Genomic DNA, 124,212 nt, shown 5'->3' with positions numbered 1-124,212 from the left:
ATATAGCTGAATCTATAAATGTAGAAACATTACTGTCCTAACATCTGACAGTATAAGCTTAAACAGACTGCAACTGAATCTAAGGAATTTAATAAATCACTAGTATATCCATAATATTTTAATTAATTTTATTGGGTCACTGAGTTAGCAGAATGTAAAAATATTTAGACAATCATCTAAAAGTCAAAACAGAAAGTTAAGAATAAGAAATCTACCTCAGCTAAGAAAGTATATTAAGTCATCACCCAATCCCCAGAGGAGAACAAGGTGATTACTCTTAAGTCCAAAAATATTGGGGATTGTATGGAAGAAATTTTTGATATACAAAAAGTAAATTTTTAAGATAGTCTTCATGTAAATGACTCATGTAAATTATCTGTTCAAGGAAGATGTGCCAATTGAGATATACAGAGGTTTGGGGATAAGCATAGACCCAGGATCTCTTTTGTGAAAACTGAGTGGATTAATGTAAGGACATGTGCTGGATCCTGTGATACTCTGCTCATATATTATCTGTTACATTTGAACATTTCAATTTGCTGAAACAAAAGCCAAATATCTTGTTAGTCAGTTATATTTTCAATATAATCAATTCTTACTGAATTGAACAAGAGAGGAAGTAGTTTATAAATGCCCCCATCTAGCACATTAAAATACACTTAAGGAGCTAAGCTGGTATTCTGCTTCAATTTGTTTCACAGGAAGTTGTATTAATCAGCTTTCCATTACTGTAACAAAATACCTGAGATAATCAACTTTAAAAGAAGTTTTATTTAGAACATAGTTTCAGAGATTTCAGCCCATGGTAAGTTGGCCTTACTTCTTTTCAGCCTATGGTGAGGCAGAACTTCATGACAGGTTGGTTGTGGTGGCATAAATCATCAAACTCACTGTGGCTGGGAAGCAGAGAAAGACAGGAAGAAGAGACTGGTGTACCACACTACCCTTTGAGGGCATGCCTCCAATGACCTAAAACCTCCATGCAGGCCCCACATATAAAGTTTCTACCATCTGCCAATAGCACCAACCTGGGGACTAATCCTTCAGTGCGGTAGTACCATGGTTCAGGTACCTCAAGTCTCATTTAACTACCTAAAGTACTGTGTACCATCCCAATGAACAGCATGGAAGAACTATCTTCACAACTGGGGTGGAACTTGATTGAGACATGATTTTTAAAAGGAAGTAAGAGATGGCAGCTAGAGGGAGGAAGCAGAAAGCATGCCTCCTATAGTAAAATCTTGGAGAGATGCTGGAGACACACCTTGCAGGCAAAACCACTGAGAAGAGGCAAAACTTTGACCCCTCCACACCTCCAGCTGGCACAGAGCATCTCCACTTCACATTAAAGGGAGAAACCAGGAGGGCCCCTGGGCCGCCAGTCACCCGCGCCCAGCTGGCTTGGGAAGACGCAGACAGGGTGAGCTTAGCAGTGCTGCGGTACTCCCATAGACAACCCTGAGCCAGAGCAGCATATCCCCCTGGACAAATTGACCTCCACCTGGGGAAAAAAGAGAAACTGAGTAATAAGCACTAAGAACAATAAAGACACATGGGAAAGAGGGTGGAGCACACTGAGCGCCAAAGATTGGGGGAAGGGAATCCTTCCCGGAATTGTAAATAAACAAGCTGGGCCAGCAGGAGCAGGGGCGCACGCCCAGTAATCAGGAACGGGAAAGCTTGTGAGAGTGGCTGAGGGAGGAAAACTCCAAGGAGAGGGGGGAAGACCCACTTCCCATGTGAGCTGTAAATAAACAGGGCGGCTGGCAGGAGCAGCAGCACCACCCAGTAATCAGGAGCAGAAAAACTTGTAAAAGTGGCAGTGGGAGGAAAACTCCACAGGAGAGGGGGGAAGACCCAATTCCCATGTGAGCTGTAAACAAACACGCAGGCCAGAGAAAGCGGGTGCAGTGTCACCTCCCCCAGTGTGCCTGGAAAGGGGAAAGCTTGTAGCAGAGGCTTGTGCACAGGAGAACTCTGAGTAAACAAAGCATGCAGGGCCATGTGAGTGTTAAGCTCACCCAAGAGATCTGTATAAATAATGCCTCCAGAAACAGCAGGCTGACAGCAGCAGGCAGGCAAGCCACAGCTGCAGATAGCCATTCACAGAACTGTCTCCAGACTCTTTTTTTCTCTCTCCCTACCTTTGATGAGAACACAACCGAACGACACCTGCATGCTGAAAAACTTACTGAAACTGTATTGCATTTGAACTTGGGACACTTTGTGGGGTTTTGTGTGTGTGTGTGTGCAATTTTGTACTACTTTATGCATCCCCTTTGATGAGACAACTACAGAACAACATCTGAGGCACCATCTCCAGGATTGGAGACTGAGACGGATACCAAAATTATTAAGACTGAAAATTCATTGCATTTGAACTTGGAGGTTTTATTTTTTATTTTCTATTTTTCATTTTGTTTTATTTTATTTATATATATTTATTTCTTTCATTTACTTACTTTTATTCTTATCTTATTCTTTTTATTTCTTATTTTCAATCCTCTCTGTCTCTCTAATGCCTGTTCAACTTACTGTTGATTAGTACACTAATGCTCCCTGTTTATACCTCTGAAACTTTTTTGTTTGATTCCTTGTTTTGTTTTGTCCTACTTGTCTGTTTTTCCCTTTTCTTTAACTTCTTGCTTTCCATCTCCTCTCACCCTTCCATTCTAAATATTACCATGGTTATTATTACAAGCTAGAAAATACTTAATTGCACACAGTACAGGGACAGTAACAACACCAAAGACAATGATGGGAAGACAGAAAAAACAGGGAAATCAGTTTCCCCACAGCAAAAAATTAGTACAGAAAACAGAGGGGAATGAAGAAAACAGATATTCAGATCGAGACTCCAACAAAATGAAGATAAACTATACCAAGGAACCCAATGAAGCCCACAAGAATAATTTAAAAGAAGACATACTACAGGTACTCATTGAGAATTTTATAGAGATGATACTGGATATGGTCAACCAAAATGTACAGGAGACACTCAAGAAATTCCAAGACAACAAAAATAGAGAATTTGAAAAATCAAAAGAAGAAATAAAGGAAACCATAGAAGCACTGTATAAACACCAAAGTGAAACAGAGAACATGATTAATAAACAGATAAATGAACTCAGGACAAAAATAGACAACATTAAAGAGAAAACCACAAAGGATATGGAAAACCTCAGAAAAAAGAATGAAACAGAACTGCAAAACAAAACGGAAGGCCAATCCAGCAGAATAGAACAAACAGAAGACAGAATCGCAGAACCTGAAGATGAAATTGTAATTAATGAAAAAACCGAAGAACTATTAATTAAACAACTCAAGACCTGTGAAAAGAAAATGCAAGAACTCACTGACTCCATCAAAAGACCAAACTTGAGAATCATGGGCATCCAAGAAGGAGAAGAGGTGCAAGCGAAGGGAATGTGTAATATATTCAACAAAACAATAACAGAAAATTTCCCAAATCTAGAGAAAGATATTCCCATACAGATGCAAGAGGCCTCGAGGACACCAAACAGACCAGATCAAAATAGAACTAACCCATGACATATCATCATTAAAACAACAAGTTCAGAAACTAGAAAAAGAATATTGAAGGCTGTAAGAGAGAAAAAACAAATAACATACAAAGGTAAACCAATCAAAAACACAGCAGACTTCTCAACAGAAACATTAAAAGCAAGAAGAGTGTGGGGTGAGATCTTCCAGGCACTGAATGAAAATAAGTTCAATGCCAGGATACTCTACCCAGCAAAACTATCACTCAAAATAGATGGAGCAATAAAAGTCTTCCATGATAAGTAGAAACTAAAACAACATGTGACCACAAAGCCAGCACTACAAAAGATCTTCAAGGGATTCTGCACACAGAAAGTGAAACCCAATTTAACCATGAAAGGGCAGGCAGCACCAAACTACAGGAAAAGAAAAAGCAAGAAAGTAGAGAGTAACCTCAACTTAGGTACACACAATCAAACCTTCAAACAACTAAGACAACTAAATGACAGGAATCACCACATACCTATCAGTACTAACACTTAATGTTAATGGACTTAATTCACCCATCAAAAGGCACTGCTTGATGAAATGGATTAAAAAGGAAGATCCAGCAATTTGTTGCTTACAGGAGACCCACCTCACTGAGAAATAAGCATAGGCTTAGGATGAAAGGCTGGAAGAAGACTTACCAAGCCAATAGCCCCCGAAAACAGGCAGTAGCAATACTTATCTCTGACAAAGTAGACTTCAAACCTACATAGATCAAACAAGATAAAGAAGGACATTCCATACTAATAAAAGGGGAAATAGACCAAAAGGAAATAATAATTATCAACCTGTATGCACCCAATGTCAACGCACCCAATTTCATCAAACATACCCTGAAAGACCTAAAAGCATATATTAATGCCAACGCACTGGTTGTGGGAGACTTTAACACCCCATTATCAATAGATAGGTCATCCAAACAAAAAATCAATAAAAAATCCAAGATCTAAAATATACAATAGATCAAAAATGGACCTACTTGATGTCTACAGAACATTTCATCCAACATCTACACAATATACATTCTTCTCAGCAGACCATGGAACCTTCTCCAAAATAGATCATATCCTAGGGCACAAAGCAAGCCTCAGCAAATATAAGAAAATAGAAATTATACCATGCATACTATCTGATCACAGTGCAGTAAAAGTAGAACTCAACAACAAAAGTAAAGACAAAAACCATGCAAACAGCTGGAAATTAAATAACTCATTACTTAATGAACAATGGATCACTGATGAAATAAAAGAGGAAATTAAAAAGTTCCTGGAAGTCAATGAAAATGAAAACACAACCTATTGGAACCTATGGGACACAGCAAAGGCAGTCCTGAGAGGAAAGTTTATAGCCATGAATGCATACATTAAAAAGACTGAAAGATCCCAAATCAATGACCTAATGATACATCTCAAACTCCTAGAAAAACAAGAACAAGCAAATCCCAAAACAAATAGAAGGAGAGAAATAATAAAAATAAGAGCTGAAATCAATGAAATAGAAACCAAAAAAAAATCATACAAAGAATTAATGAAACAGAAAGTTGGTTCTTTGAAAAAATAAACAAGATCAATAGACCCCTGGCAAACCTGACTAAAATGAGGAGAGAAAAAACCCAAACTAGTATAATCAGGAATGCAAAAGGGGAGATAACAACAAACACCATGGAAGTCCAGGAAATCATCAGAGACTACTTTGAGAACCTATATTCAAATAAATTTGAAAATCTTAAAGAAATAGACAGATTTCTAGATACATATAATCATCCAAAACTGAACCAAGAGGAAATTAATCACCTGAATAGACCTATAACACAAAATGAAATTGAAGCAGAAATCAAGAATATCTCAAGAAAGTCCAGGACCTGATGGATTCTCTGCTGAATTCTGTCAGACCTTTAAAGAAGAACTGATACCAACCCTCCTTAAACTGTTCCACGAAATAGAAAGGGAAGGAAAACTGCCAAACACATTTTATGAAGCCACTATTACACTTATCCCAAAACCAGGAAAAGACACCTCCAAAAAGGATAACTATAAGCCAATCTCCTTAATGAACATTGATGCAAAAATCCTCAACAAAATAATGGCAAACCAAATTCAGCAACACATCAAAAAGATTATTCACCACAACCAAGCAGGCTTAATCCCAGGAATGCAGGGGTGGTTCAACATATGAAAATCAATAAATGTAAAAAACCACATTAACAGAAGCAAAGACAAAAACCACTTGATCATCTCAATAGATGCAGAAAAGCCTTTGATAAGATCCAACACCATTTCATGATAAAAGCTCTAAGAAAACTAGGAATAGAAGGAAAGTACCTCAACATTATAAAAGCTACATATGACAAACCTACAGCCAGCATTATACTTAATGGAGAAAAACTGAAACCATTCCCTCTAAAATCAGGAACCAGACAAGGATGCCCACTATCTCCACTCCTATTCAACATTTTACTGGAATTCCTAGCCAGAGCAATTAGGCAAAAAGAAGGAATAAAAGGAATACAAATATGTAAAGAAACTGTCAAAATATCCCTATTTGCAGACGACATGATCCTGTATCTTAAAGACCCAAAAAACACTACTCAGAAGCTTCTAGACATCATCAATAGCTACAGCAAGGTAGCAGGATATAAAATCAACATAGAAAAATCATTAGCATTTCTATACACTAACAATGAGCAAACTGAAAAAGAATATATGAAAACAATTCCATTTACAATAGCCTCAAATAAATCAAATACCTAGGTGTAAACCTAACAAAAGATATGAATGACCTCTACAAGGAAAACTATAAACTTTTGAAGAAAGAGATTGAGGAAGACTATAGAAAGTGGAGAGATCTCCCATGCTCATGGATTGGTAGAATCAACATAGTAAAAATGTCTATACTCCCAAAAGTAATCTACATGTTTAATGCAATTCCCATCAAAATTCCAATGACATTCATTAAAGAGATTGAAAAATCTACTGTTAAATTTATATGCAAACACAAGAGGCCACGAATAGCCAAGGCAATACTCAGTCAAAAGAACAATGCTGGAGGTATCACAATACCTGACTTCAAACTATATTACAAAGCAATAATAATAAAAACAGCATGGTACTGGCACAAAAACAGACATGAAGACCAGTGGAACAGAATAGAGGACCCAGATATGAAGCCACACAACTATAACTAACTTGTCTTTGATAAAGGAACTAAAAATATACGATGGAGAAATAGCAGCCTCTTCAACAAAAACTGCTGGGAAAACTGGTTAGCAGTCTGCAACAAACTGAAACTAGATCCATGTATTTCACCCTATACCAGTATTAGCTCAAAATGGATCAAGGATCTTTATATCAGACCACAAACTCTAAGTTGATACAGGAAAGAGTAGAAAATACTCTGGAGTTAGCAGGTATAGGTAAGAACTTTCTCAACGAAACCCCAGCAGCACAGCAACTAAGAGATAGCATAGATAAATGGGACCTCATAAAACTAAAAAGCTTCTGCTCATCAAAAGAAATGGTCTCTAAACTGAAGAGAACACCCACAGAGTGGGAGAAAATATTTGCCAGCTACACGTCAGACAAAGGACTGATAACCAGAATATATAGCGAACTTAAAAAACTAAATTCTCCCAAAATTAATGAACCAATAAAGAAATGGGCAAGTAAACTAAACAGAACTTTCTCAAAAGAAGAAATTCAAATGGCCAAAAAACACATGAAAAAATGCTCACCATCTCTAGCAATAAAGGAAATGCAAATTAAAACCACACTAAGATTCCACCTCACCCGTTAGAATAGCCATTAATAGCAACACCACCAACAGGTGTTGGCGAGGATGCGGGGAAAAAGGAACCCTCTTACACTGTTGGTGGGAATGTAAACTAGTACAACCACTCTGGAAAAAAATCTGGAGGCTACTTAAAAAGCTAAACACTGATCTACCATTTGATCCAGCAATGCCACTCTTGGGGATATACCCAAAAGACTGTGACACAGGTTACTCCAGAGGCACCTGCACACCCATGTTTATTGCGGCACTATTCACAATAGCCAAATTATGGAAACAGCCAAGATGCCCCACCACTGACGAATGGATCAAGAAAATGTGCTATCTATACACAATGGAATTTTATGCAGCCATGAAGAAGAACGAAATGTTATCATTCGCAGGTAAATGGATGGAATTGAAGAACATCATTCTGAGTGAGGTTAGCCTGGCCCAAAAGACCAAAAATCGTATGTTCTCCCTCATATGTGGACATTAGATCAAGGGCAAACACAACAAAGGGATTGGGCATTGAGCACATGATAAAAGTGAGAGCACACAAGGGAGAGTTGAGGATAGGTAAGACACCTAAAAAATTAGCTAGCATTTGTTGCTCTTAACGCAGAGATACTATAGGAGCTACCTTAAAAGCAACTGAGGCCAATAGGAAAAGGGGAGCAGGAACTAGAGAAAAGGTTAGATCAAAAAGAATTAACCTAGAAGGTAACACCCACGCACAGGAAATTAATGTGAGTCAACTCCCTGTATAGCTATCCTTATCTCAACCAGCAAAAACCCTTGTTCCTTCCTATTATTGCTTATACTCTGTCTTCAACAAAATTAGAGATAAGTGCAAAATAGTTTCTGCTGGGTATCGAGGGGGTAGGGGGGAGAGGGAGGGGGCGGAGTGGGTGGTAAGGGAGGGGTAGGGGCAGGGTGGAGAAATGACCCAAGCCTTGTATGCACATATGTATAATAAAACAATAAAAAAAAGAAAATGTGTTGATATATATATATACAATTCAACCTTTTAAAAAATCCTGTCCTTGGCTGGGAGCATAGCTCAAGTGGTAGAGTGCCTGCATCCCAAGTGTGGAGCCTTGAGTTCAAACTCCAGATACCACCAAAAAAAATAAAAATCCTGTCCTGTGCTACAGCATGGATGAATATTCAGTACACTATGCTGAGAAGTAAGCAGCAGCAAAAAGAAAAATACTGTATGCTTCCACTTATATCTATCTAAAATAAACAAGGTGGAAAATAAAGTGATGGTTGCCAATGACTGAGAGTCAGGGAAATGGGGAAGGGGATCAGTAAAGCTTGTTGAAGATGAAAATTTTCTAGAGATCTACTACACATGGTGTGACTACACGACAGAACTCTGTACTGAAAAATGATTAAGATGGCAAATTCTGTTGTTTTTTAACCACAACTTTTAAAAGGAGCAAAATGTTTGCCCACAAAGCTTAAAGCCTTATAGACAAATTACTTTGTTTTGAAGAGTTTCAGTTCTATCCAGACTTCTAGAATCTGCCATCAATTTACATTAACTTTTTCAGTTGTTTCTTAATTTACTAGCAACTAGAAAGTTAAAATGCCCTCAGAATAACTGGGACAATTTTCATATCTTTTATGTTAAAAGAATCATTGATGGCTCTACAGTGGATAAGAAAGAAGAGAAAAACAATATGTTTACTATTTTCCCACTTATATAGCTGGTGATTGCCCATAGTTTTCTTTTGTGCCTGTAAGTCTGCCTTAGAGGATATGACAACAAGGAATATCATATGGCCTTGACAGCCAGCTGTAAGGGTTTGTTGTCATCCACACAGACTTCTACTGAATTTGTTTTGACTTCAGTCAAGATATGCACATGATCCTACATCCATTAAAACCTTAAATTATTCATCTGTCACAGTGACAATATTTCATTTAACCCATAAGAAAAGTGACAATTGGCCACTCTGCACCTTCTAGAAGCTTTACAGACTGTTTCCACAACCATTTTGATTCATTCACTTGGGCTATCAGTAATGTTAAGTACCTGGAAAGTATCTACTAATACTGATCATCATGATGCAGAAGAAAACTGAACAGTAAAATCTGTTCAACAGACTTCTTGATATGAAATATTTTTGAGTGGCCAGATTAGATTTCTAAAGACAGAAATTGTGCATCAATGTGTGACCATTTCTCTAAGATCCATTTTATTTCAAAATTACAAAAGGCTTCCAATTGTACAATAGCTCCCTTTACCCATCTCCACAGATGCATATATTTTGTATGATCAACATACTATTATCAAAGCTAGGAAATTAATATTTATAAAATACCATAATCTGTACTATATTCAAGTTTCATCAGTCATCCCATAAATGTCCAATACTTTTTGGTGAATCTGGGGCTAGTATCACACATTAGATTTTGTCATACCTCCTTGGTCTCATTTACTCTTAGATAGTTGTCTTGTTGTCTTTCGTGCCCTTAACACTTTCAAAGGATATTAACAGTTGTTTTGCAGCTGTCTCTCAATTTGGACTTGTCTGTTTCCTCATGATTTAGAATTCAGGTTGGGCATGCTGGGCCAGAATACTACAACAGACCATACTGGGTGGGGTAAAAGATAGATGATGTCAATGCCTGAAGTGGTACTAATTTTGAGTACTTGATTAAAGTGGTATCTGCCTGATTTCTCCATTGAGGAGTTACTGGGTTTGTTTGGTTTTTTTTTTTCATTTGAAACTTTTGAGTATCTTGTGAAGCGTTACTTCGCCTACTAAATACAGCATCCACTAATGTTCTTACCTACAAAACTACACTCCGGTGTTTCCCAAATAATGGTTTTATTCCATCCTTCTTTCTACATTAGTTGGGATTTTATTATTACAGACTGAATATTTGCTTTACTCTATGGGTATAAACAATTTTTAAGATTTTGGACAAACATTATTAAATTACCTTATATTGTACAGATTTACACTATATGAGTTCACCTTCTTTCCATGTTTACATCAGTAGTAATTACCTGTAAATAACAAATGTATTTGTGGAAAAAGCGTTTCTAGTAATTGCTTTTCTTCGCATTTTATTCCACCAGAGTGTCCATTTCTTATCTCCAATAATTTTTTATACAACACTGCACATTTTCCTCTTGCCATCCATGTGTTTATGAGGTCTTTATTCTTCTCTGAGTACATTATTACAAATGTAGTAACATAAAAAATGTTTTCCTGATTTCTTTGCATTTTAATTTTGATAAATGTTAATTTTATAATTTTATAAAGTTAAATTGATGTGTTCCTTTTTTTAATTTGTGCTGTTTTTTAAACACTCTATCCCAAAGAGAAGATACACCCAGTTTTTTACATGTATTTCTTTTATTCTTCTAAAATATATCCCACAAGGTTTTCTAACCTAAAACTGCTTCCTTATTTCATTATATTATCCCTAAGTTCAAGAATTTATAAAGGTGGGATTTAAATCACTGGAGAAATAATACAACTTTTAAAAAATTATGATGACTGTCCATTTGGAGAAAAAAGGGTATCCCTACTTCATGCTATTTATAAAATTAGATTCTACACGGATATTTGTATATTACAAAAGTATATTTATCAAGAAAATTTGAGGGCTGGTGGAGTGGCTCAAGCGGTATGAGTGCCTGCTTAACAAGCATGAGGCCTTGAGTTCAAACTCCAGTGCCGCCAAAAAAAGAGAAAATATGAACTCTACAACTCTAGTCCTCTGAATAAATGCAAAGCAGACTATCTATCCCTGGACAGTGAAATAGCCTTGGACAAATATGAGATAAATAAAATTAAGAAACACTTCATCATTATTGTTATGATGTTCATATACTACTGCCTGTATCTTAGAATATAGATCATGGAATACAATGGTAAAATCTTCTGTTCATACAGGTTTTTCTTTGATTATCCTTATTAGGACTCAAATATACTACAAAGCAAGATTTTTATTTGAATTAATTTAAATAAATAACAGTATAAAAAACAGATTTGCAAACATTTGAGATTACTAACATAAATATTAACTAGTATTACATGTAGGCATAATAGGACACAATAAAAGAAGATCACTGTAATAGGGATAAGAGGAAATACAAAGACAAATCATCAGGGATTCAGGTCTTTTTTCCCAACACAAAACATAGGGTACTCTGACTGCTATATGTAATTACCTGTAAACACCTCATTATACCAAAACAAGCACATCTTATGACATCACCGAATATGGTACTCCCTGAAGCACTTGGCATGGACACCCTTCTGGCATTTCTCACAACGGGTGTTCGTTTGTGAGTGACAGAGGGCGCACCGGGTCCTCTTGTCCTGGTGGACAATCCAGTGCCCAATCATATCAAAGCGGCTCTCAGTTTCCAACCGTCTACCTCGCCTCCCTTGTGAGGATGTGTCAGCATTGCTCTCCAGATACACACAGGCGATATATCTCCGGAAAGCAAGGAGGTCCACCTGTGCATCTTGGCAGCAGATCCTGTGCAGCTGCCATGCATTGTTGAGGGCGGCATCAATGACATAGCCAATGAAGCTTGAGTACCACTTCATGCCCCGAATCTTCACCTTGTACTTCGCGATATTCTGGTCCATCCGCCCAACACCTCCCACCTTCTCCTGATACAGCTTCACCAATGATGGCTGGTAGACCTGAGTCCGTATTTTGGCTGCTCCCAAGTGACGGCTGGTTAGCCTCACGGGCTCTATGCCTACAGCATTGGAGCAGATGTTGACCACACTGCTATCATGCCAGCGGCACACAATGATTTCCTCACTCTCATCAACTTTATAATCAAATGAACCCCTCTTCATTTTTCTCAGTTCTTTGGGATCTTTGAGGGGACATCGCTCAGTTCTGTACTCACAAACAGTTCCTGTGGCCTTTACCCCCTTTTTCCTCAAAATAGACATCAGCTTGACACTTGTAAAGACCTTGTCAAAAAATATGTGGTATGGTAGAAAACCACGCTCCTGAAGTGCATCCACAAATTTTATTACCATGCTGCCTCCTAGATCCAAGCCCCTGTCTGGCTTGGTGAACAGTGTGCCCTGTGAGGGTTCAAACCAAACCAAGTAGCCTCTGCTAGTTGTCCCACACCAGATTTTGTAGCCGAGCCGTATGGGCTTCCCTGATTGCAGCTGCTTGGACCCCCTGTGACCAAAGTACTCACACATAGACTCACCAAAGCTGTAGAACTCTTCTAAGGGTGCATGTTTCTGGAAGTTGCAGTTCATCCGGATAATGAGAGGCCTGACCTTGGCAAACCTATCGCTTTCATCAAGTTCATTGTTATCTGCAAAATGCAGGTATGAGAAAATCAGTTCAAATCGGTCCCTTCTAATTGCATCAGCCACAAGATGGTGGTGTGAGTCAGGAGAGGTTTCCCAAAACATCCTTCTCCTTGGATAGGAGATATACCCACTTAAAATCAAAATGCCCAAAACACACTTCAATTCCTGGACTGTGAGACCCAGGTTGACGTTTTTCTGCCACGCATAACGGTTGGTTTCATTAACAATGAAATTAATTGTTCCTTCATCGAAAAACAATTCAAAGAGGCCTACAGGACTCAGTTCTTGGCTTTTGAGATCCTCAATATGAGGATCTGATGCTGTCCAGCTGCCAAAATCTGGTCGAATATCTCTTTTAGTCCAAATGCGCTGAGGTTCCACTGCTGACTTCTGCCTCTTCTTGGCTGGCTGCAGCTCCAAATCATCATTATCCTCCCCGGTGCCAGAGTCCTCAGACACAACCAAAGCATGCAGCACCCTACCAGGGAGCTGAGCACCTCGCTGGCCATCTTCATCACCTGAGTCCTCATCGGTGAAATCCCCTGCAGCATTATCAGGTGGTGCGATGAAAATCTCCTCCCTGTTGTTGCCGGACTCTTCCTCCTCTAGAGAATTCAGAACCTCAAGCAGCTTTGCAGACTTCATCTTTGAGCGGGCACCTCTCCCAACAGTGACACCTCTGCAATGACAGGAAACAATCAGGAAGAGGCGTCTCTGGAAAGTCAAAACTTCAGCAGAACAGAGATCCCACTAGGAAGTCCCTTAGCTCAAACAACTGCACAGACCTGGGTCCAACAGACACAGCACCAGATAGGTGAACTTTCCAGATATAGATGTTTTAATCTATAAGTGTTTTAATGATGATAGGTAGTCCAAAGAGGCATTATATACTCCGTTTCCCTCTTAAATAAAGAGCTCCACATACAGGAGTCCCTCTAGTGATCAATGAAGTTATCTCTATCATCACTTCAGATAGCAAAAACTGCCAACAGGAAATCTTGGTTAGCTGAACTGAAATCCACTGCTGTCTCCTTGGACTCAGTGGCCCCAGCAGCTCTGCTATTATGTTTGTCCTACCTTTCTCTTCTCTTCCTCTTATTTATCTGAAAAATAGAGCTTCCCTCACTTCCCAAATTCTTAAACTCTCTGTACTTAAACTCTTATTATCCAAATTCAAGCAAAGTCAGATTTTCAGATGACTTCCTCACTGATATCTTACAGCATGCTAATTGCAATTCAGGAGCTGAACAGATTTGGAAAACATGGAATCCCCTGCCATTCACACTCTTACCCTGTGGACATAGGAACCAAATGGATGGTGTGAAATACCTTTAGCACCAAGCACTGTCTAGAGGCTGGCAGAAGGAAAATTTCACTCCCAACATACACAGCCTTAGTTCTAACTAGGAGACACAGCAGATCAATAAATAAGGAGCTATCCAGGTAGAGGTGAGACTGCAAGTGCAATGAAGGAGTAGCGCTATGGGGTGTTATTTTAGATAGGTTTGTGAGGGAAGGCTCATAAGACAGGCCTAAAGGAGTGAGGGAGTTAGCCCAGCAAACAGCTGGAGACAGGGTCTCCCAGGTTAAGAGAAAGAACCATAGGCACAAGGCCCTGAGGCTAAAGGTACAGTGAGGACAGGAGACAAAAGCAGAAGCAGAAGCAATGGGAACCAGGCCACACAGGGCTCCAGAGGTCCTGGCAAGGACTTCTGGTGGTATTCAGCTATCCTAGGAAGCCCCAGGAGGGATAGAACAGAACAGTGAGGAGCAAGATCCAGACTATAAAAACATCACTCCAACTGTGAGAATGGACTTGAGGAGAGAATGGGCATGAATGCCTCTGTTGCTGCAATGTATGCCTCTCCAGGGCCCTTGCTGACACCCAAGCCAACCTCTGGAGAAGTGAGGTTTTCACTCATCTAAGCTCTGTGTGGTCCAAAAAAACAGACCAGCTTGAAAAGAGAGGAAACCCAAAAACCTTCCTGTGAGCTTGAGCCTTGGATTGAGACAGGTTGTTGGGGGATAGCAAATCTCCACATCTTCCTTGCCCCAGCTTTACTCAGTTACAGGAATGGATCCAGGCATGCCAGACCAGGTTATCTACCACTCTTACTACTTGAGCTCCTTCTCACCCTAGACTCTCAAATACCTTCTGTAACAGGCTGTTCAAACTTTAGTCATAGGAAAGCTGGCAAGTACTGAGGTGGCCCCAGTGACAAGTCTGGTGTTTTTATTTTGAAGGATGAAAAAAGAATAATATGGGGTAGGAAGAAAAAGGTAAGGAAGAGCAATAGATGGGGTTAGACTGATTAAAGTATAATACATTTAGGGCTGGGATGTAGCTTGGTGGCACAGCGCTTGCCTAGCATGTGTGAGGCCCTGGGTTGGATCCCAGCACCAAAAAAGAAAAGACAAAAAAAAGTATAATACATTTATAGGTAAAATAACAAGGCAAAACCCCACTGAACAATGGACACTTCACAAGAAGAACAGGAATATAAAACAAGTCATGTTAAGGAGAGAGTACTAGTGGGAGGGAGAGGGTAAATGAAAAGGGTAAAGAAGGGTGAATATTGTTGATGTATTTCTACGTATTTATGAATATGGAACACTGAAACCTGTCAAAGTCATTTTAAGAAGTGGGGGCAAAGGAGAATAATAGAGGGGATGAACCAAACCAGGTATACTGTACACATATATGGAAATGTCAAAACAAAACCTCCTGTATGGCTGTTATATACTAATAATTTTTTAAAAAGAATGAAAAAAGTTAAGTCATAAAGTGTGTGCTTTATATTCAGCATACACACTGGTGCCACATGCCCACTTTGTACTACACACACTCCCCTGTCTGCCTCATCTCTTCTCCATTCTCCTCTTTTCTCCTCTCCCCTCTTCCTTTATGCTTTCTGAACACAAACTGTTTAGCAATGTCAGCAGGACTAAGGGCTTAAAACTGTCACTGACATGGTCTTTAAGAAACAGAGGAGTAAATACTTTCACAAACAGTACTCCTACCTTGAGGCCGAAGCCATGATGAAGTGGGAAGGTGAGGCTGTCTTTACTCAGGATCTAAGAATCTGTAAGACAATTGAAAATCAACTTTTTAATAAGTTAAGCAACAGAATCTTCTCTGCCATCTAAAGAGAAAATATCTCTAGCTTAAAACCTATCACCAGTGAAAAGGAAATGGATAGTATATACACAGGAGATGGTATCTACTCAACTGGCTAGAGGGAAAGGAATATGCTCCCCCATCTCACAACTCACACCAAAATACATTCTAAATCAGTGTGGTTCATTGTCAGAACTAATGACATTGGGGCTACATGGAGCTTTTGTTGGGGTGCAGATTCAGTTCTATGCATTATGGAATATTTAACATCATCCCTGGCTTCTCCCTAATTTGCCAGTAGAACACCTCACTCCCTGAAGTTGGTTAAAAAAAAAAAAAAAAAACAGACATTTCCAAGTGTTCCGTGGGGGCAAAATTCCAGATTGACAGTGGTTGAGCAATGCTGCCAATAGGAGTTTCTGTGATGATGGGAATATTCTGTATCAGAATTATCCAATATGGCAGGCATGAGCCACACAAGTATACTGAACACTTCAAATAGAGCCTGTGTGATGGAGAAACTGAGTTTTTTATTTTATTCATTCTTTTCTTTAATTTTTATTAGCATAAATTGTACAAAAGTATTTCATTGTGGTATTTACATACATGCATATAATATACTTTAATCAAATTCATCCCATCTCTATTACTCTTACCAAACTACAGTTTTCTTCTTGGTTTTGTTTGTTTGTTTGTTTGTTTGTTTTGGGCAGTACTGGTATTTGAACTCAGAGCCTCACACTTGCTAGGTAGGCACTGTCACTTGAGCAATGTGTTTAGACAAAAAAGCTGAGTTTTTAATTTTATGTTTAATTAATCTTAATTTAAATAGTTACATGTGGCTACTGTATTACACAATAATATTCTAAATATATTAAGAACTGTGAAAAGACAAAACTTTTAAACTTTTAAAGTATTAATGATGTCAAGAAAAGGAAAGCTTTTCTTGGAGAAAACAAAAATTTAAAGATGGATAAAATGAACTTCATCAAATTTCCAACAAATCTGTAGTAGGCAGCCTGTAAGATTACTCTCAAACTTCCCCACCCTCTTGGTATTCCTGCCTTTGTGTAATCCTTTCCCTTAAGCCAGTTGGACCTCGTGATCTACTTTTTTTTTTTTCCTGGTGCTTTCTCCACTGGTTCTTATGAGATATTCCTGTGTCGTGGCTTACTTCTAACAAACAGAATACGGTCTGATCTCAGAAGAGAATGGAGCTTCTATATTTCTGTTTCTCTCTTTCCCTCTTTCTTTTGAAAAAGAGAAAGCCAACTACTATTTTCTGAGTTGTCTTAGGGAAAGGCCCATGTGCCAAGAAACAGAGTGCAGTCACTAGCCAATAGCCAGAGGGAACTGAGGTCCTCAGTCCAACACTCCATTGAGAAACAAATCCTGAGGAACATTTCCCATGAGATGAGACTACAGACCCAAATGACTGCTTGACTGCAACCTTATAAGAGATTAATTTTTGTTTTTTGAGACAGGGTCTCACTATGTAGCTCAGGGTGGCCTGAAACTTGCTATGTAGCCAAGCTGGCCTCAAATGATTAATTCTCCTGCCTCATCTTCCTGAATGTTAGGATTACAGGATTGCACCAACACCTCTGGTTTCATGAGAAATTTTTTTTTATGGTAAGTGTATGTTTAGTTTTTTTAATTCATTTATTCACATGTGCATACATTGTTTGGGCCATGAGAAATTTTGAGCCATAAAAATTCAGCTTCCTGAGCCAGTGAAACTCTAGATGATAAATGTTTGTTGTTTCTAATTTGTGGCAAAATTTGTGATGCAGCAATAGGTAACTAATATAGCATACATACAACTAAGCACCCAAAACAAAAGCTACAACCTGTCAGAAGAGAGTCACAATGCAGATAATTAGAAAAGAACTTGTATCCAGAATATAAAAAGAATTCCTGCCCTAGTACAACAATAACATACTAAAAAGAAGAAAAACAATTCCTAAAAAACAATGAGAAAAAGACAAGCAACCCAATGAAAACAATGTACAAAAGATGTGAAACACAAATATGAGCCTAAATGGTCATTTAAAGAGAAATTAGAAAAATGCAAATTAAAATCATAATATCCATCCATCTTACAACCATTAAACTGATAGACATTCATGTTTGCTAATACCAAGGGTTGTGAGAAGTTTGAGAATTCAATAAGCAAACAGATCAGGAGTGCACTAATAATGCCTTTAGCCTCATCTCCCCCATCCACGAGGAGGAGGATGCTCAGTACATGTTCACCAGGCCAACCAACAGTTTTCAAACCACAAGTCCCACATGTAGAATAAACAGAAGACATAATGTGGCCAGGAAAGAAGAGAATTAAGTGTAGCCTGGTGTTCTACACATACTATAGTCCAAGTAATTTGCAAATAATTTGCATTAGCCCTTTTAGTGTATGTATGTATATGTGTGTATGTGTGTGTGGTTTATATATGTGTTTTAAATATACGTGTTTATATATACTTTTATATATACATAAAACAAGATACTTTATGCAGGCTGAATTTATAAATAAAAGAGGTTTATTTAACTCACAATTTTGGAGGTTCGGCCCTGATGAGAGCTCTCAGCTTTATCACATCATGTCAATACCAATGAATACCAATGAATGGTGGAAGCAAGTTAGGGAGCAAGTAATCATATCACAATACAGTGTCTGTGTGTGTGTGTGTGTGTGAGACAGAGAGAGAGAGAGAGAGAGAGAAAGAGAGAGAGAAGACAGATCATGCTTGCTCCTTTTAAAAAACCCTCTTGCAAGAACTAACTCAAAATCCTATAAGAATTATTTTAATCCATTCCAATGGCAAGGCCTCCAATGACACAAGAACCTTCCACTAAGCCCAACTCTTAAAAGTCCCACTATCTCAACATTGCTACACTATGACTAATTCACTATGACTAACTTTCTAACATATGGACCCTTGGGGGACAAACCACACACAGACCATACTTTCATGATGAAACTATTGTCCTGGTAATCTGCTTCTCAGTGGTTTTTGGATAGAGCCCTCAGGTCAACTCACAGACTCCCAATGCTCTCACAAGCAGATTTCAAACCCAACCTCTCCTATGGAGAGACCTTTCAGACTGCCAGAAAGTTCATCAAATTATCTACCCACCAATCCATAAAAATGAACTACACTCAGCAAACTTCAACTGACCCTTTTCAGGCAATTCTAACATTCTGAATACATAAGCACATCATTCTAGTTCCAGCACACCTCCTATGACTCCTTAGTTCCAGACATGATGATGTATGTTTCTTCTTCTTGTTGTTATTTCTACCTTATCTTCTCTCCAACTACCAACTTCTTAGCTAGTTCCTGTAGTTCTCTCTTGAGCTCCCTTCATCAGATACTAATAGTAGCTGGTATGCCCTTTGCAATGAACTGGCCTGGGTTCTGAAGACATAAAGGATAAAAGAACAGGCAGTTCCTGACATCAGTGAGCTCCACTGCTATGACCCCACCTCAAAGAGATACCAAATAATAAAAAAGAGTAGAAAATAGACTCCTCAAATGAGGTACCTGAATTCCATTTCCAAGAATATGCCAGACTACACACCCTTGACAACACTCTTGATGAAAACTGAAAGCTGGATAAAACTTAAAATGTATCATTGAAATGACAAGAAAATATGGAATCCAACTATATTAAAAATGAAACTAAATCTGGGAGCTCTAAAAAACAAGTGAGTCCTTTAGGTAGTTTTCACCCTACAGAATTCTCATGAACCCTGGTGACAGTATGCTTCCTATTCTGAGAACCACACAGAAGATTAAAAACTAGAAGAAACTAAGACAGGCCTACACCAAGGGCCTACCACAGGGTTATACCCAGGACACAATGAATGACATATACACCCATTGTGAAGAAGGGCTAGAAAGTAAATGTAATTGATTCCACTTTACCATTGTATAGAGGGGGGGGCGGATCTCCTAAGCATTTGTAACTATGAAGATTTACAAGGTTAATTCACACTGTCTAGTAGTTCCAATAACCTCAAGTGAAATTTTTAACTCAAAGTGGCCTTCATGGACTAGTACCTCCCTAGGGAATAGTAGAGACAGACAAAAATATAAGCCAAGAAATATAAGCCAAGCAAGAGTTCAAGCAACTTCACTGACAACAGTTTCAAAGATCATGAATTCAATAAGAAAAAAACAAAGTCACACCAAAAAACTCCACCAAAACTCCTAAACACCATAAACAGCTTCAGCCAATTAGAAGGATACAAAATGAATTAACAAAAATCAGAAGCCTTTCTGTATACCAACAATGAACAGACTGAGAAAGAATATAGGAAAATAATTCTACTTATAATAACCTCAAAAAAATAAAATACCTAGGAATAAACTTAACAGAGGATGTGAAAGACCTCTACAAGGAAAACTACAAACCACTAAGGAAAGAAATTGAAGACCACAGAAGATAGAAAGATCTCCCACACTCATGGATTGGTAGAATCAATATTGTGAAAATGGCTATATTACCAAAAGCAGTCTACACGTTCAATGCAATTCTCATCAAAATTCCAAAGACATTCGTCACAGATTGAAGAATCAACCCTAAAGTTCAGTGGGAAACACAAAAGACCATGAATAGCCAAGGCAATACTAAGCAAAAGGAGCAATGCCGAGGTATCACAATACCCATCTTCACACTATACTACAGAGCCATGGCAATAAAAACAGTATTATGCTGGCACAAAAACAGGTATGAAGACCAGTAGAACAAAATAGAAGACCAAGATATGAACCCATGCAGCTATGCCCACCTGATTTTGACAAAGTTGCCAAAAACATACCATGGAGAAAAGTCAGAGTCTTCAACAAATGTTGCTGGGAAAACTGGATATCTGCATGCAGAAAACCGAAACTAGATCCATGTCTTTCATCACGTACTAGTATCAACTCAAAGTGGATCAAGGACCTTAATATGAGGCCTGAAACGTTGAAGCTAGTGCAAGAAAGAGCAAGAAATACACTGGAATTAATAATAGGCATAGGCAACAACTTCCTCAGTAGAATTCAAACAGCTCAGCAACTAAGAAAAAGGACTGACAAATGGGACTACATGAAATTTAAAAGCTTCTGCACAAAAGAAACGGTTTCTAAATTGAAAAGGCTGCCCTCAGATTGGGAGAAAATCTTTGCCAGCTATATATTTGATAAGGGTTTAATAACCAGAATATATAAGGAGTTCAAAAAACTACACTCCCAAAAAAATAAATGACCCAATGGAGAAATAGGCAAATGAACTGAACACACTTTTTTCAAAGGAAGAAGTCCAAATGGCTAAAAAACACATGAAGAAATGCTCAACATCCCTGGCCAAAAAGGAAATACAAATCAAAACCATATTAAGATTCCACCTCACTCCTGTAAGAATGGCTACTATCAATAACACAAACAACAGCAAATGTTGGCGAGAATGTGGAGAAAAAGGAGAAAAAGGAACCCTCATACACTGCTGATGGGAATTTAAATTAGTACAACCACTATGGAAAACAGTATGGAGGTGCCTCAGAAAATTAAAAATAGATCTGCCACATGATTCAGCAATTCCACTCCTAGGGATAAACCTGAAGGAATGTAATTCAGGTTACAATAAAGGCACCTGCACACCCATGTTTATTGCAGCATTCTGCACAATAACTAAGCTATGGAAACAATCGAGATGCCCACTACTGATGAATGGATTAAGAAAATGTGGTATTTATGTATAATGGAATTTTATTCACCCACAAAGAAGAATGAAATTTTGTCATTTGCACGTAAATGGATGGAACTGGAGAATATCATCTTAAGTGAAGCTTGCCAGGTTAAGAAAGCCAAAACCCACATAAGTTTTCTCTCATTCTGTGGAATACAGACCTAATACAAATACAGCAATGTTATGAAAAACAGGTCACACTAAAGGGAAGTCACATATGAGAAAGGGTGGGTAAAAGAAGGAAGTAAGAAGGTGAATATGGCTGATATACTCTCTATAAGAATGAATACAGACTTTTTAAACCTGGTGAAACCACCATAAGAAAGGAAGTAAGATAGAAGAAAACTAGAGGAGATGAACCAATTTGGGTAATAATACATATATGCATGGAAATGTCACAAGGAAAGTCCCTATGTATCTATCTTAAACAAACAAAAATGTCGTTTTTTTTTTCTTTTACAAAACTGGTGAACAGGAGAGGAGAACAGGTCCTACCTGGGGCAGGGGGCTGGGGGGTACCAGTGGGAGGGGAGAGGAGGTGAGAAAGGGCATTGGAGGGTGCATATAGTGCAAATACTATGTACATATGTATGCAAATGCAAAAGTGAGACCTGCTAAAATTATTCCAGGAATGGGGGGAAGGGGATAAAAGGAGAATGGTGGAGGGGTGAATTAAAGTATGATATATTTGATATATTATAAGAACTTTTGTATCACTCTCTTTTTTTTTTAGCAGTGTTAGGGATCGAACCCAGGCCTCCTGCATGCCAGGCAGGCACTCTACCACTGACCTACATTCCCAACATAAGAACTTTTGTAAATGCCACAGTGTACACCAACCAAGGACAACAATAAATAATAAATAAACAAATAAATAAACAAAGTCACAAAATAAACCAAGGACCAATGCCCCACAAGCGGGAGAAGTAGGCAGTGCCAAGTTCTCATTCACCAAAAAGAATCATTGAAAAAACACACAGAGCTACGTGAACCAACTCTGTAAGGAGCTCTGAAATAGCCAAAGGTTTTTAACAACAGGAAATGCTCAGTCATTAAAAATTTATCTCCACTCAGGAGGCAGAGATCTGGAGGACTGTGGTTCGAAGCCAGCCCCAGGCCTATATTGAAAATACCCAACACAAAAAAGGGCTGGTGGAGTGGCTCCAGTATCTGCCTAGGAAGTATGGGGCACTGAGTTCAAGCCCCAGTGAAATACACCAAAAAAAAAATCCAGCTCCAACACAATATAAAGATACCCTTTATATTCCTGCATCTCTCTGAGTCTGAAACAAAACATCAGGTGCATGACTACAGGAAGAGTTGGGTGGTGTAGAGAAGCTCAGGAGCACAACAGTAAACAGAAATGAGGAGAAATCCAGAAATATTGGACTTTATACTTGTAAAACAAGCAAAGGACCTTAACATGGCTTGCTAAGCAACACAGTAGGAAAAGGAGTGAATCTGCCTTAGTGGAATGTTGAGCAAAAGAGAAAAGGAAAGCACTGGCAAGCTCTACAGGTGCTCAATCTGACACTGCAAAAATACAGAATGGGAAATGAGGACTGGCAGCATGCCTCAGGTGGTCTGACAAGTGTGAGGCCCAAAACAACCAAAAAAAAAGACAGGAGATCTGTGACATGTACAGCAAGCTGACGCTGGAGAAGAGCCCCCCTGCACTTTCTGGCTTATCCAGTGCTGTCGTGGGGAACCATCTTAAGAAAAGTCTTACCATAAAACTTTCAGCTGACAGGAGAATCCCCTTTATTTCTATATCTCCAAGCCCCAAAGGACTCCACTCTAATCAAACTTTACCACCGTGAGAATTAGTTTGGGCCCAGAAAACTATTGTGACTTGGACACAGATCTGGAAACACAGATCTATGTAGTGGAAAGTGCAGCCTGCACTGCAGAGAAGGGTCATTTCCATCTGATCAGCTGTGTGTAAATATAAGCAAGGGACTTGGACAGAGACTGGAGTGAAGGAGGTATACAGGAGCACCCTGTCCACACTGCAATGAAAACTGCTTTGTTCTTGCTGCTTTCTATACTCTTGGAGCCCCAGAGACATTTGATGGAAGCACAGCTGCTGCTAGAGTATTTCTCATGCCATGTACACACTGGCAGAGTGCCTCTGGTACAAGGAGGCACTCAACTGGGCAGTCATAAGCTCAGCTGGCAGGAGCTTATGGAAGAGGGTGGCATCCACACTTGCCTTGTAACAGAGCTCATATATACAACACTGGCAGGCATTCCAGACCCAGCAAGTCATTGCACCTCTTGTAACCTGGAGGAAAAACTAGGGTAGGGTTCAACCTCTAAATAGCCCCTTCTGGTCAAAACTATTTAGACCTAAGAGAAAAAACTTACTCAAAGACACACACACACACACACGCACACATACAAAACCACACATACACACACCACACCAAGTAAACTGCAAAAAGACTGGGAGGGAAATGAAGTATCTCCATCCTCCACCTCCTCAGTAAGGAGGAAATACTGACTAGCCTTTTCTTAATGGCTTTGTCTTGTTCTGTATCTGTTTTAGTTTTCCCTCACTATTACTTTTCATTTTTTCATCTCTTTCCTATCTTCCTGCTTCTGTTTTTCTTTTTCCTGACCCCCTTTTTATTACTTAATTATTAATATTTTACCTTTACTAGTGTATCCTGTAAGTATTTTAACTCCTTTCTTTTCTATCCTAATTGGAGGTACAGTTCTTTCCAAATTGTTTTTAACTTACAGCATCTGGCATGTTTTTGAGTCAGTGGTGTTATTATTGCAGTCAGTGTTTTTCTCCTGAGTGGCAGTGGGACTAAGACCTCAAGAAAAGGTTACTCAGGCTGTGGATATAGCGCACGTGGTAAAGTGACTGCTTAGCAAGCACAACAAACTAAGTTCAAGCCCCAGTACAGCCCCTTTCAAAAAAAAGGACAGGGGTGCTCACTAAGAAGAGATAACCATCCCAACAGACACACAAATTACAATGCAGAAACACAACAAATAAGAAAAAGCAAGGCAAGGTGATCCTCCAAAACTCCATAACTCTGCAATAATGAAACTGAAAGATACCAAAATAGTTGAACTGTTAAAGAATTAAGAAGTCTAGTTTTAAAAGTGATCAATAACCTCAAATAAGAGACAAATAGAGGAATTAAAGATGTCAGTTCAAGACAGACAAGAAATTCACTAAAGACATAGAGATCCTGAAAACAAAAAACAGAAATCTTAGAAATGAAAAGCTCAATAAATCAAATTTTAAAACTCAGTGGAAAGTGTCACCAACCAACTATGTTATCAGAAGAAAAAATATCACAAAATGAGGATGAAATTGAGGAAAGATAACATTCACACAACAATACAGAAAAAAGCAATCATGCCAACTTCAAACAACTCTAGGACACAAGAGAACAGATGAATCTCTGATATAGAAAAAGTGCTGAGATACAAACTAAAGGGATGCAAAACCTATTCAATGAAATTATAGCAGAAAATTTCCAAAATCTAGGAAAAAAATATCAATATCTAAGTGCAGGAGACATTTAGAACTCCAAATAGACATAACCATAAAAGAACCTCTCCATGTCACATTATAATAAAAATGCTATGACTTCAGAACAAATATTGAAACCTGAAAGAGAAAAATTCCAAATTACTTACAAAGGCAACTTCATCATAATTATATCAGACCTCTCAATAGAAACCCCTAAAAGCCAGGAAAGCAAGGAATGATACATTTCAAGGATGAGAGTAAATAACTGCCAAATAAGATTACTGTATCAAGCAAAATTATCCTTCAGAAATAATGGACAAATAAAGATCTTTTAAAATAAGCATGAACTAAAGCTATTCATGACCACTAGGCTAGCATTAAAAAAAATGCATAAAGAAATGCTACACACAGATGAAGAAGGAAAAATAGTCACAATCATGAAAGTTGAAGAAAGAATAAACTTCATGAGAGGAATAGAAGGAATTATTAGGAAGGAACCAAACATGTTCAACTTACTAAACAAGGAAATTCCAAAGCGAATAAGAAAAAAAGAAAATAAACAGTACTTGAATCAACCAGGAAAAAAAATATTACAAGAATCAGCCAACACTTCTCAAAAATAATGCTAAATGTAAATGGTCTTAACTATATGATCAAAAGATGCAGACTGGCTAATTGTATCAAAAAACAAGATCCAGCAGGCACTGGTAGTTCATGCCTGTAATTTTAGCTACTTGGAGTCTGAGATCAGGAGGATCACAGTTTGAGGCCAGCCCAAGCAAATAGTTTTCAAGATCCCATCTCCAAAATAACCAGAGTAAAATTCACTGGAGGTGTGGTTCAAGCAATAGAGTGCCTGCTTTGCAAGCAAAAAGTCCTGCATTCAAAACCCCAGTCCCACGAAAAAAAAAAAAAAAAAGATCCAACTGTTGTGTGCAAAAGACACACCTCACTGACAAAAACATACAAAGACTGAAAGTGAAAGAATAAGAAGACAATATTCCAGGAAAGTGCAAGCCAAAAACAAGCATACACTCATATCTGAAAAGGTAGACTGCAAGCCAAAGTTAGTCAGAGTGGTAAAGAAGGCCACTATATATTAATAAAGTGAACAATACATCAAGTAGATATGATGACTCTAAATATATATGCACAGCACTGATGCACCCAACTTTTTGTTTGCAAAAAATGAATACACATTTATTATTTCCTATTTATTGCAGCCATGGCTCTAAAAGGACAAGAAGATTATATTTATCTTTTCTTTTTTTTAAATAAAGTTTATTAGGATATATTCATGATATGGGGGGAGAGGTTTCATGGTGACAATTCCGATTAGACTTATATTGTACATTAGCTACATTACCCCCATCATCTCTCCCCCTCAGCCCCTTCCCCACCCCCACTTAAAGCAATTTTGCAAGAGGTTTTCTAGTTCTGTCTCATCTAGGTATATGAACTCCATCTATCATATACCATCAATTTAATATGCTTCCTTCACCCTCCCCACTCCCACTAGTGGCCCCCTGCACACACTGTGCCTATTTTACAGTCCTGGTTTTCAAAATTAATATTTGACTTGACATTCAAAGGCATGTTTCAATGTATGCCCTCTGTGGGTATGCTTTACTTTGGTCTGTTCAATCCCTTTGAATACTTTCCCTTACCCTTTTACCTCCCACCCCCCCATTTTTTCAACATCTTTCAAAACACATCCTTATATCCTCTACCTTCACATCTTGTGGTATGGGATATTACTGTTGCTCTGTCATTCTCTTTTCCTTTCCCTCTTTCCCCGAGTTCCATAGAGTAGTTCCACTTTCACAAACATGTTCTACATCTGAGTTTGTACATGATCATGATTGTTTTTGTGTATATGTTTGTCTTTGAATCTGCCTTCCATGTATGCAAGAAAACAAGGGTCTTTTGTGTTTCTGATCCTGGCTAACTTCACTGAACATGATGTCTTCCAATTGCATCCACTGACCTTCAAACCCCCTGCCATTATTCTTTGTGGCTGATTAACACTTTATTGTGTGTGTGTATGTATATATATATATATATATATATATATATATATATATATACACATACTACACATACATATATCACAATATCTTGATCCATTCATCAGTTGTAGGGCATCTGGGTTGCTTCCAGAGCTTAGCTATTACAAATAGTGCTGTATCCAACTTCATAAAACAAATGCTACTAGACATAAAGGGACAAATAGGTTCAGATACAATACTATGTGACTTCAACACTTCACTCTTGTCAACAAAGAAACTTCAGAATTCAATGACACAACAGATCAAATGGATTCAACAGACATCTAAACAGTAGTCCATCAAACAGCTGTGTTATATCCTATACCCATTCTTCTTAAAAGCCCACAGAATGTTTTCCAAAACAGATCATACTTCAGACCATAAAGAGAATCTTAACAAATACAAAAAAAAAAAAAAAAGAAAGAAAACCTGAAATAATATCCCACATCTTAACAGATCATACTGGAATAAAACCAGAAAATATACAAACATATAGAAATTGAACAATACACTTATGAATGAACAGCGGATCACTGAGGGAATCTAAAAAATTCTAGAATCAAGCAAAAATAAAAACACAACCTACCAGAAACTTTGGGACATAGCAAAGACAGTGCTAAGGGAATAGGTCATAGTTAGGAGGGCCTACATTAAAAACTCAGGGATATAAAATAAGAAACCTACTGCTGCAACTCAAGGTCTTAGAAAACTGAGAACAAACCAAACTGAAAATTAGTAGATATAAAGAAATAATAAAGAACACAGTACAGCAGTAATTTTTAATAAAAATAGAGACTAAAAGATCAATACAAAGAATCAATAAAAGAACTGGTTCTTTGTAAAATAGCATGATTGACAAACCCCTACCCAAACTAACTTAAAGTAAAGATGGAGAAGACCCAAGGTAATAATGAAAAAGGGGGGACTGGTAGAGTGGCTCAAATGGTAGAGCATCTGCCCAGCAAGTGTTAAGTCCTGAGTTCAAACCCTACTATCACCAAAAAACTAACTAAATTAAAAAAAATATGAAAAGGGGGACATGGTAACAAATACTAATGAAATTCAGAGGCTTACTGGGGAATATTTTGAAAATTTACACTACAATAAATTGGAAGTTTTATAAGAAATGGATAAATTTCTACACACATACAACCCACCAAAATGAACCAAAAAGATATAAACCACTTAGATCTATAATAAGCAATGAGAGTGAAGCAGCAATATAGTCTCCCAACAAAGAAAGCCCTGTACTGGAAGAATCTGGGTGCATTCAAAGCTTAATTCTACCAGACCTTTAAAGAACAACTAATACCAATGTTCTTCAAACTATTTCAAAAAATAGGAAGGGAATGAGTGTTCATTCTATTAAGCTAGGATCACCCTATTAGCAAAATGAGGTAAGGACATGCCACCAAAAAAAAAAAAAAAGAAAGAAAAGAAAACTATAAACTAATTCCCTTGATGAACATAGACAGAAAAATATCCAATAAAATACTTGCAAACTAACTTCAACAACACATTTAAAAAGATCTTATACCATGACGTAGCTGGTTTCATTACAGGGATACAGGGTTAGTTCAACATACGCAAATCAATAAACATGATGCACTGAAGAGAATTAAGGACAAATACCAAATGGGTATTTCAAAGGATGCAGAAAAAGCCTTTGACAAAATTTAACATCCTCTCATGTAAAACAGCTCTGAAGAAACTAGAAATGGAAGGGCAACATAATAAAGTCTATATATGACAAAACTATAGCCAACATCACACTGAATGGGGAAAAAATTGAAAGCACTTCCTCTGAAATCAGGAAAGAAACAAGGGTGTCCACTCTTCTACCTACTCTTATTCAAAAATTCTTTTGAATTTCTAGCCAGAGCAATTAGGCAAGAGAAAGAAATAAAAAGGATTAAAAACAGGAAAGAAGTCAAACTATCCCTACTTAAAAAAGATAGGATCCTGTACTTAAAAGATCTTAAAGATTCCACCAAAATTCAGTTCTGATAAACACTTTTTGCAAAGTAGCAGTATACAAAATAAACACACAAACATCAGTAGCTTTTCTATATACCAATAAAGTACAGGAGCTGAGAATGAAATCAGAAAACATTCTTAGTCATAACAGCCTCGAAAGAAAAAAAGAAAAAACCTAGACACGTAGGAATGAACTTAACTAAGGAAATTAAAGAAAACTAAAACACTGAATTAAAAATAGAAGACACTAAGAGATAGAAAACCATGTTTCATATTTCACCCAGTAAGATAGACAAAACAACAGAAAATAACAAGTACTAGCAAGGATGTAAAAATACTGGAACCCTTGTCCACTATTGTAGGATTGTAAAATGGTACACATTTGTAAATGGGAAACAGTATGGCAATCACTATAAAAATTAAAACTATAACTACCATATATGACCCAGCAATTTCACTTCTGAATACACAAACAAAAAAAACTGAAAGCAGGATCTCAAAGAGGTATTTGCCCACCCAGGTTTAAAGTAGTAGTATTCACAATAGCCAAGAGGCAGAAGAACTCAAGGGTAAAATGAAGGATGAATGGAATTGATGGCTATAACAGAATATTATTTGACCTTTAAAAAAACTGTTATATAATACAGACAAAATTTTAAAACATTATGGTAAGTGAAACAGGTTAAGCACAAAAAGGCATATATTGTACGTTTCCACTTATATAAGGTAATAGTCAAACTCTTTAGAACATAAAGTAGAATGCTGTTTAACAGAAGCTGGTGGAAGGTGTGGAAAAAGCTAATAGTAATGAACTATACACTTAAATGGTTAAGATGGTAAAATGTATGTTATGTGAGTTTTTTACCACAATTTTTTAAAAATTCATTGCATATATTAAGTTGTACATTTCATCATAACATTTTAATATATGCACATAATGTACTGTATCATATTCATTCTATTAATTTCTTATCACCCTTTCCCTTTTTCTCTTTCTCTTTCAGCTCCCTAGTAATCCCCCTTTTACTTTCATGACCTGTCTTGTGCTGTGTTTTGTTTTGTTTGACCCTAGCTTCCACAAGTGAAAAAAAACATGTGATACTTGTCTTTGTGGGACTGGTTTATCTTACATTTTGAGACATGGCCTCACTATGTAGGCCGACTAGCCTTGAACTCACAATCCTCCTGAATGCTGGAATTATAGGCATGCATAACCACACCTGGCCAAATTTTTTTTAATAAATCAGAAGCATTACCAAAGGAAAAGAGGGTCACTTTATAGTGAAAAAGGATTGACTAATCAAGAAAATATGACAATTTTAAAACTGTGTGCTCCTGATAATATAAGTTCAAAACATATAGCATAAATATTGCCAGAAAATAATGGTATTAATTAGCATAAATTGATAAAACAAATGATATATCAATCATAACAATGAGAGATTTTAATACACCTCTTTCAGAAATTGGTGATCAAACTAACAAAATTACTAAGCCTTGAAAGAAGAACTGACATTCTAATCAATCCTAAATAAATTGGGAGACATACCAAGTTCAGAGATAGATTCATATAATGTAATGTTCTCCATATATAGGTTCAATGCAATTCCAATTAAAAGCCCCACGGTTTTTTGTTTGTATGGAATTTGACAAAGTGTTCTACGACATGAAAGTACTCAGGAGCAAGAACAGCTATGACATTCCTGCAGAAACAATCAAAGAGGGGGCCTTTCCCTTACTAAAGACACTATTCTAAAGCTGTAGTAATTAAGACAGAATGGTACTGGTATGGAGATACAAACAGACAAATTAGGCATAAAGAGAAAGCCTAGAAATACACCTGCACACCCATGTTTATTGCAGCACTAGTCACAATAGCCAATATGTACCACTACCAACGAATGGATTAAGAAAATATGGTATTTATACACAATGGAATTTTATTCAGCCACAAAGAAGAATGAAATTTTGTCATTCACAAGTAAATGGATGGAAATGGAGAATATCATCTTAAGCAAGGCTTGTCAGGCTTAGAAGGTCAAAAATTGCATGTTCTTCTTCACATGCAGATTACAGACCTAAACAGAATGCAGTAATATTACTAGGCATGAGTCACACACTAAGAGGAGAAGACACATGGGAGGATTAGGGAAAAGGAAGGAAACCTAAAACATGATGTACCCACTGTAGAGGAGCAAACATAATAATCTTAAACTGGCAAAGGCCACTATGGGAAGGGGACTTGGAAGAAGTGAAAAGGTCTGGTAGATATGAACTGATGTGGGCTGTAACGCACATGTGCATTGTGCATGAAAGCAACACTAGAAATCTCCGTAAGGATTTGTGTAAAACTCAAAGCCACAAGAGATTACTCAGAAAGGAAGCCCAGACTGAAAAAGAAGATGGTCAACGAAGGAGTCTTTAGAAACTGAGGGGATGGAAGGAGGGAGGGAGGAGCCTGTGAAGGGTGGGCGGTCAAACTGAGGTACGAGAGAACCTGGGCAGCTAGGGACTGACTTGGGTGGAGAAGCAGAGGGTGGTCACCTGCACCTAAAATGCCAAGAGACCAGGTGGACATTCCCAACTGGTCTGGCACCAAAGGAAAAGCTCCTGGATTTGAAACCTGGAGCTGCAAGGATCACCCTGAAGTGTCTTGGGGAGAGGGGTGATGGCCACTCTCCTGTTTAAAACGCAAACTTCTCCAAGGAGACAGACAACTAAATCTGTCTTGGAGCTTATACCACAAATAAGAGATGAGTAAAGGCAAGTAGAGAAATCTAAATAAGGCCTGTAGATGTTACGAGTCATGGTTTTGCTCACTGTTCTGTTAAATAAAACGTTAACGCAGGGCAAGGAAGAAAATCTGAGTGAACTACATATGAGAATTTTTTGTACTAGTTATGCAACTTGTGTTTTAACTGTAAAAATATTTCACGATGAAACATTATTTTTTAAAGTATATTTAATAAGTGTAAAAGCCTCAAAATTAAATCAGGTACAAAATGGCTCAGGAGTGCTCTCAGTGAGACATGGGCACTCTCCCTTCTCCCATCTCAATATCAAAGGAAAATACGGATACAAGAAAAAACAAAGACCCTCTGAAACCTCAGCAATCCCAAAAGCAAAGCCGAGGTAAACCAAGTCCAAAACGCCCCCGACGCAGGGTCGGCCGCCCCCGCACTTATTCCGTCCCTCCTCGGCCAGGCCCCGCCCCAACGCCTGCTGCGCCCCAGCTCACACGGCCCTGACCCCGCCCCCAGGCCGGACCCCGCCCCCAGGCCTGCACCCGCAGCGCCCCCTTGCGACTCTTGGCGTGCAACGCTCGGGGCCTATTGTCCGGGTCCCGGGTACCGTCTTCCACCGTCCCCGCACGTCAGTGATGGTGAACATCTCGGACACCGTTGACAAAATGCAACAGCAGAGCCCACAGCTACCGCACTAAAGCCAGAACCTTGCAGGCAGCGCAAACAGGGAAACGTCTACCTGGACAGGCCAGAAAGGAGCCTCGCGAAGCTTCGCGGGACGATGAGAACGGGCCGAGACAGAACCAGAGACCGCGCTTGCTTTGGGCGTCGCGGCCGCGCAACGTCCGGCACGAGAGAGCTCCCTGCGCCTGGGCCCGCCTTCCACGCCACGCCCCCAGGCTGAGCCACGCCCCTGGCCCGAGTGATCATCGAGATGCCGAGACCTCCGAGGTGCCTAGAGGGAACCCTCAGAGACTGAGTGGTTAGGCACGCAGAAATGTTCTCCACTCCAGAATGCCGGCGGCTCCCACAGTCTTCACTCACCACTACGGCTCAAGGTGCTGCGTTAGAAAATTTTTCAGCTCCTTGTCAGAAAGGAACACAGGCTTATTTTTCTCTGGGTTGGTAATTCTTACATGTGGCCCCAGCTGCATCACCTGGGAAATCGGTTGAAATGCAAATCCTGGAACCTCACATAAACTTACTGAATCCGAAACTGTCAGGGAGGGCTCAGCAGGCTGTACTTTACAAAACATGATTGTGATGCACACCAGGATTTGAAAACCTGCAGTTTGTCAAGATTTCTCAGCCTCCACGCGTTCCCTTGACGTTTTTTATCGGGATAATTCCTTGTTGTGAGGTGCTGTCCTGTGCATTGTGGATAGGATCGCCACATACAATATAATTAAGTTTATATTTCAAACAACTGAGAGTACCTGTATTTCATCTTACCACTCTACTAGGTGTGTGTGTAGCCTAGTGCTGATGCCTCATACCTGTAATCTTAGCTACTTAGGAGGCTGAGATCAGGAGGATCGAGTTTCAGGCCAGCCAGGCCAAACAGTTCACCGGACACTGTCTCCAAAATAACCAGAGCAAAATAAACTGGAGATGTGGCTCAAGCAGTAGAGCGCTTGCTTTGCAAGCACAAAGTCCTGAATTCAAACCTCAGTCCCACAGAAAAAAAGTACAACCATTAATTGTAGGAAGTTGAGCATCCCACGTTTCTTGCCTACTAAATGCCAGTAGTATTTATGCTACACTCCTGGAACTACAGTTATGAAAACTAAAAGTTCTTATGTTCCCTGGAGAGCAAAATCCACCACTACCACCATCAGTTGAAAATCACTGCTAAGGACTTTATCCCTCTGAAATCTGGCATCCCATCAGGTGTATAAAACAGTGTACTTCACGGAAAACAGTGCCATGACCTAAAAATCTTTGTCAAAACATATGGGGAAAAAATCATCATTGCCACTTGTGAAATTCTTGGAGCCAAGGGAAAGAAAGAAGGAAATGAAGGAAAGGGGAAAAAAAAAAAAAAACTTTTGTCTTTGTGATGCTTAAATTCTACTGACAGAAACAGCAAATAGCCAAGTAAAATATAAAATATATCAATATGTCAAAGTGGAAAGTTCTATGGAGAAAAACAAAGCAGGCAAAGAGTGGGAGAAGAGTGTTGTGAATCTAGTTTTAAATAGCTTGGTCAGGTAAGGTCTCAGAAGGAAAAGTTAAAGATATGAAGAGCCAAGGAGACAGAATTCAAAAGAAAATATACTTGAAGCAGAAGAAGGGTCATCATTCAAGTGATACAACATCTGTCTAGCAAGTTTGAGGCCCAAAGTTCAAACCTTAGTAACAAAAGTAAAACAAAACAAAAACCTTAAAGCAGAGAGGATGGCATTTGCAAAGGCTCTAAGGCATGAGCAAACCTGCCACCTTGAGGATCAGCATTGCTGGGGCCCGAATAAATAAGGAATGTCAAAGAAATGAGGTCAGAGAGGAGGTGAGTTTTAAATAAGTAATGAGTTCTTGATGACTGCTTCTGAGACAAATTAGAGAGCCCAACCTCACTCCCTAGGAACTGGGGCAGGATTTGAGCATTGTTAGAGAACTATTAAATATGGCTAAGTCACTGTTGATGATAAGCATTGTTTAATGTTTATTTTTTCTTTTAACTGGGGCTTTTTGGCTCCCTAATTGACAGCTGTTGGACCCTTCTGTAGTGCCCTAATGCCTTCGGAAAAGGGCTGTCAAGCAAGAAGCCAGCCAGATTGGCCTCATGCCAGCACAGCTGCTTTGAACAATCCACAGACATTTAGAGGAAGCTACATGGCAAACACAGGTGCTCGCTGCCAAAGCACAGCTCTGACTCCAAAAAACACTATTCACCCATGACTGTTCAAAACAGCTTGCACCAAACTTTTTGCCATCACAAACCATAACAAACCCTAGATGACCCTGTAGCCATTTTCACCCAGGCCTGTGTGTACAATCTACTAGCAAAAGGCCTGTGACTGGTGAAATCAGTCATAAAGGACTGTGCCATGATTGATGCAGACACACTTGCCACACATCTTTTCTGGCTATATAAGCAAGCTATTTGCTAGCTCACTTTTTGAGCCAGGAGACCACCTCCTGTGCTGCCCCCTGATATTGCAACATTAGGCCTAATAAAAGGCTCTTCAGTGGTCTTTTTTTTTAACCTACTTTTGATCTTTATTATTAGTTCAGTGAGCTGAGCTGGTAAAATAAAGAGTAGATGTCAGAAGGAAGAGCAGAGTGATATTGACAGCAAAGTCAGCAGTGAAAGCAGCAGTGCCACTTGTGGCAGGAGTAACAAAAGGGCAGACTTCCAAAATGTAGCCATGGTAGAAATTGGGGAACAGAGGCAGCAGAGACATATAGGAGAGTTATAATACTAGAAGGTGCTGCCTGCTATTGCTTCCTGCTATCTGCTGCTGCTGCTAGAAGCCCAGGATTACAACAGCTGCCAAGGAGTCACTGATGGTTAAATCAGAATGGTAAGCATCCAACCTGAGAGCCTAGAGTTATAAGTTTCTGGCCTCTAAATCCTAGAACAACAGGGCCCTAGTTCTAAGGGGTTGGAGCTGTAAGACTCTGGGTCTAACCGTAGGCCTTGGGCACTCAGAGGTCCAGGATTGCCAGGACTGGAGGAGTTTCACAACCCATGATTCCTATCCAGGTAAAACAGAAGGACCTCAGCCAAATGATTGGTAACACCTCTGAATCTTTATTATCTAGAGATAATTTTCACTGCAATGTGGATACTTGCATATGTATTTCATTAAAAGTTAACAAAAATGTCAAGACCAAGTCTAAGTGTTTATGCACTTGTAAGAATTTTCAGTGCATTACTTTGAATTAATTTACATCAGTGACTTAAAATCAAATAACTTGAAAAATTTTTCAAAATGTGTGTGCAAAGCAGGAGAAAGAACTGTGTGATAGAAATTGGGAAAAAATCAGCCTAATATACCAGACTCTTTGAAAAATGCCTATTTTGAACTTGTGTTTAATTGAGAAGCAGGAGGCTGTCAGAGTGGCTCAAGTGGTAGAGCAACTGCCTAGCAAGGGTAAAGCCCTGAGTTCAAACCCCAGTGCCACAAAAAAAAAGAAAAGAAAAATGGGCTAAGTTTTAATGAAAAATTAGAAAAATATATTTAAATTAAGTGCATTGCATTGTGAATAAGTTTTATAAAAGCCTTGCTGTAGCTTGTTTATGCAGTCTTTAGGGGATTGACAAAATTTTAAAAGTACTTATAAAAAATGCAGTTAGAGGTATTTAAGGAGAGAAATGGATGTGGAAAGCTAAACTCAGGCATTTATTTATGTCATTTAGTTTACTTCATGTGTATGCATATGCACATTCATGTGTACCCATGTGTGTGGGGGATGAGATCTTACCTATAAAAATCCTATTTAAGCAGGGACTAAATAGCACAATTGAGATGTTGGTAAATGATATTTAATTAAAACTCAGCAGTTATACGTTATTTGATTACATTAAGGTCTTTGACGCCAAAAGCTAAATTACAGCCTACCCAACAATAAAGAATGCCATATGCATGACACCACAGTTGTGTGGGATTTTCAAATTTGATTTGTAGTCCTACAGTCCATTGTATGTAGTGTCCTTACCTTAAGGTAAGGACATGGGAGGGATGTAGTCTCCAGCTGCTATGTTCTGGGTTTGTGGTATAGAGAAAACACAGGACCACATAAATGCTAAGCAAGCACTCCACTATTGTACAGACAACGGAAGACAAGGCAAATTCAAAGAGAGAGGGAGGGAATCTTGGAGTCTACACAGATATTCAGAGAAGGAATAAAGGTAACTGGGACCAGGGGTAGCAGTGGCTATACTGAGAAATGGTGGAATCTGAGATATACTTCAAAGATGTAGCTAATGTGATATGATTCCAAGATAATTAAGATAATTAAGATTATTTTAACATGATAAGATTGTGGGATGATCACTGGTTTTTTTGGCTTGAGCAACTATAACTATGGTGGTGCCATCAGCTAAGCCACAGAAGATGGTAACAAGAGGAACAAACCAAAGGTGGGATGGACAGAAGTCAGAAATTCTTTTTCACCTGTTCCATGTGAAGCACCTATCAAATATGCCAATAAAGCTGGGTGGCACCTATAATCCTAGCTATTCAGGAGGCAGAGATCAGGACGATCACAGTTCAAGGCCAGCCAGGGAAATAGTTTGAGATACCTTATCTCAAAAATACCCAACACAGAAAAGGACTGGAAAGTGGCTCAAGTGGTGGAACACCTGCTTAGCAAGCGTGAGGCACTGAGTTCAAACCCCAGTACTACAAAAAATGTGTATATAGATATAGATATACTAATGAACACATCCCAAATACCCAAATATGAGGATGAGTTGATTGGCGAGCAGGACTAGAGGTAACCCCATTCTACAACCACTGTGTCATCCCCATCAAGAAAGCTGAGCTGATGGTCAAAGTCACTAAGTTTGGATCCCTAAGGTAGAGCTAAATTGCTGCATTTAGATCAGATCTCAGCTGCCAATCTGGAGAGATCAGGGTATCAGATTCCCAGATATAGCCCAAGAGCCAAGGAAATTCAGACAAATCCAAAGAAAGAAGAATAGAGTTCTGTATTCAGCTCCACTTTCTGACATGTGAATATAAAACAGAAATTTCTGGTTGAACCCTTTGTAGAATACATTGACTTGCTCACAACACAGTGGTAAGGGAGTCCATTCCGTATAATTTGACTCCCTTACCCCAGAGTTATGCACCATCAAGGGGGAAGGAGTGGAGTGGGAAAAGGTTGCCATCATTAGTCCTATGACTAATTTGAAGAGGGTTTTGTTTCTGGATGGAGATTGGGTTTGGGGATTAAAATAATCATGGCTTTGTTAGGTACTGCATTAATTTTATATTGCTGATACAAAAAATTGACACAAATTTAGTAGTTTAAAAACAGCACAAATTTTTTATCTTACAGCTCTAGAAATCAGAAGTCTAACACAGGCCTTCAGAACTAAAATGAAGGTGTTGACAAGGTTGTGCTCCTTCTGGAGGCTCTAGGAAACCATTTCCTGCCTTTTCCAGCTTTTAGAGGAGATCTGCATTCACTGGCTCACCCATCTTCAAAGCCATCATGTTTGACTGATTCATTCTCACACTGCATCACTCTGAGCTACTCTTCTGTATCTTTCCCCATATAAGGACTTTGCAATTACACTGGGCCCGCCTGGATACTTCGGAATAATCTTCCTTTTATAACACTTGTTGATAACCTTTTTCTTTGTGCATCCTTAATTCTCCTTTACCATGTTATGAAACATAATCACAGGTTCTAGGGATTAAGATGTGGACATCTTTGGGCAGCTGTTATTCCAACCATCACAGATAACAAAGAGTAAGCATAAGTGGCCTTGAGGCCACTTCAAATTTTCAGCTAAGGGCAGGAGGTGACTAATGTCTGAACACATTTTTAAGGGACCATGGGAACATATAAACTTGTGTTTAACATTTTCATGAATGGTAATAGATTATTATAATGATTCCAAAAGCAGAAGAAGCAAAAAAAACAATCTCCAGTCTTGGGGAGCTTGCATTTAACATAGATGAGGCCTGAATAACACAGTCATTAGTGAGTAAGTCATGACTAATGCATATGATTTAGTCTTAAATTGTGTAATAGAGACTGTGGGCTACACGTATGAATTCAGACGAGAGAGGATAAATCATATCTTATAATTACAGAAGATAACCTAGTGAATTTTTAATTAATATTTTTCAGACTATAAATACAATATATGTTCATTGTAAAGATATATATATATATATATATACATATAAAGGGCTTTGTTTATAGGGTTTTGTTTTGCAGGCAAGGCAGAAAACAGTTAAGGAAACAGTGCTCATCACCTGCCACTCCAGCAGCCTACTCTGCCTCTATCCCCAGATAACCAGTATCAGCATTTCTGCAATTATCTGACCAGAATTTTCCTGTATATGACACATACCACACACCTACATTTTAAACAAAAATGTGTTCATTTGTCACATTATGACTTCTGATTTTAATTTTTTTGGTTTTCCACTTAATACATTGTCAACGTCTCTCTATATTAATAAATTTAGTTCTTTAGTTCTACATCATCATTTATAATGACTGAGAAGTAACCTATTATTTCCACTTACAATGACTTGTTTAACAAACTCCCTAATGGATGAATCATATTTTAATTTTTTCCAGGTTACTCTTGTAAATATTTACAATAATGCTTTTGTGAACATCCCTTATATATATATATATATATCTTGAATTATTATTTTCCCAGGATCAATTTCTAGAAATGTTATTTCCGGTAGGAAGAATGTGGTTGATTTTAAAGGTTTCACATATATTACCAAATTGCGCTCCAGAAAATTATATCAATTTATTTTTTTAGACAGTATTGGGATTTGAACTCAGGGCCTCATGCTTGCTAGATAGGTGCTCTGCCACTTGAGCAGCTCCAATAGCCCTTTTTTTTTTTTTGACTCAGGCCCATTCCCCTTATCCCCAATGTTTCTCTTAGTAATTCCCATCCACTAACCCCAGATCCTGCTCCTTTGCTATAAATTCCTACTGCCCATGTTGTAGTTGCAATCGAGCCCATTCTCTCCCCAAAGCAAAATCCAATTGCCTGATACCTAAGAGTAGAGGTCTAAGCATTCCTACAGATGTAGCTCCTTCTATCTATTAAGATGGTCCTAAATAAAGACTTCTTTACTGTGCTTTAACAAATGTCATTGAACAAAGAAAGGAACTACATCTCTAATAATCTGGAGTCTTTATGGATAAATTATAAGGAGAAAATCAAAGGAGGGAAAATGTAAGGATTTCAAGACACTTGAAAAATGTTTTGAATTATAAAGAGCATGAAAGATGAGACTAAATCAGTATCCAGGGATGCTCATTTGAGTGATGAAGCTATACATTAACATAGATGCAACTGCTGAGATCAGATCAGATCACCAATGACCAATAATTTGATTAATTGTGGCTACATAGAGAACTTCTAAAGGAAGAGGTTCAGAAAGCTTCCACATTGATGGATACATTGAGGTGCTAGAAGGGTGATGCACCCTATATATCTCATCCATCTGACTGTTCCTGACTTGCATCCTTCACAGTAAACAGGTCCATGAATTCTGTGAACTACTCTAGCAAACCATTAAACTTCATGAGGGGGAACCTCTGATTTATAACCAGTTAGTGCTATGTGTAAGTTGAACTTGCAATTAGCATCTAACATGGGAACAATCTTGTGGGACTGAGCCCTAACTTGTGGGATCTGATGCTAGCTCCAGGTTGACAGTGTCAGAATTGATTAAATGCATAATACTTACTTGAAACTAAGAATTGTTTAGTATGTTTGGTGTTTGAGTGTTGCAAGAGTATAGAAAAATGTTTTTCAGTAGGACCTCACTAATTTTTTCCAGGGTTTCCAAATCCAGTGTTGCTACTGACTTATATGCCCCAAACATTCTCCAGAAGAGGGATAAGGAGTAGAGAAGAAAAAGGGGAGGGGAGATGGAAAGGACCCACACAAACCTTGGTTGCCTTTGGTGAGGTAGCCTCAGGTACAGGGTGGTAAAATAGCCCTCTTCTGTCTGAGGCCTGAATACAACCAGCACTGACCAACCCTCAAAATCAGCCAAGCTACAGAAGGGACCACCAAGGAGCACTCAGCATCACACAGGGTTCTGTTACTGAGCTTCATGAGTAAGCAGATTGGCTTCTCACTTTCTACTTTTCTGAGTCCTCTGCTCTCTCATCCCTTTCTTCTCACAGAACCAAGGGAATTCCTTGACTGACAAGCACTTAATCTAACATGGTAGTTCCCTCAAAACATGCATTGAGGCTGTGTTGAGCTTTTTTCTACTCAGTTGTGGAAAGACTGAGTTTGACACCTATAAAAATGATTTCTGTCAGGGGAATGGACAGGACATTTGAAGACACCACACCTGCATGACTAGTGGAATCCTGTGTACTCTGAACACTTTGGCTGCACCTGGCTCCTAGAACACAGCAGATGAGCTTCCTCCCTCACACACTTCTACTGCACAGCTGTTGGGACCCAGAATTATATAGAGAATGGTCAGGAGCCTGGGGTCCACTGTCTCCACCATTTCTAGTTGTGTAGTATACTCACAGGTTACTTACTATCTCTGAAACTTGCTTTTGTCATCTGTGAAATGGGGACAATACAGTTGTGCTGTTTACAATATGTTAAATGCAGAACCTGGCTCAAAAGGAATGACTATAGATGATTCTACCCTTAGGACAATGTGACCCTGGCCATGGAGTTGGAGAGTTGGAGAATGACCTACTTCACTGCTCCCTGCACAGCTGTGAGCTGCCTCTGCTTTTCTCTGATCCAAGCCAGACGCTGTGCTCTCTTCTCTGACTCTACAACCTAGCACCACCCAGCACCACCCAGCCTGGACAGCACCTGTGAATACATAGCACATTTTCTTTATCCACTCATCTTTTGATGCACAGCTAGGCTGATTCCATAACTTGGCTATTGTGAATGGTGCTGCAATAAACCTAAGTGTTCAGGTATCTCTAATGTATGTTAACTTACATTCCTTTGAGAATATAACCAGTAGTGATAAAGCAGGATCATATGGTGGTATTTTCAGTTTCTTGAGGAAGCTCCATACTGATTTTCATAATGGCTGCACTAATTTACATTCCCATCAACTGTGTATCAAAGTTGCTTCCCTGACTCCCCTTCCAATCCCTACCCCCAGCATTTCTTTGTTTGTTTCCTTTATGGTAAGTATTCTGACTAATGTGAGATGAAATCTCATTGATGTTTTGATTTGCATTTCCTCTTTAGCCAAATATTTTTATTTTTATTTTATGTAAATATTGTCTTCATGTATTTATTTGCCATTTGTACTTCTTTTGAGAACTGTCTATTCATTTGCCAATTTGTTAATTGGATTATTGTCTTTTTGGTGTTTAATTTTTTAAGTTATTCATCCAATCATTTGTTAGGCTGTCATTTCTCCAATGTATATATATATATTTTTTGCACCTTTGTCAAAGATCAGGTGACTGTAGGTATATGCACTTATTTCATGATCTTGTATTCTATTCCAATGTCTTTGTGTCTATTTTTGTACCGTACCACCTATTTTTGTTACTATGACTCTACTGTAGTATAATTTGAAGTCGGGTATTGTGATATCTCCAGAATTGCTCTTTTTGCTCAGGGTTTGTTTGGCTAGTCAATCTTTCATACAGATATATATGTATAATTCATAGGATTCTGCCCACAACCTGTGTGGGTATGCTGCATGAACCTGACTAAGAGCGGGGAGGAATGAGAAATAAGACACACAGAGACCTATAGACATAAAACAGAAAAGCTGGGGATGGGAGGGCTGCACGTTCCTGATGGGAAATATGAGCGCCTACCTCAGCCAGAGTGTTTATTTTAATAGGTCAGTACAAGGAAAAGACTCAGGTAAAAATCAAGCTTTAACAATACTTGATGCAAGGTGAAAGGAATGAGGTTTGGTGGGCTAATTTTCCTAAGGCTACAGAAGTTTCATTACAACACATCAGTTCTGGAATCATGCATGCAGGACACCTTATCTAAGGTATTGATGAATCTGGCATCAGGGAGTCTCCTGACAGCTCTGGTACTTTATCTAGTTTTGCATCAGGGGGCTGGTATGTGGACAAAGCAGGTTGTATTCTGCAAGGAGATGTGAGAACAAAGGTCAAGACACCAGGTACTGGGAAAATTATAGTAGAAGAGACTATGCAAACTTCTACATGGAGAGGCTGTGCAAACTCCATTATTTCCCAGTCCAGGGTTCATTTTCCGATTTCTGTGAAGAATGACACTGGAATTTTGATGGGGATTGTATTGAGTCTGTAGATTGCTTTTGTTGGTATAGCCATTTCACAGTATTACTTCTGCCAATCCATAAACATAGAAGTTCTTTCCATCTTCCGGTGTCTTCAATTTCTTTCCTCAGTGTTTTATAGTTTTCATTGTAGAGCTTTTTCATGTCCTTTGTTATGTTTATATCTATGGCTTTTTTGAAGCGTTTGTAACTGGGATTGTTTTCCTTTTCAGCTGTTTATTATGGGTATATAGAAAAGCTACTGATTTTTATATATTGATTTTGTATTCAGCTACTTTGTCTAAGAGATTTTTGGTGGCATCTTTAGGGTCTTTAAAGTATAAGATCATATCATCTGCAAAAATGGATGTTTTAACCTCTTCATTTCCTGTTTGTATCCCTTTTATTTCTTTCTCTTGCCTTATTGTTCTAGCTAGTGATTCAAATACTATATCAAATAAGAGTGGAAAGAGTGAGCACCGTTGTCTCTTTTCTGATTTCACAAGAAGTACTTTCAATTTTTCCCCATTTAGTATGATGTTGATTATAGGTTTATCATATATAGCCTTTGTTCTGTTGAAGTACATTCTTTTTATTTTTTCTTTTTATTTTTTGTGGTATTGGGATTTGAACTTAGGGCCTCATGCTTGCTAGGCAGACACTCTACCACTTGAGCCATGCCCCCACACTCTCCTTTCATTTTTAGTTTCTTAAGGGCTTTTATCATGAAAAGATGTTGAATGTGTCAAAGGCTTTTTCTGTATCTATTAATGTGATCATGTAACTTTTGTCCTTGACTGTTTATATACTGTCTTAAAGTTGATTGATTTGTATATGTCAAACCATCCTTGCATACCTGGAATCAAACCAACTTTATCATGGTATATGATGTTTTTAATGTGTTGTTGAATTTGCTTTGCAAGTATTTTATTGAGAATTTTTGCATGTATGTTCATCAAGGAAATTGGTCTGTAATTTTCTTTTTTGTTGCAACCTTGTTCAGTGTTGGTATCAGGGTAATAATGGCCTCACAGAATTAGTTTGGTAGCTTTCCTTCCTTCTGTATCTTATGGAATAGTTTGAGGAGCATTAACATTAATTGTTATTTAAAGGTTTGGTAGAATTTAGCATTAAATCCATCCAATCTGGGGCTCTTCTTTGTTGGGAGACTATTATTGCTTCAATCTCATTGCTCATTATTGAACTGTTTAAGTTGCTTATATTTTCTTGGTTCAATTTTGGTAGATTATTTGTATCTAGAAATTGTCCATTTATGCTAGATTTTATAGCTTATTAAAATGTAAGGTTTCAAGATATTCCCCAATGATCCTCTGAATTTCATTGGTATTTGTTGTGATAGCCACTATTTCCTCTGTAATTTTATTATTTGTACTTCTCTCCTTCTTTCTTTGGTCAATTTGGCTAAGGGTTTGTTAATCTTGTTTATCTTTTCAAAGAATGGACTTTTTGTTTCATTGATTCTGTTTATTGTTCTTTTGGTCTACATTTCATTAGTTTCTGTCCTGATCTTTATGATTTTTTTTTCTATCTACTGCCTTTGCATTACCAGATGAGGTTTTGCCTTTTATTTCAATGTTCTACTTACATTTTAATTTTGTCAAACTTACCCCATCTAACATTCATTTCCTCCTTACCATACCACTGATAATTGGTCTGTTTAAAGGTAACAAGTACTGTGGAATAAATAAAGGAAAGGGGGCTTGATGAGTGAGGCAGGTGTGACAGCTTAGTGATGTGACTGGCAAGGTAGCATTTGAGCAAAACCCTTAGGATGGAGGGCTATGAGTTAAGACTATTCCAGACAGAGAGAACAGCAAGTACAAAGACCTGGACTGTTCAGCAACCTGTAAGAAGTCAGTGCAGTTGGTCACAGGCATGAGGGACCAAGTGCAGGAAGATCATTAAGAGCAATAGGAGCAAAACCGTGCTAGTAGCTCATGCCTATAATCCTAGCAACTTGAGGAGGCAGAGATCAGGAGGATCATGGTTTGAGGCCAGTTCAAAAATACTCAACACAAAAAGAACTGGTGGAGAGGCTCAAGTGGTACAGTACCTGCCTAGCAAGTATGAAACCCTGAGTTCAAACCCAATTAACCACAAACAACAACAAAAAAAGCAACAGTAGCAGAGCCAGGCAAGAGCTTAGAGGACACTGCAGGTCATCTGACCTTCCCTCTAACTGAGTAAGGAAGCTTGGGAGGTACAGGGGAGGGAGGCAAGGAGATGGAAACCCTGATCTGACATACTAGAAAACAATCACTGTGGCAGCTCTGAGGCTTAAATTTGATTCCGGCCCCATTTGGACAGATCTTGCTGAAGCACAGGAAGATGAACAGGCACTCCTCGGATATGCCTCAGAAGAAAGCTGTTCATGACATGCTACAACCAAGATCACTGACACAGCAAAGAGGTCAAGTATTATGAGAGACACCTGCATAGAGGTGTTAGGTTGGGACATAGCAGTATAGCATACAGAACACAACTCTACCACACACACCTCCAGCACACACAAACACCTCCACCATATACATCTCAACCACACACCCATTTCTACCACACACACCTCCAGCACACACACCTCCAACACACACACCTCCAACACACACACCTCCAACACACACAAACACCTCCACCACATACATCTCAACCACACACCCATTTCTACCACACACACCTCCAGCACACACACCTCCAGCACACACACCTAACACCTCCACCACATACATCTCAACCACACACCCATTTCTACCACACACACCTCCAGCACACACACCTCTAGCACACACACCTAACACCTCCACCACATACATCTCAACCACACACCCATTTCTACCACACACACCTCCAACACATACACATCTCCAATACACACATTACCACGACACAGACCACACACACACACCTCTGCCATACATATCACACAGCTCCAAATATTCATCTTCACCCATAATCACAACCAAACACTCCTTGCTCCCCACTTTGTTTTTATTTCTGTCCTTAGTACAAACAAACACCATCTAACAAATTATAGGTACATTTTACTCTTTTGTCTTCACTTATACTAATCCCTAATCCTTGCCTACTTTGTTTACCACAGAGCCTTACTTACTCAGCAAGTACACAAGCATGTTTTGAAGTAACTAAATGAATGAGAGTCAATGAGGGATAAATGGTTTAGTTCAGTTCTCATTTCATACACCTATTTACTGTTTGCAAATAGAGACTGAAGAAGGAATTGGGTCTCATTGTTTTCAGTCATTTAACAAACATTATTTTGTGTCTTCTCTGTAATCAACAGTGTCTTCAAGCAGCACCCTTTTTTGCCATCTCTTCTGTCCATTCTACCTGCTCTCCTTTCTACACTTCAGTTGCACCTTATTCCCAAAGGCACTTAAAGTAACACAAGGGGACAGGACTTGGTGGCTCACACCTGTAATCCTAGCTACTCAGGAGGCAAAAATCAGGAGGATCTTGGTTCAAATCCAGCCAGGGCAAAATAGTTTGCAAAACCCTATCTTGAAAAAAACTCTTTACAAAACAGGGCTGGCAGAGTGGCTCAAGGTGAAGGCTCTGAGTTCAAACTCCAGTACCACAAAATAAATAAATAAATAAAGTAACACAAGGGGGTTGGCATTTTATCAACCATTTGCCCAATGAGTCCTTAACCATAATGAAGCATTGTGAGAGGGAGGGGGAAGGTCCAGAAAAGACAGCACAGCCTCCTTTAGTTGTTTCTTGCCCACAAACCCCAAGAAAAAAAATTTTCCTGAGTTCCCCTCTGTTGATAAGCCTTCCAAGCTGCTCCAAAGGAGGGCATCTGAAGCCAAGTAGGTCAGCTAAAATGCAAAAATAAGAAGTTATCCTTCTAATGATCCAGAGATTATGAGTCAACATCTCAACTCTTCTTTCCCAGTCCTCTTTTCCCAGCACCTGTGTGGGCAGAGAGGCTGCAGGCCTCCACTCATGCTAACGTTATCTCCAGAAAAGAAGAAGTTGCTGGGGCCTGGGATCCTCCACTGCCACCTGTGAGAACTCAAGGGAGGAGGGTTTCTAGGGCCAACTGTTCCTACCTGTCTGGCTATGCTGTCTCTACAGCCTGTCTCCCAAAGTGAACACTGGCACTCCCTACCCACAACTGTCTGCAGGTGCTGCTTGCTTATTGGGAGAGTCTTCAGAGGAGAATGTAGTTCTCCTTCACTGGCCTTACTGGGGATGGAGTTCTGGGCAGTACAACCTCATTGCTGAAGAGGCTGGAGTAGTGTTAGCAGGACTGCTGTAGCACAGGAAGGTGGACAAGTCCAGAGTATGCTTGGGAAAAAGCTGTGCAATGGCCACAGCTTACATCAAGAAGTCAAGAAGATGGAACAAGGAGAGCCTTGGCCCTAATTCCCACTGTTGGTGGGAATGTAGACTAGTACAACCACTCTGGAAAAAAATTTGGAGGCTATTTAAAAAGCTGGACATCGATCTACCATTTGATCCAGCAATGCCACTCTTGGGGATATACCCAAAAGACTGTTACTCCAGAGGCACCTGCACATCCATGTTTATTGTGGCACTATTCACAATAGCCAAGTTATGGAAACAGCCAAGATGCCCCACCACTGACGAATGGATTAAGAAAATGTGGTATCTATACACAATGGAATTTTATGCAGCCATGAAGAAGAATGAAATGTTATCATTCGCTGGTAAATGGATGGAATTGGAGAACATCATTCTGAGTGAGGTTAGCCTGGCCCAAAAGACCAAAAATCGTATGTTCTCCCTCATATGTGGACATTAGATCAAGGGCAAACACAACAAGGGGATTGGACTATGAGCACATGATAAAAGCGAGAGCACACAAGGGAGGGGTGCGGATAGGTAAGACACCTAAAAAACTAGCTAGCATTTGTTGCCCTTAATGCAGAGAAACTAAAGCAGATACCTTAAAGCAACTGAGGCCAATAGGAAAAGGGGAACAGGTACTAGAGAAAAGGTTAGATCAAAAAGAATTAACCTAGAAGGTAACACCCACGCACAGAAAATCAATGTGAGTCAATGCCCTGTATAGCTATCCTTATCTCAACCAGCAAAACCCCTTGTTCCTTCCTATTATTGCTTATACTCTCTCTACAACAAAATTAGAAATAAGGGCAAAATAGTTTCTGCTGGGTATTGAGGGAGGGGGGGAGAGAGAGGGGGCGGAGTGGGTGGTAAGGGAGGGGGTGGGGGCAGGGGGGAGAAATGAACCAAGCCTTGTATGCACATATGAATAATAAAAGAAAAATGAAAAAAAAAAAAGAAGATGGAACAAGGAGAGCCTTGGCCCTAATCATAAAGGAATTTCTGAAGAAAAAAAAAGCCAAATAAAATGGCACAGATACTTAAAAAAGGGAGGAGGGGGAATTTCTGTCAGACCGCATCCAAGGTCAGTGACCCAGGAATGGGAACAGAAGGCAGAGGTATGCCAGGCCAGTACCTCTGTCCCCCACAGTCCCATCACCATTCTCATAAGCATCTCTCCTCCCCATCTCAAGGACAGCAAGTATCTCTTGGGTCCCTCTTCCCTTTCCCTCACTTGTTCTCCCCTGCTTCTAATATTTGCATCAATAATTTTGCTGATTTGCTAATCCAAAATAGAATTTAAGAATCACTGAATGCATGTAAAAACAAAATGTGAAATATACATACAATGCAATATGATTGAACCTGAGAAAGGAAGGAAATTCTGTTGTATTCTACAACATGGATGAACCTTGAGGACAGTAAACTAAGTAAAATAAAATCACAAAAATATAAGTACTGAGCGATTCCACTTACACAAGGAAGTAAGAGTAGTCCAAATCCTAGAGACAGAAAGCAGAATGGAGGTTGCCAGGGACTGGGGAGATAAGGAAATGGGATGGTGTTTAATGGGTGCAGAGTTTCAAGGTGAGATGATAAGGCAGTTATGGGGATGCTGATGGTGAAAGTTGCACAGCAGCGTGAATGTACTCAATGTCATAAAGTCTACATTTAAAAATGGTTAAAGTGGTAAACTTTAAGTTATGGATATTTTATCACAACAAACATATTTTAAGATAGAGACATAGTACTGAAAATTACATCATCTTATCTTCAAACTTCTGTCCCAGTTCCACAAGAAGGTTGGGTCCCAGTCCCACAAGAAGGATAGATAGGACTGGCAGAGTGACTCCAGTGGTAGAGCACCTACCTAGCAGGCATGAGGACCAAAATTCAAAACCCAGTACAAAAAAAAAAAGATGGACATGTTGAGTAGTCAGAAGTCAGAAGTTATCCTTTATCTTGCCCACTGCCAGATAAAATGAACAGCTATGATGAGAAAACTGATGTTCAGACAGACCAGGAGTTTTGACCAATGTCACACTCCTGGTCACAAGTCCAGTCAAAGATAAAGAAAATGTGGTTATATACACATGGAGTATTTATTATTCGACCTAAAGAAGAATGAATTTATGGCATTCATAGGAAAATAGATGGAATTGGAGATCATCATGTTAAGCAAATTAAGGCAGACTCAGAGAGACAATTAAATAATATTTTCCCTTATATGTGACACTTATATGTTAAAGAAAAAGGAACATGAATATAAAAGGGGAATGATAGAGGAACCAATAAGAGGGTAGAGGAGAAAATAAAAGGTGATGGGATGAATATGATCCAAGTACACTGTATGAACATATGAAAATGCCATAATGAAACCCCTTTTTTAATAACTAGAGAGGAGAGGAAAGGAGAATAAGAAAGAGTAGTAGAAGGAGTGTATATGATCAAAGTATAGTATGTGCATATATGGAAATATCATACTGAAACCCTTCAATGCATACAATCAATATACCCTGATTAAAAATGTTTTTAAAAGAAGTCAAGCCAAAGTTACCCACAGACTCAAGTTCCAACTTCCTGTTGGAGGCTTAATGCTCTTTCAACTCATTCGTGCAACACCTCTGTAGACTCATCCTTCTGACAGCTACAGGAAGAGAAGGCAGGCTTTGGAGCAGAGGTATTGCCAGTTTGAACCACTCATAGTTCCTGCTGCTGTCAGGATACTTAGAGATTCTAAGGAGCTCCCTCCTAGATCCTGTTGCTCCCCACTGTCCCAATCTACTGTCTCCCTATGTACAGAGTACTTCATAGGCCAGCAGTACAACCTGACTCAAAGCATCTCTCCACATGGAGAAAGGGAAGCACAGGAAGGTGACAAGCCCATAGTGCATCTCCGGGAAAGCAGCACAAGGGCCACAGCTGCAGCAGATAGGCAGGAAGATGGGACAAGGATGGCCAAAGGCTCCAAGCATTTTGAGATGTGGGGATCAATGTTATGCCTCAGTGGATTGCATGCGGACAATCTACCTTACTGGCTACCAATTTAAATGGCAACCTCATCTGGAAACATGTTACAGACCCATAAAGAAATAATGTTTAATCCTGTCATCCCTTGATCCTGCCCAGCTGATACATAAAATTAATTTATCACAAAGAAATATTTAAACTTCTCTAGGTTATATTTGTTATGTTTTATTTTATATTTTAGTTTTGAGTTATCATACATTACTAATAAGAGTGGGTTCGTTGTGACAATTCCATACATGCATACAGTATACCTTGAACAAGTTCACCCCCTCCATGATATTTCCATTCCCCCTCTCCCTCCTCCCCTTTTCTCAAACAGTGGTTTAGTGGGCTTCATTATGCTGTTTTCATTCGTATATATGTAGCACACTTCCATCCTCTTCACCCTTTCCTTTCCTCCTCCCTCCTCCCTCTGATTCCTTCAAGACAGTCCCCCATGTACATTCATGCCCCATCACCATCATCATCATTATTTTAGAACTATAAATGAGTAAAAACATTCCCATGTTTTGACTTTTCAAGCTTGGTTTATCTTGCTCAGCATGATAATCTCCAGTTCTACCCATTTTCATGAAATGGTATAATTTCATTTTCCATTATGGCTGGGTAATATCATCCACCATTTCTCTTTATCTATTTATCAGTTGCTGGGCACTTCAACTGACTCCACATTTTGTCTATTGTGAAGAGAGCCACAATAAACATGAGTATGAAGGTATCTCTCTTGTATATTGATTTACACTCCTTCAAATATACGCCCAAGAATGGTATGGTGGGGTCATAAAGTAACTCCATTCTTGGAATGACCAGGCTGGTCTTACGGAGTTCCCAGCATTATAGGCTAGTAAGTGAGTTCACTTCCTGGCAGGCCCCCAAACCCTAAGATACCTTAGGGACTTCAAGGAGAGAGGAATCACTCAAATATGCTGGCATTACAGTAGAAATCTGGTAGTCTTGGGTGGGCTTCCTATCCTCAATAGGCTCTGAGATCCCTTCTGAAGAGTTTCAGAAAAGAATACTTTAAAAGGCCTATGTGATCAATTACCATACTTGGAATGCTTATGAAAATAATCAGGCAAAATATAATGAAACTAGACTTTTTTTGGAAGTAAGAATAACCTTAATAAGATCAAAAATGGGGGTGACCCTAGACAATTCCAGTGGAAAACTATAGCGATCCCGTATGGGTTCTCAGTTCATTCAGCTTCCTTCAATATTGGCTGGTGGTCTCCAAGCTAATATTTCCAACTTTCTTCTGCCTTCTTCACTTGAAGTCACTGAGAACTATCTGAAATTTTCTTTTCTCAAACCCCTGGAAACTGAAGCTGGATGACTTAATTTAAACTTCAAATAAATCATGACAACAGCTCCTTTGTCTGACTGGTATATGGGCCACTCAGAAAGTTAATCATAATACCCAATGTCATCACCAAAGACATTCAAACTTCAAACCAGGAAATCTGTCAGCTTGCTACTACCCTCATCCCACTATCTAAAGATGCTACAAGCATAATATTTAGAAATCTTCTCAACTAGCTGCCCTCTGGATTCAGGAATGTATTTTTCTTTGTTTTTATTTTCATAGAATTCACCCTCATTAAATGCATGACTGTTCACCATTCAGAAAATGTCCTTCACTAAATGAGAAATTGTATAAAGGACAGAAGAATACCTCTTGAACTAGATAGGTGGCTGACAAAGACTCTCCTTTGATCCAACTTGATGTCCTCCGAGTCCTCTTTTGGCTTAATTTCTGGCCTTGGGCTCTGGCCTTGGCGCATTTAGTCTTGTTTAGAAAGAATTCCAGTAACTCAGCTTACAAATAATCACTGACCCTTGATATCTGATCAAATTCTTCATTCCCAACTGTTAATGTCTCAGCAACCTGACCAGCCTTCAGCAAATACTTTGTTTACTCCATACAAGCATTCCCTACCAAAGCTCAGGAAGCTGAGGTAGGAAGATCATGGGCTATACATCTAGACCCTGATTTTAAAAAAATAAGGAAGAAAATAAGGGAGGAGGAGTAAGGAAAGAAAGAAAAGTATCCTCCTATCCTTGATGTATCCTGAGTAATTTTTCTACCCACTGACCCCATCTTGCTTCTTGGACCTTGAATTTCCATTTGTCCTTGTATTTGGAATTGAGTCCAGTCAATCTCCTATAATACAAAACACCAATGTAGGACCCCAAGAGGACACAATGAGGAAAAGATAGTCTCTTAAATAATTGGTATTGGGAAAACTGAATTTCCATGTGTAAAATAATAAAATCAAACCCTTCTCTTACCCTATACACAAAAATCAACTCAAAATGGATAAAGGGCCTAATCGCAACACCTGAAGCCACAAAACTTCTAGGAAAGAATATATGGGGAAAGTTACTTGACACTGGCAACGATTTCATACCAAAATGCTCAGGCTACCAAAGCAAAACTAAATAAATCAAACTACCTTAAACTAAAAAGCTTCTATATAACAAAGAAAACAATCAAATTAGAAGAGTACCAAAGCACTGGAAAAAAGTAATTGCAAACTATATATCTGATCATGGATTAGCATCAAAATTTATAAAGATCTCTTTACAACTCAATAGCAATAAAAACAAATAACTTCATTTTAAAATTGGCAAGAGGAGTAAAAAGACATTTCTTGAAAAAAGACATAAAAATAGTCAATAAATATTTGAAAATGCACTTGACACCATTAATCATCAGGGAAATGTAAATTAAAACTACTGTAAGTTGTTACCTGATACACATAAGTATGACTACTATCAAAAAAGATAAAAGAATGGCTGGGTACAGTGGCTCACACCTAGAGAATCCCAGCTACTCAGGAGATGGATACTGCAAGGATTGTGGTTCAAAGTCATCCCCAGCAAAAAAGTTAGGAGACCCCCATCTCAACCAAATAAGCCAAAAGTAGTGGTAGACTCTGTGATCCCAGCTACTCAGGAAGCCCTAGGTAGAAGGACCATACTTCCTGGCCAGTTCCAGAGCAAAAAGTCAATTCCTATCCAAAAAATAATTAAGCAAAAGGGTTAGAGGTTTGGCTCAAATGGTAAAGCACCTGCCTGGCAAGTCCTTGAGTTCAAACACAGTACTGTCTAAAAATTTTTAAAAAACAAAGAAAAGAAAAAATATAAGAGATAAATACTGGCAAGAATGATGAGGAAAAGGAACTTTAATACTCTATTGGTAGGAATGTAGATTAATACAGCCATTATGGGAAAAAAAAAACAGAATTACCATCTGCACTAGCAATCCCTTTTCTGGGCATGCAAGCCAAAGGAGATGAAATCACCACCTCTTAAAGATACATGCACTCCCATGTTCATTGCAGCATTACTCACAATAGCCAAGACATGGAAATAACCCCAATCTCTATTGACAGACATTATTCAGTCTTAAAAAGGAGATCTTGCCATTTATCATAACATGATGGACCTGGAGAGCATTATGCTAAGTGAAATAAGGTGGACATAGAAAAGGAAATGTTAAGCCACGCGTCTGTAATCTTAGCTTCTCAAGAGGTAGAGATCAGGAGGATTGGCTGGTTGGAAGCCAGCCCTGGAAAATGGTTTACAAGACCCTATCTTGAAAAAAAAATCACAAAAAGGGCTAGTGGAGTGGCTCAAGGTGAGAAGGCCCTGAGCTCAAACCCCCAGTACCAGAAAAAAAAAGAAAATGTTGTAAGATCTCACTTATGTGTTCAATATGTTTAAGTTTTTTAAAAAGTCAAGGAAGTGGAGATAGAAAATGAAACAGTGGTTACCATGGATGGGGTCGGGGGATGAGGGCAAATGGGTACATATACATCAAAAGATACAAAATAGTAGGTAGGTCAGGTGAAAAGTATCTAGAGATCTAATGTACAACATGAGGACTAAAGTTAGCAAAATTGTATTAGGGATTTTTGTTAAGTAAGCAGATTTTAGCTTCTCTCTCTCTCTCTGTCTTTCTCTTTCTCTCTCTCTCTCTCTCTCTCTCTCTCTCTCTCTCTCTCTCTCTCTCACACACACACACACACACACACACACACACACACAAAACCTGTGTGAGATGATAGACATGGTAATCTGCTTCATTACATTTATTCTCTATAAATATCCTATAGCACCATGTTGTAAATCTCAACTGTATACAATAAAATTTTAAAAATTGTAGTAATCACCCTGAATTAAGTCTTCCTTGTTGTCTTTAATAAGGGTTATGAATATTTTTTCCAGGCTCAGAGACAAAGACAAGAGGCAGGGTGTTCCAGTCACTGCTGCCAACACCTCATCTACCATAGAAGGACGTACTGTGTCCCAGATGGGCAAAAGGACAGAAGAAGCTGACCTCGAACAGAGAGTGGCCTGGAGACACACAGACCATGTAGAACAGGTTCTGGGCTGTGAGCACCACTCTCATATCAGACCCTCATCCTTCCAGGGGCAACTAATGACTGCTGGTTATGCTAGAGCACTCTCTCCATGCACAATTCTTGGAAGTGTCGAGGGTCCTTGCCTTCACAGAGAACTGGCTTGTGAGGCAGCTGAATGATGAGCCAAAGCCGGTATATAAAGTAGGATTTATTAAAGAGAAAGGAAAGGCTACATTTCCCTAACTGGCCTGTGAAGGCAAGGACCCTCGACATCGGCACTTAACATTTTGGTGATGCACGAAGGGACCCAATCTCTTCTGAACCAAGGTCAGTATAGGTTGTGCCAAACTGGGAAAGGCTGCCTAGGAATGTGACTGTGAGTGTCTGGCACTCCAGTGGAGTCTGTTTTCCAGGAGAGACCCCCCAACCATGGCCTAACTATGGTGGAACTCTCAGGCTGACTCTCTCTCTCTCTCTCTCTCTCTCTCTCTCTCTCTCTCTCTCTCTGTCTTATTAAGGAGGGTTCCTCCCTTGGGAAACTGAGGAAAAGCTCCAAACCCACTACAGCTGTACGGCAGGCAATCTGAGGAAACTCGGACACCAGGTAGGGGATTATGCCACACTGCCAATGCTATATGAGTGGAACCCAACTTCAGTGCACCAAGGCTTTTTCTTTTTTCCTCTCCTTAAATGCTAACTCTCTCTTTCAAGATCTGACCCACTTAAGGGGAGGTCCAAAAATAGCCAGTGGAAAGGAAAGTTTGTCTTCAAGCCACAAAAGGTGTTCTGCCTGGGGCACTCCCTGGCATCACCCAAACACTGAAGATGCAACTTCCTGACCCGCTCTGAGGCTCCAAAGGTAGCTAAGTCTTGGACCCCTCTTTAGCCATGTCCGCAGCAAACAGACAATCAGATCTCTCATGCTTCCTTCATGGTTACCGTGGCCTGAGAGTGGAGGTCACCTCTTGCTTCCAGTGCTCCAGTACTGCCCTCGGGCAGGATCGACCTGGACAGCAGTGATGACCAATAATCCCTCATGTGTTGATCCTGGAAACTCCCTTTTCCCCCAACCCTCAGCCTCTCCTTCCTCTTTCCCAAGCAGTTCTAAATAGCTGTGGGCTTCCTTCAGTGAGTTTGGAAAATACACTCGTTCTGCTCCCTCCCTGGTCCCACCTTGTCCTTTATCTCTGTCTTCCCCTCCCTGGGCTTACTGGGATCCTGGCTTTCCATGAAAAACTTGTAGCATGGTACGTTATGACTTATATTATTCCAACTAGTTTACCAGCCCTCTGAACAAACTGGTTACAAAAAACTGTGGCTGCCACGCTCATGCCCTAACTCCGCCCCCAAAAGGAGAGGAAGGAAAGCAAACAGGCGCGCTCATACACAGAGATGCCGGCTCCTGGGCACAGTAGGACACCTGCCATAGCTAAGAAAATCCATAGAGAGGACTCAGCACATCCTAGGCTGCCAGCCATACATGGTGATGGCTGCGGCCCACCACCACTTCCCCAAAATGGATGAAAGGAAAAATAAACACATGCAGGTGCATGTACATGGGAAGGGGGAGAGGCGACAGGCCACAGGATGGGATCGCTCATCCCAGGCTTGGGAAGGAGCAACTGGCACTTTGCTCAAGCCCGGTTCCCAGCCCCACCTTACATGTTGGGCCTGACTGTCCCAGCCCTCATAAGCTAATTGTTATCTCAAGGTTATAGTCCCAGAAATAGCAAAATGGATGTTACTGTGGTCTCTAAACTTCTCATTTAAAATTTCCTATACTTTTTGCCTCAGAATAAATTTTCCCTCCAAATATTAAAACTAGTCATCCCTTATGGTACTGTAATTGGCCTGGGATGCCCTCTGAACTCCCTTCTCTAACTTTACAGAGATGTATTCCTTTGTTTAAAAAAAGGTAGCTTCCTGCTGTTAGATAAAAGGCAGGATCCTAGCGTTTTTTTGTTTGTTTTGTTTTTTCTCTTCTCACTGCGTTGTTCAGGTGGTCTAACCCAACCAGTTCACTTTTCCCGGTCCTGACCATGGATGGGGGAGAAAGTCACGAGACAGGGATGCCTGGACTTGTTGGTAAGGTTATTCCCAGTCAGGACGCTGACAAGAAAGGAACTGGACCCAATTTATGTTGTCATCTTTCTAGATGGATCTGCCCCCTTCCAGTCTTTTCTAAACATTGAAAGGAAATGTTGGAAGCTTTGTACTGAGGCCTGGCCTCCATATACCTTAGATGGCCAAGAGAAGTGGCCTTCACAGGGTTCCTTAAATTACAATACCATACTCCAATTAGACCTTTTCTGTAAAAGGAAAAAAAAAAAGTAAACTGAAGTCCCTTATACAAATTTTCTTTTTTCTCTGAGACCACTCAGATTGGCTCCACAATTGCTATCTAGATACTCAAACACTGGCCATTCTTTGTAAACCACAGGATAAACACGGGAAGAGAGGACCAGAAATGCCCCTTATCAATGACAAACCCCACCCCTACTGCTCCACCCTGTGCCCTACCTTCTAAGCCACCCTAATATTCAGAACTCCTTAATGGGTGCTTCCCCCTTCAACAGGTAATGGTAGGAAGAGGGCAAGTCTATGTCCCCTTCCAGCTATCAGATCTAAGGGAAATTAAAAAAAAGATCTGGGCAGCTATATTGATGCACCTGACCAATATATTCAAGGCTTTATCTCTGTGATTCAAACCTTTAAACTGACACAAAGGGATATTATGTTTCTATTAGACCAGACTATTTTCTCATTAGAAAAGCAATGGGTTCTGGCCCAGGCCACACAGGTTGGAAATGATTACCATTTACAATGAGCCCCAATACTAGTGGCACCTGGAAATGAGGGAATAAATGTGTGCACCTACAGGGGCACAGGCAGTTTCCTTGACAGATCCACACTAAAAGGGGCTGATGATATGGCTCAAGAAGTAGAGGGCCACTTTGCAGGCACAAAGTCCTGAGTTCAAATCCCAGCACAGCCAAAAGAAAAAAATATTTGGGGCTGAGGAAGTAGCTCAGTGGGAGAGTGTCTGCCCAACATGTGCAAGGTCCTGGGTTCAATTCCCCAACATTGCTAAATAAAAAAAAAAAGTAAAAAAGATAAGTGGCATTAATGTCACTTAATCCATCTCATAGTGGAAGGGCTAAAAACAACCAAAGTCAAACCTCTAAACTATTCCCAGGTGACTATAGTACAAGGTCCTGAAGAAAACCCCCTTCCTTTTCTGCAACATCTTCCTTAAGAAGATGCTATCAGAAAACATATCACAGGGGACCCAGAGTAACAGGTGGGAGAGGTTCTCCTCAAAGATAAATTTCTAACTCAGTCAGCCCCAGATATTCATACAAAACTCAGTCTGTGGCTGAAGGAGAAAAGTCATTGAACAAAGTAATACAGCTAGCCATGTCTGAATACTATAACCAGGTTATTACTAAGGAGAGAAAAAGACAAACACCATGACCTCATTGCAGCTCTCAGAGAAGGCCCCACCCAACTGGGGCCTACATCTCGAGTTTGCTATCATTGTGGACAGGAAGGGCACTTCCACAGGTAATGCAAAAAGGAGGGGACAGCCTGGGAGACAGCCCCGCCCCCAACCAGGACCCTGCCCTCTCTGCAAGGGTAACCACTGGAGGTCTAAGTGCCCCTGTCACCAGATGGAAGGTGAGGTGCCACCTCCTATGGATTGATGGGTCCCGGCCTTCTGTCCACACTCCAATTCTTGGCATCCATGTTGGGGAGCCATAATGACAGAATAGCAAAAGGTCATTTTCCTGCTAGACAGTGTAGCTCATTTCTGTCTTACCTTTCTGTCCTGGTCCCAGGTCCAATGACAAAAGTGATCATTCAGGGCAAATCTGGCAAGCCCCTAGAGCGCTAGTTATCTGGCCTTTGGCCTGCTCTTGGGGAGACTTCCTCTTCTGTCACTCTTTCCTCATAGTACCTAAAACTCCAGTGTCCCTGCTGGGATGGGATTTACTATCTCAATTAAAAGTTCAAATTCTCCTCCCCCCAGGCAGCTATCTCTGCTGCCCCCTCCTTCAGGAACAAATAGATCCCACAGTGTGGACTGATGGGATGAGTGTAGGGAGAGCTTGAACAGCCCTCCCTATTCAAATAAAACTCAAAGATTCCTCACAGTTTCCACACCAAAAACAACATCCCCTCAAGTCTGAGGGAAAATGAGGCCTTATGCCTATCATCAATTCCTTAAAGGGGGGGGGGCTACTAATTAGTTGCTCCAGCCCCTATAATAAATTTAAAATTCTTAGTTAATCTTAAAATACAAGTTACAAAGTAAACAAGTATAAAGGACATAGACAGGTATTGAGTATATTTTTTAAGAAGGTAAAGAAAAAAAAAGGAATTTTTTTTTGGATGAGAAATGATTTTATAAAGAGGGTTTGTCTTAAAGATTATTCCAAATATGGAGAGGAGGGATAAGGAAAAACCATCAAAGGGTTCAAAATATTATATAAAGGTCTGAGTAAATCTTAAGTGCATAATAAAAAGTTACAGTGTGTGATAAAGTTAAAGTAGACTGTAATCTAAGATTGCCTGAAAGATTTTTAGGGTCATGTCAAACTAAAATCAAATTCTGTCTATAAAATAACAAGATTATCTCAATATTGTTCTGCTCTAAGTAACATCTACAAAGAAACTGTTATAGGGAAAGATTTTATCAAAAAATTACTTGTGTTTTCTGTTGATCTTGTCAAGCTTTAAGTACTACTAAATCAGAGTTCATTTATGTATTTGCTCATGTTTCTTAAATGACCATCTTATAACTGTGTGGTGTCTATACTTTATCTAAATATGGTACAAACATTTACAAAGTTAAAAGTGCCAATTTATATAAAATAATGAGCTAAAGCTCTCTTTTATCCAAAAGCATTACATTTAACCTAAATCCTGACAGCCCCTGCCTCCCACAGGTCACCTACCTAGGTGTGTTCTTAAAGGAACAGACTCACTCCCTGAGTTATGAGGGAATTGACCCAATCCTCCGTTTCCCACTCCCCCATACCATAAAACAGCTTAGAGCTTCCTTGGAAGTTACAGGATTTTGTAAAATCTAGATCCCTAGATATGCAGCCCTTACCAGGCACCCTTTTATGTTCCTACTAATATTCCTATTTGTGTCTTGTATAATAAATGCTCTCTCCAAATTTATATCTCAATATGTCCAATGGATCAAAGTCCAGCTTTTAGTCAAGGAATAGTCACCTCTGCCTAGGCATGAGCCCTCCATCCTCTTCTATCGGGGGCCCCTGGAAACTACACAGGTCAACCCCTGAGACAAGTACCCTCTCCCCTATCCCTCCCCACCCCCCACCCCCCTGTGCCCCATTGTCAGCATGAAGCAGCTAGATGAGTCATCATCGCCCTGTCCCCAACAGCAGTTGGGTGCTTGTCTCAGAGGGGGGATTTGTTGGGTCTGGAGACCTAAGGCAGATGAGTGAGTATCCCATCCCCCAAGGAGGGCAATATCATTTCTACATCCTGAGGAGATGGAGGCATTCCTGCATCTTAAAGGAGAAATACAGATCTGCCACAGGGCTGATGAGCAAAATGCTCTCAAGATTGTTTGCTTCCCCCAATAAAGGTGCTAACCAAACCAGTTCACCTGAGAAAGCCCATGAATCCATGGCCAGTGAGAAAAACCCACCTATCCCAGAGTTAAAACATCCATAAAAACCCCAGCCTTTACCTGTGCAGCGAGCCACTGGCTTCCAGGCTCCGCTGCAGTTCCCTAACTGTAGCCTTTTCTTTCTCTCTAATAAATCCTACTTTATATACTGGCTTTGGCTCATCATTCAGCTGCCTCACAAGCCAGTTCTCTAGCCTGTGAAGACAAGGATCCTTGACATCGACATGTAACAGAAGAAGGAAGACCAAGGTTAAAAGTGGAGAGATGAATCTTGAGTGAGAACACACCAGATCTCTTGGGTCCACTGCCAGTCAGATGCTGGAGCACATGAGCTCAGTCACAGAGATGGTGGGAGGTAGAAACTGAAGGTCTGCCCCCATCCAACTAGTCCCAGGTGACCTAGTCCTGCTGAGCCACTAATTGGGACATTCTCTTGTACCATGCCACCTATTGCATCTGGAGGACAACATCTTCCTGGATGTCTTAGAGAGACATTAGCATTTGCTTTGGATTAACAGCCTAATCTAAATCACAATATGTACATCTTTGTCCAGAACTCTGATCTCCGCCCACCCTCTCAGACACTGTCAATTTGCTCAAGCCTTGTGAACAGTCAGGCTACAGGGCCTAGAAAGGCTCCCAGGTATGTGTTCTATCTCCTCTATCACAGGAAGACATCCTAGGTTGAACATTTTGGACCTGTAAATGATCCCTCCTCTAAATGGCCTGCCACCCAGAGGTTTGTTTTCTTGTTTCTGGCCTAAGGTCAGGTCCTCTTCCATCTGGGCCAGGACCCTTCTCTGGCCACATTTTCCCTGGGACTGGTTTCCTAGTGAGCAGCCAGGCAGGGTACCAGTGAGAGAGGATAATAGGAGGATTGGGGTGGGGTAAGACCCCACTAGGAGGATCCCCTGTCTCTGCTTCCTATCATATCATTTTCCCATAAGGGTGAGATGGTCTTAGAGTTATTCCCAAGGAGGAGGGTGTGTGTGTATGTGCATGGGGGTAAGGGGGTGGTTGTGGATGTGGTATAGGGTAGGTGTAAGGTATTGCCGAATTAATACCACACCACATATGGAAAGGATAGATTTATTAGAAATCCAGACTGCAGGGCTGTCCCCCCCCCAGGTCAGGGAGCAGCAACTTGGGTGAATTGGGTAGTGGGCTTTATAGGCGGGGCCAAGCCATGGGGGAGAGAGACAGTCTCTGGTCTCTGATTATCTGCGATCACCAGATAAAACAGGTCAACATGCCTGGCTAGTTGAGTAACTGTAAGTTCCTGACTTGTTTTGCAAGCTGAGACAATCAGGCAAGGAGAAACAAGCAGTCATAAATCAGGGGGTTTGATTTTAAGGTGTAGCCTTGGGTCCTTCCACCTGCCCCAAGAATGCCAGGGACCTAACATTCCAGCCTTTTGTTGGTTATGGGTGCTGATTGATCTAGCTGCTTTGTGCTGAGTGGGGGGCGTCGGTAAAGGGGGTTTGGCTGGAATCTGGAAATTTGTGAGGTCCCCAGGAGTGGAGGCTGATGGTTTGTCCCAAGTTTCATTTGCAGACAAGGCCAGTTGTTGGGAGAAGGTTGTAGTAGCATCTGGTGGGAAGTCGGTCTGCTGAATTCCTTGAATAATCTTAGAGGCATCTAGGGTTAAAGAGCATTTTCCTGGTTTAAGGGTTTGTATTTCCATAGCATCATTACATGTGCAGCTGTTTTTCTTTCTATAGTAGCCTCTATAATGGACCTGATAGATCGTGTAACTAAGGGAAGGAAGCAGGGAAGTATTATGCTTGCTGTTTTGAGATTAGAAAGGTTGGCCAGTGGATGAGGCTGGGGTGGAGTACCTCACCACTGAGTCTCTTGGGCTATGTCATTGTAAAATTTTTGTTCTAGACAAGTTAGGTCCCCCACTAGGGTGGAGAATTGTTTCCCATGGCAGGAGATACAGTAATTCCTAACAATGGAAGTTTTAAGGAGCCAGATGCCTGTTCTGTGTCGTGGGAAGGCACTTTCATTGAAAGGCACATGTGTGTCTAACTCCCTTGCCTCCCAGGGCCAGTGGTCTCCCATGTTGGCTCCCTTGCACACATAGCATGAAGTGACATTTAATGTCTGGGCTATAGATTTGGCCAGTGTGAGGAACGGGTTTTTAGTTGTAACAGAAACAGGGAATTTATTTGGCATTTCCTCATAAAAGGAGTGGAAGACCTGGTATAGGGAACTCTCATGGGTAACAGTTGTTAACTTAAAGTGTAACAGAGTCCCAGGGTCAAGGCCTTGGCCATCTATCCTTATGCTAATTATCTGTCCCTGTGTCCAATCAGATGGCTTAAGTACAGTGAAATTTACAGGGTCACAGGTGTCTTGACTGCAGTTAGGAGTGGGGAAGTGGCCACTCCTGAGTTCTAACCATTGCTCCACAGGGCGATAAGTGGGGTTGAAGCAGGTAAATTGATTATCCTGCCACACAATGCACATACATGGATCACAGGAGGAAGATTGCTTGGCTGCGAAGGGAAAGGGAAAGCAGATCGAGAGCCAGATGAGGACTAAGAACATATGCAGGAGTGGAAGAGGGAGAGAGTTTGTAGGAGAGGCATAGCCACATGGGGCCCAGCAGTACGCAAGAGTACTCATCCTTTGCTGTAGTGGAAGAGCCTGAATTTGGTGGGCAATGTTTTATCCTTGAAAGTTGCTGTCACTGGGGGATCCCGTTGAGCTTGACAGTGGTGGGCATTGTGAGGATGACCAGATGAGGGCCAGTCCAGTGAGGTCCCAGCATAGAGGGTCAAAGATCCTTGAGGAGAGCAAGATCCCTTGGTTTAATTGAAATTGTTACAGGCCCCTCTGAGAAGTTCCCAGAGGAGGTTAAGATAAGGTAGGTAGTCAGCCAGAGAAGCAGAGTCTGTCGGAGGCAAGTTTTCTAAGAGAAATGGGTGGCCATACATTATTTAAAAGGGGCTCAAGAAGGAAGGGCTTTAGGGAACCGGTCCCTTTAAGACCACACCTAGGTAGGTGACCTGTGGGAGACATAATTGAACCTTCTCTTTAAAGACTTTGTATCCCCAGAGGCCAGAAAGTTTTAAAAAGGACTCAGTTGCCCTGTAGATGAGGGGCACCGTGGGTCTGCATTGAAGAAGGGTGGCCTCTGGGTAGTGCCAATCTAATAAGTCTCTGGTTAGGGTTTGTCCACAAAGATGAGGGCTGTCTTTAAATTCTTGTGGCAAACTGACCAGGTTAGTTGTTATGAAGCATTTGTGGGACCTTTAAGGGCAAATAGAAGCTGACTGCAATTTTGTAAATGTTTGTACCATATTTAGATAAAGTATAGACACAATGCTGTTACAAAGTGGTCATTTAAGAGAACTTTGCATGAGCAAATATATAAATGAACTCTGGCTTAGTAGTACTTAAAGCTTGACAAGGTTAACAGAAAACACAAATAAATTTTTTTGATAAAATGTTTAAGATAACATTGTTATTTTATAGACATAGAAAGATAACTTTGTTATTTTATAGACATAGAGAATTTGATTTTAGTTTGGCATGACCTTAAAAATCTTTTTAGGCAGCTCTTAGATTATAGTTAACTTTAACTTTATCATACATTGGAGTTTATCTATAAATAAAACTGTCTTTTCTTTTTTGGCTAGTGGAGGAGACCGTCCACCCCTACCATGGAGATCTGTGAAGGATAAAGCTTACCTGAGAAGTCAGGTAGCACCAAGTAGGTGATTGAGGCCTACCTGCTACTTGGATGGTTACCCTGGGCTCCACGGAAGTGATCTTGAAGGGGGCCAAGGTCTCAGGTCCACATCAGTCTTCTGCCACCAGGCCCAAGAATTCTGTGAGGCCTTTACTCCATTGAGAGTGGGAGTGGGAGACTGACCTACCTTGCAGAGACAAAGAGGGGCAGTCATCCTTCCAATGTCCGTTCTGGCTACATTGTGGACAGGTGTCCTGGCGGCAGGCGAGGTGAAGGGCAGTGTTGTGCCCAGTGTCCATCTGTTTGCACTTGAAGCAGGCCCTGGAGGTGTGCATTGTTGTCCGGCCCATCTTGAAGTTGGAGGAGGTAGCCTCAGGGCAGCCACCAAGAGCTGGGCCTTTTGCTGGTCTCAAACCTCATCTTGGTTATTAAATACCTTAAATGCCATTTTCACAAGATCTCCCTGAGGGGTTGAGGGCCACCCTCTGCCTGTTTAAGTTTTCTTCGAATATCAAGGAAGGATTGGGAAATAAAATGAGAGTTCAGAATAATTGGGTTAGGTATTTAAATTCTTTAATATAGGAGACTGAGTCATTAGAGAAGGAGCCAAGTCTCTTTTCAATTTGAGAGAGAGAGATCAGTCATGAAAAAGGGCACATGGACTCTGATAATGTCATCAGCTCCTGCTACCTCCCAGAGTAGTACAGGTGGGCTGAGCATGTTTGGGAAGGAGGTATGGGAGTGGGTATGGGACACAGGTGGGGAGGAGAAGGGTGAGTGTGTAGCAGGGGCTGAGGGCAAGGCTGGCAGTGTTGGCTCCTAAGGAGCTGATGGCTCAGGGTCAATAGTGACTACTGTAGAAGGAGAATAGGGTGATGGCTGTTTGGAAGAGCCAGCAGGGGTGGAAGAAGGGGGGTCTGAGTCATGGGAGGATGAGGTGGGAGAAGAGATTGATGTAGAGGACTGGCACGAAGAGTTGGGAAGTGGGCAGACAGAGCCTGTAAGGTCACAAGTATGAGAGTTCAGTGGGAGGGAGAGACACAGACTTTGAGACGGGGTTTGTTGCTGGCAAGAAGAATTTGAACAGCATTACAAGATTGGAGCAGGGAGGGTTGAGAGCAGAGAGAAAGGAAAGCTTGGACGAATGGAATTTCGGATCATTTGCTGTTGTGATGGCAGAAATTTTCAAGACCTAGAAGTGCATGAAAATCAGTAATACCGTTTTCAGGCCATTGTGAATGACTATCTACTTTGTACTGTGGCCAAACAGTGTTGCAGTAATAAATCAGTCGCTTAGGTTTTATATTGTCTTGGAGACCAAGGGAAAGGGTGCAGAGAAGGCATCCCAGTGGACGCGTCTAATATAGAGTAGGAGGTCTCCATAATGTAGAAGCTGAGAGAGAAAGAAAGAGAGAGAGAGAGCAAGAGAGAGCGGTGCCTTGGTGAGTTTACTCTTCAGGCCAATATAGATCTAGGTCAAGATCTAGCCTCCCTTACATGACTCAGGCAAGGACAGCAGAATCATCTGGTTGCTGTTTGGTCATAGTAAGCTGGAGGGGCTGTTGAGCTCTTACCTTGGGCAGAGGAAAGGAAAACAGGGAGGAAGAGCAAGAGACAGAGAGAGAGAGAGAGAAGGAGAGTGTGAGTGTCACCCGAACGGGTTCCCAAGGGCGGGCGTCCCTGGCTTGGGTCACCATCCATTGAGAATGCCCAACCGGTTAACCAGGCATCCCCGTGCTAAGCGGAGGGGCACCCCAGAGGGTGTAGGAGGTGTACCTGGCACAGCGCCATGACTACCAGACCAGACAGAGCAGGCAGCCCTGAAGGGAGTGACACTTACTGAGCCTGAGGAATGGGTCAGGTGGAGAGCAGTGGAAGAGAAAGGCTAATGATGGATGGGAGAGCTGGCAAAGCAGTAAGGTCCGACATCAACAGTCCGGAGGCACATGGAGTCAACTCAGCAGTCTAGGTTTGGGAGAGGGCAAGACACGAAGGCCAAGGGAGCAGCCCCAGGCTGGAGCATCCTTCTAACCTCTCCCAGGTTTCGGGACCAGAAGTAAGGTACTGCCGAATAAAGACCATGCCATGTGTGGAAAGGAAAGGTTTATTGGTCCAGACTGCAGGGCCATCACTCTTGTCAGGTTCAGAGTTGGGCGGCTTGGCTGAATTTGGGTAGTGGGCTTTATAGGAGGGGTCAAGACATGCGGGAGGGAGAGAGTCTCTGGTCTCTGATTATCTGTGATCACCAGATGGAATAGGTTGACTGGAAGTTCCTGACTTGTTTTGCAAGCCGAGAAATAATCAGGCAGGGAGAAACAAGCAGTCATAAATCAGGGGGTATTGTTTTAAGGTGTAGCCACAGGTCCTTCCACCCACACCAAGAATGCCAGGGACCTAACAGTAGGAAGGTCTGAAACTATACAAAGCAAGGGTATATACTGTGTGTTCCACCCCACCCCTCCCTGGCCGAATTTATGAGCAAATGTCCATCCTCTGGGTCCCTGTTCTCTTTTCACTCTCCCTTTCCTACATGCCCCATCCACTCCTGCCCCTACAAAGTTTCTGAGTTCCGTACTGTGCTTGAAGTAGAGAGTAGGGGAAGTCTTGTGTTGGAGGGGCAGAGTTAGAGTGGTGTGCAGTTGTGCCCCATGGTCCACACAGCTTCCTAAGATGCCTCCCTTGACTCTATTTAACACCAGTGTCAAAGGCAGGGCAGGAAAGCAGTGTGGCCTGGTACAAATCTCTGTGTGTGGAGTACAGGGGAAGAGAAGAAAACTGGGCTCTTGGGTGACTCCCATACTCCCCACAAAGCTTATGTGGAGAAGTGACAGATGAGGTACCAAAACAGGAAGGCAAACTGTAAGAATGGGACCAGTGGCAGGCCCTCAAGGGCTGCCAGCAGGGCATTTGCTCCCAGTTTCCCTATCCTACTCTCATCCTCTTCCCACCTACACTAGTTCTACCCACAGTAAACAGAGTACTATGGGGAAAACCCTTAAGGAGTGCTATGGAGACAATTATCATCAGCCAAGCTTTATAGAGGATTCCCTACCCTGAGTTCTGTCTCCTTCCATCAAAAAACAAGTAGGACAGGTTGCCCTTGGACAGGCCTCCCCAGACAGGTTGCCTGGACAGGCTGCTTGTAGGACAGTCCCCCCAGCACAGGCTTGCCTAGGACAGACTCCCAGTACTGGCCCCCCCAGGATAGGTACTCCTGGACAGGCCCTACAGGAAAATACCTCAGGAGAGCCTCCCCCTGGACAGGCTGCCCCACCCCCCAGGACAGGCTCCATAATACAGGCCTCCCAGGATAGGCTGGCTTAGGACAGGGCGCCCAGAACAGGCTGCTCTAGGACAGGCACTCCAGGACAGGCACATCAGGACAGGTCCCCAAGGATAAGCACCCCAGAACAGGTATCCCAGGGCAGGCTGCCCTAGGAAAGGCACCCCCAGAACAGGATGACCTAGGCAGGCACCCTAGAACAAGCTGCCCTAGAGCAGGCACTCTAGGACAGGCACCCCACGACAAGTACCCCAGGACAGATCCTCCAGAGCAGGCCCCCCAGGACATGTACTCCAGGAAAGGTCCCCCTAGACAGGTCATCCAGAACAGACTGCCCCAGGACAGACCCCCCTCAGCACAGGCTGCCCTAGGACAGCCCTCTCCCATATGTCCCCGAGGATAGGCTTCCCTAAGACAGGCACTCCAGGATAGGCTCCCAATCATATCCAATGATCTGTCACCCCCTCCTTTGACTATTCTCTCTACATCGAGGGTAGCCTAAGGCTCCCACACCAACTCTGAGTACATTGGAAAACAGAAAGCTTGCTGGGCCCAGCCCCCAGCAGACCTCATCACCATGAAGGTACAAGTAACTGGGAAGGCTAGCAAGCCTGGCCTACACAGGCAGTGCCTCTTACTTAAAACACATATCCCCAAGACACACTTGTAGCAGCCCAGTTTCTACCTTCCTGGGGGTGCTGCCCGCCTTTCAGACTTGGAGTTCTGGGCCGGCTCTGACCTGGCAGCTTGACGGCCCGCTCTTAAGAGCCGATCTGCTCAATGGGTCTTAGGTGTGTGCTTGTGTATCATGTCTGGGTACACACCTGTGTTGTCAATTCAGCACCTGGTTAAATCAGATGTTAGACTATTTCTTCCTGTCCTGTGGCCCTGTCAGAGTTCTCCCTAAGCAGGCTGAGCACCCTCAGAAGACAAGAAGAGTGTATTCACCCTCCGCTTGACATGTGATCTGATTTGGGACATTCCAGCAAGTTCCCCATTCTTGTAAGCCTTTGTTTCCTCATGGAGAAATAGCAATAATAGAAAGACCTGCATCCAGGTATGTGGACAGAGAGTGAGTAAAATAATTAGAGCTAGAATAGCAAGAGTGAGGCCAAACCCACACCCCAGGCTCTGGCAACACAAAGGCACCTCCCCCAAAATGATGAGGGTTCCCTGACAAGTCATTATTGGATATTTTTTTAAACCATGAACAAAAAATAGAACTTTGTTGGACTTTCATCTTTTGAAATTTGCCATTGTTTTACTTAGAATTCTACATGTCAGTGCTGAAGGCTTCTTTGGTCTTAATCAGGGCCTAAAAACAAGGCAGGCAAGTCATAGACCAAGATAGCTTTTCACAGATATCAGCCCAAATCCCCAGCACCCTTGCTCTTGGTCTTCTGTTCCACGTTTTCCTCTGTGCTCCTCCTCACCCCACCCAGCCCTCTGTGTTCCTGGTGCCCACTTTATTTTGTCCAGACTCCTTTTAACCATCTATAGTTTATTTTATTTTCTCTTTTCTCCACTGTGATCCCCAACTCCTTTTTTTAACCTAGATAAAAAGCAACTTATGTTAACACATGGGCACACTTTTATGGTTTGGAATTTTTGAATGACATGTATAATACAGTACAGACATTTAAATTCATGAAACACTTGTGTGACCACCCCTCAAAGATATAAAAGATTTTCATCGCCCCCAGAAATTTCTCCTTTTCTCCATTCTAGACAATACCTCCAAGAGATAAGCCCTATTTGTTTCAGTTCTGCCTATTTTTAAACATCATGTAAGCAGAATAATATAGTAGGTATTATTTGTCTGGTTTCTTTTGTTCAACTTTATCCCTAGGGATCTTTGGGGATAGGCATAGTGCTTTCATTTTAAGAGTTAACTGGGCTGCCCTTTCCCTGGCTGGCACTATCCCCAGAACATTGAGACCTGTCTGGTCTGGTTTCTGTACATAAGAGAAGTAATGGAGTTTGGGCACTTTGAGAGAGAATTTGAAAGGCATAAACAAAAATGCTGGTATTTCTGCTGAACAACTGGCTAGTACATTACTAAATACTACCAAAGTTCAGTGGCTCTGGATTTCAGACACAAAGAGCAATGCTGTGCTAGCTGCAGGTACTTCTACATTTTGCATTTACTCCCCCTTACACACCTCCACTTTCTTTCAGCCCACTCCTCACCAGCCCAATCTGGGTCACCCTCTGCACTCCCCTGCCACACCCTGGCAATCCTTCACCACCCCACAAAGGGCAGGAAAGAAGATGGGTGACACTTCCCAGAAGGGCTACATGGAAAATAGGCTGAGTCCTGGAAGCTGGAGGTGTGTAGGAAGAACAAAATGCCCTGAAGCAAAAAGAACAGGAAGCTTGGGACTCACATCCTGAGCTAAACACCAAGTGGAGTAATCTCTGGTCTGAACATCCTGAAGCACAGCAGGAGGAAGTAAGAAGGGCTCCTTTTAGCAGGAGCTAAATCTAAGAGGAGGGAAAGGAAAGAGAAAGAGGCTGCTTGAATTAGAAAAGGATGGGCCTCTTCCAGAGGGTATCAGATTGAGAACCAGTCTCCCCGCTGGCCAAGGCATTGGGCATAGAGCCTCTGACCTCATTTATGTGTTCACTGATGAAGCACTCATTGAGCACCACTGAGTACTCAACACTACACTAGTCATCCTTAATAAAGTAAGTTCCCAGATATGAACTTCATCAGCTAGCAGACTAAATAAACAGATAACCGTGAAAAACAGAGCTTTAAGAAAGAGGAGGGCAAAGATCCTAGGAGTAAGTTTGGGTCTGAGTCTGGGGGTGTGGCTTTGGGTTCAAATCCCAGCAGAGAGAGCAGCAGTAGCCAAACAAAGAAAGACTCACCTGTACCATGGAGGGGGCGACAGCCCCTCAGGCAAGGTGAGGGAGGGGGCCTAAGTGACACAGGAGGGCACTGAGGTGAGAGACCTGGAGGAGACAGAGCTACGAGGCTGGAAACCCTGGACAAAGAGACACAAGAGAAGAAGGGCTCAAAGGTACTTTAGGATTTATAGCCAAAGAAACTGGTTGAATAAGGCCCCACTTAATCCGGAACAGTGGGAGGCCAGGCAGGCATGTCTGGCCAGCGGAGAAAAAACACCAGAGTGAATGGCTTAAGTGGTAAAGCACCTGCCTAGCAAGCATGAGGCTCTGAGTTCAAACCCCAGTACCACCAAAAAGAAAAAAAGAAGAATACCAGATTGTACCTGCTTCCTCCCAGGACCCAGGTCCCCTGTTAGGGTATAACTCAAGGAGTTGGAGCTGGGAAACTCAGAGCAGGAGACAAATATATCTCCTGACTCAGCCCTGTATCTCTCAGACAGACAGACTTCAGAGCCCCAGCAGGAGCTGGAGCCAACTCTTTCCTCAGGACCTGAGAAATGTGTTGAGATTCTGGACCATTCCCCCTCCTCCTACTCCTCCTCTCTCATCCCTACTGCCCTGACTCTATGCCCAAAGAAACTCTGCTTTCCAAGACAATAATGGAAACAAGTGTATTTTGGAAGAGACAAAGGGACAGAATTTTTTTAATTGATGCATAATAATTATGCATATTTATGGGATACAGTGTGGTAACTCTACATATATACAGTGTATAATGATCAGTTCGGTGTAATTAGCATTTTCATCTATTTATACATTCAGCATTGCTTAGTGTTTGGAGTCTTCAAATTCCCCTCTTCTGGTTCATCATAAGATATATAATGTTAACTATAGTTACCCTACTTTGCTGTATAACACTAGAACTTACTTCTCTTATCTGACTGTATTTTGATAACCTTTGTCCAACCTCCTCTATCCTCTCTCCCCCTTCCTAGTCTTTAGTCATCACTGCTCTTCTCTCTTCTTCTTTGAGGTTAACATTTTAGCTTTTTCAGCTTCCACCAATGAATGAGAATTTCTTACAGATTTAGGATGTGAGGTTTCCATATTCTATTGCTCACTCACAGGCTTTATTTATTCATCCAACAAACCATATTGTAGCTGTGGCCATACCAGGCATAGAATCTATTCATGGTAAACAGGGAAACCTAGTTCCTGACTCTCAGAACAGGCATCTTGGCTGCTCAGTGGCTCCACTACCTCAGTCAGGACAGAAACTTTGTTTATTCATTTGGGGACATTACTGAGTTTGAACTCCAGGGTCTTGTACTTGCTAGGAAAGCACTTTACCACTTGAGCCACACCTCCAATCTTTTTGCCTTGGGTTACACCACCCTGCTTGGACCATAATCCTCCTACCTATGCCTACAGCATAGCTGGTGTTATAGACACAAACCACCAAGCCCAGCTTGTTTTGTTGAGATGGGTTCTCACTAACTCTTTTGCCTGAGCTTGCCTTGAACTGCAATCTTCCCAATCTCCACCTCTTGTGTGGAGATTACAGAAGTCAACCACTGTGTCTGGCTTGGTAACAGCAACTTTAGGGCAGATGTTTGATTAGTTCAGAAGGATAAAGAATGAGTGAAGGGATACTAGAGTTGGTCTAGTGTTGAGTTTGCTTTGCAAATAGTAAATCCCTATGTGTCACCAGGGCTATCACAACCTGATCTCTTTCTTCTGTGTGAAATCAGAGACTGTACTAGATTGTTTTGACAGCTCCTGAAGCTCAATGGTGCTTTGTTCTGCTCTCCTCTACAGTAAGAGAGGAGCTCTCTGCCCTAATGGGCTGACTTTCCAGGGCAGGGAAAACAATAGGAGAATGAGAGTTGGTCCATGAAAACTTCCTCCACTATTGGGAAAACAGCTCAAAAGCATTTGTGTTTCCCAGAAGGCCCAGCCACGCATCCTTTGACTTTTTTAGGAGTACTTTTTTAGCAGTACAGCAATGCAGTTAATACAATTAGTGCACACTGTGTGAATGTGTTGAAATATCACAGTGAATCTCTCAATAGTGACACTATTAATATGTACAATCAATACATGGCAATCAAAAAAATAATAAAATATATACACAAACATCACAAGGGAGCTAAGAGAAAAAGGCCAAGACTTAAGATTTCAAAATGAGTCACACTCTACTTTGTCAATTCATGGAGAGAAGGGATAAATCCTACCCCCATTCCTTAAAGAAAGAAGAGATGGGTAAATTCAGAGGGTGAAGGGCAGAATTCTGGGGTGGGGGGGATGTAAGTAAAAGACATTAGAAAACCAAATACACAGGTTCACAAAAAGAGGCTGGAGAAGAAGAGGAGGCCTTCTGGAAGGCAGCCACAAACAAGGTAAATAAAGGTGGACTGAGGGACTCAAGAAGACTAGTCCAGGCTGGGCACTATCTTCAGCCTGGAATCTGTAATGAAATGCAGAGGCTGGAAGAGATATCCCAGGAGTCCCAAAGCATCCACCCATGTATCCTTCACATCCTTCTTTCTGTCCATTCATCCACTCATTTATTTACCCACCCATCTTCCCATCTCTTAGTCATTCCATCTGTCCATTCCTCCACCCTTGTATTCAACAAATATGTTTAGCTTTCTCTAAGTGCCAACTCTATGTAGAAGGGACATGTTTCTGATTCAAGATGGAGAAGACAGAGCCAGGCACCCATGGCTCATGCCTATAACCCTAGCTACTTGGGAGACTGAGATCGGGAGGATTGTGGGTTGAGGCTGGCTGGGGCAAAAAAGTTCATGAGATCCCATCTCCAAAATAACCACAGCAAAATGGACTGGAGGTGTGGCTCAAGTGGTAGAATACCTGTTTGGCAAGCACAATGACCTGACTTCAAGCTCCAGATCCACTAAAAAAAAAAGATGAAGAAGACAGGATATTGAGCAATTATCTAACACATGTGCAAGAATTGAACAGGAGTGTGGTAAACTGCTAATGGTGATGAGTGAGATGGGGTGAAAGAGAGTGAGCCAAGAGGACGGACTTGATACTTCAGTATTTTCCTTTCTATAATGTCATTATAGCATTTCTATGTCAAATCTAGAGAGAAAGATGGCCAAAATTAAATATAAATGCTGAGATTGGACACCAGGGTATATTCACACATTACCTATGTAAATTTACATGAAAACTCAATACACATTTTTTTCAAAGAACTGTGGCAGTGAATGTGACCTAAAAGAGCTAAATAAGATCCAACCCCTTTTCTCTTCACCATGGGGACAGATACAGTGGAAAAGACTGTATTAGCTGGCTCAGGTTGCCATAATGAAATACCACAGATGGGGTGGCTTAAACAACAGAGATTTATTTTCTCACCATTCTAGAAGCTGGGTGTTCCAGATCAAGTTGTTGGTGGCAGGTCTGGTCTTTTTATTGCCTCTGTTTGGCTTGTAGATAGCTGCCTTCTCATTATGTTCTCACGTGGTATTTCCCCTGTGTGTACACATCCTTGGTTTCTTTCTGTGTGATATTTCCTCTTCTCATAAGTCATATTGGAATAGGTTCCACCCAAATGACTTCATTTTAATTGAATCACCTTTTCAAAAGCCACCATCTGTAAACAGAATCACTTTATAAGATACTAGGGGTTTCAATGTAAGAGTTTTGGGAAGACACAATTCAGCCCATAATGGACAATAGCTTTGAAAACAAGAACACAAAAATCACAAAACACACACCTTTTATTGGCTCCTAGAGGGAAGGGAAGGTTCATTTCTCCCAGATCTGAGCCAGAATGGGATGAAAGCACATCAAAAGACAAATGCAGCTGGGTACTGGTGGCTCATGTCTGTAATCTTAGCTACTTGGGGAGGCAGAGATCAGAAGGATTGTGGTTTGAAGTCAGTCTGGGCAAATAGATCGGAAGACTCTGTCTCAAAATAAATAAATAAATAAAATAAACTGAACACCTCTCTAGCAGGCATGAAACCCAAAGTTCAAATCTTAGTACCAAAAAAATAAAAAAACACATGCAGAAATTCAGGTGCACCATCTGGCAAACTCTTTAAATACAATGGTCCCGTGGTGTCTCACTGGGACTTGGGAAGCTAGTAGCCTACTATCTACAACTCAGAGACCATCAACTTCTTAATGTCTCAGGCTTTTCATCCTTACCTTGTCCTTCCATAGCTACAGTGAGTTAGGGTCTTCACACTATAATATTCATCAACCCCAAGAGGGAAATAGGAAAAGCCAATGTGGGTGGATGACATATACCTCACCTGTCTGCATGACAGTCCAGCTTACTGAAATGAGAACACATATGCAGTCTGCATGCTTCCTGAGTAGGGAACATTGACACATGGATGTGTGGGGGTGGTAATTTGCTGGCCATTTGGAGCAACTGATAGCAAGTAGGAGGAAGGCCCCATGACTAATGCACAGTCTAGTAAAGAAGGAAAGGGACAAGAGTACCAGAATGTTGCATCACAAGTCCAGTGATATAATCCTCCTCTGATCAAGGATTAAGACTGGACTTCCTTGGTCCTCAGTCATTTGCCTGGCTGTCATCTCCACAGCTATGTTCACAGGCTGGCTGGCTCTTACCCTCCTATCTGTGCTGAGCCTGGGTACCCAGGCCTTCAACAATCAGCTCCTCAAATGCTTTGAGGACCCCAAGTATGAAGAGCTGGTTCAACTGGCTCAAGACGGACTTGGGAAGACAGCTGAAAGGAAACACATAGTGGTGATTGGGGCAGGTATGGCTGGGCTCACTGCTGCGAAGATCCTGCAGGATGCTGGCCATCAGGTACATGATGGAGCTTGGGAAGAGTTTCCCATGGGAAACATGGGCAATGAGCAGGGTGGTGAGAGGGCATGTAGTGGACACTGTTAGGGAGCAGAGACCAGGAGTTAGGCCTTGGGCAGAAGGGGTAAGTAAGCAAGTGGTCTGGCCCCATAATAGAGAGAGACCTCAGAAAGAGGCAAGGATGGGGGTAAATCTGGGCTTGCCAGGAGGGAGGAAGAGGTTGTTATGTAAAGAGGATGTAGCCAGTCTTGTTGAGTCCAGTAAGTGGCTGTTTTTCTAGGTGACTGTCCTAGAGGCCTCAGGACGTGTCGGTGGCAGAATAGAGACCCTCAGAGTTCCTGGAGCACAGTGGTACATGGAACTGGGTGCCATGAGAATCCCTCTCACACACAGGTATGATTGAGTGAAGTAGGGGCAGATGAGGAAGGCTGGGATATGGGCTGTTAGCACCGAGGCCATGAGGGACAACAATGGGTACAGTCCTTTCCTGGAAACCAAATGGTTGGGATCTGTCCTAATTCATAGCTCCAGGGTTACTTAGGAATCTCTTCCAGACTCAATGTTTTAATCCACATAATGATTATACCTTCACCTTCTCTGACTGCCTAGGAGGCTGTGTAGAGGATCATAAAAGAAAATTGGGAGAGGTCAACATCTTGGAAAGTGAAAAGCAGTTGGCTAGGTTTGTAAATGATGGGAATTTGAGCATCTTTCTGAGAGAGTATGGTGTCTCATGGGAGCCCTTGGATGGGGAGGGTCATCCTGAAGGGGAGAGAAGGGATTTGGAAAATGCAGCCCAGATGGCTCAGAATGATATACACAGCCTCCAGGGAAGATGAACCCAGAGGACACTCCCTGTGCAGTCATCATGGTCTCTCCAAGACTTAGAGCAGCCAGACCTGAACATCTGAAAACTACATTTCTCAGACAAAGTAAGAGCAAGCCAGCCAGCATAAAGCACCAGCCTGACACGGTGTGACTCCAAGAATGGAGGCCAGGTCTCTTCTGCCCACATGACTGTTAGCCTGGCATAGTGACCAGGAGGCCTAGCATCCCTTCTGTGGAAAGAGACCAGGAGTGGACCCAGTGAATCCAAGGGAGACAGGATATGAACACAGGGAATAGGAAGAGCTGGTGGCTTCCTTTGTTCATACTTGAATAGTCTCTGATTCACTCCACAGGCTCTCTCGTGAGTTTGTTAGGAAGTTTGGGCTGACCCTCCAGGAGTTCTACCAACATAACAACCAGACCTGGGTACTGGTTAATGGAGTGCGTCAGCGCACAGGGGATGTGCAGGCTGACCCTGGCCTGCTTGGCTACCGAGTGAGAGCAGATGAGATAGGGAAGACAGCTGAAAAGCTCTTTGATGAATCACTGCAGAAGGTAAGCCAAGGCAAGGAACAGGCTATCACTTTCTTCAGAGCTATCTTATGTTTCTCTTTGATTTTCTAAGTGGAGAGGAAGGCCTTCCAGGAGCACTCCACCAGCTTAGCCTTCATCTGCCTTACCTCCCTTGTCTCCCATCTCAGCCACTTGCACAGCAGTCATTGTGCATTCTTATACCCCAAATGTCTCCACACGTGCAGATAAGTACAAGCCTAACTGCCATTGAAATCATCATGGCAGAGCAAGACCTACAAGCTGGGCTCTGTATTGAATATGCTACGTTACCCTGGGCAAGATAATTGCCATCTCTCTTCTCCATCTTCAGTGCCTTTAGCTGTCATCATTCTAGACTTGTGATCTATACAGTGATGGGCCCGGCCTTGAATACCTACCCACCTTGTTTCTGTATGGCTAATGTTTACTCAGTACGGACAGTGCCTTTGTCTTCCCTGACCCATTGCCTAGAGGGACCTCAGCGTGACAGCTGAGTTCTGTGGGGACAGAGAGTTCTCATGGGAGGCCTCTGCTCAGCTGTCCTTCCTTTCCAGCATTAACATGCCCAGCTTTGGGACCCTAGTCCAGCCTCACTCAACAGTTCAGTGGGATAAGGCCTTCACAGTGACCTCAGAGGCCTATAGAAGTATCCTCAACACAGGACAAGGAGACAGATTTCCCACTTCAGGGAAATCCAAGGCTGTCAGTGGAGCATGAGCTGCAATCATTACACATATGTTGTGAGTAGAGGTGAAATTTTCACCATCAGGACACACCAGTCTGGGACAGTCTTGGAACTCATAAAGTATAGCTCAGACACATTCACAAATAGAAGTATGGAGCATGGGGGCTGGCTAGGGGGGCGCTGAGGGTGTGTGTGGGGCTGACCTTCACCAGCATGTCCTCCCTGCCTCCTTCCCTGCCCAGATTGTGGAGGAGCTGAAGAGCAGAAGCTGCAGCCAGATACTGGAGAAGTATGACTCCTTCTCCACCAAGGTCAGTCCTGAGCCCCCTCCATCTGCTGCCCATCCCCCACCCTGCCACAGTTCCCCAGAAACCACTCCAGTGAGACCACGCACAATACTAACCACAATGTACTTTACAATCTGTCTGCCCTGCTAAAATGCAAACTGTACTAGGACAAAGTAGAGAGGAAGGGAGGGAAGGAGGGAGAAAAGGAAGAAAGGAAACAAATACCATCCCAAGGAGAGCAGTCAAAGGCTATTTATTCAGCACTTGTTATATCAAGGGAGTTAACCACCATCATTTGCATTTTGACAGCGTCAAAAGCAGGCACAGATGTAGGAAAACCTTGTGCAGTTCAGTCCTGCGTTGCTTATCGAGGTGGCTAATGTCTGAGAAGTGATTACATAGTCATGAAACATCCTAATGTCTACCTGTACAAATTAGGGTGGCTACAATTCACTAGGCTATATACTGTCATGAGAACACTGCCACATAGGTGGTGGTTGATGAAAATGCAAACATCCTTGCACAGCATGTGACTACAGGGAAGGCTGGGGAGTAGCTCCATGGTATAATGCCTGTCTGCCATGTTTGAGGCTGTAGATTCAATCCCTTGCACTACAAGGGGGATTGTAGGGGGTGAAAAACAGGGAAGGTTTCAGATGTGCCCTGATTGGGGGCTGTTAACATGGGGAAGCAGGACACAGCTAACTAGAAGGGCGGCACCTATAAGATTGGCTAGGGGAGGATATTTGGGTTTTTCTGGTTGGTCCTGAAATAGAAACTGAGTGGGGAAACGAGTGCAAAAGTGGAGAAGCTAATAGTCATTGAGAAAATCCTGGCCATCAGAGCCAGCTGCTGCAATAGAGTGTGGTTTGCTTTTCTGAGCTGGATGCTTAAGAGGTTTTGTGGATCCAAGTCATACCATCATACATGATCTGGCTGTTGGATGCTCGATGTCTAGACATGAAAGATGGAGAAAGAAGATGTAGGTATTACAGAATAAAAATGAGTCAGAGAAGATTTCCAGTGCCCTGTTCCTCAAACCTCTATAATACACTGCCCACTTGGGAACCCATTGTCCTCACTGGGTCCTGACTACCTACATTAAAGGTCTTAATAAATCTAGAATGTCCTCAAGCACTTTTTTTTAAACACGCAAATTTTTATTTGTCTTAGAGATAGAGGTGAAAAAATATGTTCTAAATTAAAACCTTAATTGTACTGACAACAAATAACTTTTGGTGTTTTCCCACTGACTATATTATTTACATATCAAAAATATTTCCAAGTAATGATAATAAAATTGTGTTCAGGATGGGAGGTGTGACTCAAGCAGTAGAGTGCCTGCTTAGCAAGTGTGAAGCCCTAAGTTCAATCCCAGTACCACCAAAAAAAAATTGTGTTCAGCCCTAATTAGACAACATAATTGGAATTTAGCTGCTTCTTGATTTTTACTGCTAATTTGAGTACTAACCTATTCCCCCTATTTTTGGTTAGTATATATTAATTGTACAAAGTGAGGAGTTTTGTTATGGTATTTCCATATCTGCATAATGTACTTTGATCATATTTACCTCCTTTATTATTCTCTTATTCCTTCTCTTCCAGCCCTTCCCCCAACTTTTTAACTTTCTCACAATATTTTTTAAATGGGTTGCGTTATGACCTTTTCACACATGTGTACAATGAACTTTGATCATATTCTCCTCCCCCTTCCACCCTCCCACATCCTGCTAGTCCCTACCCTTGTCCCCCTTTTATGTTCATGTCCTTTTTTCTAGATTCCACATATGTGAAAAATATGATGTTTGTCTTTCTGTGTCTGGTTTATTTTGTATAACATGATGATCTCCAGTTCCATCCATTTTTCTTGCAAAATGACATAATTTCATTTTTATTTATGACTGAACAATACTCCATTGTGTATATTACCATATTTTCTTTTCCATTCATTGGTTGATGGGCACCGAGGCTGCATAACTGGCTATTGTGAATAGTGCTGACATAAACATGAGTGGACAGGTAACTCTACTCTGTGCTGATTTGCATTCCTTTGGATATATGCTCAAGAGTGGTATAGCAGAATCATATGGTAGTTCTATTTTTAGTTTTTTAGGAACCTCCATATTGATTTTGATAGTGGCTGCACTAATTTATATTCCAAACAATGGTGTATAAGGTCTCTTTCCTCCCCCACTCATCTTACCATTTGTTGTTGTTGTTGTTGTTGTTGTTCGGTAGTATTGGGATTGAACATAGGGCTTTGTGCTTCCTAGGCAGGTACATTAATGCTTGAGCACACCTCTAGCCTTGTTGTTGTTTCCTGACGATAGCCATTCTGATTGGGGTGATATGTTCTCAGTGTTGTTTTGATTTGCATTTCTTTGGTGGCTAAGGATGTTGAACTCTTCTTCATGTGCTTATTGGCCATTTGTACTTCTTTTGAAAACTGTTCATTTGGTGATTTATTAAATTATTTGTTCTTTAGCTTTTTTTTTTTTTTTTTTGGAGTGCTGAGGTTTGAACTCAGGGCCTCACACTTGCTAGACTGGCAATCTACCACTTAAGCCATTCCACCAACCCTGGTGTTCGGTTTTTTTAAGCTCTTTATTCTGGATATTAATCCCCTTGTCAGATGAATACCTGGCAAAGATCATTTCCCAATCCATATGATGTCTTTTTGTTCTGATAATTGTTTCCTTTGATGTAGAGAAGGCTTTTTAATTTGATGCAATCGCATTTGTCAATTCTTGCTCTTATTTCCTGAGACATTGGAATTCTATTAAGAAAGTTGTTGCTACTGGAGGAGTGGCTCAAGTGGTAAGAACATCCACAGCGAGAGGCCCTGAGTTCAAACCCCAGTGCCAACAAAAAAAAACTAAAACTTTGCCAGGCACAGGTGGCTCATGTCTATAATCCCAGCTACTCAGGAAGCTGAGATCAGGAGGATGGAGGTTTGAAGCCGTCCCAGACAAATAGTTCAAGAGATCCTACCTTGAAAACCCCATCACAAGAAAGGGCTGACGGAGTGACTCAAGAGCTCAAAAAAAAAAAGCCTAGATCTTCAGCCTTTCCTCTAATAATTACATAATTAGTTTCAGAGTCCCAAATCTTACATTAAAGTCTTTGATCCACTTTGAATTTATTTTTGTACAGGGTGAGAGGCAGGAACAGTTTGCCACTCTTTTACATGTGGATATTCAATTTTACCAGTGTCATTTGTTGAAGAGGCTGTCCTTTCTCCAACATGTTTTCTACACCTTTGTAGAGAATCAGATGGCTGTAGTTGTGTTGGCTTATTTCTGGGCTTTCTATTCTGATACACTGGTCCACATGTCTGTGTAGCACTTCTTGATGTTGCTGTTCCTGGAGTGGTGAGGCCCTGAGGCTAATCTCTGATTTAAACTAGCATATCTAATAGAGGCATCTTGTCCAGCCTAATGCTAGGCTGCCATCTTGGAAGCTCCTTTCAGACCTGCTGCCTAGGTGCTGAACCTTCAGTTTAGTGCTATCTGCACTGATGACAGAAGACCAACTCAGCCCTACACAGACCAGATGATGGGCCACCCTAATCGGTGAAGCTATCCTAGCCAGCTCTGTTGTGGCCATCTGACCTTGCTGGGAAAAGGAGCAGGGCAAAGCACAGAGTATAATCACTGCCTAATGAGCGTACCAGGAGCGAAACTTCACAATCATTTATTGGTGGACTGGCCAGGACAACCAAGTAATAGGATAGGAGGTGAGGTCAGGTCAGGATAAGAAGAAATATGTGGGATTCAGATTCCCCCTAGCTTGGTGTTATAGGTACGATCAGAGAAGCCAGGCTCTGATCCACATACTTGCAGATAGATATGAAGACTGGGCCTCAGTTTCTCCACCAGTAAAACAAAGGTTCTTGTGATTATACATGAGGATTATACAAGTGAAAGACTAGGAAGAAGATTTGTACATTGAAAGCATATCAAGTGTTAGCTATATTCCCTGTTACTGGAAGCAAGAAGATCATTTTGAACACCGTCCTCTAAGTCCTATGTGCAAGGCAACCCCTTGGGGCCCAACTGAGTGCACATCTGCTATTGTACCCTGTCCAATTCTGTTCCTTGCTGTCCCTGGGTGGGAAGCAAGGGCTCTCATGTTACCTCCCTGGACATTCTGACCTGCTTGTCTTTTCCTGCACATGATCACAGGAGTACCTGATCAAGGTGGGGAATCTGAGCCTCGGGGCAATGCAGATGATCCAGGACCTGCTGAGCGAAGATTCTGCCTACTATAAGTCCTTCACAGACACCCTGCATGTCTTCCTCTCCTTCTTCCAGGACCCCCAGTAGGAAATGGGGTGGGGAGAATGGGCATGGGTTAGCCAGTTACTAACAAACACAGTTGTAGAAGGAAGTAGTAGACAAACCAGGTGAAAATCCCAAAAGAAATGAGAGTGAGACAGGAAGGAGGCAGGAGTTTCCAAATTCCAGTGAGCCTCAGAATCACAGAGGGGAGGGTGGGTGGCTGGAGTTTCCAAATTCCAGTGAGCCTCAGAATCACAGAGGGGAGGGTGGGTGGCTGGTTAAGCATAGAAAGCCGGGCATTATCCCCACAGTCAGTAGACCTGGGACCTGAGAAAATGCATTTCTGCATGTTCTCAGTGATACTTCTGTTGCCTATCTTGGACCCCTGTTCCCTTTGAGACTCTGGCTAAGGGACTATCAGGAGTCCTTAAATTTGTTTTGCTGTGGGCTTCACTTGCTCTATGACACAGACTGTGGTCCCTGTTCTGCTCCAGGAAACACTTGCTCTTATTTAGTCCAGGAAGATGTATCAGAGATGCAAAATCCAGACCCCAGCTTGGTTACTGGCCATGTGATCTGTAGTTATAAAGGTAAAACAACCTGGAGTGCTCTCATTCAGGACTTTGTGATCAGACAAAACAAGCAATAGACATTTATAAAAGGACAACTGAGCCCTAAAAGATTTATTTATTTGGGCATCCAGTCCTCTTCTTTCCCTACTTGCATTCTCCCACTTCTCCTCAGCCTTTTTGTCCAAGGATAATCAATTTAAACTCAATCCAATAACTGCCATAAGGGAGAATAGAAGGCAGATCAAGTGAAGGATCATAGTGGTGTTTAGGTTGCATTCTTTGAGGGCTACTCTGTGCTGAACACTCTCTGAGGACATTATGGGAGACGCTGAGCATGTCCATAAGAACCCTGAGTCATTGTCAGCTTCAAAACCAGGCATCCTGCATGACCATTGAGGGACAGGAGGGAAGTGACTGAGAGTTGGGAAGCTGTATAAGCCAGGGGATATGCATTTTTCTGGTTGGTCAGCCCAAAGTAGCAATTTCCTCTAGTTTCCTGAAGCTAACAGACACTCTGCCTTGTGTTGATTCTTTTGCCAACTGTTTATCTCCCTAACACATGGCCATAACATGTCCATTAGATAACTCAGCCTCTGTCTAGTCCAATTGCCCCATCCTCTGCATCCCCATCAATCAACCTGTTTCCCTTTTCCTCCTTTGCCTGTTTGATCTCAGGTTCCATGAAATCACCGGGGGCTTTGACCAACTCCCCCAAGCCTTGCATCATGCCCTCTTTCCAGGAACAGTCTGGTTTCACTCACCAGCAGAAGAAGTGGAGATGTCCAGAGACCAAGTCCTCATCACCTACAGGACACCAGACCCTCTGCAGCCCAGAGCACGCCTGAGTGCTGATTTCGTGGTGGTGGCCACCACTGCCAAGGCTGCCCGGCTCCTTCGATTCCAACCACCCCTCTCCATCAGCAAGGAGGATGCTCTACATTCGGTCCACTACAATAGTGCCACCAAAGTGATTCTGGCCTGTACACAGCGTTTCTGGGAACGTGACGGCATCTTTGGTGGCAAGTCCATCACGGATCGCCCTTCCCGCTTCATCTACTACCCCAGTCACATCTTCCCCAATGGTACAGGGGTCATCTTAGCATCCTTTACCATGGAGGATGACTCCTTGTTCTTTTCTGCTATGAACCATGCCCGTGTGGTGGATGTTGTCTTGGATGACCTAGCTGCTGTCCATGACTACCCAAAAGAGGAGCTGCAGAGCCTGTGCCCCTACTCCATGGTCAAGCACTGGGGCCAGGATCCTTATTCCTTCGGTGCCTTTGCCTTTTTCACCCCCTATCAATATGTGGACTATGCCCAAGAGCTCAGCCGTCCAGAAGGGCATGTCTACTTTGCTGGTGAGCACACAGCCTTGCCACATGGCTGGATTGACACTGCCATTAAATCAGGGCTCATAGCAGCAAAGAGCATACAAGAGGTTGTAGACTTGGCTTTAACAAGAGGTCTTGGGGACACAAAAGAGCCCTACTCTAAAACTGAACTATAGAACTTTATGGTACCCAGAAATTGAGGGAATTTCAATCACCTTGGTCCACTAGGAAAAGAATCAAAACCCATTCTCATTTTATCTCCACCTTTGTCAAAAGATGCCAGACCAAAAGGTGCCACCTAAAACCAAGGAATAGAGTCCCTCAAATATTTGACTACTATGTGATACAGTGATAAAAATAAAGCATTCATTGAATTTAAAACTATTGCAAAGTGTTTTTAATCTACATTCTGGGTGTCATCCAAGTAATTTTAGAGTTGAATTCTGAGGGCTAGGTCTCTTCTTTTTTCATTTTAATCTGAGTCTAGCCCTAGCTCCTATCCCCATCTCCATTCCTCTACCTGCAATAACTGAGAATTTTAAGGGAAGGTAGAAACTTAGTTACTTGGAGGCAACTGGGTCGCCAGCAATAAGCTCAATGCTTTTTCCATGTTATCACAACAATTCCTGAGGTACACATTCTAACATTACTTTGAATTACAAATAAGGAAAACTACTTCTCAAAAAGATTAGCCAACCTGTCTGAGATCACAATCCTAATCCAAAGTGGCTCAAGCCTAAACATAATTCCAAACATAACTTCAAATGCTCAGTTGTTCAGTCTTATTTTTCTTTTCTTTTCTTTCTTTTTTTTTTTTTTGTGCTCCTGAAACAATTAGTGATTCACTTTGGAGATATTTAGCAATCAATATGTTAAGTGTTTGAATGAATATATGTTTTCAGAAGGCACAGGGTTGTATTTTGCCTTCCATACTTTTCCCTGTCCCCCCTGGATCTTCTTTCCCAGCAGACCTGAGAAGTAAAGAAGCAGATAGATGGAGTTGATACTGATGATAACTTTCAAGCAGAGAGATAATAATGCAGTTACTGGGCACAGGGATGAATAAGTTCTAGAGAAACCCACCATTTGGCAGTGGCCAGGCCTGAATTTTGCCACTAAGGGACCTGTTAAGGGTGTGAGTTAATCACATAGAGGACCACAGGAAGAGACAAGGTAGCTATAAAGTGAGAGGGTAACAACAAGATGCCCTCTGGAAGGGTTCAGAGCAGCTGAGATAGTATGGTTCTCTGCAGAGCCTACAGCTAGGACAGAACAGCACAGTACCCAGGAACCCCTCTCCAGTGGGGTCTAGGATTTTATTCTGCTTGCATACTAACTAACAAGTGAACCTGCTAAGGTTTCATGGGGTTAACAGAAAACACAAGACTCATGGATCAGAAACAAAGGACTTATTACTCCAGCAACATGAATATCCAATGTCCTTAACGCCCAAGGGGTCAACCTAGGACGCACCAGTGTACACTATGCCTGCAGTAGGCAGGCACTGCATCTGAAAAGCACTGAGTTCAGAGAACTTGTCAATTTTATAGCAAGTAATAAGCAATCCTGCTCTTTGTTGGGGTGGGGTTAGGTATTACTTTATTCCTCAAAGTTGCTCACTAAAACACAACGCTAGCAAAGAACAGTCCTAGCAAAGAGCAGTCAGGGCTTTACATTCATAGCATATCCAGAAGGAATGTATGGGGACATTGAGGCCACATGGCAAATTGTTTCTCCCAGCACTGATTCATCTATGCCCCAGTTATCTCCCTAATGAGTGTGGTTATCTGCCTCCTTCCCTACTTATAGCCCAGTCCCACAAAGGCCATTGGCACCCCCTCTCACAGACCCCACTATATCTCACTCATGAAGTTCACATACAAAACAACCACTCTTAAATCTGGGGGCTGATCACTACTGATGGATGGATTAAGATAATGTGGTATTTATGTACAATGGAATTTTATTTAGACACAAAGAAGAATGAAACTTTGTCATTTGCAGGTAAATGGATGGATCTGGAGAACACCATCTTAAGTGAAGTTAGCCAGGTACAAAAGCCACATAAGTTTCTCTCATATGTGGAATATAGACCTAATACAAATACAGCAATATTATGAAAAACAGGTCACAGTAAGGGGAGGTCACATATGGGAGGAACAGGGTAAAAGAAGAAGATTAAGAAGGTGAATATGGCTAATGTACCCTCTATACAAGAATGGATATAGAATTTTTAAACCTGTTGAAACCACCATAAAAAGGGGACAAAGGCAGAAAGAGGAAAAATAGAGAAGATGAACCAATCCAGGTTATAATACACTTATACATGGAAATGTCAGAAAGAAACTCTATGTAGCTATCTTATACAAACAAAAATGTCATTTTTTTTTATTTTACAAAATCAGAGAACAGGAGGGCAGAACAGGACCTACCTGCCTGCCTGGGGGGTTGGTACCAGTGGGGAAGAGGGGAAGGTAGGAAAAGGTTGTGGGAGGGTGATTATAGTGCAAATACTGTGTATACATGTATGTATATGGAAAAATGATACCTGTTGAAACTGTTTTAGGAATGGCAGCAAAGCGGAATAAAGGAGAATGGTGAAGGGGGTGAGTTCAAGAATGACATATTTGATATATTGTAAGAACTTTTGTAAATGCCTAGCACAACAATAAAAAAAAAATCTGGGGGCTGAAATCCAAATCCTTCCCTCAGTGAACATGGAGACATGCTTAGGAACCAAAACATAACAAGTAAGTGTGAGAAGAGACAGTGTGTTAGCAATAAGTCAGGAAGAACACTGGGATGGCAGAAGTGGGCTTCTTCCTGAATTATAACTGCAGGGGGTTCATGCCACCTACTATGTAAAGGATGGTAATTTTTAAAATAATAATAATTATAGATTCATTGGAAGTTTCAAAGAAAATGACAGGTCCCAGTGTATGTCCATCCACTTTCTACCAATAGTTACAGTTTATATAATTAAAATAGGTACTTAGAAACTGCTTTGGCTAAAACTAAGTCCTCCTTTAGGCTCACAGGTAAGGAAAAGAAGGATGAAAGCCTAGCACTCCTGCCTCCATTTTGCATCTCTCTTTTGTCTTAAAACTTTGAGTCAGTCCCTTGCACATATGCATGTTAATCACTCAAGGAGTGTCTATCTAAAAACCAGCAATCAATACCCAATATATCTCATTTCCTATCAAGGCTGAAGGCACAGAGATAAGAGTAACTGAGGTATCTTAGGGTCAGATTTTGCAATGTCCTGTTACTGACCCTGAAAAAGGTAACTGGAAGTCCTGCAGTCATCTTGGATTCCAGGAATAGCAGTCTAGAAGACTGCTCACTCCATGATGAGATCACTCCAAAGCAGGAGCAATCATCTCATGGAAAATGGATTGTCCCTTCAAGAGATAAGGACTTCTTTGGGTCAGCCATCATGTGCAAACAGAACTGAAATAATGATCAACCAGATCACAGTTTAACCAAGACTGCTTAACTATGCATACCTCTGCCCCAGTACTTCCTCTAGTTAAACCTAATACTCACGTGAATAACCTAAGATGGACTGAGATACTTACTTTCCATCTTCCAAAACGGCCATTTTGATGAAAATCCTGCCTTTTCACTATGACTTTTATTTGCTTTCTTTGGGAGCAAGTGTCCAGACATGATGTGTTGGAACCCCTGAAATCAGGCCTCTGGCCTAGGACTCTGGGTACATAATTACAGTATCAAAACAAAGTCAGAAAGTTGACATCGGTATAATGTTGGATATAGGTCTACATCATTTTATCACACACATAGATTATAATCTTATATCCACCACCGCAATCAAGGTACAGAACAATTCCATGGTTGTCCTGGTCCAAGATGCCAGATGAGGACACCCAGCAGGTCGTGTCTGAGCTCCCAGTGCTAAAAACCAACGCTAGACCTCAGGATCAGGAGTTGTGGGTACAGCGACTAAAGGAGGAATATCACTCCCTTATCTGGCATGTGGAGAACAAGAATGCAGACAATGATTGGTTCCAACTAGAGTCCAACATGGAAGGGACCCAGTGGTTTGGAAAATGCTGATACATCCATGACCTCCTCAAATATGAGTTTGACATGGAGTTTGACATTTCTATTACATATCCCACTACTGCTCCAGAAACTGTAGTCCCTGAGCTGGATGGAAGACAGCAAAAATGTACAGGGGAGGCAAAATATGCTTGACTGATTACTTCAAACCTTTGTGAGCCAGGAATGTGCCTGAGTTTGGACTAGCTCATCTCATGGCCCTGGGGCTGGGTCCATGCCTGGCTGTGGAAACCCCTGATCTGACTCCAGCACAAAGAAATGCAACCAATGAAGGATCAAAAGTTTGAAAAATTATACTTTTATATTATCAAATAGGGAAAACCAGGATTCTTTGAAACGTATTTCCAAAATATGTTTCCAAAATAAACAACATAAATACTTTGTTATAAAAAAAAATAAACCCATCACAAAAGAGGACTGGCTCAGTGACTCAAGTGGTAGAGCGCCTTCCTAGCCAGCTTGAGGCCCTGAGTTCAAACCCCAGTACTGCAAAAAAAAAAAAAAAAAAAGGGAATGAAAAACAGATCAAGCTAAGGGGAGGATATTAACAAGAGGAGGATAAAAGAAGGAAATAAAGAAGGTGAATATGGCTGATGTACTTTCTATAAGAAGATGAATATAAAATTTTTTAAACCTGTTGAAATCACCATAAGAAGGGGAATAAGGTAGAAAGGAGAAAAATGGAGCAGATGAGTTTATACCTATTCTGAATATAATACATATCTACATGGAAATGTCATAATGAAATGCTACATACAGCTATTTTAAACAAACAGAAATGTTTTTATTGAAAATGGAGGACGGGAAGGTAAAACAGGTCCTGTCTGGGGGTTGGTGCCAGTGTGAGGGGGGAAGACACAAGGAAAGGGTATAGAAGGGTGAATATGGTGTACCCATGTACAAAAATGGAAAAATGAGATCTGTTGAAACTATTCTAAGGGGGAAGGAGGGATAAAGGAGAATGATGGAGGGGTGACTTTTTGTGTGTGTGTGAAGGGTTTTTCAAGATGGGAGCTCAAGAACTATTTGCCCAGGCTGCCTTTGAACCACAATCCTCCTAATCTCTGCCTCCTGAGTAGCTAGGATTACAGGCATGAGCCACAGGCACCTGGCTAGGAGGGGTGAATTTAACCTAAGATATATTGTTAGCACTGTCATAAATGTCACAATATACCCCAGTACAATAATAATATGATAATTTAAAAAGTAACTGCAGTAAAAACATTGATGTACAAATTTATTTTTTGATGGTACTAGGGTTTGAACCCAAAAGTTCATGCTTGCTAGGTAGGTGCTCTACCACTTGAGCCACTCCACCAGCCCATTTCTATATTGGGTATTTGCAAGACAGGGCCTCGTGAACTACTTACCCTGGGCTGGCTTCAAGTCATGTTCCTCTTTATCTTTGCCTCCTGAATAGCTAAGATTACATGCATGAGCTATTAGCGCTCAGCATCATACATAAATTTTGTGCAAACTTAAGTTTTCATTTCTTGGGGATAAGTGCTTAGGAGTGTTATTATTGGGTCATATGGTAAGCACAAGTTTAGATTTGTAAATATCTCCAGCATTCTTTCTGGACCAGCTATACCATTTTACATTCCCACCAGCAATATATGAGCGTTCATCTCTGCATCTGCACAGGCATTGGTGTTATACTTTTAATTGTAGCCATTCTCACAAGCGTGCACTGATATCTCCTTGTGATTTTGATTTGTACTTCAATAACAATGAACATATTCTTATTTTTTATTTGTTTGGATCTCTGCCTCCTGAATAGCTAGGATTATCTTTTCATGTCTTTGGTGCATTTTCTGATTGGATTGGCTTTATTTGGTTTTGATGGTACTGGGGCCTGGCACTTACTAGGCAGGTGCTCCAACTTGAGCATGAACCAGCCCTTTTTGCATTAGCTATTTTGGGGATAGTGTCTCACTTTTTCCCCAGACTGGTGATTCTCCTATTTGTGCTTCTCCTGTAGCTGAGATGACAGGCACACATGACCACGCCCAACTATTGATTGAGATGGGGTCTCACTAACTTTTTGCCGAGGCTGGCCTTGAACTGTGATATTCCCAATTTCCATCCCCCTATCCCCCCACCCACCCCCAATAGCTAGAATTACAGGTGTGAGCCACTGCCAACACACCTGGCAATTATTTGCTTTTTTACTGTTGAGTTCTCTGTATATCCTAAAAAAGAATCCTTTGTCAGAAATGTAGTTTGCAAACACATTTTCTATTTGGAGTGTGTCTTTTCATCTACTTAACGATCTTTCACAGAACAAATTTTAAATTTTGATGAGATCCAATTTTAGTTTCCTTTTTAGGATCATGCTTTTGTTGTCATGTCTAAAAATTCTTCACTAAATCAAAGACCCTGAAGATTTTCTCTGAAACATTTTGTAGTTTTATATGCTACATTCAAATCTATGATTTTTGAGTTAATTTTTGTATAAGATGGAAGCAGATTTTCAAATAAAGTATATTATTTTTTCTACTAATAAATTTTATCTACTCATGGGAGAAAATTTAGCATATGTGTAAAATTACAACAAAGAAAATTAAAGAATTTTAAAATCCTACCACAAGAGGAAGTCACAGTTACATATGGGTGTTTGTCCTTCCAACTTTTCAATTTTTTTCTCTCCCTTTCTTGTTTCACATTTGTAGATCCTTTTCAATTTCAAATCAGTAGGATGAGAGGGGCAATTTAAACTGAAACTTAAAGATTAGCTGGAATTTCACATTCTCTTTCTTCTTCATCCTTGGCCAGTTTTACAGAGGAGAAAGCTAAGGCTTAGAGAACATAAAACAGCTTCTCTTCAGTTAGGAAAGTACTAATAGCATTTGAACTCATTTCTCTCTGGCCACAGTCCTAGCTGTCACTCACTGTACTGTGCTCCACACTAGGCCAGACTGCTTATGATTCCTCTGTTAGGACACAGTACAGCAGAAGCAAACTACCCTTATTCTGTGAAGCCTCACTATAACTAACAGGGAGACAGAGTATGGGATAACATAGCACTGGCCTGGAGGTCTAGAAAAGGTGCTTAGGGAGAAATGATTAGTTTGGAAACAAAAAGAAATTGGCATATTGGACTCAATATTATTAATTTTTATGAAGTTAAACTTAAGGACTGCAAATGTAGGTCATGGTGGAGCACCTGCCTAGCACATGTGAGGCTCTAGGTTTGATGTTAAGCACTGAAGAAAAAGAGAGGAGGGAAAAGAGAGAGAGAAGAGAAAATGAGAGAGAAAAAGAAAAACAAAAGAACTCAATATTTAGAACTTAAATGTGATTTAAGTGTTTTTAATTAGTAACATATTTTCCACAGGCATTGTACTTAAAAATGTACAATGGAAATTCCTAGAAAGAAAGCAAAAAGCAGCCATGGGAGATATTTTAGAGACAAATGGGGGAAGTCTGAATGTTGATTGGTGGATGCATTAATACCAATGTTCTTCTGTGTTAATGGAATAATGTCAAATCTGCAACTTTCAAATGGAAGGGGGAAAGGGAATCAATACCTATGAATCCCTATCTTGAGAGCAAGAGAGAGAATTTGAGAAATATTAACCAGTGTTGAATCTAGGTAAAGAGAATAGTGGATTTGTTGCAGTGTAATTTTAATTCATTTTCAAAATAAAAAAAGTAGTTCTGAAATGGGGGAGAATTATCTGGCTTCTTTTCATATTAACAATTACCCAAGCTTTTGTGAGGAGCTAAAGTCTTCCTTAATCTGCCCTTTAGGTAACAGGTGCCATTTTAACAGCTTTCAGGAACTTAGGGAGAGTTTTTAAATTTCGTGGCAAAATTATAAAACCAGGCATTTGTGGCAGGTCCAGGGAGATCTTTTTGTATCATTTTGGGATACTGCAATTGCTCTTTCCTTAAGATACCTTATTTAAAGGTGAATGCTGGCGTTCAGGAGACATATAAAGACTCACTTCTGACAATGACAATTGCTTCAAAGAGAAAAGCAATGAACTCTTTCCTTTTTTTTTTTTTTTTCCAAATGAAATACCCATATGGAAAGGGATCTGTTGCCAAAAAAAAAATAGCTTCCCTGACCGGGAATCGAACCCGGGCCGCGGCGGTGAGAGCGCCGAATCCTAACCACTAGACCACCAGGGAAGACCTGGGGAAGGAGATTCTCCTGTGCTAGTCTAAATGCGTACTTTGTGACGCACATTGGTCACGTACATACGATTGAATAGACATCTTTGGCTGTGAGCTCCACCTTTCTTCCAACCTCACCCTCCCCTCTGATAGCGGTTTAGCTGCCCAGGCAAAGAAAGACAAATAAGTAGTGGAAAACAAAGGCAAGTAATAGAGTCTCGTTGTGGACATCTTCCCCACAGAAAAAAAGAAAAACACCAGCTGCCTTTGGAAAAGTCTTGGAAAGGGAAAAAGAAGATTTAAAAAAAAAAAAAAAAATCACTGTGTCAGAAGTGGGATTCGAACCCACGCCTCCAATCGGAGACCAGAACACCCACAGGGAAGGAATTTACCTTGAGTCTGGCGCCTTAGACCACTCGGCCATCCTGACACTTGAAACTGGTTGCTTGTTTTTTGCTTGCTGTCTGTGCCGGCCGAGGTCCTTCCCGGTGTCCCTGCCCACGGGCAGCCGCCGGGTGGGGACCGCATAGAACCATGTGTTGCTCGCGGGCGGTTCTTACTGAACGCTCCGGAACGCCGCGACTGCAAAGCAGCGGAGCATGGCGGCGCCGCTCCCCCTGCCGGAGCCAATCCGAGTTCCAGGGCCCAGTGACAACTGCGCAGGCTCCCCGATCCTGCGAAGCAAGAAAAACCTGCAGGAAAAGCAAAGAAAGAAACGGCGCAGGCTGCTCTCCAGCGGGCTGTGAGGCCACAGCCCGGACCCGGCGTCCGCTCGCATCCCGCTGCTTGGGGAATCTTGGGCATGTTGAGTTAATAACTAGCAAGCAGCTGAAAAACGCTCGCCGCAGAACGAGCGCAGACGATTGCTCCTGTTTTCATTAGCGCCGTTATTGTAAGGGCTTTCTGTCTTACTACTACCCATCCCTCAAGGTTCCTCCACCAAAGTACAGACACAGGGGGAGATAATAGGGGACCCAGCGCGCTGGGGTCAGGAGTTTTCTGGTCCGAAGGGCGGGGTGTGGACTGGGTTTGGATGAGAGAAACCCAAGCATCATTTGCATAACAGTAAAGAAGGGTGAAAAAATATAAAGTGTGCTTTAGCAGGGGAGTGCACTGCAGAACAGCTCTGGAAGGGTCCTCCTGGTGAGCTGTGTAGTTTCCCCTAAAACCAGAAACCTGCATTTCTTCCTTCCCTCCCCTCGTCTTCCTCATCCTTTTCTTTTGTTCAAACTTTGTTGCCACTGAAAAGGCGAACAGAGAACTCTGGTGAAATAACTGGCTAATGAGATAGACAATCAGTACAAACAAATACAGGCTGTGAGAAAAAAACAAAAGCAAGGCAATGAAATGGTAGAAAAATTCTATATTTAGACTGGGTTGTTATAAGTAATGTCTCACTAAGGTGACTTTTGCTATAATATTTTTCAAAAATTAAGATACATGACTCATGTAAATATAAAATGTGTGTGTCAAAGTTGTATTCAATTAATTAATGATGTTAATACTTTTAACTTGGCTAAGAGGAAACTTTTAAAATGGCTAAGAAGACTTCTATTCAATTCAAACTATTGCAGTAGGGGGAAGAAATTATGCTCAACTCCAAATACAACAAAGACAGCTGGGGAATAGTCAAGGAGCAGCGTGGCCCACAGTGGATGGAAAATTACTAAGTGGAGACATCAAGGATAAAAAGATTCTTTCTAAACAGGCCTTACAAGATTCTTGCAAAGGGCTAAAACATTAAAGGCACTGGCTGAGGAACTTAAACTTAGATAAAAATATGATCAGATAGTAAGGTGAGAGGATTCTTGTTAAACTAATCAGGAATCTTCTAAGATTGGACTGGACATACCAAAGACAGAATGGAGATGGGGGTGGGGCGGAAAACAGGGACAAGGTCTGGGCCTAGACAAAAAGAGAACAGGGGAACTAACTAAAGTATGGTTAGTAGCAGACCTGTGTCATGTTACAACCATACAAAAGAAAATTTAAACAGATTTTTAAAAGAAATCATTATAATCATTCAGACAAACAAATGCTGTAAAGAAGTTGCAAGTAGATGCAAGAGGAGGAGTTAATATCTTAAATGTAACAACTGTGTTTAAACTTCTGTGTGTGTGTGTGATGTTTGATGTTCTCTCTCTCTCTCTCTCTCTCTCTCTCTCTCTTTCTCTCTCTCTATGTAAGGAAAGCTGACCTCCTATCTCAGCTTCTCAAGTACCGAGATTATAGAAGTGAGCCACCATGCCAGTCCTCATTTCTACAAACAGAAATCATTTGCATTACTATTGGTTTTCTACAAGTTAACCTCTGTCCCTACAGACCTATAAAATTGCCCAGTCAATGGAAGTCAATGAAAGACACACATGTCTATGGAATCACATAATCTCCAACAGATCTGCTATACAATACCAAACACTACACAGAAAGCACACCTATTAATCTCTTTTGTCTACTTTCAAGTTTTGAATAATGTTTTCCTTCTTTACGTTTTATTAAATCATATTTATGGGATTCATTGTGATGTTTTCACATATGTATACATTGTGGAATGAACAAAAAGGCTAATTAATATACCTACCATCTCATTATCACTTCTGTGTGGTGAAAATATTTAAAATCCACTCCTAGCAATTTTGAAATAAGCAATGCATTATCATTACCTATAATCACCATGCTCTGTAATAAATCACCAGAAATTATTTTTCCTGTCTAACTGAAATTTTGTACCAATATCTGCCTTTTCCCCATCCATCCCACCCCCATGTCCCAGCCTCTGGTAATCACCATTCTACTTTCTACTTCTATGAGTTCCACATTTTATTATTTTTTAAATAATTATATAGGAGGAATTCATAGTGACAGTTCCAATTGAACTTATATTTTACCTTATTTATATTGCCCCCATCTTCTCTCCCCCTCCCCCCCTCCCCACACCACTTAAAATGAGTTCCACATTTTAGATTCTACTTATATATGATATCACATAGTATTTGTCTTTCTGTGCCTGGGTTATTTCACTTAGTATAAGGTCCTTTAGGCTCATTCATTTTGTCACAAATGATAGAACTTCATTATTTTTTGAGGCTGATGTATACATACCACATTTTTTATTCATTCATCCCTTGATAAGCCCTTCAGTTATTTTCATATCTTACCTATTGTGAATAATGCTGCAATGAACATGGGAGTACAGAAGTCTGTTCCTCATACTGACTTGGATACATATCTTGTAGTGAGATTGCTGGGATCATATAGAATTCTATTTTTAGGTTTTTACTGTAAGGTTTTTGTTTGGAGCAGTACTGGGGCTTGAACTCAGGGCTTCACATTTGCAAGGCAGGTGTTCTAACACATGAGCCATGCCTCCAGCCCTATTTGTAGTTTCTGAGGAAACTCCAAGTGTTTTCCACAGGCTGCAGCATTATGTCCTATCAACAGTGTACTTCCTTTCCTCCACATCCTTGCATTTTTGTGCATAAGTAGTTGTTCAAATTGTGTGTGTCTGCAATGAGTGCTGAGAGTCCTATTCTGTCACCTTGATCTACCCCCAAAGTAAGATTTTTTTTTTTTTTCACTTCACTTTAGAGTCCCTTCCTGAAGGGAGGAAGTGAATGTTGGGGGAGGAGGAGAGTTGTTTTCTCTCACCTTTACAATATGGTAATACCCTGGAGTCTCCTTAGCCTTCAGAGTTTTCTGCATCCTTACCTCACCTCATAGTCTTTCCTGTTCCCCAGCTACAAGCCTTTTCCTCAGTGTGATTGCTCTGCCTTCCTTCCACATTGCCCAGAAAGCTCCCTGGCACTAGCAGAGCTCCTAGAGGCCAATGACTCCAGATTGCAGCAGCAAATAAAAGTATCTATCTTCAAAAGGCTCACACTCCAGAAGGGAAAGACCTAAAATAAAACAATTATTGTTGGGTGGTGATAATTTAAAATAAAGCAGAAATAGAGGTTGGAGAAAAATGCAAGTGGTTCAGAAGGTCTCTCAGGATATGGCACTTGAGTAAAGATTTGAAGATAGTCAAAGAATGACTAGATAAAATATCTGGGGGAAGAAGTTGCAAGAAGAGGGAAGAGCAAATACAACGGCCAACAAAATATGAAAAACAATATGGCTGGAACTGAGTGAGAGGACTTGATGCCAGGCTTTTTATTGACACTGAGTGGTGTAAACTTGGAAATTCTGAATGAGGCTACAATAAAAGCAAAGGCAGTTAAAAAAAAAATTAGGTGCCAGATATATTTGAAAACACAGGCTCAGTTTAGAAATGGAGCAAATGCTCCACTGAGGCTAAGCAGAACAGGGGCTTTTTTTAATAAGAAAAGAAGTGAGTGAGCTTAACATTCTTTTGAGAAGATAAAGAGGATGGGGGTTAAGTCCAGCGTTTAGAAAGTGGTAAAAATCATAGTGGTTGTAAATTTAAGTCCATCAGAATTTCCAAGTTAAGAGCCAAACTGACCAATCTGGTATTTCTCAAATCTTGCAAAGTATTGTTAGATTCTGGAAAATTACTTCCTCTGGCAGATTCAGTTCTTCATGTAATGGTAATTTACCCCTAACAGAAAAATCTCTAAAGCTTAGAAGAGAATTTTTGTTCTCGTTTTGATCATTCTGCAGCCATTTCTATTTTTGTTATTTGTGAAGAGGACAGTTCTGGGATGTCTGATAAATTCTTACCTGCTTTTCAAGGATCCTCTAGTTACTGTATGGAGTAGACAGTAGAGCACAAAAGCAAAGCAAGGAATTCAGTTGGGAGATACTGCAAGCCACCTTGGACTGAAATGGATGCAGCAGGTCAGATGGTGACAGGCTGTTAAATTTTGGGTATATTTTGCAGGTAGAGATAATAGAGTTTGTTGTCATTTAACAAGTGAAGGAGTCACATATAACTTGAGGATTTTGGACCTGAGTAATTAGAGGAATAGATTCACTATTTACTGACCAAGAGGTTGTTTAAGAGGGTAGATGGCACAGGAAGATCAGGTTTTAATCTTTGAGTTTGAAATGCCTTTTCGTGATGTCAAGTAAGCAGTTAGGTACAAGCTTCTGGAGTAAAGTGGAAAGGTCCAGGTTGGAAATGCAAATTGGAAGGCTATTGGTCAACAGATGGCATTTGAAACCATGACACAGGATTAGTTTTCGTGACAAGTATAGACCAAGGACAGAGATCTCCAATAAGTAGAGAAAAAAAGAGGAAGCAACAAGACTAAGAAAGAATAGCCAGTAGGAAAGAAAGAAAAACAGAAGTGTAGTGTCATGAAAGCCATGTGAGAAGAGAGTGATTGGGTGTCCAGTGCTTAGAGGGGAGGAAGATGAGGAGCCGCTAGAGTGCGGTTCTGGTAAGAATGTAAGACAGGAGGTAGTGACAGCAGACATTAATGTCATTTGGGAGTCATTCTGATGCAGAGGGGATCAGTAAAATGCAGTGTTAGTTGCAGGAGATCATGGGTTCAGGGAAGAGTTAAGGTTTGTTTGAAACAGATACATGATGTGCAACACTGATGGGAATGAGCCTGTGTTGTTCGACTTTTCAATGTTTTTGAACTGTTGTGAAACTCAGAGACCTCAAAAAATTATTTTTAAGTTTTTTACATTGAGGTTAAACTAACAATGCAAAATTAACCACTTAAAGTAAACAATTCAGTGGCACATAGTACATGAGCAACCACCATCTCTACTAAGTTTCAAAATACTTTCATCACCCTAAAAACATGTGACGTGCCGATGTGAAATACTGTGGGCTGGTGTCCAGGGTCCTGGCCTTCACAGGCCAAGGACTTGGCTCCTGAGGCAGCTGATTGATTTGTGAGCCAAAGCCATACACAAAGTAGGATTTATTAGAAAGAAAGGAAAGGCTACAGCTAGAGCAGTGCAGCAGAGCCCCAAAACCGGTGGCTCACTGCTCAGGTGAAAGCTGGGGCATTTATGGATGTTTTAAATCTAGGTTTGGGTAAGGGTTAGGCAGGCTCTTTTCACTGGCCATGGATTCACAGGCTTTCTTAGATGAACTGGTTTGTTTGCCCCTTATTGGCAGGGAGGGGGGAACAACCTTGACAGCATTTTGCTCATCAGCCCTGTGATGATATATCTGTGGCCCCGTATCTCCTCTTCAGGATGCAAGAATGCAGGTTTATAACTCCTTCTCAGGATGCAGGAATCATAGTGCTCTCCATGGGGGGATGGGATACTCACTCATCTGCCTTAGGTCTCTAGACCCAACACAAACCTATCAAACAGTTCTTCCACATTCCCCCTTTCTGCGGCCCCATGGCAACTACCAATCTGCTTTCTATTTCTGGATTTGCCTTGTATGGATATTTCATATAAGTGGAATTATAGTATGTGACCTTTTGTGTGACACTTCTTTCCCTTAGTAAATGTATTGAGATTCATGTATAATGTAACATGTAGCAGCATTTCTTTCCTTTTTATTTATATTTTGTTGTATATATACACTGCAATTTCTTTCTCCATTCATTGATGGGCATTGGGCAACTTTGCCTATTGTAAATACCACCGTTGTGAATATATATGTGCATCTGCTTGAGTAGCTGTTGTCGATTTTAGGGTGTGTATACATGCAGAAGCAGAATTGCTGAATCATATGGTAATTCTCTGTTTAACTTTTTGAGGAACTGGAAAACTATCTTCCACAGTGGCTAAACCATTTTATATTCCCACCAGCAATGTATGAGGGTTTTGCTTATTTGTTTGGTTGAGACAGGATCTAGCTATGTAGCCCAGACTGGCCTAGAATTGCCAATCCTCACTACCTCCTAAGTGCTGGATTACAGGTGTGTGCCACCATGTTTAGCACTATATAGAAAGTTTCTAATTCTCCAAACTTGTTTTCCGTTATTTTGAGTGATAGCATCCCAGTGAGCCTCATTATTTTGATTGATAGCTAGCCAAGTGAGCTTCACTGGGGTTTTGATTTGCATTTCCCCTTGACTTATATTGGTACCTTTTCACATGCTTGCTGGCAATTTGAAGCTGTTTTTTTGAGAAATGTCTATTCAATCCCTTTGTCTATTTTTCAATTGGGTTGTTTTTCTTTTTGGTATTAAGTTGTAAGAGTCCTTTGGAGAGTCTTACATTGTATATTAAAACCTGATTAGCTATGTGACAATGTATTTCTCTCCTTCTTTAGGTTATCTTTTCACTTTCTTCAGAATGTCCTTGATACATAAAAGATTTTAATTTTGAGTAAGTGTAATTTATCTGTTTTTCTTTTGTTGTTTGTTCATGCTTCTGATTATATATCTAATAACCCAGTCACTCAGTATTTGTTGAAACTATTTTCCACCATTCAAAATTGGCCATAGATATATGGGTTTGCTTGTACGCTCCACTCTGTTCCATTGGTTTTCATGTCTGTCTTTATGCCTGTACCATACTGTTTTGATGACTTTTGTTGTCGCTTTTAATAAGTTTTATGAATCCTCCAACTTTGTTCTTTTTATTCAAAATTGTTTTGGCTATTTGGAGGACCTTACTATTCCATATGAATCCAAAGGTTAGCTTCTGTATATCACTTTGGGTGGTATTGATTCTTAACAATAGTAAGTCTTTCAGTTTATGAACATGGGTTAATTTCCCACTTACCCACTAGGTTATCTTTTTGTTAGGTGTTTTTTGTTTGTTTGTTTTTGGGGGTTTTTTTTTGGCAGTACTGGGGTTTGAATTCAGGAATCCCATCACCTGAGTTCTTCTCACCCATTAAGCCAACCAAACAAAGCCCTTTACCCCCACAAAACAGCATACAGGAAGCCACATTTTACTGAGAGCAAACCAGATTTCCCTCTTCACCAGGAGGCAAAGGCATGAGTGGTCTGGATGCCCACTTTCTAACCTTTCCTGCGCCCACTTCCCTGAGTTTCAAGTATTTTCTTTCCCTGGGTATTTGCATAGGAAACACCTTCACTTCTTTTGCAACTTCATTTCTTCTGCAACACACCGATGGCACAGGTGCAAGGGATCTCTACTACAGCCTGGATGATAACCGAGGTATGTCTGCAAATTGCAATTTCCCACAGCATTAGGCAGCGCGGAGAGACCAAGGACCCCGGCACCGGGCCTGCCGCTCTCCACTAGCGCGAGTTGTGCGACGGTCATGCCTGGTGGCGCACTGGGGAGTTGGCGCCGCCGCACCCAGCGCAGCTCGGAGGACAACAGTGACCCGGCCGCGGCGCGGATCTCAGCAGGAGCCACCGCCTTGTGTCTTCCCGGCTTGTCCGTCTCGCCCACCCTCTCCTGCCTGAGGCTGGTCACTTCGCGAATGATTCCACCACGTGAAGACCACGACATCGAGTGGCACTGTTGTTTCAGCACTTGGAAGAAGATGTTGCTCCGGGCTCGGCCGCATTCCCCGCCACTGGGGCCCCAACATTTCCAACTGCGAGTCTCCCAGCTGTCCGCTTCCTTTTCAATTTTCCCGGTCTTCACAGAACCGACATAAAGCCCAGAAATTCACTGCCAGGGTGCTTGGTAGGCAGCAGGAACCGCCAGCCTGCGGACGGCGTCCTCTGGCATCCCTTACCCATCACCCCGACGCGCCCACTTGCCGTCACAGAGAGTCCCAGCCTGCACTTTGGAGCGTGATTGGTCGCGAGTGTGGGGCGTGAACAAACTGTAGTTGGTGGGAGCCGGGTGAGTCTTGTGTGAGGATGAGGGTGTCTCTGAGTTCAGCGACTTCTGAGGCAGAAGGGTTGTAAGGTCCAAGCCAGCGTAGGCAACAAAACGAGACTGTCTCAAAAACATAAATATGACAAAATTTAGCTCACACATTTGCCTTTTTCCTACTTGGACCAGAGGAGTGAAAAGGTGATTTTTCTGTTTGGAAAGGAGAAACTGAGAGCCCAGAGAGTACAGCATTAGTATTAGGTTTGGCTACACCCAAGGGAGCAGAGAATGGGCTAGTACGTTAGAGTTCAGGAAAAATAATGGTTGTGGAGGTAAATGTGTCTTCTACACAGACCCAATGCCTAGTTATCAGAGGTCATGATGGAGAGATTTAGGAACTTTACATATGGAAAAAGAATTGCCAGTTGCACTAAGCAGTAAACTGTAATTCATTATCAACAAAACTATAAATATTTGAAGCCTAGTCTTTGAAATTGGATACCAAAATGAAATTCAAGGTCTCACATTGGACTAATACAAACGCAGGGAAATATAGACAGAGAAACAACCACCTCTCTCTCCACTCCTCCAAAAGTGCTCCTCTGCAGAACTTAAAGAGGTGGGAGCTGGTGACTGTTTTGAGAGATTGGTTGATCCTTTACTTCAATGATGTAAGAAGTTGAAGAGAGGTCAAGAGGAAAAGACGATTTATTTGGACAGAATTAGGCATTAGAAGTACTTTACAGTTTTACTTTGAACAGGATTAATCTGAGGGAACCAAGAATGTTCTTTTATCTCAAAGTGAGTAAGGACTTTTTAATTACCTAAGAGTAGCCAAGAATTATGGGACTGGCTTGTGACTTCATCCATGGGGCACAGAAACTAGGATTTTACAGGTATCTATTAAGGGACCACCAAGGGGAAAGGATAAAGTGGTTTTATGTTTATTTTTCTGTTAACTATGGAGTCTTTCAGTGGGGGCAGTACTAGAGTTTGAACTAAGGTCCTTTGGCTTGCTATGCATGCACTCTACCACTTGAGCCATGCTCCCAGCCCTTTTTGTTTTGATTATTGCTATTTTTTTTTCTTTTGGCAGCACTGGGCTTTGAACTCAGGGACTCATGCTTGCTAGGCAAGCCCTTTTACCGCTTGAGCCACTCTGCCATCTCTCTTTATTTCTGAGACAGGACCTTGAATTTATGCCTGAGCTGACCTGGACTGTTATCCTCCTACTTACACTTTCCATGTAGCTGGGATGACAAATGTGCACCACCATGCCCAGCTATTGATTGAAGTTGGGTCTTGTGCTTGAGCCACTGCTCCTGGCCGAGTTCTGCTTTTTGATGTAAAGGTTACACTTTCGTTAATGTGTAAAGTATCTGAAATAGATAGATGATCTTCCTTCCTACCTTATACCAGTCAGACAAGTATGTTCAGTCATTGGTACCACAAGTCAAGAGGACCATGGACAGGACATATGGACATAAGGATGGTTCATGTTTAGATTCATGATCATGTTATTTGGGATGTTTAGGTTGTACAGAAGTCTGGGCTAACAAACGATCATCATATACCAACAACAAACATACAAACAAGTCCCCAAGATGATTTCAGAGAATGATTTCTCTTAATGATGCTATCAAAGAATTAGAATAGGGCACAGTGGGATAAAGAATGAGTGGGTAATCTTGGAGTTGAGATTTGTATGGTGGAAAGGAAGCAACCACATGAAGAAATATGAAGTGAGTGCTCCAGAGAAAAGGAACTTCTGCCAGCATGCTTGATACAGGTCAGAAATAGCAAGAAGGTAGGAGTGATTAAGACAGAGTAGACAATGTCAGGAAATACAGAGATTTCTGAGAAGCAGCCAATGGCCAGATCACATAAAGTCTGGAAGCCATCATAAGAATTTTAGATTGCACTAGAGATAACTGAAAGGTTTTAAGCAAGGATTTGCTCTTGAAGTCACCTTCCTTGCTTTATGAGGATAAGAGTGAATGTAGAAAGCAGATTCATTAGAAAGATGTGGGTGTAGAACAGGTAACATATGATGATGGTCTTGTAGCCCCAGAAAAGATATCCATTTATCCATGAACTTGTGAAAATTATCTTTTTAGCAAATACTTTGCAGATATAATTGTTTTAAGATATTGAGATGGGGAGATAGTTTGAATTATCCAAGTGGACTCTAAATGCACTTATAAGAGACAGGCAGACATAGAAGAAAAGGCAATGTAACCACAGAGATTGAAGTGACAAGGCCACCAGTCAGGGAATACCAGGCACCACTAGAAGCTAGAAGAGGCAAGGAAAGAATTCTCTCCTAGAACCCTTAAAGGGCATGTGGCCTGACAACACTGCTACAGCTCTTCTGGCCTCAACACTGCAAAGGAATCAATTTTTGCTTTTTCAGCTGTCAAGTCTGTGGTGCTTTGTTACAACAACTGCAGAAAATCAGTGCAGGTTACTTGGCATAGGGTTTTAGCAATGGAGAGGGTCAGAAATGATTGGATTCAAGATATATTTTGTAATGGTAGAGGACTTACCTAGCATGTAGAAGGCGCTGGGTTCAGTCCTCAGCACTGAAAAAATATATATATTTTTGGAAATAGGACCAATAGGACTTGCTGATATATATGATTTGGGTATCCCAGAGGAAAAGAATCAAGGCTGATTCACGTATTTTTGGTCTCAGTAAATGGATGGACGATGGCAACATTTACTGAGAAGGGAGAGGGGACAGGGATTATTATATGTTTGTCATAGTCATGGTTGTGAAAATATAAATTATCATGTGTTGGTGCTATATTTGCATCAGGCACTGTCCTAAGCTCTTTACATGTGTTAAGTATTGCATGTACTAACTTGGTGAACTGTGGAGGGCCAGGCAGTTAGATGAGCCTGGAGCTGAAAAAAGGCTAGGCTGGAAATATAAATTAGGCCATCAGTGTATGTAAAGCCAGAACCCTGTTATAAAGGGTACCTAATTAGATCACTACAAAGAGAACATATCTAGAAGACAGAAGAGTTGGTAGGGGGCCTGATTCAGGGTTCACCCAATCTTTTTGTAATACAGAAGAGAAGGATCCAACAAAGAAAGGCCAATGAGGGAGGAAACCCAGCAGCATTTGGGCTGGTGGTGTGACTCAAGTGGTAGAGTATCTGCCTAGCAAGTGCAAGGCCCTGAGTTCAAACCCCAGTTCTAAAAAAAATAAAGACAAGATCTGTCTAGGGAAGAAAGAATAGACTACTGCATTTAGTAACATGGCTGTCAAAAATGACCATGAAAAAAGTGATCTTGAGAAAGGCCATTGCAGTAGTTTGATAGGAGAACTCCATTGGAGCAATTTGTAGAGAATAGGAAGTGAGAAAGAGTATGTGGAGAATCTAGGTAACTTTTTGGAGGAATTTTGCTGCCAACAGAGGTTATAAACTATTGCCAGTGGGGAACTTGTAATTCAGTGAAAGTTCTAAGGACTGGCTGAAGCGATAGAGCACCTGCTTTCCCCATGCAAAGCCCTGAGTTCAAACCCTAGTCCCACTAAAAATAAATAAATAAATAAATAAAACAACAGAGGGGGCTCTAATTGGCTCCTTTTTTTAAAAAGAAGATAATCTTTTTATGTTTTATTTTGCATTTTTAAATTGACTAAAATCTTTGCAATGTTTGCTTCCCTTCTGTTGATCATCAGGCTTTATGATAAGACAACGAAAAATTTTTTTTATCACATCAAGTGGGTACACTCAAAAACAATGGATAATTTACAAACAAATCTCCTTAATCAAAAGCATTTTGCAAAATGCATACAATAGTACTCTAATTGGTTGTTTATGTTGCTGATTCTGCAGCACATGTTTGCTTGTTGGTGGCAACTGAGGAGAATCCAAGGTATTGAATATAAGGCAGTAACGACTTAAGGAGGCAAGGTCCCTGGAGTTGAAGTAGGTGTATAGAAGACGGCCGAACTCTATTGCACTTTCCCCAAGGCTTTGGTCATCAAGAATAGGCGTTGTTCACGGAAGCTACCCACACCTCCCTCAGGGCTAGGCAACACACACAATCAATTCCTGCAGAGGAACCACAGTTCCCAGCAGGAGTTGCGGGGGGCGCCCAGTGCGCAGGCGCACACCGCGCGCCTCGGATTCCTCCTCCCCCTCCGACCGAGCCCCAGTTCCCGGCTGAAGTCACCGACGCTAAGGGGGACGGTTTCTTCTTAAAAGAGAAACGACAGCGGCGCGCGCGAGGTGGGGCCTTGTGCTTCCGCAGCTCTCTGGGCCTGCACGCGAGGCCAGGGAGGCGCAGGCGCAGTCAGGGTGAGGGCGGGTGGGGCGCGCAGGTAAGACCCCGGCGTGGGTGGGCCGCGGCGGGGGCTTTGGGCAGCCTAAGAGCTGCCTTTGGGACTGGTCTGTCCCACGCGTTGTAAGCATTCAGTGGACCGCCAGAGACCCGGTGGGGGCGCCCTCCAGACCTCCGGCCCCACCCCCACTCGAGCTGAGGCGCTCCCCCAGTTGCACGCCAGAACACCAGCTCTCTCTCCCCTATAGACCAGTAAAGGCTGCCTCAGTTGAAATTTCTCACGCCCCTTCCCCGGAGTCTCAGGCCTTTGTTCTAACTTTTACTCCTTACCTCCCACCCTACGACAGGCACCTTGTAGAGCAGAGCTCACACACCCTGCTCTATAAGGAGCAGCGACTCCTAGTGAAATAGTTTATTCTTGCCCCAGTTCGCTGATAAGGAAACTGAAATCCGAGCGGCAAGTGGAGCCAGGGGCTCCACGGGCCACCACGGTTCAGACAGTCTATCTCCTTCACTCTCCAGGCCGGGCACACATGGCTTCCTCCCCTGTGGCAGACGCGTCCCGCAAGCGGCGGGAGAAGCGGAGGCAGCTGGATGCGCGCCGCAGCAAGTGCCGCATCCGCCTGGGCGGCCACATGGAGCAGTGGTGTCTCCTCAAGGAGCGACTGGGCTTCTCCCTGCACTCACAGCTCGCCAAGTTCCTGTTGGACCGGTTAGGGGCCGGGCGAGGGGCTCCAGGGGTGGGCACCCAGGCAGCAAGCCCCTAGCCCCCTCTCCAGGGCCAAGTCCTATTGCTTGGCCCTTGCTCCTTTACACCCTCAGGTTTCTCTCTTCAGCAGGATGGCCAGTGTGATTTGTGGCCTCCCAGGTCCTGCTCCTCTCCTCAAGGTCCCAGCGAGTAAGAGGCCATTAGGGCTGGCCCCTTTAGTGTGTGAGTGCCCAGGGCTGAGGGTGATTGGCTACTTGGGCTCTGATCTGACCTGCAGCTTCTCCCTCTGGTAGGTACACTTCTTCAGGCTGCATCCTCTGTGCAGGTAGGTAGAAGATGGCTGGGGATAGGAGACAGAACGAAGAGAAGCAGCAGGGAGTGGTGCTTTCCAGAAACTCCCTCCCTCAGAGAGTTGGATCAGAAGCCCTGAATAACTTTGGGAAAGGAGAATGGAATGGGGAGGAGTAGTCAGATGGGGAAGTATCTGAAGAAAGGAGCAGCATCTTAGGAGTTTAGGGGTATATTTATCATTCTGAAGAATGGGGCTGAGGTTGTCCAGGGGTTTGAATTGACAGCGTTGTCTAAGTGTCTTTCTTGGTGAGAAGAAGGAGGCCTTACATCCCAGCCTGACACCCTCCCCCACCTCTCCAGGTCCAGAGCCTTTGCCCCCCAAGGGTCTGCAGTATCTGGTGCTATTGTCTCATGCACACAGCCGAGAGTGCAGCCTAGTGCCTGGGCTTCGAGGGCCTGGAGGCCAAGATGGGGGACTTGTGTGGGAGTGCTCAGCAGGCCACACCTTCTCCTGGGAACCATCTTTGAACCCTACACCTCCAGAGGCCCCCAAGCCAGCTCCTATTCCACATACTTCCCTGGCAGGCTGGTGTCCGGAGGGCAGGAGCAGGCAGGAGCCTGCAGGTAGGTTGGGGGAAAGAAGTGTGGAGAAAAGGGAGAAAAAAGGTTTCCAATCTTAAGTAGCTCAGAACTTGTTTCTAAAAATGATCCTTTTATGCTAACAAGGAAATAGGTTCTCACATACATTGTTAGGCATCAAAAAGCAAAGCAGAGTAGGATGTATGGTATGGAAAATAAAAATAAGGATAAAAAGAGTATATATTTGTATACATTTGTATAAGATATCTCTGCAAGGGCACACAGGAAGCCAGGTTGCCCATAGGAAGAATTAGGTGAGTAGGGGACCACATAAATGTATCATTTCTAAAGTAAAATACCCCTTCTCATTTCCCGTAGCCTCTGTCCCCTCTCCCTCCTTAAGAATTAGACCTTAAACTCCACTTCTCGTTTCCTTGAGTCCAGCATTTCTTCCCTTTTGACCTTATCTGTGCCAACAGGTTTGGAATCTGAGCATGATGAGAGGACTCAAGAAGCCAGGTTACCCAGGTGAGGATGAGAGATAGAAGGGACAGGATGGACTTGCACAATAGTAGGGGTGAGGGAGAATAACCTCAGACTTGCCTTCCTTGGGCTTGCAGGGGTGTGGGACCCCCACCTGAGACCTTCCTGCCTCCCAGAGAGGAACAGGATGAGGAAGATGAGGATGATGACGAGGATGAAGAAGAGATGCTCAGTGATGCCAGCCTGTGGACCTACAGCTCCTCCCCAGATGAGCCAGTTGGGGTTGAGGGATGATACTGAACAGAGCAAGAGAGGGAAGAGGCAGCTGGCCCAAGAAATGGGCTTATTGGTTGGGAGGGTAGCATGGACTTTGGAGAAGGTAGAAGGAACTGGAGGCTTTGAATTGAGGATGTGGAAAGGAGTGAAGTCAGGCTCTGGAGAAGACTTAGAGATAAAAGCAGGCATAAATGGAAAGCTTGGCTTGGGGAAGGGTTGTTCAAGTTGGGAATTTTTTTCAGTCTAGGAGTTAAGGTTGGATCAATGTGGCTGAATGCCCAGAGAGATAATGCCTGACTGCTTTGGTTCTCTTTTTCAGCAGTGAACCAGATGTCCCTAGACCACCCCTTTCCTCTGTCACCTGCACATCTGAGGGAGAAAGACCACTTTCGCCTGCAGTTCTCACAACTCCTCTTGCTGTCTCCTCCTTGCCAGTATCCCCAGTGGGTTCCAGAGCTCCTCTAACATCAACAGTTGAGGTGCAGTTGGAGCTCAGTGGGACCCCTCTGGCAGCCCAGCACACTGAGTCTTTGGCGAGGTAACCTAATGAATGAGACTGAGGGTGGGTGTCTTGTGACGTACCTCCCTCGAGGCCCTTTGCTTCCTCTTTGCTGCCCATAGCCCTGGGACTCAGGCCTTGTCTGCTGCCCCAGTCTCTGCCTGGGATGAGGACACTGCACAAATTGGGCCCAAGAGAATTAGGTAGGACTTGGGAAGATGGGACTCTAGGGTGGGCCAAGAGGAGGGAGGTGGAGGAGAGCAAGTGAGTCCTCTCACTCCACATTTTCCAACTCCAGGAAAGCTGCCAAAAGAGAGCTGATGCCTTGTGACTTCCCTGGCTGTGGAAGGATCTTCTCCAACCGGCAGTATCTGAATGTGAGTTGCACAGGTTGAGGCCTGTGTAGCCCCTAAGGTTGGGAAGAAGCTGAGGAAAAGAAGCCCATGTGCCTAGGTGGGGAGTAGCCCCAATAAGAGAACTTGCCTAGAATGTGAGGCCCTGGGTTTGATCCCCAGCACTGCCAAAAAAGAAAAAAAAAAAGAGGCACAAGAAATGGTCCTGATCTCAACCTTATTGTGCAAGAAGTTTGAAGCCCCATAGTTCGTCAGAGCCCTCAGCAGAGCATATCCTAAGTGTAGAGGAGAGCTGTAGACCAGAGAAATAGTGAGGTGTGGGTGGATAGGACAGGGGAGAACACTAGCTACAAAAGATAACAGAGGAATTGTGAAAAAGGGAGACAATTCCAGAATGACAGTGAGGCTACAGGTGGAAAACTGGAATTATGATGAAGGGGAATGGCCCGTACAATGTAGTGAACTAAGATGCAAAATTAGATCAGAAATGTGTGCTGGAGGCAAGGCTCAAATGGTAGAGTGGCTGCCTGGCAACACAAGGTCCTGAGTCCAAACCTCAGTACCACCAAAGAAGGAAAGGGAGAGAGAGAGAGAGAGAGGGAGGGAGGGAGAGAGGAAGAGAGACAGAAAGGAGAGAGAGAAGGAGGGAGGGGGGAGGGAGGGAGGATCAGAGAAGAGAGAGGGAGGGAGGGAGAGAGAGAGGAGAGGGAGAGAGAGAGAGAAGGAAAGAAGGAAGGAAGGAGGGAAGGGGATGGGGAAGGGAAGAAAAGAAAAGGAAAAAAAGAAAAAGAAAAGAAAGACTTCCACATCAGAGCACTAAAGTAGAAGAACCCATTACTCAGGCTGGGGTATGTAACTCACTTGCATGGCATGTGTGAGGCCCTGGATTAGATCCCCAGCACTGAAGAAAACGAAAAACAACCCTTAAAAAGTAAAGTAATACACATTGAGAGGTTGTGTGTGAGTGTGTTTCCAAAGTATATTTAGAAGAGAATCACATAAAGTGGTCAGAGAGATTGTTGTATGTTAATTTGATATTGTTAAGGATAATCTCATTTACCCAAACTATGTTCCATCCCAGATGATGAATCCATGGTTGGGTAAACCAGGAGTGTCATTCAGATTGACACTTTTATATGGAGAACATTGCAAGACATTGCAGTGTAAAAGTGTGGCAGGGAAGTGAATTAAGGTTAATGTTTTATTTTCCTTTTGGTGATGCTGGGGTTTGGAAGGCAGCTATGCTCACCACTATACAACCAAACTACTGGGGTTTGAGCTTGGGGGTGCTTTCTAGACAGTATCTCTACCCCTTCAGCCACACCCCCAGACCTAAGTGATTCAATAGAAGTCAAGGGCAAAACAGGGTGAGTTCAGAGTTTAGTGGTCAGGATGGGATGGGTATGCTACACATGATGTAGGTGGAGATGGAACTAGGATGACTAAGCACTGACAAAACTGTGGTATGGGGGAAAGGAGGGTAGCTGAGGAGCTTACCTGCTGGGTCAGCTTAGTTGGTCTCCCTGGAGAAGGCAGTCATTCTTGTGCCTTTTCTTCCTTGTTACCCACTTCCTTCCTAGCACCACAAGAAATACCAGCACATCCATCAGAAGTCATTCTGCTGCCCTGAGCCAGCCTGTGGGAAGTCTTTCAACTTTAAGAAACACCTGAAGGAGCATGTGAAATTGCACAGTGGTGAGTAGTGGAACTCCATCTACTTCACCTCCCTATCTGTGGGGCCCTTCACCTTTCTCTGAGGGATGACTCTCACTGTTATCCTCCATTCTGTGTGCTAAGCACTTGTCTGCTTGAGACTGTTCTAGGTGCTGAGTATAGTAGTGAGTATAGAGTGGAGTGAGACATCCACTCTATTGATGTAGGATTATGAAGAGATGAGAAAACAGGGAAAGGGAAGGAGGATGGAGGACAGTTGCTCCTATAGAAAAGAAGAATCTGAGGAAAGACTTAAGTGAAGTGAGGAGTGGTGGCTAGTGCATGTGGGAAGACCCTAAGGTGGCATCAGTGTGGTGTGTTCCAGGAATAGGGAGGCAGCCAGGTTAAAAAAGAAAGTCTTAGTCATATAAATTGAGGAGGCCTCCAAGACCAGTAAGGATGGCTTAGCTCCTACTTTGAGTGAGATATCATCTGGGTGGCAGAAACACATGGCTGATTTTGAAAAAAATCAGTGTAGCTGCTATGTGGAGAGTAGCGGGGACTGCAGATGGTTAGAGCTGGTTGCTCAGCTGCCAGGCGACTACAACGATGTGCATGTGGATAATGATGATAGCCTGGACTTGCTAGTAGCAGTTGGTGAGCAGTGGCTGGAGACTCGTGTGTATAAATGGAGCCAAAAGGGCCGCTGTGGAAAGGATGGATTAGCCACAGGTGAGATAGGCGGTGAGTAGTCGGAGTGACTTCGAATTCCAGCCTGAACAGCTGGGCAGAAGGTGATGTGATTTCCTGAAAACAATGGAGAAATGGCTGGGGAGAGGGAAATTTGACTCAAGACATGTTAATTAAATATCCCAGAAAATGTGAGTTTGGAGTTTAGTGGAGATGTTGGGTAAAATATAAATGTGTGTGTTGTGAGCATATGTGTGGTATTTGTTGCCATCTGGCTGGAGCATTCCTACATAAAAAGTGAGTAGAGGCAGAGAAGAGGCCTGAGTGTGGCCCACCTGTCATTAGAGGGCAGACCAGGTGGGTGGAGAAGAAGGCAAAAAAAAGTGGTACTTAGGGACAGAAGTGCAGAAATTGTTCTGGGGGGAGGGTGGTGGTGGTGCAGTACTGCATGCCAAGTAAGGTGAGGATGAGAATAGGCCACCAGATGTTGCAGTAGGGAGGTCATCCTTTACCAGATAACAAGATATAAAAGGAGCAGCTGAACTGTGGGAATGGTAGCCATATGGAGTAGTTCTAAGTAGTGCAGAGCTGAGAAGTGGTAACAGCAAGTCTATAATCCTGGGGTTTTTCTATGAAGACAAGCAAAGAAATAAAGGTATTGACTGGAAGGTTGTTGGCTTGAGACACAGGGATGGGAATGATTCCAGAGAGGAAAGGCATGGTAACACCAGGGTGGTTGGGAATTTTGATGAGAAGGAGTGAGTTTTAAGAGGCATGGTGAAGGTGACCACATACTCATATATGTATATATGGGCACAGGTGCAAGTTAGCTAGTGGATTTGGTAGGCAGAGGATGTAGATGTTCTATACTGGTTTTTTCTTGCTGACTAAACAAAAATAAGAACTCTGCAGAGTGAGGTAGGGGACTGGGAGTATTGGAGACTAGTGGAGAAAAGAGATGGTGTGAAATGTTTTCCTGAGTCTAGACAGTGGGAGAGAGACCTTGCCAGGGAAATGTAGGTGGATTGAAGCTGTGGCGTAGATGCAAGGAGAGGCCATGGCCTAGAGCAGGCCAGGGATTGTTTTTATACTGAGTTGTGCTTTAACCAAGCAGGTGCCACTGAGGGAGAGAGAGGCAAGCTGATTGGTAGTGTGACTAAAGGAATGCTATAAAGATGGCCACAAAAATGGAGCTGAGGGGAGAAGGATGGAATGCGACGGTAGTGGGGCTAATGGATTGGTAGCCTGGAGTTATGGGATTATCATAGAAGGACAAGGAAGGAGGCCCTTACTGGAACCAGGATGCTTAAAGTTTCAATTTCAATGAGGTAGCACAGTGCTTGGGTGTGACCTGGGAGTGCTGATGGCTGAAGGTGGGTGGGGATGAAGTCAGAGAACAAATTGAGGGAGTGCTGAATGACAGCAGTAGTGGCTGATGAGTAGAGGACCAAGATCCAGAGTTGTAAGGATCAAGGGGTAGTGATGGGGACCAATGGAGGAGGCTGCAGAGGTATGTGTTGGTTGTGGGCTAGGTCTTCAGAGAGGTAGAGTGACAGAAGCCTGAAGGACGCCATCAGAAGCAATGACAATGTGTCTACCGTAGTCTACCAAGTCTACCTTAGATTTGGCAATATAGGAGAAAAACCACAGCATCCTGAGAGCTGGAAGGGTGGTTTCAGGAAAAAGAGTAGAGGGGATTGGATACCTGCAAACAAGGCTGGGAGAGATGGGATATGTGGGCCTGGGTGGGGATAATTCCATTTGCTAGGTGCCCTTGGGGCTTGGACTTAAATCTTGATTTCTGTCCCTGACTCCAGGCTTTAGTGTGGTTGCTGCTTGGTACTTTCTGTGCACACATCGTGACTTAGCTCTCTATTCCTTGCTTTTACTTTGACAAAAACCCAGGTTAGGGTCCCAGGCACAGGGAGTGTACCTACACTGAAAGCTCATTGGTGACATAATGAAGTCTTTTAGTCATGTGTCCCATTCTCTGTATTCATATCTCACTCAGTTATCTGGACAACAACTTATTGGAATCCAGGCTTCCTGCTCCCCATGACTGGTGCATTCTGTGGGGACGGTAGGTAGGGTGGGCCGAGGAGGGTCATAGCCTGGGGATGGAGACTGGAGTGTCTCTCATGTGCCCACAGACACCCGGGACTACATCTGTGAGTTCTGTGCCCGATCTTTTCGCACTAGCAGCAACCTCGTCATTCACAGACGCATCCACACAGGAGAGAAACCCCTGCAGTGAGTGCCAGGGAGGGGTCTGAAGGCCAGGGGCCATGGGGAGGAGGTGGGGTCTGGCAGCCAGGCAGGATGCCCAGGCAGTGGAGAGCAGGAGGGATCCCTGGGGAAGTGAAGATAGACTGAAGTTCCTTCCTTCCTTCCTCTGTTCCTGGCTCCAGGTGTGAGATATGCGGGTTTACCTGCCGCCAGAAAGCCTCCCTGAATTGGCACCGACGCAAGCATGCAGAAACAGTGGCTGCCTTGCGTTTCCCCTGTGAATTCTGTGGCAAGCGCTTTGAGAAGCCAGACAGTGTTGCAGCCCACTGCAGCAAAAGTCACCCAGCCCTGCTCCCAACCCAAGAGTCACCTGGCCTCTTAGAGTCCTGTCCCAGCATCTCAGCCCCTGAATCCCTAAGGTCTACTGAGGGGTTTGGGCCCCTTACCTCCTCAGGCTCCACCTTGGCTTCTTCAGCAGTAAGCACTTCCCCTCTGCTTGGGAAGCCAGACTCCAGGGACTGAAAAGATTTGGAGAGATAGCCTGGATGAGAAATGTCAGATGCCTGGTCCCCAGAGGTCTGGTTCCAGACATCTAGAACCAGGGTGATGGGCAGCACAGGATGGGAGCATGACTGGGCTCTAGAGAAGCCTGACTACTTTAGTAGTCTGCATGTGTGGGCAGAGCAAATGTTTTGGCACCTGAGATGCAGGAATCCTGGATTCCTTTGAAAGCAGGCTGTTAAAATGTGCCAGAATGCAGTATAGGTGCAGGTCCTAACCTGCCTTGACCCTGAGGGCCAAGTTTTCTTTCTGGGCTCTTTGCAACTCTTTTCTATCAAGTATGACACCTACCCTCACACTCAAGTAGAAAAGGCTATGACCCACTGGGTCATACTTCAGTGGGACTGGCTGGACCAGGATGAGGCATGTGATCCTGGTCTATCTTCTATTTGCCATTAACTGAAAAAGCCTTATGTATAGATCCTGAGACTCTGGCCTTCTAGTGCAGAATTCAGAGGTCCTACCTGCAAGATAGCTGAGTTACCTTGGGTAGTGTTAACAGTTGGAATCTAAAAGTGTCCCCTAAAGGCTCATGTGTTAAAGGCTTGGTTGCTAGCTGATAGGCTTTTGAGGGGTTACTGGCTCTAACTTCCATCAATGAATTAATCCTTTCATGAATTCATAGCTAAATGGAACATTAGAAGGTAGGGCCTTTGAAGGGTGTATCTTGTCCCTGGACCCTTCCTGTCTTTCTGCTTCCTGGCTACCATGAGGTGAACATCTCTGCGCCATCACACCCTTTCCACCATGACATTGTGTCTCACCTCAGGCCCAAAGCAATGGATCAAAACTCCTGAAACCGTGACTCAAAATAAATCTTCCTTTAAATTGATTTTCTCAGGTATTTTGTTACAGCGATGAAAAGACTAACACAGGAAGGATGAGAGACCTGGGAATTACAAAAGAACCTGCTTCTTAGATCATTCCCAAGGTCTGTGAAGATAGTAGCCTTACATTTGGCAAAAAGGGCTCTTGGCGTCCAAAATTCAAACAAATAACTCCTTATTTCACCAGTCATAAGCAAAAAAATCACTGGCTTTTTTCCAGTGATTCCAGGAGACTCCATCCTGCTTTCTGTCCTCTGGAATCTGCTTCCCCATGGTTCCAAGCCTCATTTGAAAATAACATTCTGATGCTCCTCTTGGCAGTACAGGACTTTGTGGTCCCACATGGTCTTGACTTGGGTCCTAGGGCAAATGCCCCTCACCTGGCTGAAGAATACTGTCCTAAGAGTATCTTGCAAGGGAGCAGATAATGGCCATGTGGAGGGCCTTGCCCACTGTCACTGTGTGGGCCATCTCTGTCAGGGAGCTGGCAATTCTTGGCATGGAGATGTCAGGCACTAAAATGAGCTCTCCCACCTTCTCACTCTGCCTATAAATTTCCTACCTCAGTATCTACATCTCTCAAGCAGAAAGAGAAAGTGACAGAGGTTTCTTGGGTGGAACTAAGAGGCAAAAAGACCACAGCAGTGGCATGTGTGACTGGCCAAATCTGTGATCATTGCCTGAAGAGGCAGGACAGCAAAAAATACAAGGAGAGGCAAGGAAATACAAGCTGGAATAAGGAGATGGAAGAAAAGAGGCATGAAAACAGGAAAGAAACAGAGATCCCAGTGGCAGCAAGAGGACACACAAATACCAGGGCTCTCCACACAGGTTCTTGTGGGTTCCCTGACTCCTTGCACCCACATCCCAAAGAGACAGAAGTTGGGAGATGAAGGAATAAGAATAGGAAAAGAGCTGAGGAGGGAGTTAAGTAGAGGCAAGGCAGGCCAAGTGAAGGGCTACCAACAAACGAAAAAGACAGCAGCAGGTCTTTGTCTTCCCAAACCATATGTGAATTGCCCCTTTGGTCCTTGGTACTATAGGAATGCTTGGTCAGCTCCTTCAGAGAAACTCCTTAACAAGTCTTCCTCAAGGGGGCACATAAAGAGCCTTAAATTTTCTGTTCAGTTGGGTCAATGAAGATGAGGGCAGATCCTGCTGTAGCCTCAGTGACCGCTGCAGCAGGAACAGCAGCAGCAGCCATGGGAGTGTGCTTGTGGGCCCGTTGTTGTGTCAGCGACCGGGTGTGGCTGAAGCATTTGCCACATTCAGTACAGTCTGTCGGCTGCTCACCCAGATGCGTCTTCCGGTGCAGTGCAAGCTTGGAGGCGACACTGAAGGCCTTTCCGCACTTAGGACACTTAAGTGGCTTGTGGCCTGCATGGTTACGCAGATGTACATTTAGGTTGGACACGCACGTGAACCGCTTGCCACACAACTCGCTGTGGTAGGGCTTTTCTCCTGTGTGTGTGCGCTGGTGTTTGGTGAGGTCTGAGTGGTGGCTGAAGCTACGGCCACACTCGGGGCACACGAAGGGTTTCTCACCTGTGTGGATGTGCAGGTGTACCACTACAGCATATCGCTGTCCAAAACCCTTGCCACAAGTGATGCACACATGTGGTCTCTCACCCCAGTGGCTGCGCTTATGATGCAGCAGTGTGGAGCTGTCACTGAAGCAGCGTCCGCAGTCGCTGCATGCATAGGGTTTCTCACCTGTGTGCATACGCTTATAGTGAACCAGTGTAGTGCTCTCCAAAAAGGCCTTGCCGCACTCTAGGCATTTGAGAGGCTTCTCTCCAGAGTGCGTCTGGAGATGTTGTGTTAATGTAGAGCCCTTGCCAAAGCTCTTACCACACACACCACATTGGTGGGCGTCCATGTCGCAGAGATGTTGGAATGTGGAGTGGCTGGGGCTCTGGACCAAATGGACTCGCCCGTGAATCTGCAACCCTGCACTGCTGCGGAGGGCCTGTGGGGGCACTGTGCACAGTGGAGGAGCGGGCCTGGATAGGGGTCGGTGTGCCTCTAAGTGGTGTGCCCGTGCCTGGTGGAAACGCAGAGCACTCTGTCGGAAGGAGAGGGCACACGCTGGGCAGCGGCAGGGCTGCTCAGGCGGATGATGGCGGCTCTGACGCAGCACCACTGATAGGTGAAGGAAGCGTCGGCCACAAAGACGGCAGGGGCAGGTGAGGCCGTGCGGCTGATGCATTCCCAGATGCAGATCTAGACTGCCACTGCGGCGGAAGCTCTGGCCACACTCGCTGCAGATGTAGAGTGTCTGGCCTGCGCGGGCCTGCTTATGAGCGTAGAGGTTAGCAGACCCAGCACGGGGCTGTCCACACCCTACAGAGTGGAAGCAGCTGTCACCACTGTGGGCATGCTCGTGCTGCAGCAGCATGGAGCTGTATCTAAAGCTCTTGCCACACTCACTACATGCATAAGGCCTCCCCACCTCCATCACTCCTGATGCTGTGAACATGGTGACAAGTGGCCAGTCAGGGAAGCGTGCCACTCACACTCTGGTGTCTGCCTCCTCACAGTGCAAGTAATTTTTAGTTTTCTTAAGGCCTAGAAAGGGAAAATAGCAGGAGGGTAGAGGAGGAGACCTTGAAAACTGGTCTGTGGATTCCAGGGTTCCTTCTCTCAAAGGCAGGTGGTGTTGCTATTCCAGAAGTAGGCTACAGTCCGATTCACCCTGCATTGTGAGCCCTGAGGGGAGAAGGTCACCATGAGTCCAGTAACAGCTGCCAACAACTCCAACCTGGGAGTTCCTGTAACTTACTCAGGTAGTCCATCTCCCAGATCCTGTTTTCTAAAAGAAAGCAAAGCCATGGGAGACCCAGAAATATGGAGAAGGTGTCCTTGTACTACTTGAAAGAGCAGTAAGGACAGATTACACCCGCCCTGGAGAACAGGCAAGTATGGATTCAGAGGGAAGTTTATGTTCAGCCCAGAACCAGGAACCTCAACATTGCTAAAGAAGGAAGAATGAGTGTTCTGCCTGTTTCTGGTGGATAGGGGATCCCCACCTGGGCAGATGCATTAGGAAGTGACTAAAGAGAGATGCCAGGTAATTAAAAAAAAAAAAAAAAAAAAAACAGCAACAACAACAAAAAAAAACCACCCTGGCGTTAGACCATACCTCTAAGACTCCTTTCCTGAATCAGCAATGTGAAAACAAAAACGGCAATGTAAATTTAAAGAAACAGCAGCAACCTGAGCGGAGTACTCAAACCTGATAGCACCAAAGGGGCTGAGGCCTGGGCAAGGGAACATATTTGAGAACCCTATCAAATATGTCAGTACCTAATAAACTACTACCCCATACATCCCCAAAGTAAAGAATGTAACTCAGGATCCAGGAAAGTGGTAAAAAGGGAGTATGGATCATTCACAGAAAAATATTATAACAATATTATCAAAAGTTGGTAGAATTACCCAAGAAGTAATTTTCCCATCTTCAGGAAAGGCTAGGGAGAAGGAAAGGGCATTCTTTATAATTCTCAGAATATCCAAGGTTTTTTTTTGTACTCTCAGCCAGAGCCCCAGGGATAGAAAACTCTTTATAGACCAAATCTGTTCAGCTGTCTTGTTTATCTCAAATGGTATCCTGGAATCCTTCCGACAGGTTACTCCAGGCAGTTCTCCAGAGGCAGGGCCAGTCTTTGTCTTGTATGCAAGGAACCTCCTAAATTTGCTGTTCTCGTCCCATGACTGACCTCAGTATTGACTACTTCCCTCAAGGCCCATAGATCTGTCTCCAGCCCATTTTCACCAGAATGCTAGAAATTAGGTTATAGTCCTTAGCTCAAGGTCTTACACATCAGATCAGGAAGAGAAAGCAAACAAAATGGTTAAGTTGTTTTCTTGCAGTAGATGGAAATTCATCATAAATGCTCAGAATTTTTGTTGAAGTACGCATATAGACAGGATCCTCATTTTTGGATGTAAATGGAATCAACTGAAAAACAGCTTTGGAAACAGCAAATCTGCAGAAGTGGGCTCTGGAGTTTTTGCTCCCTTCCATCCTGGTTAGGAGGAGCCACTTTGGGATGTGCTCTTCTGGTGCCTCTGGGGCCAGGATCATGTGTCCTGTAGGAATGATGTTAAGAAGTGAATTTGAACTGAGCAGAGAGAACATGGGGAGAAAAAAGGAAGTATTTTGTAAGGAAGGTATTTTTTTTAAATGTAGATATTTTAAAATATAAAAACCTAGTAGAATAGTATCATGAATCACCATTTTGCCATTCTTGTTTTATCTGTGACACCATTCCACTTTTTTTGGGAGGTAGGGGAAGGTCTGTAATACTTTACACCCTGGATATCTTATTTGAAGATGATGACTTTTAAACAAAATATCCAAGCAGGTGGTGGAACACCTTTGCAGATGTAAGAGCATATTTTAGAGGGAATACATTGGATGCTCAAGAGAAAACTTGGCTTGAACTCAAGGTCTACACCTCAAGCCACTCCACCAGCCCTTTTTTGTGATGGGTTTTTTGAGATAGGGTCTCACGAACTATTTGCCTAGGATGGCTTCAAACCACAGTCCTTCTGATCTCTGCCTCCTGAGTAGCTAGGATTATAGGCATGAGCCATTGGCACCCAGCAAGTGAAAATTTTTAATCCAGTCACTTGGGCTGCTGATTCTACTTGAAGAACAGCTCAAAAGAATATTCATCTTTATGAGAATGACACCCTGGAGACCCAGTGATAGATCCCAAATGCTAAAGACAGCAATGTCAAGTACTCTGCCTCATCTGGGACTCTCCAGGAGGCATGGAAACCATGTTTCTGGGAGCCTCCCTCTCCTGGGGCACATGCCCAGAAAAGCAAGACAAATGCACAAACACAAACATGCACACATAAATGGCACATAAACAAAGATACCATTTCCTCTTTAGTGACATGGAGTAAGAGAGACTCTGGTGTAGGGCACAGATTTGGTGCTTGTGTGTCAGAGTGGGCCCTTCAAGTTTCTCTTACTTGCCTCATCCCATGCTGGAGCTCATACCAGAAGCAAAAGGGTCTGTGCATGGGTAGAAACCTGAAGGAAAAAAATTACAATGTCTAAAAAGAATAATTTCTAGATCATCCTATTACTTTCTTGAGTGTGAGTGTTGAAGTTGTTATGCAGCCAAATTTCTTTCACTTTGGAAAAAAACTAAGGGAGGCTTAGAAAAAGGGAAAGGGATAGTTATGTGTGAATTAGTGAAAAGTCTAATAGTTGAATACTTTACAGTATTTTTGTGTCTTTCAAGAACTTAATACAAATATTCATATATAATTAACAAAAAACAGGTATTAAGATAAGCTGATGGAAAAGTTAGCATTCATAATACATTCATGATAAACTAAGTTTCATAAATCACTTTTTTGCATCTTGGTAAATATTGCAAATATTTTATATCTAGTTGACCACACATTGCAAATTAGGAGTATTAAAATTAGTAATGCTTAGTACATTTATTAACAATATACTGTGGGAATTTTTTCTTCAGAGTTGAGTCCTTCAGTTAGAAAGGATCTTCTTCCCTGGGTATCTATTCTGCCATGCCAACACTTCTTGAGTAGGGTGAGAGACCCAACAAAGATCCGATTCATAAAGAAGTAGGCAATCATCTTGCTATATCCATCTTGAAGCCAAATTGAATAAAACTAGTTTGGGCTGCTAAGAGTTAAACTGAGAACTGTTCAGAGCTGTGCTGTCTACTACAGTAGCCAAGAGCCATATGTGGCAATTGAGCACTTAAAATATGGCTGGTCCAAAGAGGGATGTACTAGAAGGGTCAAAAACACTCCCCATTTCAAAGTCTGAAAAAGTAATGTGAAATATTTCATTAATACTGATTTTAGTTTTATGTTGACTATATATTGAAATCATAACATTTTGGATATATTGAGTTAAATAAAGCATATTATTAATTTCAACCTTTTTTTTTTTTGGCAGTACTGGGGATTTGCACTCAGGGCCTTGCTTTTGCTAGTAGTAGTAGTATTGTTCTACCATTTGAACCACATCCCTAATCCTTTTTGCTTTTAGTTACTTTTCAAATAGGGTCTTATGCTTATACCCAGGCCTGCCTGGACCCAATCCTTCTATCCTACTTAGCTGAGGTGGCTTGTGCCACCATGCCTAGCTTCTTACTGGTTTATCTTATGAACTTTTTACTACTTTTTGCCCATGTGGCCTTCAACCACAATCCTCCTGATTTCTACCTCCAGGTAGTTAAGATTATAGGCATGAGCCACTGTGTCCAGCTAAAATATCACCTATTTTTAATAAAATTTGAGATTACAAATGTGGCTCACATTTTACTTCTATCAAATAGTGCTTGTACAAATGAACTTTCCAAATTCTGGAGCAACTTACAAAGGAAGACTGGCCTACCTCCTGGTCTCTGGAGGCCTTTATTTGGAAAAAGATTGTTGAACTTACTTGACCCTGAACCTCCATAAGCATGGCTGAGGGCCATTTCTCCCACTTCCAAGGCTCCATCCCCTGACCACCCCTTTCCAAGGAGTGTACCTGCTCTTCTGGAAAACAGGTGTCTGTAATTCTCATCTAGAAAACTTGTTGGAACTTGGAGGTTGTGATCTGTATAACCCCTCTTACTGCTACTCTCAGGGTGAAACCATCACAGTTGTTAGGAACACAACACATAATGATGCTCACATATTTGTGCATTTGACTAAAATGATCTGAAGGTTACTTATGTACTTATCCAGTTATACACAAACATGCAGGTGAGTCTGGGGACAAGGGACAGCAAGAAAGGTGGCCCATCTCTCACTTTCCCCAGGGCAGTTCCCACTCATTCCCAGAGGCCCCAGCAGGCCTGCAGCTGTTCACTGCGTAGTGGCAACAGACCCAGCTGTGTGGCTCAGTGGGAAACATGGAGTGTCCAGGGGACAGAGGGGTACGACACTTGGCCTAGGATTCATTCTCTGTGTGCTGCATTAATCCTAGGGCTCTGGCCAAGGAAATAGAACTGTCCTCAAAAGAAGACAGGGCAGGAGTAGGAGTGGAAGTGTGGGGAGCTGTAGTTGCAACCAGGAGAGGTGACTTTTGTGCTTGAGTCTCCCTGTGTCCTTATTCATGGGAAGCTGAGAATTGCTGGTATCTCCAGGATTCTGTGACATACCAAAACTGCCCTGAAATCAGGTAGAAGCAAATTATCTACTCCTTACTTTGGATGATGTATGGAGTAGAAAGATTTCCTTGGCCCTTGGAAGTCTGCTTCAGGCTTTTCCAGGTGTGTGAAATTCCTTCCACTGGGAAAACACTTCCACATCTTCATTCAGGCCTCTTTCTAAATAACCACACACAGGAAAGGCTATGCCTGTTATCCTCCATACCCCCTTCAACCCCGCTCTTTAGTTTTATTCTAAATTTACAAGAAATGGTGATTCCTGTCCACTCTGGAAAGATTTAAGCTCTATTCTAGGAGGTGAGGATGAAGAATGAAATTCAGAATAACAGAATGGCCACTGCTTCTCCCCAATAGCAGAAACAAGGTCCAGTACCTCAAAAGAAGTTGCTCATTCTAACTCCAGATACAGTATGAAATGTTTAAAGAGCTGGTAAAAAGAGGAATGACAGCTCCCTCCCACCCCAATTCTGATTATTCAAATTCTTTTGGAAGTTTTGGTTTCACAAAGATTTTGTTACGAAATCTGAGAAGTGTGGAGAAGGTTAGTATGTAGTAGGAACTTGTTCTTTCTCCCTTTGACATAAACTTAAGCCAAGAGTGGCCAGAACAACCCAAAGGAGGAATGAGAGACTACCATATCAAGTCTTTTGCACTCTCTCTGGGCCTACCAAAGAACTGGACACATATAAGGCACTCAATCATTTTTTAAAATAATGTGCAGTCATATGTCAATGATGGGATATGTTCTATGTTCACTTAGGTGATAATATTTTTTATTTGGCAGTACTGGGGTTTGAACTTAGGTCTCCCACTTGCCAGGCAGAGGCTCTATCACCCCAGGCCCAGGTGGTGATATAATCTTAGGGGATCAATAGCATACATGCTGACCTAAGCATTGTTCTATGGCATGTGATTATACTACTCTCCCAAATGTTGAGTTCCTGAAGGAGAGGGCATCTTCCTGTCCTCCATACTCTGTTTTGGCTTACTGATTGAGCTGGGCTGCAACCTTTTTAGAGGAACTAGAGAGGCAAGTGTCCAAATCTTGGTTCTTCCATTACTAATTGTGTGACCTTGAACAGAGGACTTAGGTGTTTGACCCTCCTGCCTGGAAAAACTCAATAAAGGAAGGTATTTTAGTTTCATATAAAAAGAAAAAAGTCAAAATATTCCTAAGCACTGCGGTTGCCCAGTGTTTATGATTTACTGTCTTCAGGACAGTTCTTATTTAAAGAGGCTGTGAATAAGGGATCTGACTTCTGCCCCACTTCAAGCATACTAAATGGTCTGCAACCCCTTTTCTAGATATTTCCCTTTACCCCAAGAATTCCTTTTTTACACGGTTCCAGCAGCAAGGGCCTTACATAGCCCCTCAGCGCATACTATGACCTCAGAGTAAAGCAGGCTTGGTGTTTGGTACTGGATGGGAGGTGAACTATTCATGGAATGAGGTATTAAGCATTGCCGGGTCTCTCTCCACCCCCGCAGCCAATGCTGCGGCGCCTTCAGCTTGAGTCAGGAGTTGCTGAGCAGACTCTCTTCGGGCCCGCCATTTCTCACACCTGGTCCTATCCTATCCTTTCGCCTTAGCGCCCTTCCCCACCTCCCCTCCCAGAAGAAGATAGAGCATCAAAAATGTGGAGGGCAGTGAAAGATGTTTAACATGACGGAGTCCAGAAGCTGTCAGTGCCCCTTTAATTTGGCTCAGCTTGGCAAGTCTGCGTCCTGCGGCTTTCAGTCCGAATGTCACCACGGAAGGACCAGCGAGGACAGGCAGAGGACAAGGCCTGGGAGAAACAGGGCGCGGTGGCCAGTAGACGTGTTAGTCCCAGTTGTTTGCTCCGCCGTGCCTTTGCGTCACTTGTTGCCAGGGTGGCGCCCCCGACCCAGGCAATTACGAATCATCCGAGGCGGAGGGGAGAAGGCTGTTGAGGACCGCTGTCCCGCGCAACCCTTGCCCTCCCAGCCCCTCGGTCCCCTCACCGGTAGCCGACTGACTCCTCTGACACCGCGCAGTTCCCACTCAGCGGGTTAGCCAATCCTCTTTTCGGACTCCGAGACCAGGGCGGGTAAAGGAAGAAGGGGCCAGTGGAGTTTGTAGTCGCCAGGTAGGGAGAGCCAGCCGGCACCAAAGTGTCAGACGCTTCGCGATGTGTGGTCATGCTCCAGGTTTGCTCTTCCGGGTTGGCCAGGGCCTTGCACTGACCGTGTCACAAATTCCTGGAAAGACGGGCGCGTGAAAGCACACTATTGACCGCTCAGTTTTTAAGGCCTGAGCTGGAATTTTGGAAAGGGGGTGTGGCTCACTAACAGAGAGCGCCAACTGGGACTCAATTCCAGCCTCCGGCCTGTAGTCAGACCCCGCCCTCTTTCCTGGTTTAACTAATCTCCGCCTTCTCCTTTGTTCGCCTGCCCACCCCCTGGATGCCTCCTCAGCTCCTCAGTCGGGAGGAGGTGAGGGGCGGTACTGCCTGGTGTTGTCCAGACTTGAGCTGTTGTGTGGGCTGCGGACAGGTGTATTGTGTGCTTCAGTGAAAGCAACCAGTGTAGGAGGCGTCTCGCCCAAACCCTTCCAAAAGAAAGTTAGTGACTTTTTACAGTGAGGCCATACTTAGTATCTCTTGTCTTGCTTAATCCTCACCATATCCCTGCCAGGGCTCATTTCCCCCATATTTCACAGCAGTATCCCACAAATTAATGACTGTCCAAGGCCGCACTGCTTGGATTAGGGGTACGTTTGCTTGCCAGCTGCCTCTCAAAAGCGCTTGATGGTTGAGCTCCAGTCGAAATGTTGACTCTAGTGCCTTCTTCCACTGGCGGGTTCTACTAGAGTGCCAGGAAGTGCATTTGGGATCCTGATGGTCACATTTTCAGGAACTGTTGATTATAATGGACGACCCTCAAGATCAATCTTTACTGACTTAATCTGCCTTTTGAGGTCGCTTAGTACCACTCATCCTGTTAAACATCCAGAGCTTCGTTCAGGAGTTTCCTTAAATCAGTATACACTTAGACTTAGTAAAAACTGCACCTCTGCTCTGAAGATCACTTAAATTATTCATCCAGCAACTCCATAGTCATTTACTAGAAATCTGTTGTCTTTGCAGATCACAAAATTCACAAGACACTGTATTTACCATCCTTTACCATGTACTTTAGAATAACATGCATATTTTATCTCCCTTACCGGATACTGAGTTGGAAACTTGAGGGCAGAGTCAGTATCTAAATGAAAATTTCAGAATACCTGCTAGGAGGTGAGCTGAGTATTGGAGACAAAATGGAGACTGAGTCCTTTGAGGACATGCTGAGGGGGGACAAACCCTCAGACTTTGCTATCCCATCATATGCAAAGTATAAACTGGTATAAAAGTAGAATAGGAAAAATTCACAAGTGAAGAGGATATCTTCATAGGTCATTAGCAAACTTCAATGACTCAACACGAAGCAAAGACTTTGTATTGGCGATTGTGGATGGAAGTAACAATGACTTCCACCAC

The 124,212-nt window shown here is 42.3% G+C and overlaps 4 protein-coding genes, 2 non-coding genes and 1 pseudogene across 12 annotated transcripts; 3 read left to right on the top strand and 4 right to left on the bottom strand.

Moving 5' to 3' along the window:
* Positions 1–9,507: 9,507 nt before the first annotated feature.
* On the bottom strand, positions 9,508–92,441 carry Pgbd2 (piggyBac transposable element derived 2). 5 transcript variants are annotated; one of them, XM_074056137.1, is made up of 5 exons: positions 91,882–92,441; positions 73,680–73,870; positions 73,318–73,555; positions 15,663–15,724; positions 9,508–13,320 (listed from the first exon to the last, which is right to left on the bottom strand). In XM_074056137.1, the coding sequence occupies exons 4-5, from the start codon at positions 15,677–15,679 to the stop codon at positions 11,559–11,561; spliced, it is 1,779 nt and encodes a 592-aa protein (XP_073912238.1). In that variant the 5' UTR covers positions 15,680–15,724; positions 73,318–73,555; positions 73,680–73,870; positions 91,882–92,441; the 3' UTR covers positions 9,508–11,558. The 5 variants fall into 5 exon arrangements, with proteins under 5 accessions (XP_073912238.1, XP_073912237.1, XP_073912239.1 ...); XM_074056136.1 differs by lacking the exon at positions 73,680–73,870; XM_074056138.1 differs by lacking the exons at positions 73,318–73,555; positions 73,680–73,870; positions 91,882–92,441 and adding exons at positions 20,585–20,736; positions 32,494–32,610.
* LOC109685329 (L-amino-acid oxidase-like) lies at positions 74,445–83,665 on the top strand. Its single transcript, XM_074056140.1, has 6 exons — positions 74,445–74,749; positions 75,030–75,142; positions 75,931–76,132; positions 77,057–77,125; positions 81,286–81,422; positions 82,629–83,665. Exons 1-6 carry the CDS (start codon positions 74,522–74,524, stop codon positions 83,458–83,460), a joined length of 1,581 nt encoding a protein of 526 aa, XP_073912241.1. The 5' UTR covers positions 74,445–74,521; the 3' UTR covers positions 83,461–83,665.
* Positions 87,155–87,654, top strand: LOC109685330 (ubiquitin-fold modifier-conjugating enzyme 1 pseudogene; annotated as a pseudogene).
* On the bottom strand, positions 91,433–91,504 carry Trnae-cuc (transfer RNA glutamic acid (anticodon CUC)). The gene has a single exon. It is a non-coding gene; the product is annotated as a tRNA-Glu (tRNA).
* Trnal-caa (transfer RNA leucine (anticodon CAA)) lies at positions 91,814–91,919 on the bottom strand. Its single transcript has 2 exons — positions 91,882–91,919; positions 91,814–91,859 (listed from the first exon to the last, which is right to left on the bottom strand). It is a non-coding gene; the product is annotated as a tRNA-Leu (tRNA).
* Positions 92,442–104,217: 11,776 nt separating the features above from the next.
* Znf692 (zinc finger protein 692) lies at positions 104,218–113,563 on the top strand. Of its 3 annotated transcripts, none has more exons than XM_074056129.1 (13): positions 104,218–104,359; positions 104,934–105,123; positions 105,414–105,445; positions 105,772–106,035; positions 106,470–106,518; positions 106,611–106,745; positions 107,069–107,287; positions 107,371–107,451; positions 107,547–107,625; positions 109,182–109,296; positions 111,956–112,006; positions 112,095–112,194; positions 112,353–113,563. In XM_074056129.1, the coding sequence occupies exons 2-13, from the start codon at positions 104,945–104,947 to the stop codon at positions 112,690–112,692; spliced, it is 1,644 nt and encodes a 547-aa protein (XP_073912230.1). In that variant the 5' UTR covers positions 104,218–104,359; positions 104,934–104,944; the 3' UTR covers positions 112,693–113,563. The 3 variants fall into 3 exon arrangements, with proteins under 3 accessions (XP_073912230.1, XP_020017728.1, XP_073912231.1); XM_074056130.1 differs by having other exon boundaries at positions 104,282–104,428; XM_020162139.2 differs by lacking the exon at positions 111,956–112,006.
* Znf672 (zinc finger protein 672) lies at positions 113,533–116,632 on the bottom strand. Its single transcript, XM_020162142.2, has one exon. The coding sequence runs from the start codon at positions 116,035–116,037 to the stop codon at positions 114,670–114,672; it is 1,368 nt and encodes a 455-aa protein (XP_020017731.1). The 5' UTR covers positions 116,038–116,632; the 3' UTR covers positions 113,533–114,669.
* Between the last annotated feature and the right edge of the window lie 7,580 nt (positions 116,633–124,212).

This window comes from Castor canadensis, chromosome 15 (genome assembly GCF_047511655.1).
Source record: "Castor canadensis chromosome 15, mCasCan1.hap1v2, whole genome shotgun sequence".
Lineage (NCBI taxonomy): Eukaryota > Metazoa > Chordata > Mammalia > Rodentia > Castoridae > Castor > Castor canadensis.
This window is presented reverse-complemented; position numbering and strand designations above follow the sequence as displayed.

What these genes read in the sequence shown, in the direction of transcription:
- LOC109685329 (XM_074056140.1), top strand. Translation starts at nt 74,522, where the DNA reads ATGTTCACAGGCTGGCTGGCTCTTACCCTCCTATCTGTGCTGAGCCTG. An exon ending in TGCAGGATGCTGGCCATCAG is followed by an intron (nt 74,750 to 75,029) that starts GTACATGATGGA and finishes CTGTTTTTCTAG; the next exon opens with GTGACTGTCCTAGAGGCCTC. An exon ending in ATGACTCCTTCTCCACCAAG is followed by an intron (nt 77,126 to 81,285) that starts GTCAGTCCTGAG and finishes ACATGATCACAG; the next exon opens with GAGTACCTGATCAAGGTGGG.
- Znf692 (XM_074056129.1), top strand. Translation starts at nt 104,945, where the DNA reads ATGGCTTCCTCCCCTGTGGCAGACGCGTCCCGCAAGCGGCGGGAGAAG. An exon ending in CAAGAAGCCAGGTTACCCAG is followed by an intron (nt 106,519 to 106,610) that starts GTGAGGATGAGA and finishes TTGGGCTTGCAG; the next exon opens with GGGTGTGGGACCCCCACCTG. An exon ending in CCAACCGGCAGTATCTGAAT is followed by an intron (nt 107,626 to 109,181) that starts GTGAGTTGCACA and finishes CTTCCTTCCTAG; the next exon opens with CACCACAAGAAATACCAGCA.
- Znf672 (XM_020162142.2), bottom strand. Translation starts at nt 116,037, where the DNA reads ATGTTCACAGCATCAGGAGTGATGGAGGTGGGGAGGCCTTATGCATGT.